General features: G+C 37.1%; 9 protein-coding genes, 1 long non-coding RNA gene and 1 other non-coding gene across 13 annotated transcripts; 9 read left to right on the top strand and 2 right to left on the bottom strand.

Annotated features, from left to right (window-relative positions):
* Positions 1-31,890: 31,890 nt before the first annotated feature.
* On the top strand, positions 31,891-32,619 carry LOC104104353 (dirigent protein-like). The gene has a single exon (XM_009612418.3). It carries the CDS (start codon positions 31,937-31,939, stop codon positions 32,495-32,497), a length of 561 nt encoding a protein of 186 aa, XP_009610713.1. The 5' UTR covers positions 31,891-31,936; the 3' UTR covers positions 32,498-32,619.
* A 34,635-nt stretch (positions 32,620-67,254) lies between these two features.
* On the top strand, positions 67,255-74,867 carry LOC104120256 (protein PAM71, chloroplastic). The gene is made up of 12 exons (XM_009631991.4): positions 67,255-67,466; positions 68,653-68,710; positions 69,090-69,380; positions 70,103-70,156; positions 70,321-70,382; positions 70,944-71,012; positions 71,336-71,387; positions 71,480-71,554; positions 72,143-72,272; positions 72,527-72,597; positions 73,479-73,526; positions 74,614-74,867. The coding sequence occupies exons 1-12, from the start codon at positions 67,360-67,362 to the stop codon at positions 74,683-74,685; spliced, it is 1,089 nt and encodes a 362-aa protein (XP_009630286.1). The 5' UTR covers positions 67,255-67,359; the 3' UTR covers positions 74,686-74,867.
* Positions 74,868-80,190: 5,323 nt separating this feature from the next.
* LOC104120260 (uncharacterized) lies at positions 80,191-80,505 on the top strand. The gene has a single exon (XM_009631996.1). The coding sequence runs from the start codon at positions 80,191-80,193 to the stop codon at positions 80,503-80,505; it is 315 nt and encodes a 104-aa protein (XP_009630291.1).
* A 2,409-nt stretch (positions 80,506-82,914) lies between these two features.
* On the top strand, positions 82,915-83,592 carry LOC138898224 (uncharacterized mitochondrial protein AtMg00810-like). The gene is made up of 2 exons (XM_070184272.1): positions 82,915-83,013; positions 83,335-83,592. The coding sequence occupies exons 1-2, from the start codon at positions 82,915-82,917 to the stop codon at positions 83,590-83,592; spliced, it is 357 nt and encodes a 118-aa protein (XP_070040373.1).
* A 3,920-nt stretch (positions 83,593-87,512) lies between these two features.
* LOC104120257 (uncharacterized) lies at positions 87,513-93,071 on the top strand. 2 transcript variants are annotated; one of them, XM_009631992.4, is made up of 3 exons: positions 87,513-87,664; positions 89,014-89,136; positions 90,381-93,071. In XM_009631992.4, exon 3 carries the CDS (start codon positions 90,651-90,653, stop codon positions 92,688-92,690), a length of 2,040 nt encoding a protein of 679 aa, XP_009630287.1. In that variant the 5' UTR covers positions 87,513-87,664; positions 89,014-89,136; positions 90,381-90,650; the 3' UTR covers positions 92,691-93,071. The 2 variants fall into 2 exon arrangements, with proteins under 2 accessions (XP_009630287.1, XP_018634585.1); XM_018779069.3 differs by lacking the exon at positions 89,014-89,136 and having other exon boundaries at positions 87,522-87,664.
* Positions 93,072-93,401: 330 nt separating this feature from the next.
* On the top strand, positions 93,402-96,002 carry LOC104120258 (protein STRICTOSIDINE SYNTHASE-LIKE 13). Its single transcript, XM_009631993.4, has 4 exons — positions 93,402-94,327; positions 94,398-94,682; positions 94,757-94,924; positions 95,502-96,002. The coding sequence occupies exons 1-4, from the start codon at positions 93,984-93,986 to the stop codon at positions 95,899-95,901; spliced, it is 1,197 nt and encodes a 398-aa protein (XP_009630288.1). The 5' UTR covers positions 93,402-93,983; the 3' UTR covers positions 95,902-96,002.
* A 1,721-nt stretch (positions 96,003-97,723) lies between these two features.
* Positions 97,724-101,976, top strand: LOC104120259 (uncharacterized). The gene is made up of 4 exons (XM_009631995.4): positions 97,724-98,124; positions 99,587-99,739; positions 100,567-100,638; positions 101,291-101,976. Exons 1-4 carry the CDS (start codon positions 97,900-97,902, stop codon positions 101,957-101,959), a joined length of 1,119 nt encoding a protein of 372 aa, XP_009630290.1. The 5' UTR covers positions 97,724-97,899; the 3' UTR covers positions 101,960-101,976.
* Positions 101,977-116,959: 14,983 nt separating this feature from the next.
* Positions 116,960-117,043, bottom strand: TRNAL-CAA (transfer RNA leucine (anticodon CAA)). Its single transcript has one exon. It is a non-coding gene; the product is annotated as a tRNA-Leu (tRNA).
* Positions 117,044-119,665: 2,622 nt separating this feature from the next.
* LOC104093882 (uncharacterized) lies at positions 119,666-134,787 on the top strand. 2 transcript variants are annotated; one of them, XM_070182851.1, is made up of 17 exons: positions 119,671-119,791; positions 120,460-120,665; positions 126,857-126,978; positions 127,074-127,162; positions 127,237-127,272; positions 127,427-127,520; positions 129,938-129,980; positions 130,088-130,182; positions 130,843-130,907; positions 131,051-131,547; positions 131,631-131,718; positions 131,807-131,947; positions 132,164-132,732; positions 133,012-133,150; positions 133,227-133,295; positions 133,402-133,530; positions 134,290-134,787. In XM_070182851.1, exons 2-17 carry the CDS (start codon positions 120,466-120,468, stop codon positions 134,401-134,403), a joined length of 2,490 nt encoding a protein of 829 aa, XP_070038952.1. In that variant the 5' UTR covers positions 119,671-119,791; positions 120,460-120,465; the 3' UTR covers positions 134,404-134,787. The 2 variants fall into 2 exon arrangements, with proteins under 2 accessions (XP_070038951.1, XP_070038952.1); XM_070182850.1 differs by having other exon boundaries at positions 119,666-120,665.
* LOC138896978 (uncharacterized) lies at positions 123,102-126,239 on the top strand. Its single transcript, XR_011410661.1, has 2 exons — positions 123,102-124,885; positions 125,968-126,239. It is a non-coding gene; the product is annotated as an uncharacterized lncRNA (long non-coding RNA).
* A 1,892-nt stretch (positions 134,788-136,679) lies between the features above and the next one.
* On the bottom strand, positions 136,680-140,640 carry LOC104093881 (reticulon-like protein B4). The gene is made up of 5 exons (XM_070182849.1): positions 140,253-140,640; positions 137,712-137,892; positions 137,420-137,561; positions 137,212-137,281; positions 136,680-137,122 (listed from the first exon to the last, which is right to left on the bottom strand). The coding sequence occupies exons 1-5, from the start codon at positions 140,494-140,496 to the stop codon at positions 136,953-136,955; spliced, it is 807 nt and encodes a 268-aa protein (XP_070038950.1). The 5' UTR covers positions 140,497-140,640; the 3' UTR covers positions 136,680-136,952.
* Between the last annotated feature and the right edge of the window lie 3,539 nt (positions 140,641-144,179).

Below are 144,179 nucleotides of genomic sequence, written 5' to 3'. Positions count from 1 at the left end.
ATATACCTATGCATGATGTAACATTTATACACATATGCATGACATTATAAATGTTTCATGATTCACAGAGCTATTCAGACTTACAGGTTAAGTTCTTTACTCCATGTTTCTTTCATGTCTTTTATATACTGCTTTCATGCCTAACATACTCGGTACTTTATTTTTACTGACATCCCTTTTTTTTTTGGGTACGCTGTGTTTCATGCCCGCATGTCCCGATAGACAGATTGAAAGTCCTCCTAGTAGGCTATCAGCTCAGCGGAAGGTGTTGATGCACTCCACTTGCTCCGGAAATGCCTATTTGGTCAGTATGATTTGGACATGTATTAATTGGTATGGCAGGACCCTATCCCAATCTTTATGATGTTTATGTACTCTTAAGGGCTTGTAGACATATGTCATATTTATGGATACTTGTATGGCCTTGTCGGCCTATGTTTTGAGTGTACAAATGATCATGCCGGCCTTATAGGCCTGTATGTCACATGTATAAGTTTCTATGTCATGTTGGGTCGTCCTATGTCTAGTATTCCCTTATGTTTTATTCTGGTTATCTCATGAAGTCACTTCTGGCCTATTTACCCATGATGGTATGATATAAAAATATACGTTACGTTGGTGCTCGGTTAGGTTAGACACCGGCCATCGCGGCCCATCGGTTTGGGTCGTGACAATTATTACTAAACACGAAAAACGGACTCAATACCTTAAGAAGGTTGTCACACCATCCATCATTGGGAAGAGTCACTCGGTTCACACAAAAAATACCTTTGGAAAGAATCGTGCCATTAAGAAAACCAAAGGCTTATTATCAACTAAAACATAAAAAAGCTATTAAATCAAAAAGAAGCTACAAATTCTAAAAGAAGCTACCTAGTTAAACACTAACTAATAAGAAAACAAACATAAAGACACTACAAAGCAAAAACTATTGAAAGGATAACGAATATACATAATGAGAGAGAAGAGAGAATATATACATAATGAGAAAGAAGAAGAAAATAGTATCAAGTTAATTACAAGCCAAATGTTTCAGAATCATCAAAATATATCAAATAAACTCTACCCCCCCCCCCCCCCTCGAATAAGAATAAGCACTGTCCCCAATGCTTAAAAATAAGAGTAAAGGAAGGGTAAGAGTGAAGAAAACCCCATATGGCTCATTGGCCATCCCTGTGTCCACAGCAGTTTCACCGACCTCAGCCTCATCCAACTGGATCTCATCATCCTCAACTCCGGGAGTGGCTGGGTTGGTGAACATCTGACGTACTGCATCGGCAGTGTCAGCAGCAATGTTTGGCTCCTCATACTGGCCAGCTGGTGTTGTATGTGTTGTAGGATCTGGGCCTGGATGGTGTTGGTCAATCAACATGTCAAATGGAATGTCTATGGCTTCTGCAAATAAGGTAACCTATCTCCGGAGCTTGTCCGCTGACTTCTTGGAGGCCTGGGACTTCTGCATCTTCTGCATTTCCTTTCCTATCTCTTCTATCACTCACCCATGTTGCACCAAAGTGGCCATGATTGTGTTCTGATTCTCCAAGAGCTTCTTCAGAGTTTCTTTTACCGCGGGGGGAATCTGGGGTGCCATAATGGATGATTGTACTGCAACATTACTAGATATGTGAGACCGCTTTGCAGTAGTTGTCTGCATCCAGTTGTTGAGGCTCGCCAATAACTGGGAGACTCACAGCGCAGATAGTGGAGTAGTGGGCATCGGCACCGGCTTCAAAGCCGAGGTGGAAGACACTGAGGTTGAAAGTGGGGGCATAGTTGCTGCACTGGCTGAAGGCTCTGCTGAAGTGGATGGCATGTCGGTTGTCTCTGCAGCTACCACCGATGGCTCATCAGACTGGCCTATGGTGGTAGTCGGCTGACCCTTTTCTTAGGGTTGTGTGCATCCATCAGACAATACCATGAGAATGGCTTCTTTTCCTGAACCTTTGTATCAAAATCTCTCGGCTCTACCCGTATATCCATAAGATACTCAGTAATGGTGTTGGGATACGGGTAGGAGGTATCAGCTTGCCTGGCGATCATGGATATGTTGGCCGACATCACGGCACCCACATTGATCGGGTACTCGGCCATGATGGAGGTGACTAGAACTGCCCGCGGGATAGGAAGACTTGTTTTATTCTGGCACGGGTCTAATTTACTGCAGACAAATGTCTGACATTCCTTCACCTCAAAGCTCAGGGTGTTCGTCTGAATAGGAACCCCTGTTGTGATCCATGGTAGTGGTGGCACCAGAGCTGCAAGAATCTCAGCTAGCCATGGGCGAGTTGCATCTACCATTGCCAACTTCTCCAAGAACTGTACAAGCTCAACATCATCAAACCCCAATTAGGTGTTCAATGTGTGCTGGTCAAAACGCACCTTCAGATTCTTCACTTTAGTTACTTTTGTCCTTTTCTTTATGTGTGCCACATTGGCGTAGAACTCCCGGACAAGATATTCTTTTGCATCCAATACGCTCTAGGTGAACCACATCCACCCCTTCCGCTCTTGGAACTACCTCAAGACTGCAGGATTATACTTTTCAAGTTCTTTTAGTTGAAACTGTCGCTCAAGAGTGAACGATCTCACTGGCCACCATCCACAGAAACTTGTGAAGGCAGCCAGACTGACGAACCGGTCCTCCCAGACCTCTTTCTTCTTCGACCGCTCAAGGCCGGCAACTGTAGTATCTCCCCCTCGGCCATCATCTGGAATATCATCAACTGTAGTCGTTGGTGCCTTAGGGACAGGTGTAAAGAAGGGCTTAGAAGACTAACTGGTACTCTCCAAACCCTCGGAGGTACTATGTGATGTAGAAGGCTCGTCCCGGAGTTAATACCTTCCTGGTGGCTTTGATTGGACAACCGGCTACTCTTGAACTAAGTTGCCATCTGATGCTTCCCTAGATGGGGCATAAGAACTGGATTCGGAGGGTTCTGCATTTCTTCCTGGGATGGATGTAGCATTCTTTGTGATTATCTTTTGGAGGGCAAGGGGTAAAGTACTTTTGCCTCAGCCCCTGAAAGTTTTACCCCTTCCCTTTGAAGTATCTCCTCTGCCTCGAGATCTAACCATTTTCTATAACAAGCAACACCATGTGTCAGTTGTAATTCGAGTGTAAATATAGAAGAACACACCAGAGAGACAGTGAATAACACAGTGTAAAACATGCTTGCAAGGTAAGGGAGTGCGGTCCGCAGAATTAGAAGTGCGGCCATAGGCTGGGCATTGCGGATCGCACAATTTAATCTTGCAGCCGCAGAATTAGATTGCGGTCCACACAATTGCCAGTCCGACCGCAGAATTGAATTGCGATCCGCACAATTTCTATTGTGGCCGCACATGAGAGTCATCAAATTAACAACTCTCTGATCACATAGAACTAGTCGTTCTGCGGTCGCGATGGGATTTTTTCGGTCCGCACAATTTTAAGTGCGGCCGCAGAATCATGCTTGACCAAAGTCCCTAATCTCAACTTCTGAGGACAGCACAATTTCTTGTGCGGCCGCAGATTTCAAAACAAATACGATCAGAGATTCTAGGGTTTGCAATTGTTTGCACAAATTTGACATGGTGGCATTGTATAATCATGAAAAATTGTTTACCCCTTCCCCATACAACAAGTACTAGTTGACCCACTACATATTCACCCCAAAAGATTGTTCGAATAGTTTCACTTACAAATGGTTCACAATTTTGCTAAAAATCTAAAAATTAAAAAAATTAATCAAGATGATGATGCATACCAGAGATGAATTTGTGCAAGAGATAAGTGGTCAACAATTGATAGGATTGTGATCAGCTAATTTAACACGAAATTTTGATTTTAACACTTTGTGAGCTCATAGAGGGAAAAAGAGGAATAGTGCCCATCAACCCTTATTTATAGTGAAGGAGTTCTGGAAGGTGAAGGGGAGGCGAGTGTGGCCGCAGAGTTCCTACTACGGTCCGCACTCTGTTTCTTGGGGCTCAGAAGCCCTTGTTGATTTGCGGCCCGCAAAATAAGTTGTGCGACTGCAGATTTATTTGCGGTTCGCAGAATATAAGTTGCGGCTGCCGATTAGCTATTTCTCTGACAAACCAACTTCAGAGAGTTGGCATTTTTCCTTTTCAATTTGTCCGGTCCGCACTGCAATTGTGCGGCCGCAGTTCGCCTATTGCTGTAGCAACCAAAATTGTGCGGTCCGCACAATACACTTACGGTCCGCATTTTGTTCCACACTTAGCCAAATTCTGGGCAGAATTCCTGTAGAGAACACTCATTCCTGCAACACACTTCAAATTCAGTTAGCACAAAAATAACACCTAACTATAAAAGAAGAAAATAAAATAAAAGAAAAATAAACATGGGTTGCCTCCTAAGAAGCGCCCGATTTAACATTGTGGCACGACACAGATTACCATCATTTGAAATGAATAACTACCACCACGTGGCCATCATCAACCTTTCCCAAATAATGCTTCACCTGGTTACCATTGACTCGGAATACCTCATCATTTTTGTTCTTTAAGTCCAATGCACCAAAAGGTGTCACACCCACAATTTCAAAGGGACCACTTCATTTAGATTTTAGCTTTTCGGGAAATATCTTCAATCGTGAGTTGAACAACAAAACAAGATCGCCCACCTTGAACTCCTTGTTCCGAATGTATTTGTCATGAAGGTACTTCATCTTCTCTTTGTACAAGGACGAACTTGCATATGCATGGTACCAGAACTCATCCAATTCATTCAAATGTGAAACCCGCAAGTTAGCGGTTGTATCCCAATCAAGATTCAACTTCTTTAAAGCCCACATAGCTTTATGTTCAAGTTCCACCAGAAGATGACAAGCTTTGCCAAACACCAACCAGTATGGAGACATCCCGATATGAGTTTTGAAAGGAGTCCGATAAGTCCATAGTGCATCATCAACCTTCTTTGACCAATCCGTCCGGTTAGCATTTACTGTTTTGGACAAGATACTCTTTATCTCCCGATTGGAGACTTCCACTTGACCGCTAGCTTGTGGATTATAAGGACTCGTAACTTTATGAGTGACACCATACTTTCTAAGTAAAGTGTCAAAAGCCCTGTTGTAAAAATGTGACCCCCCATCGCTTATGATAGCCCGCGGAGTATCAAATCTTGTGAAAATATTTTTCTTCAAGAATGCCACTACACTTCTCGCTTCATTGTTGGGTAGAGCAGTGATCTCAACCCATTTAGACACATAATCAACTGTGACCAAGATGTAGGTGTTTCCACAAGAACTCACAAAAGGACCCATGAAGTCAATACCCTACACATCAAAGATATCAATCTCCAAAATGGTAGTGAGAGGCAATTCATTCTTCTTCGAGATTCCACCGGCCCATTGGCATTCATCACATCTTTTTACCATATCACTTGCATCTTTGTAAAGAGTGGGCTAATAGAAACCGCAACTTAGAACTTTTGCCGCCGTTCTTGCTCCGTCGTGGTGACCACCATAAGGCGAAGAATGGCAAGCCTCAAGAATAACATTTTTCTCTTCGTCCGGTATACATCTTCTAATTACCCTATCCGTGCAAATCCGGAAAAGGTATGGCTCATCCCAATAATAATCTTGACAATTCCATTTGAACTTCTTCTTTTGATTTGAAGAGAACTCATCCGGGATGATTCCACACATAATGAAGTTTGCTAGATCCGCGAACCATGGCACCTCCTTCATTGAAATAGCCAAGAGTTGCTTACAGGGGAAGGAGTCATTGATTTCAAGGCCATCATGCGGCCTCATCGCCTCCTCCAAATGAGACAAGTGGTCCACCACTTGATTTTTACTCCCTTTTCGATATTGGATGTCAATATCAAACTCTTGAAACAATAGCACCCATCTCATTAACCGAGCTTTTGAATCTTTCTTGCTCATAAGATAACAAAGTGACGCATGATCCGTATGAATAATAACCTTTGCACCCATCAAGTATGGGCAAAACTTCTCAATTGCAAACACAATGGAAAGGAGCTCTTTATCTGTAATGGTGTAATTGACTTGGGCATCATTCATGGTCTTACTAGCATAGTAGACCGGATGAAAAATCTTGTTGATGAGTTGCCCCAAAACTGCTCCAACCTCTACATCACTAGCATCGCACATGAGCTCAAAAGGAATAATCCAATTAGGAGAGGTGATAATGGGAGTGGTTGTCAACTTGAACTTTAGCAATTCAAAGGCTCTCATGCAATCATCATTGAACTGAAACTTGGCATCTTTCTCTACGAGCTTGAAAAATGGGTCCATGAAGAGTTCAAGGTAGTCCTCGACCATATCCGTAAAGTTTGCCATCATACACCTTTGAAAAGTCGTCGGTGCATTACATAAGCCAAATGGCATCAGTTTGAAAGTGAAAGTACCATAGGGACATGTGAAAGTTATTTTCTCTTGATCTTCCGGAGCAATAAGGATTTGGTTGTATCCTGAATATCCATCTAGAAAGCAATAGAAAGCATGGCCGGCCAACGGATCAAGCATTTGGCCAAGGAAGGGAAGTGGAAAATAGTCTTTCCTCGTGACTTTGTTTAGCTTGCGATAGTCCATACACACTCTCCACCTGGTCATCGTTCTTGTGGGAATCAACTCGTTTTTGTCATTGGCGACCACTGTCATGCCCCTTTCTTTGGGACACATTACACCGGAAAAGTCCACAACTATCGGAAATGGGGTAGACAACCCCGGCATCCAACCATTTGATAATCTCCTTTTTTACCATATCTTGCATAGCTTCATTGAGTCTTATTTGATTTTTAATAGATGGTTTGGCATCTTCCTCCAAGTTAATCTTGTGCATGCAAAAGGCGGGGCTTATTCCCCGAATATCCATCAAAGTCCACCCAATAGCCTTCTTCCTCTTGTGGAGCACCGCCAATGTAGAGTCAACCTGCACGATAGTAAAAAAAGAGGAAATAATAATCGGTAATGTAGAACAAGGACCAAGAAATTCATACCAAAGATGTGGAGGAAATGGCTTCAACTCCAAGGTAGGAGGATCTTCAGATTGAAGGCTTTGTAGGAGGGGTTTTCCTATTTTCAAGATCCAAGGAAAGTTTCCGGGGTGCATAGTTGTACGACCCCATTCCTTGCAAAGAATTCACACATTCCATGAAGCCATCCATCTTGTCATCATCAAAGTTGAGCAAGACGACCTCCAATATATCACCCACATTAATCATGGCACTTGTATCATCAATAATCACATCGTTCACCAAGTCCACGAAAGAACATATTTCATTGCTATTTGGTTGCCGCATAGATTTGCACACGTGGAATACCACCTTTTCATCACCCACCCAGAAAGTGAGTTCACCAGCTTCCACATCAACAAGAGCCTTCCCCATAGCAAAGAAAGGTCTTCCAAGAATAATCGGCACCTCATAGTTCACTTCACAATCAAGAATAACAAAATCCACCGGAAGAATGAACTTATCAACACGAACTAATACATCTTCAATCACTCCCAATAGTCTCTTCATTGTACGATCGGCCATTTGTAATCTCATAGATGTGGGTCTTGGTTGCCCAATTCTCAAAGTCTTAAAAACCGAATAGGGCATCAAATTGATACTCGCCCCAAGATCACAAAGAGATTTAGCAAACTCGGCACGTCTAATGGTACAAGGGATTGTGAAAGCACCGGGATCTTCAAATTTAGGAGCCATCGAATGCACAATTGCACTCACTTGATGAGTGACTTTGATAGTTTCAAAATTCATCCACCGCTTCTTTGTCACCAAGTCCTTCATAAACTTTGCATAACCAGGCATTTGCTCCAAGGCTTCAACTAATGGCACACTTATCGAGAGACTCTTCATCATATCAATGAACATTTTGAATTGATTCTCGCCATTTTTCTTGGCGAGACTTTGAGAAGGAGGTAACTTAGGCAGTGATGTCTTAGCCTTTTGCACTACCGGATCTGGTATATCAATAACATGATCCCTAGACGCGTTCATTTCCTCTTGAGTCTCTTCCACAGTGTCATCAATATCAATTCACACTTCCTCATTTGTTTGCACCACATTATTCGGGATCTCTTCTACTGCTTCTACCACTTGCGTATCATCCACAAGTTGCCTTTGACTTGAGGTGGGTGTATTCCCACCTCTTTCACTTCTTGTAGTAACGGCCATGGCATGCCCCATATTATTCCCACCCTTTGAATTCACCACCTTGTCACTTGGTAGTACCCCCTTAGGACAAGAATTTAAAGCTTGAGAGATTTGCCCCATTTGCACTTCTAAGTTGCGGATCGATGTGCTGTGTGAGGAAAGTTGGGCATCGCAATCGGCATTCTTTTCCATCATTTGGTTAAACATATTCTCAATACGACCCATTTCATTGTTGGAAGAACTAGGACCATGGGAAGGATAAGGAGATGGGTAACTCGATTGTTGATTCATCGGGGGCCTTTGAAAACCTGACCCCCGATTTCCTTGATTGTTATTCCACCCGCCTTGATTGTTGCCTCCCCAATTCCCTTGGTTATTGTTGTTATGCCAATTCCCATGATTATTGCCTCCACTCTAATTGCCTTGATTGTTGTTGTTATTCCAATTGCTTTGATTGTTTCCACCACTCCAATTACCTTGATTGTGAGAATTCCAATTTCCTTGATTATTTTGAGGTCTACATTGTTGTTGGCTTGAGAAATGGGAGTTATTTCTTTGCCCTTGAAAGTTGTTCACATATTGGACTCTTCTTCTTGGTCATTATAAGAATCCTCTTGCTCAAATCCACTATCTTCTTGCATAGAATTTTCCACTCATTGTTTCACTTGTGGACTTCTTGTTCTTCGCTTGTTCACCATCATATTTACTCCCTTCATTGCATTGACTTGCCTCGGTTTTTGCACTTATTGAAGTTGAGCCTTTGCCAATTGGTTCATGGTGGTGGTTAACTCGGCTATGGCTTGCCCATGGTCATGAAATTCTTTGTGAAGGTGAATCACATTGGGATCACCTTGTAGAACATTTGCTCGGGATTGGCACGCCGATGAAGTATCTACCATCTCATCCAAAATATTGCACGCCTCCGCATAAGGCATAGTCATGAAGTTCCCACCGGCAATTTGGTTCACTACACAGTGGTTGGTTATATTGATCCCCCGATAGAAAGTTTAATGAATCATGTTCTCTGTCATATTGTTGTTGGGGGCACTCTTTCACCATCGTCCTATACCTTTCCCATATCTCGTGTAGTGGTTCATTGGGCTCTTGCTTGAATTCTAGAATTTCATCTCGAAGAATAGCCATTTGCTCGGGAGAGAAGTACTTAGAAATAAATTTCTCCGCTAATTTATCCCACGTATGGATGGAATGATTTTGCAAATATTCCAACCAATATAAAGCTTTCCCCCGTAGAGAGAAGGGGAAAAGACTTAGCCTCAAAGCATCCTTGGAGACATTTGTTTGTTTACTCCCGCAACACGTATCTACGAACCCCTTCAAGTGTTTGTATGCATTTTGACCCCGGTGCACCAGTGAAGAACCCTTGTTTCTCGAGTAAAATGAGCATCACGTTGGTTATTTGAAAGTTGCCCGCCCTAATACGGGGAGGGACTATTGTACTTGCGTACCCTTCATTCGGCAACACACGGTGTGGAGCCGCTTGTGGTGGAGGTGGGGGTGGAGCGGGCACATTATCATGAGGCACTCGTCCTCGTCTATTGGCTTGAGGTTCAAGAGGTACCTCATCCATTTGATCATCCTCAACATCCACATCCCCCAAAGCTATATTTTCGAGCTCAATATTTGCCATGATTGCACCTACAATAACTCAACACATTAGTAACAAGGAAGGAAAAGAAGATATTCTCAAAAATACACTTAAATATATAGCTAACACAGTTTTTAGCTCCCTAACAACGGCGTCAAAAATTGATCTCGTCTAATTTCACGACTCAAATCAAGGTTATGAAATGGTCGATTGCAATAATAGTACCCAACAAGAGTCGGGATCGATTTCCACAAGGAGCTATATATGGGAGTTAGGAGTATATATAGTAGTATGTGAGTTTGACTATCTCAATTTACACTTCCACAAATTTGGGTTGTTTCTATGTCTAATTAAAACTAAGATTGCAAAGTTAAGAAATAAAACTAAGAGAATTGTTTTTGTTGTTTTTCAAGTTTTATAAAAAGCCTAGGGCTATGACCATCACCTAGGTGTTTGCCTTATGGGATATGGACCTTAATGCTTGTTTTATTGATCGGGGTGTATTATATCTATCAACTCTCAATTACCCACTCAATACCTCACGGTCAAAGAGTGATTTTGCCCAATTTGGCTTTCTCAAGTCCAAATGGGTATTGCACAAAACGGTTGATAAAAACTCAAGTTGGGTTATTACTATCTCTAGGTTGAACCCTTTAATTGGGATTATCAATTTGTCGATTGACCCAATTTCTTGTTAGCCAAGTTGTCCTAGACTAAGTCTCTCTTTCTCAAGTAGAGACTAAGTCAAATATGCATAAACTAATGTTTGCAACCATTAATTCCACAAATTAAAGTATGAACAAGGCAAAATAATAAACACCCAACCATAAACAAGCATCAAATTAAACACCCATAAGGTTTACACACTAGGGTTGGGTCACAACCCTAGTAAATATCTAGCTAGTCATGCTTAAAATTGAAGAAATAGAAGAAGAAGTGATAAATAAACTCATATTGTGAAATCAAAATAATAAAATCTATGTTAAAATATCCCAAAATATGAAAAACTACTAAAAGAAGTAAAAACGAAATGGCTATTGTAGCTGCTGATGTCAAAAGTTCACCTTAAATTGTGAAATTCATCTATTTATACAGGGCTGGAAATTTCGAAAACAATTCCCTTCGAGAAGTTTTGCGGCCGTACAATTACATGTGCGGTCCGCCGATTTCTTCAATTTTGTCAAGAACTGGAGGTCTGCGGCCGCATAATTCTGATCTGTGATCGCAAGGCATCCTTTCTGCAGTCCGCACTTTTATATTTGCGATCGTAACTGGGTCTTCTGCGGTCCGCACTTTTACACCTGCGGCCGCAAGGCGCTTCTTCTGTGGCCGCTCAATTCATGTGCGGTCCGCACTTATGAGGAACTTGAAATGCACATTCTCTTAACTTTATTCCTAGCCATCGTTTGCGGCTGCACAATTCATGTGCGGACCGCACTTTGCACAAAGGTCTCCTGGCCTTTCCTTCATCATCTGTAGTCGCAGATGATATTCTGCGGTCCGCACTTGTGAGCTTCTGTGCCTTTTATGACCTTGAGTTTAGATTACTCCTTTTTGAGTTGGATTTCATCTCGAGAGTCCATCTTCCAATATTCCTGCAATTTAGCACATTTTATCAGTTTTCGGAAATACAATTAAACGCTTTTGGACTAAAACAAAGCTATAAGGTACTAACAAGTAGTCAAAATCCCCACTTATCACGCTTCTTGGCCTGCGGCCCAGGCATAAAGTTGAAAGGAAAGAGTAACTAACAAGGGCTGGGAAGGGTAGTTTCTAGAAGAGGGTAAAATGACCGACTAGCAAAGGAAAAGTAAAAAGGGGGTCAGATGTGAGGGATTTAATGAGTAAAAACAGAAAATTAAAAGGGTTGAAAGGAAAAGAAAATTAATGAAGGAGCCCTAAATCTTTGGTTATAAAAGGACACTCTTCTCACAGAACCACACACATATTTTTTCACACGCCTAAGCCCTATAGTAGTTGGAAATTTGAGAATTCCATATTTGAACTTCAGAGAAGTTTCAAAAACCCAAAGTTGAAAAGGCAAAAAAACAAAAAGAAATCAGAAGCTGATCCAAATCTCAGCTTATTTACTTTATATTCTCTGGGAATTTCAAGATATAAGTGTTGTTGTTTGCTACTGTTTGTTGGATCTGTTATTTGAGCTTGTTCCTCATCATTCTAGACCTTTATTTGGTCTTTGTTTTGTTCTTTTCTACCTTAGGTATGTGTACTTTCATCTATAGCCTTTCGTTTTGAGTTTGAGAATGCAATTTGAGTTGCCTGTGCTCTGTTTGTGTTTATTCTTATAGATCCAAGCATGCTGGCTACAAATCTGTCTGGTTTGCCTTCTTAATTAACCTTTGTATTGTTTGTCTACTGTTGACAATGATTTACACTCTTAAATAATAATTCCTAAGTAATGTGGTGTTAATAGTAATTGATTTGAGCCTAATGTGATGTTTATCTGCTGGATTTTTAAAATAGCCAAACTGATTTACAAGAGTAACCCAAATAGCTGTGTCATTATAAATTTAGAAGTTGTTTGGAGAAAAGAGAACCATACGGGAGGCACACTTTTGTTATGGAAGCTCATAGGGTAGAAGCCTAGATTTAATTTTATATTAATGAGTCTGTAATTCATGCTATGATTTGTAAAATGTGTGATTTAAATTGCCCGCCTCTGTCTTTGCAATTTTATATTAATGAGTCTGTAATTATACATTTCTGAGGCCCATGTCTATTTCTTAGAATTTTGAATTTCTTTGTCCTGGTCCAATAGTTTTTGAGGCCCGCGATAATTTGTGGACTCCTGGAAATATTAATGACATTGAAACATGATGATTTGGGCTTCAAGTTTAGCCCATTTATGACTACAAGACATATTAAAGGTCTGGTGCATTTGTATAGTTCATTTGCATCCATAATGATTTACTTCTTTAAATATGCATGTTCACCAAATAATTCCTTAGGTGTGAGACCTCATTCAATAATCTCAAGTATTTAGAAATTAATTAACCTATGAACACTCGTAGAATGCTTTAGGCGCGCTCTTAATGAACTGTCGTGATTATGTATACGTTTGCGTAACATAATTATGATTCCAAAAATAAATCAAGGTACGCATTAACGCTACTTTGGTTAAACAATCTTATTAATAATAAAGTGTTATTAATTGTGTACACGTATGTGTGACATGATTTTAGCACACCAAATAAAACGGATTCACACACATATGATTCGTTCCAAGATTAATTTCATAGCATCACAATCAAGTAATTAAAAGTGGTAAAAGGTAAAAATGCACATAGGTTCCTAAAATATGTAATTAACAAATAATCAAGCCAAGTTATGATTGTAATGCGACCATGCTAAAACAACGGAATCTGGGAGTAGCTAACACCTTCTCCCGAGTTAACATAATTTCTTACTCGATCTTCCGTGTTTCGCAGACTTAAACAGATTAAAAAAAATCCTTGATTTGGGATTTAAAATAAATGGTGACTTGGGGCACCGTAAATAATTATTCCAAGTGGCGACTCTATTAGATTAAAATAATCCTGTTTCAATATTATCACTTAAATTGAAAAACTATATTTCCCTGTAAAAAGGAGGTGTGACAACGGGAAATTCTCGGTACCCTTCTAAACTATCTCTGATGCTTGATAAGACGCACGTCTCTTCTCATTTAATACCCCGAACACGTGTTACCCCACGATTTAGCACTATCTTTACCGGTTCTTGAGGTAATCATGACTACGATTTTAGTCGTCTATACCTTTACTTATACGCCTCATTTTACCTCTTTTGCTTCTAAAAATCCTCATAAGCTCTTCTATCCTCTTTGACTTTAACTTCCTTCTACTTTACTCTCTCTCTGATCTTCTTCGAAAAACTCTATCACCTTTTTACTATCATGGTTTCTTTGGTTGAATCTTTTAAGAACTATGGTCTTCTCTTTGATGGAAGTTCGAAGATAAGCAAAGATAAAAAAGTTGATGTTGATGTTGATCCCTCTACGATAAGCACCATCATACCCAAGTACTTGAGCATTGTTAACGACTTCCAAGAGAAGTTCTCTTCTGCGAACCCTTGAACTTGGGTTGTCAGCATGTGTCCTTATTCTATTCGTCTTTTTAGTATTCCTACTGTGAAGGAAGATTATAACTGCCATGACCTAAATATCATTGCCCCTGACCCGGTGGAGCGGGTGACCTTCACCAAGAAGTGTTTTACATATGTTTCTATGTACCCCTACACTTTAGGCCCGTTTTCTTTGAGCGGGGGACTTGACCCTGTGATTTTGGAGTTATTCCACCAGTACCAGGTCTGCTTAGCATAAGTTGGCCCTTCTGTGTGGCGAACGGTTGCTTGCATACGCCGGTTGTGCACGAAAATGGGTAAAACCCTAACCCTGGCACATATGATGAACCTCTACTCCCCCAAAATCTTTCGTGGGGGAGTAATAAAGTTTAGAAAATGTGTCCATCACTCTTTGCTTACCAACATGGATGATGACAATGATCGTGTATGGATGGAGTAGTTTATCATCATTGCTACCACGGATATCATCCCGGCCACAACTTCATCTTTTCCGGAATCATGTAGTCATTCACGTAAGTTTATAATCTACCTCTTTCTCCGTAAAAGGTTGTTCCATGTCATTGCTAACCCTTTTTCTTCTGTTATTTCAACTACTCGGTGGACACCACCAAGGGTCGAAGGCCTGGACCAATGGGTTCAGAAGATTCTGGACATTACTATGCCAGATACCCGTCGCTGGAAGGAGTTGGCCCCCAAATACGGGTGGAAGTCCAAGAACCATGGTAAATTGATTCTTTATACTTTTTGCCTTTGCATAAACATAAGTAAACTTGCTAACCATACCTTTTTATTTGATTCAGGACTCCCACAAGGTTCTGTTACCTGCCCTAAAGTAAAAGTATTGACCGATCCTACGGAGGGATCGAGATTGTTACATGAGGCTCTTACTCGGAGCGGTGCCCTCGGATCTGCCTCAGATGTAGGTGCTTCATCCCAGAGTCCCCAGCTAGAGAACAAGTAACCAAAAAGGCAGCATTCTTCCTCGACTGGGAAAAAAATAAGAAAATAAAGAAGGACACGCCCGAGCCAGTCGCAACCACTATGGATATTGATAATGACGGGGAAGCTAATGATGAAGAGTTTCCCCTTCAATGAAAACAACGATCTTGATCAGCTCAACAGAATGCTCATTCTGGAGAGCTTAGAACCCCAACTGAGGGCGAGGTCTGAGCGCTTTGGGGAGAAATGGATTTAGTGGAGAATGCTGATTCTCCTTTTTCGGTCCCAGTTATTTCTTATGGTCCTATGGGGTCGTATACTGGGCCTTTTCTACCTTTGGATGATGAGCAACCAATAATCAGCATTGCATCTGTCGCAGTTGCTTCTCAACCTACAATACCATCAGCTTCATCTCCCTCCACACCAGCTGTACATTTATTACCAGTAACGGTTGCATCTCCTTTACCGGCCGCAGGTGCCCGAGAAGAGGATGCCTCCCCTCCTTAGTCCCATAACCATGGGAATTTGGAGCACAACTACTTACCCACTTCTCCAGATCCCCGAGGGAGGAGGAGCGTCGCTCTCTCTATTTCAAAGGAGTGACATTTGTTGTCCAGGCCAGTGGATCTTGCCAATTATCTGAAGTCGCTGGCTTCAGAAAAGGATAAGAAGAAAATACACTCTCTTCCAGGGGAGTGTATGTTAAATAATGTTATGCACATTGCGGCAAGGGTACCTTACTTGTTCTCTCACTGTTTGTTTTTATTTATCTGTTATAACCGGGTTTCTGACTTTGATACACGTTTTACAGGCCAACTTTCGCGCTTCTGAAAGCCTTTAGAGATTGATCCTTGATAAACAAGGACTCATATCTGAGCCGGATCAGCTGTTGGCCGAGAGAGATTAACTCATTACACGCCTCCCGGTACTACAGGCAAAGGCTGCTGAAGTGGCCGAGCTTGAGGCCCGGTTGTAGCAAAGTGAGCAGGAGTCGATGTCTCATAGTCAAGAAGCCACTCAACTACATGCACAATTTCAAGATGCTAAGGCTAGGTGGGCTGAGTCTCAAGACATTGCTCTTGTTTCTACCGAGCGTGAGTCTGCCTCCATCGAACGAGCAAATAATTTGGAGGCAGCCTTGAACTCCAAAACCGAAAGGCTGCTGGTGCAGAGGAGAAATGTAATGACCCGGTCAGTCTTTTCAAATATTACAATCCCGTCTCCCCATTTACTACTCAAGTTATGATTTTCAGTTGTTTTATGATTTACCGGATTAAGTGGTTTGGGTCCGGTGAGGTTTGGAATGATTTGGAATATTTAGTTCGAAGGTTTAAAACTTAAGTTGAAAAGGTTTTGTGGTGCTGAGGTAGATTAATTAGTACAAAATAATGCACCGATGTGTAAAGGAAAATTTTTGCCGAAAAAGGGTCATTTCTGCGGCCCACTATGCAGTCGCAGAATCACTCTGTGAATCGCATAATGGCCGCAGAGTGAATCAGGAGTGGGGCAAGTGTGGAGGAAAGTTTGCGGCGCATTATGCAACCGCATATCAGTTATGCGGTGCATTATGCGACCACAGAACAGGTCTGCGGATCGCATAACGATCGCATACTGAGGCAGCCTTGCCCAGTTCCGAAGGCCACATTTCATGGCCATTTCGCGAGCCGCAGAAGCATTATGCGGTCTCATATGCGACTGCAGAGTGTGTTTCGGGGCTTAATTTTTCTGGTTATATAAACCCGACCCCATTCTTATAAAATACTATTGGGAGTCATTTTGAAGGGTTTCATCTGATATTTTAGAGAGAGGTGAGAGAATTTTAGAGAGAGAAAGTGAAGACTTAGTCATTTATCCATAAATTCTTGTTCAAGGTTTGAAGATTTCACAAGGATCTTGCTAGGGCATCAAAGAGGTAAGAATTGTTTTCCCCAATTCTTCAATTTTGGGTTTGGAGTAAAAGATGGGAGATTAAGAGTATGATTCTTGGGTGTAAGAGTATCATGTATACATACACATACCAATAAGGTTGTGGAAAGATTGTTGAGTTCAAATGGGTAAAGATTGGGTTGAAAATGGTAGAAATTTTCATAAATTTTAATTGAAGATTTGAGGGTCGAGTTGATGTCGGAATTTGGTGAAATTTATATGGTTGGACTCGTGGTTGGATGGGCATTCATATTTTGTAACTTTTGTCAAGTTCCGAGACGTGGGCCCCATGGGCGATTTTTGAGTGCAAATTTCGGATTTTGTTAGAAAATTTATATTTTCATATGGAATTAATTTCCTATAATTTGTATTGACTGAATCAAATTAATTATGGCTAGATACGAGGCTTTCGGAGACCAATTAATGAGGCAAGGGCATAGAGGAGTAAGGAATTATATGGTTTGAGGTAAGTAACACTTCTAAACTTGGTTTTGAGGGTATGAATCCCTAAATTACGTGTTGCATGATTTGTTTGGAGATGGCGCACATGCTGGGTGACGGGCGTGTGGGCGTGCATCATAGGAATCGTTATTTAAGTGATTCCATGGAGTTGTATAATTAAATAATATCATTATCCACATATCCTCCACATGTTATAGAAATTGAGCTGAGACTCATATTAAAAATCATGTTTAGGATATACACTGATATATTTTGGGACCCACATGGGTCGTGCTGTTGTTGAATTAAACTGTTTAAAATATAATTTTGTACTCAGTCACATCTATCACTTGTATATCATATCTCAGTCTCTGTTATTATTCATTGATACACCATATCATCATTTTGGACTAGTTTCATGACATTGTGAGCCCGAGAGACTGGAGAGAGTGATGACTGAGTAAGGCCGAGGGCCTGATTGTGAGTTTATTACTATGGGATCGGGTTGTACGCCGCAGCAGGTTTTATTTACTTATGCTTGGATATGGCTTATTATAGTGCTTGGGCTGAAGGAGCCCCTCCGGAGTCTGCACCCCCACAATGAGCGTAGTTGATATAAATATATATATATATATATATATATATATCCGGTACGGATCTTCCCTGGGCATGGATCTTGCCATATATATATATATATATATATATATATATATATATATATATATATATATATATATATATGGGATGGATCTTCCCTGGGCATGGATATTGCCCGAAGCATTTATATTGAGGGATGGATCTTCCCTGGGCATGGATCTTTCCCGAAGCATTTTTATTGAGGGGTGGATTTTTCCTGGACATGGTTCTTGTCTGAATCATTAATGATTGGGAATAGATATTCCCCTGGGCTGGATTGGCCTTATACAGTACTGGGTGACTGACTGTCAGTTGATGGATATACATATATATTTGGGATGAATCTTTCCTGGGCTGGATTGGCCATATACAGTACTGAGTGATTGAGTATTTTAGATCGTGAGTACACGGAGTTTTCACTAAGGTGCATCACATACAGTATGTAGATTGGCATGTAGATACAGAGATGTCATATTCCTCACATTGTTCAGAATTGATCTATTTTATTTGTACTGAGAGTAACTGCTGAACTTGAAAGCATGCCTACATTTCTGTATTATTATTTCTATATTAGACTGTACCTACTGAGCTCGTCACTACTTTCAGTCCATAGGTTAGTCCTGTTACTTATTGAGTTGGGTGTACTCATACTACACTCTGCACCTCGTGTGCAGATCCAGGTGCTCCCGGATACGACGGTTGCTAGATTTCGGAATTCATTTTGTGGAGATTATCAAGGTAGCTGTTTGGCGTACGCAGACTTTGACTCCCTTTCTTTTTAGTTATTGTACTGTTCTATATTTTCAGACAGTGATTTTATCAGTCAGACCTTGTATTCATTTAGATGCTCATGTACTCAGTGACATCGAATTTTGGGAGTATTTATATATGTATTTGTGAGTTTTCTTCCGCTAAATTTACATTTTATGTTTTCAAACTTAAAAGATATGGTGGTTTATTGAGATTGTCCGATTGCCTAGTATTGAGATAGGCGCCATCACGACGGGTGAGATTTTGGGTCCTGACAAGAAATGGGCTCCGATGGAAGATAGGTATAAAAAGATCATAGATCAAAACTAGTTTAAAATATATACAATCCGTGATCTCGATCTTAGCCTTAGTGTCATGAGATCCAAGGGGGATGGCATTTGGCCAAGGTTAACAGGTTTAAGGCAAAGCTCCAGTACCAAGGGGATTCCCTAATCTTTAAAAAGACATATTTTATGTACCATATAAGGAGGAAAACCTTGGAAGAGGACAAAATAGGCGTTATTGATATTGACGATAAGATTGCCAAGGCCCGAGCGCTGGAGTTAACTGCTCGAGAACGTCTCCCGGCTCAGCCTGCTGAAACTAACTCTTCTAGTGTTGTTTTAATTATTCGGGAACCGAGGAGGAACTTGAAAAGAATGATGATAAAGGCCAAGGTCCTGCACCGATGGCAGATCCGCCTACTTCTCCCGGGGGCGTAGATGCCTCTCTTCCCCGAGTTTCGGTGGCGATGAAGTTTAGATTTTTCCTTTTTATTTTGTTGTTTTCTCTTTGTATTTTTGCACTTATGCCATTTGGCATGTTTGATAAATAAAAAGGACATTTTGTTTAAGCATTCCGCAAAGTTCATTCTTTTTGCGACGAATTAGGTGAGGCTTCGGGTGTGTTTTATTTCAGATATCTTTTAGGTTTCGGGCATAAACTATTATGGAACCAACCCTTTACAATGAGGGTTTCATAAGAAAGAGCCCTCTTATGTTTATGAAAGAAGTCGTCCATGCGTCTCCCCAAACACAAGAACTCTAGGTCATGTACACTGACGGCGCGTCCAACGCATCAGGGTCTGGACTAGGACTCGTACTCGAAGTCCCAACCAGCGAAGTGATTCGCCATTCCATAAAGTGCCCCGACATGACTAACAATGAGACCGAGTATGAGGTCGTGATTGCAGGGCTAAGACTAACACTCAAATACGGGGTAAAACGTCTAAGACTACGCTGTGATTCTCAACTCGTTATCAACCAAGTCACAGGAACTTTCTAAATCAAGGAACAAAGGTTTCAAAAGTACTAGACCGAAATCTGCAAGCTGCTTCCCGAGTTTGACGAATGCCAACTCGGCCAAATCCCCTGAACCTGACTTGGGACAGGCGCAACCGTATTGTCACATATTTGTAGGACGACGTACTCCCAATTGATAAACAAGAAGCCAAGAAACTGAGAATGCAAATAGCCAGGTATAGCATCATCCACAATGACCTGTATAAGAGAATGTACGGCGGCCCTCTGGCAAAATACTTGAGCCCAAATCAGATGTGGCGCATTCTTGAAGAGGTCCACGAAGGTCATTGTGGAGCTCATTCCGGCAATCGGGCTTTGATCAGATGCCTCATACGGGCAGGGTATTACTGGCCCACAATGAAAAAAAGGTCGCGGACTTCGTGAAAAAATGCGAGCAATGCCAAAAGTATGCCCCAATGATTCACCAAGCAGGCGAACACCTCCACTCAGTCACTTCCCATTGGTCATTCATCAAATGGGGAATGGACATCGTAGGTCCCCTCCCGGCAGGACAAGGTAACGTACGATTCCTTTTGGTTTTGACTGAGTATTTATCTAAATGGGTAGAAGCAGGAACATTCGCCCAAATACATGAATAGAAAGTAATCGCCTTCATATGGAAAAACATCGTATGCCGATTCGGCCTCCTTAAAGAGATCAGTTGTGACAACGGACCCCAATTTATAGGAAAGAAGATCGCTGAAGTTTTTGAAAAATGGCATATCAAAAGAATACTCTCAACGCCATATCATCCCGCGGGCAACGGATAAGCAGAGTCCTCCAACAAGTCGATACTTAACATCATGAAGAAAAACCTTGAAGAAGCTAAAGGGTTGTGGCCGAAAATATTACCAGAAGTACTCTGGGCCTACCGAACAATGTCGAAGACAAGCACAGGAGAGATACCTTACTCATTAGTTTATGGGACTGATGAAGTAATACCGGTCGAAGTCGGGGAGCCCATCCTAAGATACTCCCACGATAGCGGACCAAAGAACGATGAAAGCAGAAGGCTGGAGCTCGACGAAGGAACAAAGGGCCAATCCAACTAGAAACAATGGAAGGAAAGCTACTACCAAACAACTGGAATATTACCCACCTCAAGTACTTCAACTTTTAAGGAATAAAGCGTCCCCCAAGTCGTACTCTTTTTCCCCTCACTTGAGTTTTGTCCCAATTGGGTTTTCTCAAGGAGGTTTTTAACGAAGCGACGAAAGGGACACTTCAGCTTGAAGTGCACACAAACGGAGGCACAGGATGGCTAAATCATTACTCGACCTCTCAAGACTTCTCCAAGTCGACCAATGAAGGGACTAGATAAACTGGGACTGGGACTGGAACGCCAGCCAACGCCCGAAAAAAAGATGTAAATTTCTCCAAATGTATGAACAAAGCACAAATGCATGAAGTTTATTTCTATTTCTCCGGATATACAACCAAGGCAACGTTGCCTTAAAGTTCACAACGTCGACAAATGTTGCACCTAGAGGAATATCTTTCTAAACATAGGTTATGTTCGACCTCGCTCAAATTAACACCTAACTAGCCCTCGGCCATAACTCAACATAGGTTATATTAGACCTCGCTCGAATTAACACCTAACTGTCCCTCGGCCATAATTCAACATAGGTTACATTCGACCTGGCTTGAATTAACACCTAACTGGCCCTCGGCCATAACTAAACATAGGTTATATTCGACCTCGCTAGAATTAAGACCTAACTGGCCCTCGGCCATAACTAAATATAGGTTATATTCGACCTCGTTTAAATTAACACCTAACTAGCCCTCGGCCATTACTAAACATAGGTTATATTCGACCTAGTTCTAATTAACACCTAACTCGCTCTTGGCCATAATTAAATATAGGACATGTTCGACCTCGTACTGGCCCTTGGCCATAATCAAACTTAGGTTTTGGTTCGACCTCGTTCGAACTAACACCTGTTGATCCTCGGTCGTAATTAAACTTAGGATGTGTTCAACCTTATTCAATCTAAATGATTACGGCTAAGAAAATCAAAAAGCATACAAGCACGAACCAAAGAAAAAGAGTCAGGTACGAGTAACAAAGGTTGCATTTCATACTTAAAATATTTTTACAAAGGCTTGTAAAGACGCCTACAAAAAACACACAAGTTTGCAGCAAAATAAATGAAGGAAAAAGAAAAGCTATTGGTCGCCACCAGGACCATCAGTGCCATCGGCTTGACCAGCTGCCCCTTCACCATCACAACCGCTCTCAGGGTACGCGTCCTCGTACCAGACATCCTCTTCAATCTGATCCGCATCTCACTCATCGTCACCGGTCTCCGGCATAATAGGATCATATCCATAAGCAATTCGAGCTTCACGAGCCTTAACACGAGCATCTTCAAGGGCGTCCCCAGGAATAGACCCCGTCGCATGCAAATCTTGGAACACGTCCAACTGGGCCTCAGCGTGAATTCATTCCTCGTACAGGCCCCCGGGAACATTTGGAAAATCTGAAGTGTGAGAAAATGATGGCCGCTCAAGAATTTGATCCTTCTCGGCCTTTAAGGCGGCCACCTAGTCCTGAATGAGGGAGTTGTGTTTCTCCAACTCCCCAATCCTCTCATCAAGCCACTCTTCTTTAAGCCTTGCCGTCTCCAAGTCATTTTATCGCTCAGAGCAAAGAATACGGATCACTACCCCCAAAGTTTCCACCTTCCTCAAAGCCCCCGACCGAGCAAACTCAGCTTTCTCAAGGTTCTCTGCCTTCTCGGTGACCTCGCTGCTTAGAGCATCCGCTCTGAATTGCCATTCCTCAAGTTGGGCGCGCAGATAAATCACTTGGTCTTGGAGGTCGCCGTACTAGGCTTTGACCTCCCTTCTAACCTCAAGCTCTTCCTATTTATTTCTCAGCGTCCCCTCGAGGACGCTGAACTTTTCGATGACCCTCATCAGCTCATCACCCTTCTCCTTTAGTTCATCTCGAAGAGCCTGGAAATTACCGCTCTCACCAAACCGCCTATAAATTTCCCGGTGCTTGCCACGGTACTCGTAGTATTTTCCCTGCAACTTCATAAAAATAGCCTTACGCCGCTCCTCTCCTCGGGCACTTTTAATTTCCAAGATCACGGTCTGAAAAGGAAAGAAAAAGAAAATAGACATAGTAAGAACAAATCCTAAACGTTGAGCATAACGAACAGAAGTGTCAAAAAACTTACCCTGAGAGTGAGGCCGGCTATGCTACTTTATAAGATAGCATCTTTCAGCTCTTGGAGAGTTCGACTCTCCATGTCGGATCAAAGGGGATCGAGGGCACGAACCACGTTCTCAGTATCTTTTAATAAATCCCGACCAATGGGGATCGCAATAGTCCGCATGGACCCCTCCAGTCTTACCTCCAGCTGGGTAAATCCCTCCTCCATCATCCTCATCTCGTCAACATCGAGATCAGAAGTCATAGCAGCCAGCCCTTCGGCTCCTACCACCTCAAAAGGAAGAGGTATGTCCCCAACGGCCTCCACCGATATCGGAACATTTGATGCCAGTTCAACATCGTCCTCAAGTATTATGGTTGTTGTCTCACGCATGACAAAATCATCCTTTGCTGAATCCGTAGCCCGAGCGACCCCATCACAACGTCCATCGATCTTCTCTTACGTGGGACCAAATTCCCACCGCTCGGCATCGACTCCTCCTCCTCTTCCACTAGACGGTGCAAAGGGAAAGCCGGAAGTTCCGCAGTCAAAATATCCGTAGGTGGAAAAGAAACCGATACTGAGGCAGAATTAGATGGGGCCGAAAACCGAGAAGACCTGGCCGCGGTTGAGGAAGGAATAGAAGCTCTTAAAGAGGACGTCTTATATTCATTCCGGCACTAGCATTTGAAGTTTTTAGTTAACTTTCAAATGATAAAATCAATTCATCGTTTGGACAAGAAACAAGATAAAACTAAAAGGACTTCATTTTATTACTTCTATCTTCAAAGTACATAAGTATTTGTTTGCTGGAAAAAATAAATTGCCAATATATGTGGCTAACTTGTACAACATGTTTCTACGGGGCAAGTTGTATAGTCATCGGTACCGATGAGACATTATTGTTCCCGGGTCTCGTAGTCCCATTTTTCGTGACAATCATGTTGTCGTATTCACATACTATCCCCCACCCAGTGTTTGAATGTGAAGTATGCGAATTGGAACACTGGAAGTCTTCCTCCTTTGAGGAAAAACACTTGTGAATGGTTGAATAATATTTGGTTCGATGGCAAGCTTCGTTTCCCGTTAGGAACTTTGCCATCGAGCCAAAGATCATCTAAACATCCCATAGTGGCTTGTTGTTTCAGTGCTTTGTCATTTAAAGGTCTTAACTTTGCTGGTGATGATCCTTTCGTAGTATGATTTCCGTTGCTGCCTCATTAAAAACCTTGCCAGAAAAAATCGACTGGGACAAAAGTTGGTCGAAGAAAAAGAGTGCAATACATACTTTTAGTATATGGAGGATCCATCAGCAGTAATACCTTTTGAGGTGAGTCATGTTCCAATTGCTTGGCAATTTGACTCCATCTTGATTCTCCAGTTCATATGATCCTTCTCAATGACAGCTGAAACCCGGTAAGGACCTTCCCACATCGGACCCAGCTCTCCAGTGTTGATCTCCCGAGTGTTCTGAGTCACTTTCCTCAAAACCATGTCTCCTACTTTAAAGTAGCGGAAATTGGCCCTCCAGTTATAGTATCTTTCCATCCTTTGTTTTTGAACCACCATTCTTATGTGTGCCAAGTCCCTGCGTTCATCAAGCAATTCCAGTTTGACCAGCAATGCCTCATTATTTGTTTCTTCGCCCGTTCGGGAGTATCATAAGATCAGTTCTCCTACTTCCACCGGGATCAGATCTTCTACACCGTATACAAGAGAGAAAGGTGTCTCTCCCATCCTTGATTTTGCCATCGTCCGGTACGCCTATAGCACACCGGTAATTCTTCAAGAAATTTTGTGACTTTAGAGACTATGAACTGTGGAGCATTATCATAAGAAATCTCCTTCGGTATTCCGAACCGACAAATTATGTTTTTCCACAGGAAGTCGACCACTTCGCGCTCACTGATCTTTGATAAGGACTTGCGTCAAAGCATTTAGTGAAGTAATCAGTTAAGATTAAAAAAACATCTTACCTTTCTGGGACTCGATGGCAACGACCCAACTATATCCATCCCCCATTTCATTAACAACCATAGGGATAGCACTGAATGCAAGAATTATGTCGGTTGATGCACCAACTGTGCATGGCGCTGACACTTGTCACATTTCTGAACGAAGTGCCTTTGCGTTTTGCTCCATCCGGGGCCAGTAGTATCCTGCCCTAACTAGTTTTAATACCAACAAGTTTGCGCCTGAGTGTTTCCCACAAATTCCTTCATGGACCTCTCTCATTACGTAGTCCGCCTCTAAGGCTCCTAAACATCGGGCCAATGAGCCTTGAAATGATCTTCTATTTAATTGGCCACCCAAAAGGCTGTAGCGAGCTGCTTTGGTACGTAGTGCCCGGGACGCCTTCGGGTCTTAGGCCAACTTCCCATTCTGAAGATAATCTATGAACTCATTCCTCCAGTCCTAGACTAGATTGGTTGTATTTACTTCACAATAGTCGTCCACATCCACACCGAATGCATAAGTTGAAAGACAGTAGCAGAGTCGGATCCTTTCACTCTGTGGATGACCCCAAATTGGACAATGCATTTGCTTCTAAGTTTTCTTATCTGAGGATGTGGGTGATTGACCACTCCTTGAACCATGTGAGAAAAGTTTGAACTTTAATCATATACGGTTGCATGTGTTTCTCCTTTGTGTCAAAGATCCCATATACTTGGTTTAATAATAGCTATGAATCACATTTGATCTCTATGACCTCGGAGACAAGTCCCCGGGCCAGTTTGAGTCCTACAATCAATGCCTCATACTCGACTTCATTGTTAGTTAAATGAACAGCTTTTATAGCTTGCCTCAGGGTTTTCCCCGAAAGCGTGATAAGGACTACCCCGAACCCAGACCCTTTCACCTTGGAAAATCCGTCAGTGAACAAGTTCCAAACTCCTAACGTTGTTTTCGACACCATCACCGCTTTTTTAGCAGCCATAGGTAATAGACCAGGATTGAAATTGGCCACAAGTCGGCAAAAACTTGCGATTTGATCGCAATCCTGGGTTTATATTCAATATCAAACTCAATGATTTTGACAGCCCTTTTAGCCAACCGGCCTAACAATTCAGGCTTGTGAAGAACATTTCGCAAAGGGAAGGTCATCACAACGGCTACCGGGTGGCATTGAAAATAAGGAATAAGCTTTCGAGAGGCGACTATGAGAGCTAGGGCCAATTTTTTAAGGTGCGGGTAATAAGTTTCCGCTCCTGACATAATAGATAGTAAATTGCGTACATTCGTCCTCCCGGACTAGCACGACACTTACCGCTACCTCTAAAACGGCTAAGTAAACTAATAGTTTGACAGTAGCAGGGGCTTGAGAGATAACGTTTCAGGTCCTTTAAGGCTTGTTGACATTCCGGAGTCTATTCAAAATTGTTCTTCTTCAGAAGAGAGAAGAAGTAATGACATTTTTCCGAGGATTGAGAGATGAACCTGCTCAGAGCGGCCAATCTTCCGGTTAGCCTTTGGACTTCTTTTACGCTTGTCAACTGGTACTTGATCCACTTGTCGTGGATTTGGTTGCGACTGTCTCTTCCGGTACCTTAAAGCATCTCGGTACTTGGTGGGATTTTGACGGCCCCCAGTCTTTATCATCTTCGCTAGGCTTGGAGTAGGCGTCGGTTCCTGTAATTGCTATTTGTTAGGTTCCTTCCCCTTACTACTAGATACTGACACTGCGTTCATTTCTCTTGTTGCTGATTGATCTCCTCTTATCTGCTTGATTCCCTCTAGGGTCGGGATTTTTAGCAGTTGGTGATAAGTTGATGGTACAACCTTCATCTCATGCAACCATGGTATACCGAGGATTATGTTATAGCTCATGTCACCGTCTATCACTTCAAATAAGGTAATCTTCGTTACCCCATCGGGTTATCACACTTGCCAGATTGAACCCGGCGAGAAGCTTTGTTGCCGGAACGGTGCTTCTAGTTAATTTAGCTTGTTCCAACACTCTTCATTGAATGATGTTGGTTGTGCTTCCTTGGTCAACTAAAATACGTTTAATCTTAAAATCTAGAACATTAATAGAAATTACCCGGGTGTCGTTATACGGAAGAAGAAGTTTGTCGGCGTCCTCTTCCGTGAAGGTGATGTTATCTTCAGTGACGTCTCAGAGTCTCTTGTTATGGGTTACCGATAGTTTTGTCTTTTTGGCCGCCGAGAATGTTACACCATTGATTTCATTCCCTTCAAAAATCATGTTGATAGTTAGTTGAGGAAGGTCTTCCGCTATCTTTGAGGGTTCTACGTTGTCACGGCTGCGACCGTAATTGTTCTCGGCTCGGTCGCTCAAGAACTCCCTGATATGGCCATTCTTCACTAGCGTTGGCACCTCCTCGTGCTGATAACGGTAGTCCCTAGTTCAACAGCCATGAGTCCCATGATATTCACACTATAAGTTGAGATCCCTCTGGCCGGGATCCGATCTGATCGGCTTCGAGAATCGCACTTCCTTAATATTTCTCATTGTTGATACCACCTCCACTACACTGATGTTGAAATTATAATCTGACAGCCTGGTACATGAGGAACCCCGGGTTCCCGGTACCTCCTTTTCTTATAGCGACATGTTGTTCTGACCGCGGTTAGTTCTTCTATCAGGAGAGAACCTATCTGCGGACCGGAACCCTTTGCTGCCACGTCCTTCGGCTCTCTCGTAAGGCAAGAATTGGCCCTAGAAGATCGTCGGTCTGTATCAAACTCATCCTTGAATTTATCCCGATTCTTGTCTCATTCCCATCTCTTAGTTGATCTCGGGAACCCGAGCTGATCATCTTCTATCCTTATATTTGATTCATAGTGGTTATGGACATCCGCCCATATAGTCGCTTAGAACTTGAGCAGGCTTTCCTTCAACTTTCGGGAGGCGTCGAAGCTCCTCGGGTTCTAACCCTTAGTGAATGCCTCAGCTGCCCGTTCGTCTGGTATGGCCAGTAGCAGCATCATTTCTTTCTGGAATCTAATGACGAATTCCCGCAACAATTCGGACTCACCCTGTGCAATCCTCAATATGTCCGCCTTCTGGGCTTGGACCTTTCTGACCCCGGCATGGTCCTTTATGAACGAATCTGCGAGCATTTTAAAAGAATCAAATAAATGTTCGGGTAAAAGCAAATACTATGTCAAGTCCCCTTTCATGAGGGTTTCCCCGAATCTTTTCAGCAGAACTGACTCAATATCGTGCTGAGCCAAGTCGTTCCCTTATATCGTCGTTGTATAAGTTGTGATGTGCTCCTGAGGATCTGAAGTCCCATCATACTTTGGTATGTCTGTCATCTTGAACCGCTTCAGAATCAATTCCAGTGTCGCGCTCGGCTTAAATGGTAACTTGGTGTACTTCTTCGAATCTGGACTCTTCAAAACTAGTGGTGCGCCCGTAATTTATTCCATTTGAGCGTGGAACTCCTTCGCATTCTGATCCATCCGCTCGCTCATTTCCCTCGTGAATCTTATGAGTTCGGTTTTTAAGGGATCATTACTGTTGTCATTACCGGATCCATCACCGTTCCCCCTCCCCCCCCCCCAGGCTCCGTCGAAACCAACCTCACCCTTCAGGGTGTTATTATCAACTCTTTGAGCCGTTTAATTTGCAGGAGTGCCGGGAGGAGCTGGGCCTCTTCCGTTTGCATTGTTGGAAGCGCCTGATAACGCCTATTTTAGTTCCGTCATGACCTAGTCCTACCTTGAGAGATGGACCATGATGGCTTTTTGGTGCTCTCTCAAGATCCTTACCGTTTCCGCAGCATGCTCGTCCTCAGTATCGTCAGGAGTCGTTTCCCGCACATGTCGAGGATATTATCCGCCATGGACCAGAGTTTCTACGTCCCCCTCGTTGTGGGTGTCACTGATTGAATCCGCATGTTAAGCCAGATTTTCGTACGCCTCAACTTTGTGTGCGAGGACATAAGTAAGAGCAATATCAGACAGAAAGTAAAGTTGTATTATTTAGCTTGAGAATAAAGTATAGCATAAGTTTTTGCCAGAGATTTCGTGTCCTTACAATGGTTGTTGAAGCTACTATATATAGTTATACCTAGGAAACAAGATCTTACGATCAAGCCGCTCTTAAATGAAAATAAAGGTAGCCATTGATGAAGGTGTAACGGCAGGCCATGAATACCAAAATTCTCTGCAACGACTGCCTATTTAACATTGGGGAATATTCTTCATTAAATGTTATCCAGTAATAAACATTTGTTTTGCTTCCGTTGATTATGTTCTCTTCGGGATCTATCTTATACCAACTGCAATTGTTGTCCTCGGTTCTCGGTTCTTATTCGATTCATCTTTCGTCTGCCTCCGATTTCACGTGTCACGCAATCATTCGATCATTTAATATAAACTAATTTTACCCTATACACATTCTACTTGTTATATTCAATTGATGAATTTGCATGACTTGATACTATTAAAATGTACTAATAAACAAAAATTGACATCAATTAAGGAAATATATCCAATATTAAGCCTGACACTCTTAGAAGAACTTAAGATAATTAGATGTGCAGATTTAGGTAAAGCACATCAACTTCCTCAAAGTAATAAATCTTAATATCAGCAAAAAGAAAACAAAATGAGACATGGTTTATAGAATAGCAAATTTATATAAACAGTTTACTTCCTTTTCTGCTTGAAAAGCCAACTATATATTAAAAGAAGATCATTCGCGAAAAAATAACAGCAAATTTTGCAAATAATTTGCGCTTACCACTCAATAATTGGGTAAAGCTGATGAAGCAAATAAGGAAAAAGAAGGGCTCTTAAGGAAAAACATGGAGATTAAGTACGAGATAGTAAATATTAACAAAAAGAGAAGAAGAAGAGTTGGAGAAGAAGTAGAAGAATATAAAGGGTAAAATTATTAAGCTTTACTCACTATAGCATTAAAATCGATCAAAATTATTTTTATTATATTATAGTATCTAAATTTTTGACTTACTATATATAACCTCAAAGTACACCATATTTTACATATTATAAAAACCAAACCTACCCGTCAAGCTGTCAGGGTGATTAATTTAGTGTTATAGTGGATAAAATTTACGATTTTACTGTTATAATTGTCAAAGACATTTACTTAAACTTGACAAAATTAGTTATATGACTTTACTGTAATCCCACCTCAGAATATCAAGAACTGGAATTTTCAATTTTTCCTCTGGTGATAAAAACGAAATTTTCTGGTTTTTTCAATGATGTTTGATATTTTCTTTTTAATATTTGAATTAATCAATCAGTACGTAGTTTTATGACCTTAATTAGCAAAGTTGCTAATGCTTAATCGATAACGTGACTTGCATCAGCAAAAGCATGACAAGTACATTTGGAGAAAGCTCCATATTCCTAACCCAATATTCTACTGTAAGGCTTTAGCATATTGTTTTGTCATCAGAATTTAGTGAAATGTGAGAATAACATTTTGGTCCCAAAAGAGTTTAACTTTTGGAAGTACAAAAGTATTTTTATTCTATCACATCATTTTAAAAAAAAAATAACTACACATAATTATCTAAAATAAGTAGAGCTAGTCACCTGAAAATAAAAGCATATATCATTATTATAACAAGTTAAATTATAATGATTGTTAGTATATGTAAATTAAATTTTTCTTAACATATGTAAAAATAAATTAAATTAAATTAAATTTAAAAAATGTACCACTTGTTTTCCTGCATGAAATTGTACGTTTAGAAAGAGGCGAAGCTAACTTTTATGTTACGGGTTTGACGAAACCCAATTATTTTAATTTATACCCTATATTTATCTTAAGAAATCCATTAAATATATATAAATTAATAATTTAAAATTCAGTAACTTAAAATTACAAAAATCCCGAATCCGTAAGAGTCAAATTCTAGCTCTGCTCCTGTGTTTAGACACTACTATATTATACGTTTTCCATGGTGTAACGAATAAGCCAATCTACTTACTTGTTGGAGTACTAATTTATTTTGTTTTTTCAGTTCAACCTTGTTTGGTATTTAAAAGAAAAAAAAACTTGTGAACGCAGGTCGAATATTCAGAAAATGCTGCGTATTTTATGTATTAGATTTTACGTTTTTGTTACCCTCTCAGGTCTGATCAACTTTCTTTTTCTTTTTCTTTGTCTGGAAATTATAAGCGAAAGCAAACCTAACCTTCTGTACAGTAGTTCACAATTTCACATCTTAGCAGCTTAAATTTAAACATTTATTGGTAGTGATTAGTTGTACTAATACTTTTCACTTTCCTTAACTGAAAAATCTTTTTTAAAGAATTTGTTTAGACTTTGAAGTCTTGTACTAGCAATTATCCCAATTCAAAAAACAGATCAAGTAAAACAAAAAGAAATTAATGAGCGGCAACATTATGTCTATGTAAATCTTCAATTATAGTTTTCATACCCATTTATTAGCTAATCATCTTCCTATGTAAACGAGAAAAAGGTTAAAACACGATTATTTGATAATACGTACTCTACATATTATCAAATTTTCCTCTCCTAACCCGAGATTTTGTGACAAATAATTACTTATAATGAGTTGTGACCAAAGAATCTTGACTTTATTTTATCCTTATTCTTGCATCACCCTATAATATGAATGATTAAAGCCTATTGTTTTGATCCACTAGTAATTATAATATTTTACCTATGCGTTAGCTTAAGGCAGATTCAACAAATAGAAACAAGTCTTAAATGTAAAAAAATTGATCAATATACTCGGCTAATTATATTAAACCAAGAAATATCACGTTGAAACATCACTATCCTTATTCCAAATGCATGGTACTTTAACTTTAATTCAGTGAAGAAAACAAAAACTTAAAGTTTTATTTTATCAAAGCACACATGCTTAGAACTCTATATAAAGAGACTAAGGGTAACCAGTCCTTCCCACTACTCACAAAGCAAAGAGCTATTTTAATTTTCTCTCTGAAAGTTTGTCTACCAATGGACTCTAAATCATTATTTGCAACTCTATGCATTCTTCTTCTCTCCATTTCTGCACAGAGCTACACTCGTCGTGCTCACACTCCTTGTAAAGAAATGGTATTTTATTTTCACGACATTGTTTACAATGGTGAAAATTATAAGAACGCAACTTCAGCCATAATTGGCGCGCCAGAATGGGGCAATAGGACCATAATGGCAAGTCCTAACAATTTTGGGGACTTAATTGTGTTTGATGATCCAATTACACTTGACAACAATTTACACTCAACCCCAGTTGGAAGGGCACAAGGCATGTATTTTTACGATCAAATGGACACTTTTAGTTCTTGGCTTGGTTTCTCTTTTGTGTTCAATAATACAGATTATAAAGGAAGCTTGAATTTTGCTGGTCATGACCCTTTAATGAACAAAACTAGGGACATTTCAGTAATTGGTGGAACTGGTGATTTTTTCATGGCTAGAGGAATAGCCACTTTGAGTACTGATGCATTTGAAGGAAGTGTTTATTTTCGACTTCACGTCCATATTAAGTTGTACGAGTGTTGGAAATTACTCTAGTTTCCCATTTAGTTTTCTTGATCATATGCACTTATGTCCTTGTTGAAAGATGTATAACCTCAATTTGAGAGTCAATAAGCTTTCAGACTTCATAATATAAGTCACGTACGGTAACAAACTAATCTGTCTTTATTATATTTTTCTTTGTTTTGTTTCATACGAAAAATTGTTTTAAACTAATAATGCCCTGCTTTCTTTCTTTTCTTCTTTTATAATTTTTTTCCCTTTTCAACGCTTTCCTGCGTACATAGTATAATAAATGGTTGACGAGCAACTCTAGATACAATTGTTTCACCAAACATATTTGCTTCAGTTGCAATTTAAATTAATACCCTGGCCACCTTTGTTGTTTGAATTTTAGGGGCATCTAACCACAGGCCATATCAGAAAAAGAAGGGGGGGGGGGGGCAGAAACTAACTAATAAGTAATATCATACAACTGATAAAATTAGTTAACTGGTAGTACTTAATAAGTTTATTCTGCGAATGAATCTAGTTACTATTTTTTGTGCGAGAAAGAAAATATAAATTCATCTGGACATCACAAGTTTAGCCGATTTCGAAATTAAGAGGAATTTAAATTAGAGGGAAAAAAAATCAGAAATAGCTATATTTGTAATTGGTAATTGAAAAATAGTCACAATTTCAAAAGTAATCGAAATTTAGCCACTTTTCGTGTAAATATAAGATTTGAACAAAAACACTCTTAAAAATTCGGAAATATTCCAGGCTGGATTTCGAATTTTTTTACATATGAGCTTCCAACATAATATGTTGGAGTTCCATCATAATATACTGGACGTTTATATATACTAAAACTTTCCGTGTGCTGAAGTTCCAACATAATGTGCTGGAAGTTTAAACGCATGAGCTCCATAATTCAGTATATTATGCTGGAATTTTTCGTGTTTCAGCAAAATGCTAGCTATTTTTCAATGACTCCGCATACGCTGGCTATTTTTCAATTGCCATTCCGAAAAATAACTAGCTCATGCTATTTTTGCTAAATTAGATCCATTAACAAAAGATTGAAATGGATGACTAAATCGAAACTGAAACTAAATTATTTGATGAGAGAATTCCATTACATGGTACAACCGGAGACAATTTTGCATTCAAGACTTAATAGATAAAAATAAAATAAAAAGGATTTTTACCTTCCTATATACTATTTGAAATCTTATTAACCTCCCTACTCAAGTTTCAATTTAATTACATGGTCATATACAATTTACCAATTATATATAAATAAGTTTTAAATGAGTATCCCTTTATATTAGGAATTGAATAAGAAATATCAGTTATTTCCCTATCCATTTATACTTGCTCTCTCTCTCTCTCTCTCTCTCGCAAAGCCTGAAGACACTACTAGAAATTCGCTAAAAACCGACCAAAAAAACCAACCAAAGTTGGTCGGTTATGGCCAATTACCGACCAAAACGCGACCATTACGGTGTGGACGGTGTTTTGATGGTCAGTAGCTTAAAACGACCATCTGACAAGTTTAATTACTTACCGACCAACTTTGATCGAAAACATATTTTATTAATTTAATTTTACCGACCAAAGTTGGTCGGTTTAACTAAATTATATTTTTTTTATTAATTATTAAAATTAAAAAAAAACGACCAACCTTGGTCGGTAATTGAAAATATATATTTTTTTAAAATAATTAAAATTAAACATTACCGACTAACTATGGTCGGTAATCTCAACAGTGCAGGCAAAATACCGACCAAAGTTGGTCGGTAATGTTGAATTCTGAGAATTTAATGTTCATTAACCAAACAACTTTAGTCGGTATTTTGGAATAATTTATTTTTTTTATTAAAAACCGACCAACTTTGGTCGGTTTTTCTGGGTTTAATTTTGACATAAAATGCATGTTTTGGCAGCTACACCACCTGCCAGCATACAAATACACCTAATAACAACAACAACAACAACAACCACAACAACAACACAACAACAACATCATCATCAACAACAACAACAACAATAACAACAACAACAACAACAACAACAACAACCAAAACATTCAATAAATACTTTAAAACTAACAAATTAAAGTTCAATTGAACATAAAAATCCAAAACCAAGTTAAAACTAATTACAACTAGTTCAAAACTGGTTCTATTTGTCTAGTTCAAAGTATATAAAAGTCAAGGGGTATTTTCTACAACAACATCATCACCGTCTGATGAACTTTCATTTACAAGACGATATAGAGAACGGTCTTGTGGAGGACGGGAAGCACGATCACGGGGAGGACGGGAGGAACGATCACGAGCAGGACGGGAGGAACGATCACGTGGAGGTCGACCCTCTGGAGATGACTCACGAGATCGGGGCAATGGAAAAGCTCCACTAGATAGGAGAGTTCTGATCTGAGCTTGCATGCCAAGGAATTGAGCATCTCTAAGAATTTATCTTTCCTTGGTCGCTTCTAGCTCTGATGTGAGCTTTGTCACTGTCTCCCGCATAACGGAGAGGCTCTCCCTATTAAGTTGCTCGCCTTGCGAGGAAGTCCCTATTCCCCGCATTACACACTTATAGCGATGGAAGTTTTTAGTAGGAAGCCCGTATACCTTCCCCCATTTTGGACCGCCAACAGACTCCAACCATATTCTTTCAGCATCCTCGTCTGAAGGTTGGGTTGGCTCACCCGATTCACCAACTGGATGACTACAGATGAATTCCTCCACGTTACTTTGGTAGCGACCCTATATTATTTTAAATTAAATCAGTATTTCAAAATTTTTATAAACGTAAATTATAATACTTAAAGAAAATTGAAAGCTTACATATGCAGTCGAGGCCGGGTCCTCGACCCACCTATCTTGATCCCCCTCTTTCTTCTTCTTCACAATATGTGTCTCCTTGAATAGCTCATCATGACTCATTGGACACTCATACTTCTTTTCCTGAAAATAAATTAATTAAGTTAATAAACAGAATAGATATACTTAGAAAAGTAAAATAATTTAAGCAATTACGTACCAATCTTCTTTTTATTGTCCCTAGGCTGATCGCACCTCCAGTGTGCAAGGAGCCTCCCTTCTCGGATGCGCGAGCTTTTTTTTCTTTTTCGCTCCTCTCTAAGAATTCTGCGGTAAGCCATTGCTTTTGAAAATCATTCCACAAATTCTCAAGTAACCAGCCAGGCCTCTTGTTCTTCTTTCTAGCATCCGAGAAAGCATCTGCCAATCTCTTGCGAGCTTTATGATGAAAATTTGTAGCCACTTTCGTGCTATAGCGGTCTTCCCATACACACTTGCTTTGTATTTCAAAAGTTAAATATTAGATGGAAACATCATAAATATAAATTATTAAACTGTTTAAAAGAATATTTATACCTTAAATTGATTGAAAATTTGCTCCTACAGTGAGAATGGGCAATCAGTCCAAGTCGCATAAGGGCCATCATAAAGCTTTCTGATGGCATTGGTGATTATCCTCGTAGTCTTATTACCCGGCCTGAACCTGTAATTTAACAGTAAAAACACATTAATATCTTAGTAAAAATGTTACAAATCAATAGACGCAAAAATAATGAATAACACTTACCCATCACCCTCACGGACTATGATGATCCTGCCATATCGATCATAATTCACTACCTCGTCATCACCATCCGAAGCATGTGTATCAGAGGCATGTGAAGACGGTGTAGGCGGGTCAGAGCTACTGTCTCACAGGCGAAGGCCTGCAATAGATGGAGTCGATGATGAAAATGGTTGCGATCCCTGTGACTGCGACATAGCTGGATGCGACCCAAGCGGATGTGATACCGATGGATGTGACCCAAATGGCTGTGACATGGATGGATGCGATCCATGTGGCTGTGATATGTAGGGATGTGATCCATGTGGATGTGATGCAGATGGCTGTGAGGCAGCTGGACTGTATGTCGGACGTATAGTCCTATGGCCCTGTGATGGAAGACTTGGTGTCTGAATGAAGGTGTACGGCTCGTGATGTTGTGGCAGCTCAGTATAGCCGTGTGGTGGAGGATAAGACATAGGCATCTATGAAAAGGGTGGACAAGAAGGAGTATGGAGTATTATTTTCTACCCTCCTCTTTCCCTTCCTACCCTTTTCTCGACCCCGAGAACTAGTAGGGTCATTGTTACCTTGACCCTTGCCTGCCATCTGCATAATATAATACACATTTAGATTGAAACATATAAGAAACTAGCTATAAAATGAGAGTGCTTTAAAAACCCAACTTTTTAATCCTCATCGACGTATTGTTCCTCGTCCGAGAATTCTTCGTCCTCAGTTGTTTGAGCTTCATCAGTTGATTCTTCATCCTCATTTTCTATAATTGTTACTTCATTTATATCAATTTCTTCCAATATGCATTCAGGATGTTCCAAATCATTTTCTAACTGATCGTCCACTATTTGGTGAACATTGGAGATATCGTTTTGATATGCAACATCTAACACATTCTCGACTTCCACCCTACCTACAGGCTTAGTTTTTATTACAACCCACCAATCGGACTTATTCCGCCGCAATGGATAAGGAGAATAATACACTTGTCTAACGTTATGTGCAATTATGAAAGGATCATAGCGATCATACTCCCTCGTATGATTAACCTCAATTATGTTGTATTGGTTGTGTACTCTTGTACCTCTTGTTGGATTTGGGTCAAACCACTTGCATCTAAAGAGTATCAATTTCTTATATGGCCAACCTGTATATTCTAGTTGTAATATTTCTTTGACCATACCATAATAATCAATATCTCCAACTTGGTTGTCATCACCACCTTGAACCCACACCCCGCTGTTGTTGCTATTTTTATTTTTAGAGAAATCCTATGTATGAAACTTATAACCATTCACTACGTACTTAGACATTGTTGTGACCTGAAGCCCAGGTCCCCAAGATATATCTTTCAAAAAGTGATTTACACCATTATTTGGATTATTTACCTACATAGAGTTAAAAAAATTCATAAGTTAGCACAACTTATGAATCAATTTTTATACATTCACTATATATATATATACACTTACAAACTGTTTGAACCACGTATCAAATCTCGTATATACAGCATCATGGCCAAATTGACCCATGAAGTGACTATGACATATCAAATATTTTTAGTAGTTGCATCAATATGTAGTCACAGTAAATTTTTTATTTTGATAACTAGTAAATCAATACTTACTTGAGAAATGGTACAACTTCGGGACAATTTAGCAGCACATGAAGTGGAGCTGACTTGTACTCCATATCACTCAAACTTCTCTTTCTAACATCCTTAGAACATCGGCCTGGTTGATTGAATATGGACATTGGTGGATATAATGGATCATTCACACATTCGACCGTGTGCCTATTGGGCCTATTCCTAGAACATGGCACGTTACTCTCAAAATAATAAGAACAAAAATATGCAGTTTCCTTTGCAAGATAGGCTTCGCATATAGATCCTTCAATCTTATTCCTCTACTTAACAAATTGTTTGCATTTGCCAATTGTCCTACATAATCTCATGTTAGCCAAGAACATTCAAATAAAATAGAATATTACATCAAACTTATAATATTACCTCTCAAAGGGATACATCCATCTGCATTGAACAGGCCCTCCAAGTCGTGCCTCGTGTACAAGGTGTATTGGAAGGTGTTCCATCACATCAAAGAAACCACATGGGAATATTTTTTCCATCTTACTAGAAATTACACGAATGTTCTGGTCCATCCGAAATAGGCTTTCTTCCTTTAATGTGGTAGAACACAAGTCTTTGAAAAACAAACTAATCTCTGTGATGGGTTTCCAGATTCTTTCAAGCAAACCATAAAATGCAATAGGCACTAAGGTCTCCATGAAAACATGGCAGTCATGACTTTTCAAATGGCTCAACTTTCCTACCTCCATATCTACTTTTTTTTCAAGATTTGACGCATAACCCTCAGGCATCTTCAATTTCGTAACCTAATCACAAATTTGTCGTATTTCCTCCAAAGTGAATGTGTAACTTGCTTTGGGCTTGAACACCTTACCATTGTTTGCTGTCTGAAAGTATAATTCAGGTCGCCTGCAATGTTCTTGTAAGTCCATTCTAGCCTTCGGGTTATCTTTTGTCTTACCTTTAACATCCATCACTGTGTTGAACAAATTATCAAAATAAATCTTCTCAATATGCATGACATCAAGGTTGTGTCGGAGAAGATTAGCCTTCCAATAAGGCAACTCCCAAAATATACTTTGTTTCGTCCAATTATGATTAACACCATATCCGGGGAATCTATAAGGTGGAGCCTCAGTAACTTTACTAAAGTTCTGGACCCTCTCCCAAATTTCCTCACCTGAAAGTATCGGAGGTGGAGAATCATATTCCACTTTATTCTTTTTGAATGCATTTTTCATCCTTCTAAACTCATGATCATCAGGCAAGAATTGACAGTGACAATCAAACCATTATTGCTTTCGGCCATGTTTCAAAGTGAACGCTTTACTATTTTCCATGCAGTAAGGACAAGCTAGCTTCCCAGCAGTCATCCACCCAGACAACATTCCATACGCAGGAAAATCATTAATAGTCCACATTAAATTAGCACGCAAATTAAAATTCTGCTTGGTTGATATGTCATATATTTCAACACCATCATACCACAATTGTTTTATCTTATCAATCAAAGGTTGCAAATATACATCAATCAAACTTTTCGGATTACGTGGACCGGGGATAATACAATTTAAGAATATATATGGACTAGTCATACACAACTCAGGTGGTAGATTATAAGGTATAAGAAAGATAGGCCAACATGAATATGGTGTCGCAGATATAGAAAAAGGTGTGAAGCCATCCGCACACAGACCTAACCGAATGTTCCTTGGTTCACTAGCAAAATCTGGATATGTCCTATCAAAGTGCTTCCAAGCTTCTCCATCTGAAGGATGACACATAACACTAGGTGGTCTTCTATTTTCAAAGTGCCATCTCATATGAGGATCAGAACTCATCGACGCATATAACCTCTTTAACCTAGGTATAAGAGGTAAATAATGCATCGCCTTGACAGCGACCATATTCCCGCTGGAAAGCCTCTTGAAACGAGGGTTTTCGCAAAATTTACAACTGTCTAAAGTTGCATCATCTTTATAATATAACATGCAACCAACTTCACAACAATCAATTCTCATTGACGAAAGTCCTAACTTAGAAACCAATCTCTTTGCCTTATAGAAATCACCAGGTAAGTTGATATTAGGGTCAACTAGTTCACTCATAAGGTCAATGAAAGAGTCTATGGCTGCTTGAGAAATATTCCAATTAGATTTGATACTTAGTAACCTAACTGCAACAGACAGCTCAGAGTGCAGACTTCCTTCACGTAGTGGACGACTAGCTTCCTCTAACTGTTCATAAAAACGTTTTGCGTCATCATTAGGAGTTTGTTCAACATTTTCATTGGGCTCACCCCCGAAGTGCATCCCAAAAGCATTCGCAATCATATCCTGAATTCTAGAATCAAGATTTGTATTCTCCACCGACCTACTACTTTCATCAACAACCATGTTATGAAATATCCCACGGCTACCATCGATCTCTCCATGATTAGTCCACACAAAGTAATTCTCTATAAACCCCTTCCTATAAAGATGAAGCTTAACTTCCTCCGATTTTTTAAACTTCATACAATCACACCGGACACAAGGGCACCTAATTACTCCTTCACTTTGGTATGGTGGAAGTGACATTGCATGTCTAATAAAGTCATCAATCCCTTCTACAAAATCCTCCCGCAATCCCCGCCGATTAGGATAATTCCTATTGTACATCCAAGTACGATGTTCCATCTATACAAATAAAACAAGAACAAATTAATTTATTCTACAATTATAAATTAATTATATCTTTTTAGTTAATTCAAGATAATAAATGGCTCCTAATTACACCAATTTATATCCTAAAAGTTCAATTCATATCCAAAAGGTCCAATTCATATCTTAAAAGTTCAATTCATATCCAAAAGGTCCAATTCATATCTTAAAAGTTCAATTCATATCCTAACAGTTCAATTCACAAGAACAAATCCTAAAAACTAAAATTTCAATTCATATCCTACGAGTTTAAACATAAACTAACTAAACTAAAGAAATTCAACCCATACCCTAAAAGTTTGATTCACAAGAACAAATTAATTTATTCTATAATTATAAATTAATTATATATTTTTTAGTTAATTCAAGATAATAATTGGCTCCTAATTACACCAATTTATATCCTAAAAGTTCAATTCATATCCAAAAGGTCCAATTCATATCTTAAAAGTTCAATTCATATCCTAAAAGTTCAATTCACAAGAACAAATCCTAAAAACTAAAATTTCAATTCATATCCTACGAGTTTAAACATAAACTAACTAAACTAAAAAAATTCAATCCATACCCTAAAAGTTCGATTCACAAGAACAAATCGTAAACCCTAGATTCTAACTAAACTATTCATGACAACACAAAGTTAATAATTCAATTCTAACTAAACTATTCAAGACAATACAAACTCAAAATTGAAACACTCATCAATTAAAACTAATTCATAACTAATTGACTAATTAACAAAACTAATTAGCTAATAAAACTAATTAAAACAAGACCTAAACCCTAATCCTCAATAAAATGCAATGTTCATATAATTGAAACACTAATCAATTGAAACTAATTCATAACTAATTAACAAAACCTAGAAATAATAAATAAATGGATTGTAATTCAAACCTAGAATTTTTAGGAGATGGAGAAGGAGAGGGGCGGCAGTGGCAGTGGCAACGGCGACGGCGACGGTGCAGCGAAGGCGAGGGTTGGGCGGTGGCGACGCGGGGTGGGGATTGGGATTTATGTGAGGGATATAGAGAAGAGAAGGGAAAATAAGAGAGAAATGGGGGGTTCCCCCGTTTTTCAATTCTCTGATTTCAGAATTACCGACCAAAGTTGGTCGGTAATTTTTGTCGGTACATTAAGTGTTGACCGTTTCACCAAAAACCGACCAACTTAGGTCGGTTTTTTTATTAAAAAAAAAATTTAAATTCTTTTTTTTGTGTGTTTTTTTTCTTAAAATGTTATAAACTATTAAAAAAATATTATAAACTACAAGCATTTATTTTATTTAACTATACAATTATTATAAATAATTATAAACTATAAGCATAATCTTTATAAATAATTATATTAACTATTTAATTTTAATAAATTATAATAGCATCTATCTAAGTAAATTTTCTAAGTTATAATTAAGTATGTGAGTAATTTCTCTCACACACACATACACTATATTGTAGTTGATGCTAATAACTTCTTTTTTCATTCATTCATCACTAATAATGCATGACATAGATTAATCGATATATATAGGTCGAGACGTTTTGATGAATCATCGATTAATATTCATCGATACATCTAAGTAAGTTATAAGTCGATGAATCAATTTACAAATAGATATATTTGATGCTAAAGTATATACACTAATTAGTATCTTCCCAAGTCTATCCCTAAAAGAACCCGACCCTGTGGTCCTAGCGCTTCGTATTCTTATATATATATATATATGTCAAAGATGTTTAGTATTAATTCTTTTATTTTTCATTCATTCATCACTAATAATGCATGGCATAGCTAGATTAATCGATATAGGTCGAGACGTTTTGTTTTTACTATTAGTCGATATAGGTTAAACGTTTTGTTTTTAATATTCATCGATACATCTAAGTAAGTTATAAGTCGATGAATCAATTTACAAATAGCATATTATATATAGTATATGTTAGTGTATTCATTATTTGTATTACAAAAGTGTTAACGAATTACATTTATATTATTTAGATAGTAAATATAAAAGTAATTCGAAAGTTTGACCAATGTTGACGTAATAACCGACCAACTTTGGTCGGTTATTTTGCAGAAAATAACAATTACCGACCAAAGTTGGTCGGTAAATGCTTCCCCTACATTAACCGACCAACGTTGGTCGGTAATTTTAAATATAAATTCTTAAATATTATAAAACATTTTAAATAATAAAATAATTATTAAAATTTAAAAAATTGGATCCAGATTACCAACCAACGTTGGTCGGTAATCCAAAATTTTCTTGTCTGACCAGCTGGGTCAATTCGTTGACCAATTTACTGACCAACGTTGGTCGGTATTTAGTTTTTAAAAAATGTATAAAAACAATCCCAGTTTCCGTCCAACCTGGACGGTTTTTGGTCGCTTTTTTTGACCGACCAACGTTGGTCGGAAATATTTGATCAATTTTTAGCAGATTTTTAGTAGTGAGACTCATAAGGAATATCAGTTTATGATTTGAAAAGACGAATGCTCAAGGAAGTTAAAAGTGAAAAGCCTAAAGATTCATTTCGCTTTAGTTGGGCTATAACATATGCAGAGACTTTAATCTCTCCTAATTCTCTGTAGGATTATAAATTTTGAAGGTGTTTGACTCTCCACCATTGACAGCCATTAAAAAGCTTTGAAGCTTTGAAATCGAATTTGGGTTTTCAAAAACCATTATTTGTTTGGATTTGGTGTTGTTGCAAACAAATAGGATTATTGTTTGGAGTTTTCTCAATTTTGAGGGTGTTTTGGTGAAGATTAGACATGATTTTGGCTGAATTTCAGATTGAAACTCGAAGAAGAAGAACACATGACATACAATATACTTACGAAATTGTAGTAAAGTTGTATTATAATTGTATGTAAATTATATTCTGTTGTATATATATATATATATATATATATATATTTGAATATTGTATGAAAGTTGAGAAATAATTGTATAATGTATGAATCGTTGTATAAAATTTGTATTTAAGTTATCAATACTATCTTTTTACATAAAATTGTTGATATGTATCAAAATTGTATTAGAAAGTAAGTTTTTATTGGAATTTTAGAGAGGAAGAAGCACACGCTACAAGCAAAATATATACAAATCAGATACAAAATATATACAAAAGACATATTGTATAAAATTTATATAAAAATTGTATTTAAGTTGTATGATATTATAGTTGTACTTAACTAGGTAGAAATACTGTATAAAAATTGTAGATAAGTTGTAAATAAGTTGTACAATATATAATTAGTTGTATGAAATTTATTTTTACTATGTATAAATCAGATACAAAATATACAAAAGACATATTGTATAAAATTTGTATTTAAGTTGTATGATATTGTAGTTGTATTTAACTATGTAGAAATAATGTATGAAAATTGTAGATAAGTTATAAATAAGTTGTATATTATATAATTAGTTGTATAAAATTTATTTTTACTATGTATGTTGTTGTAGATATTCAAATTTGCATTAAATTTGTACGAAATTTATTTTTAATTTGTATGTTGATGTACCATACATTGTTCTTTTTCTCAGTTGATTTATTAAGAAAAGAATAGTAGAGAATGAATTCCAAATTGACTCATGTGCACTGATTCATATTTGTTTGAATGGAAAAACTTGAATATTGATGGGAACTGAATGATTTGGGTGGAGAAATTTCGAGTTTCATAGTAAAAGCGCCATTGTTGCACTTCGGAGAAATTGAGTTTTATGTGAGATTTGAATTTTGTGTGAGAAATTAACTGGGTAGCATAGATTCTTGTTGGAAATACTAATGCAAAGTTGAATCCGAAGTTTGGAGGCGATTGAATTTAATATTTTCCCACTCGAAAGGTCTTGTTATAAGTGAGTTCCAAACGACCCAATCTTTTGGGTTCACATAGTTTAATTTTTATCACGCCCCGAACCTGGGTCTGGACGTAACACGGCACCCGGTGCCTGACTACATACGTGATGCGACCGAGCGAACCAACTGGTTGGTTGAATCAACATGTGATATTATAACATATTGAATGCGAAAGATAAACTAACACATGTTGATATACTGAAAGTCTGGATTATATAAATCAAAGTGCAAAAATACTAATACAATTCTGAAACATATTTGTAGCCAACATAGCTTAACATAAAAAGCCTGTGACTCTGTCTAACTGTTACTCTAGTCTATGAAGCCTCTAATAAAGTACTGAAAACACTGACTGTCTGAAAATACTGAAGACTGTAAGGTAATGATAATGCCCCGAAAGAACTGGGGATCACCAAATAGCTGGTACGAGAATCCTAGCGCTCTGAATTGTCAACCTGTAAATTAGTACATGCATCGTGAGATGCAGGCCCCGGGCAAAAAGGGACTTCAGTACATTTGAATTGCACTGGTATGTAAAGCAACTGAAAGAAAGAACTGTAAATGTTGAAATTGAAGTTGAGCTGATAATAGAGAACTGATAACTGAAATGATAATTGATAATTGATTACTGAACAAAGAAAGTAAGGATATGAATACTCCCTCTTCTGAATGATGAACAATCTGTTTATCTGAATAAACTACGGCCTCGGGCCCAATATATATGTGCACAAGCTACGGCCTCATGCCCAAGTATACGTATACATAACTACGGCCTCAGGCCCAAACATGCATAAAGCATAAACTACAGCCTCAGGCCCAAGTATGCATAAAGCATATAAACTACGGCCTCAGGACCAATACATGTGTTCAATATTCATGGATTTAAATTCAGGAACTGAGAATCATACTGCAATATGTGATGTTGAAATACTGAATCATATTAAGTTACATGATACTGGAATACTGAATAGGACTAGACTGAGACATGTATTCTAGAATTGATTATGAAAACTGAAACTTCAATTGTTTATGACATGCTGAGTAATCTGGACTGAGACTCATGGGCATCAAACCCAAGTCTATAATGATTGCGCACTGAACTTACAACGTTCAGAATAAAGGTCATGAACGAGTTACGAAGCTAGAGAATAGAAGTTCTGCAATTATTTAGGGAACTAGGCTTAACTATATTTCTGAGGCAATTAGTAAAGTCGTAAAAGAAACGTAGTGTAGGGAGAATTATTAACATTCCCAAACATAGAGAGTTAGCCTCACATACCTTAACTTCCTGCTCTTGAGCGTAATACAACATTCGCCACCCCTTTCAACTTTAATCTATATACAAGTCAAAGGGATTCCATATTAGTAATAATACTCATGTTTTGGTAACTTAGGCATTTTATCAAACACTTGGTGGGTATAAAGCTTCATAGCCCTCATTAATGGTGTTTCTACCCCCCCCCCCTATATCTCATTCTCTTACTCCTAGAAAATTCTAAAATCTCAACTTTCTATAATCAATACCATTCTTCATCATCCATAAGATAAACAACTTCCTTAATCAATAATCAACAATCAACAACCCAAACCTATAATCATTCATGATTTTCAATCAAACCCATCAAATCATATCCCATGAACTAGAGTATATAATCATTAATCCAATGCTATAATCAATTCAAGGGTGAATATATTACCTTTTTAATGTTCAATCCTCTTGAATTCGAGTTCTAGGGTTTCTTTTCTCAATAATGATGTCCTAATCGAATATCTAATGATTTAGAGGGTTTACTGTAACGACACGACCAGTCGTTTTGAGAATATTAGCCCTGAATCCCTAATTATTTCTCCCTCTATTTCATTTTTGGGTTTTATGATTTGCCGGGAGGATTTATTTTTGGTTTCGGAGTGTAATGGAACACATAGTGCCTAAATGGAAGTTTAAGTCGTAGGAATCGACCGTAGTTGGAATTGTGTGAAGACGACTCCGGAATGGAGTTTTGACGGTTCTTATAGCTCGGTAGGATAATTTTGGTCGTAGGAGCGTATTCGAATGTTAAATTGGAGGTCTGTAGGTCATTTTAGCATCAATTGGCGAAAGTTGGAAAATAGGATGATATTTGGAATGTTTGACCGAGAGTGAACTTTTTTATATCGGGGTCGGATTCTGATTCTGGAAGTTGGAGTAGGTCTGTAATGTCAATTATGACTTGTGTGCAAAATTTGAGGTCAATCGGACTTCATTTGATATATTTCGACGTTGGATATAGAAGTTTGAAGTTCTAAAGTCCATTAGGCTTGAATCGATGCACAATTCATGTTTTTAGCGTTGTTTGATGTGATTTAAGGGTTCGACTAAGTCCGTATGATATTTTAGACATGTTTGTATGTTTGGTTGAGGTCTCGCGGGCCTCGGGTGAGTTTCGAATGGTTAACGGATCATTTTTGGACTTAGAGGAATAGCTGATGTTGGGCTGGTTCTGGTATCATCGCATTTGCTGAAGGGTTGGATGTAGGTACGGTATCGTATAAGCGATCTTTGAGTCGCATATGCGAGGGCGAGGAGGATGGCCAGTGGTCGTAGATGCGATAGGAAGATCGCATATGCACGGAAGAGTGATCGCAGAAGCGGAGTGAGTGAGGGTGCTGGGGAGGCCAAGGCTTCCGTAGAAGCGGACGAGGGACCGCATAAGCGCATCCGCAGATGCGGAGATTTGCGCGCAGGTGCAGAACCTGGGGGTTTATGTGAACTCCGCACATGCGGAGACTTCACTGCAGAAGCGAATTTTGGACCGCAAAAGTGGAAATGCTGGACAGAACACTTAAAAGCAAGGGTTCGTGATTTTTATCATTATTGGACATTTTAAGCTCGAGTTTGGCTATTTTTTAGAGCATTTTTGAGGGATTTTTTTAGGTATGTTTCCCCATTGATTTTCCCACCTAGTTAGAGTGTATTTAAGGTGGAATTTGGGAGTTTGAGGCTAGAGGTTTGAAGAGTTTGATTTGAGGATTTGGGTGGCGACTTGATGTCGGATTTTAGTAATTTTAGTATCGGTGAACTCGCTATCGAATGGGTGCTCGTATTTTGCGACTTTACCCGATTCCGAGACGTGGGCTCGGGTCGACCTTTTGGGGCGATTTTTTGATTCATTGCTAAAGTCGTAGATTTATGATTTAAATTAGTTTCTTGTAGCTTTATTCATGATATGTAATTGCTTTTGGATAGATTTGGGCCATTCAGAGTCAGAAAATCGAGGGAAAGGCATTCCTACCGATTGATTGAGTGAGATTTGAGGTAAGTGACTTGTCTAACTGTCACGACCCAAAAATTCCACCACAGGCATCGTGATGGCACCTAGTCTCTAAGACTAGGTAAGTTAATTTCAATTACATTTTTGGAGCCATTTTTTTTAATTAAATAAGTAACCAAAACTAACAGCGGAACAAATATGAATGTACAACCTCCCAAGACTGGTAGTACTGAGTCACGAACTCTAACTGAATACATGGAATGATCACGAGGACCGAATATATAATATTGTTTGATTAAAATTAACAGTACAATAAAATAAAAAGACTCCAAGGGACTGCGACGACCAAGCAGCTCTACCTTGAATCCTCACGATCCCGCTTTAACTCTTCTCAAGTCCGATGTCTCCAATACCTGGCTCTGCACAAAAAATGTGCAAAAGTGTAGTATGAGTACACCACGGTGGGTACCCAGTAAGTATCAAGACTAACTTCAATGGAGTAGAGACGAGGGACAGTCAAGACACTCACTAGTCTAATAACCTTTGTAATACAATATACAAAATAATATGAGACAAATAATAATAAGGGCAGGATAAAACAACCAGTGATATGCACAATAGACAACAAGAATACCATTAATATTACTCAACAATTAATAAACACAATTACACCCAATTAAATCAAGTCCTTCAAATAAATGTCTTTCACATATAATTCTTCCAGATAACTCTCTTTCAAATATAATTTTCTCAAATAATTATTTTTTAAATATAATTCTTTCAATAAATCTTTTCAAATATAATTTCCTCAAATTAATATCTTTCAAATACAATTCTTTCATATAATACTTTCTAAGTAAAAATCCTTCCAAATAAATATTTTGAATATAATTCTTTCAATTAAAAAGTCACCATATGACACCTCATTTCATAATCATAAAAATACGGGTCTCGCCCCTTTTTCATATTTCCCCGACACCTAGTGCCCTCATTTCATATCTCAACTGCACGGACAATTCACATGCCAATTATCATTATCATTTCATCACAGCACCTCGTACCCACATTTTATATCACAACTGCCCGGACAATTCATGTGCCAAATATCCTCATTATTTACTCACGGCACCTCGTGCCCACATTTTCTTTTATAAATCGCCTGGCAATAGCCACAGGCTCTCAATTTCAACATAAATCAAATTGTTATCAATTTACCAACAACAAGAAAAATTGCACAAGGTATAAAACTAAACACAAGAAAATCACAACATCACATGAAAATTATCAACACCACAACCTTACATCATCACATATCGTCCCTGACAATAGTCACCCTTATCGCTCCTATTGCCACCCTTATCACTCCTATAGCTTATCGTTCCGCCCAGACAATACCAATAGCCACCATTATCGCTCTTATTGCCACCCTTATCGCTCCTATAACCACCATTTATCGCTCAGTCCAAATAATATTCAGACAAACACAACAGTGAAATGCCACCCTTATAACTACATAATAACAACGGTGAAACGCCACCCTTATCTTCCCAAAATAACAACACACACAACACAAAAATTTACAAAGGAAATTATCATAGCAACATAACAAAATCAATTCATATCACAATTTGCCCAATGGCCACAACCAAATTCCAAAGCTACAACCAAGTCAATTAATTTCACAACAAATAGCCAAAAGCTCCACACAATGTGTACAACAACCAAAAATAATTAATAGAGATAGAAATTACTCAACATAAAGCAAAGTCTTCATTAAATTCAGATTTTTAATAATTATATAAACACCTCTTCTTAAGCTCATTTAATTAATTATTTGCAGAGGGAAAATTCATAATGAAATTAAATTTCAATAATTATCAAACCAACAAATTCACAGAATTACATAAATAATCAAGTAACAATCACATCAAATTGTCATTTAACAACATATTCAACAACAACAAGGATTTAGGCACGACAATTAGATGATTAAATATATACCAACAATTACCCAATTTATCATACAACATACTCAGAACTTTAACTCAATAAAATTTACACATATAAGCTGAGTACGTACTCGCCACCTCGCGTACACGGCTTTAAGCAAGATACTTACCTTTTTGAAGTTAGGTTGATATTCCAAAATAGCCTTCTTGCTTGAATTGACTTCCGGACAGCTCAAATCTATCCAAATTAATTATATATATTCATTAAAATTCATCGAAAATAATTCTGGATAATAATACGTTGACTTAAAAATTTATTCCAAAAAGTTAATAAAAGTCAACGCGGGGGCTCGCCCCTCGGAACCCGACATAATTTTTATGAAATCCGAACACCCATTCCGATACGAGTTCAACCATACCAATTTTATAGAATTCCAATAACAAATCGACCTCCAAATCTTAAATTTAAACCAAGAGAATTTTCTAAATTTTTCAACTCAATTCACTAATTTAGTGATAAAAACAACAATAGATTCATGTAATTTAACCAAAATCAAGTTAGGAATTCTTACCCCCAATGTTTTCCTTGAAAAACTCTCGAAAAATCGCCTCACCTGAGCTTCCTTGGTCCAAAAATGGAAGAATGACACGAATTTGGACTTTATTCTACTGCCCAGGGGTTTGTTCTTCGCGTTCGCGATGAACAAGTTCTTCAAAATTCATTTTCAAACTCTTCTCAGACAGCCTCTAGTATAATGGTTATATCTTTTTGTACAAACCTCCAAATGATGAATGGTTTGACTTTCTCAAAACTACACTCCAAGGGCTATAAATTTTATTTGTTGTTCATCTCCCATTTCCTTATATATTACGAGATATAAGCTTCCAAAGTCAACCTTGTGCAACAGAGATTTCCAAACTCTTTCCGGACAGCCTATAGTGTATCCACCATAACATTTTTTACACAACTACAAATGACAAATGGTTTACATTTCTCAAAACTAGACACAAAGAGATACAACTTTTATTTTTGGATCATCTCCAAATTCCTTATAGATTGCGAGATATGAGCCTCTAAAGTTAGACGACGAATATCAATATTTCCTTCTTCGCGAAAGCAAGAACCTCTTCGCGAACGCGAAGAACAAAGTCCTAACATGAAAATCCTTCTTCGCGAATGCAAGAGGATCCTCGCGAACGTGAAGAACAACATCAGAACCAGCAACCAGCAGCATCAAAACACCCAAACTTGGTCCGGAACCACCCCGAATTAAACCCGAGGCCTCCGGGACCCCATCCAATCGTACCAACCATGCATAATTTAATATCATATTCGAGCTCATCAATGAATCTGCGGACCTGTTCTCTGATTGTAGGAACTAGGATAGGTGCATGGCGGGCTAACTCACTGAACCTGATAGCATATTCTGACACTGTCATAGTGCCCTGACGCAACCGTTCAAATTCTGTGCGCCACACATCTCTGAGAGTCTGGGGAACAAACAATTTCAAGAACATTTCCGAAAATTGAGTCCAAGTTGGTGGTGTGGCATCGGTTAGTCTACCTTCTTTATAGATTTGCGACCACCGATACGATGCACCTGACAGTTGAAATGTAGTAAAGGCAACTCTGCTCACTTCCACAATACCCATGGTACGGAGAATACTGTGACAATTTTCTAGAAATCCTTGGGCATCCTCTATAGATGTACCACTGAAAGTAGGTGAACTATACCTCTTAAACCTTTCAAGTCTCTTTTGTTCTTCTTCTGATGCCTCGGGCGTGACCTCAGGTCGAACCGGAATAACAGGTTGTATCGGTACTACACTCGGAACTTGACCAACGTGAACCTGCTGCTCTGAAGTTGTGATAGGAGTCTGAGCTACTCCCCCAATATGCGGAATGTTTGGTGTAACAGAGATCAATCCCGCCTGAGTTAATGTACCGAACATACTCAGGAACTATGCTAAAGTCTCCTGAAGTCCGGGGGTAACAACATGTGCTTCTGGTACCTGTCCCCCAACTGGAGCTACTGGTGGCTCCTCAACTGTTGTTCTGACATGTGCTCTAGTCGTAGCACGTGCCCTTCATCGGCCTCTACCTCGCCCCCGGCATCTTGCAGCCCTAACAGTATATGCGGATTCCTGCTCAGCTAACCCGGTAGCACGTGTCCTCACTATCTGTGAGACAATAGAGATTACAAAGGATCAAATTTCACATTCAACAAATTCCACCCAATAGGAATGAAAGAAATGGAAATTTCCTAACAGTTTTGTAGCCTCACGAAGTTAAGTACAGACATCTCCGTACCGATCCGCAAAACTCTACTAGACTCATTCGTGACTCGTAGAACCTATGAACCTAGAGCTCTGATACCAACTTGTCACGATCCAAAAATCCCACCACAAGCAACGTGATGGCACCTAGTCTCTAAGACTAGGTAAGCCGATTTCAATTATATTTTTGGAGCCATTTTTTTTAATTAAATAAGTAACCAAAACTAACAGTGGAACAAATATAAATGTACAACCTCCCAAGACTGGTAATACTGAGTCACGAACTCTAACTGAATACATGGAATGATCACGAGGACCGAATATACAATACTATTTGATTAAAATTAACAATACAATGAAATAAAAGACTCCAAGGGGCTGCGACGACCAAGCAGCTCTACCTTGAATCCTTACGATCCAGCTTTAACTCTTCTCAAGTCCGATGTTTCCAATACCTGGCTCTGCACAAAAATATGCAGAAGTGTAGTATGAGTACACCACAGTGGGTACCCAGTAAGTATCAAGACTAACCTCAATGGAGTAGAGACGAGGGACAGTCAAGACACTCACTAGTCTAATAACCTGTGTAATATAATATACAAAATAATATGATACAAATAATAATAAGGGCAAGATAAAACAACCAGTGATATGCACAACAAACAACAAGAATACCATTAATATTACTCAACAATTAATAAACACAATTACACCCAATTAAATCAAGTCCTTCAAATAAATGTCTTTCACATATAATTCTTCCAGATAACTCTCTTTCAAATATAATTTTCTCAAATAATTATTTTTCAAATATAATTCTTTCAATAAATCTTTTCAAATATAATTTCCTCAAATAAATATCTTTCAAATACAATTCTTTCATATAATACTTTCTAAGTAAAAATCCTTCCAAATAAATATTTTGAATATAATTCTTTCAATTAAAAAGTCACCATGTGACACCTCATTTCATAATCATAAAAATATGGGTCTCGCCCTTTTTACATATTTCCATGGCACCTCGTGCCCATAATTAAATCATCATATTTTCCCGGCACCTCGTGCCCTCATTTCATATCTCAACTGCACGGACAATTCACATGCCAATTATCATTATCATTTCATCACAGCACCTCGTGCCCACATTTCATATCACAACTTCACGGACAATCCACGTGTCAAATATTCTCATTATTTACCCACGGCACCTTGTGCCCACATTTTCTTTTATAAACCGCTTGGAAATAGCCACAGGCTCTCAATTTCAACATAAATCATATTGTTATCAATTTACCAACAACAAGACAAATTGCATAAGGTATAAAACTAAACACAAGAAAATCACAACATCACATGAAAATTATCAACACCACAACCCCACATCATCGCATATCATCCCTGATAATAGCCACCCGTATCGCTCCTATAGCCACCCTTATCGCTCCGCCCAGACAATACCAATAGTCACCCCTTATCGCTCTTATTGTCACCCTTATCGCTCCTATAACCACCATTTATCGTTCCGCCCAAATAATATTCAGACAAACACAACAGTGAAACGCCACCCTTATAACCACATAATAACAACGGTGAAATGCCACCCTTATCTCCCCAAAATAACAACTCACACAACACAACAATTTACACGGTAAATTATCACAGCAACATAACAAAATCAATTCATATCACAATTTGCTCAATGGCCACAACCAAATTCCAAAGCTACAACCAAGTCAATTAATTTCACAACAAATAGCCAAAAGCTCCACACAATGTGTTCAACACCCAAAAATAATCAATAGAGATAGAAATTATTCAACATAAAGCAAATTCTTCATTAAATTCAAATTTTTAATAATTATATAAGAAACCTCTTCTTAAGCTCATTTAATTAATTATTTGCAGAGGGAAAATTCATAATGAAATTAAATTTCAATAATTATCAAACCAACAAATTCACAAAATTACATAAATAATCAAGTAACAATCACATCAAATTGTCATATAACAACATATTCAACAACAACAAGGTTTTAGGCACGATAATTAGATGATTAAATATATACCAACAATTACCCAATTTACCATACAATATGCTGAGGACTTCAACTCAATAAAATTTACACATATAAGCCGAGTACGTACTCGTCACCTCGCGTACACGACTTTAAAAATTTATTCCAAAAAGTCAACAAAAGTCAATGCGGGGCCCGCCCCTCGGAACCCGACATAATTTTCATGAAATTCAAACACTCATTCCGATACGAGTTCAACCATACCAATTTTATCGAATTCCAATAACAAATCGACCTCCAAATCTTAAATTTAAACCAAGAGGGTTTTCTAAATTTTTCAACCCAATTCACTAATTTAGTGATAAAAACAATAATAGATTCATGTAATTTAGCCAAAATCAAGTTAGAAATTCTTACCCCAATATTTTTCTTGAAAAACTTTCGAACAATCGCCTCACCCGAGCTTCCTTGGTCCAAAAATGGAAGAATGACACGAATTTGGACTTTATTCTACTGTCCAGGGGTTTGTTCTTCGCGTTCGCGAGACTCCCCTCGCGTTCGCGATGAACAAATTCTTCAAAAGTCATTTTCAAACTCTTCTCAGATAGCCTCTAGTATAATGGTCATAACTCTTTGTACAAAACTCCAAATGATGAATGGTTTGACTTTATGAAAACTAGACTCTAAGGACTATAACTTGTATTTGTTGCTCATCTCCCAATTCTTTATATATTACGAGATATAAGCTTCCAAAGTCAGCCCTGTGCAACAGAGATTTCCAAACTCTTCCCGGACAGCTTCTAGTGTATCCACCATAACGTTTTGTACACAACTCCAAATGACAAATGGTTTACATTTCTCAAAACTAGACACAAAGGGCTACAACTTTCATTTTGAATCATCTCCAAATTACTTATAGATTGCGAGATATGAGCCTCTAAATTCAGACGACGAACAACAAAATTTCCTTCTTCGCGAACGCAAAGAACAAAGTCCTAACAGCAAAATCCTTCTTCGCGAACGTGAGAGGCTCCTCGCGAACGCGAAGAACAACAACAGAACCAGCAACTAGCAGCATCAAAACACCCAAACTTGGTCCGGAACCACCCCGAATCAAACCCGAGGCCCCGGGACCCCATCTAATCATACCAACCAGTCCCAATACATAACACGAACCTGCTCGAAGCCTCAAATCACATCAAACAACATCAAAGCCATGAATCATACCCCAATTCAAGCCTAATGAACTTTGAAATTTCAAATTCTATATCTTGTGTCAAAACACATCAAACTAATCTGGAATGACTTCAAATTTTACACACAAGTCAAAATTGACATAACGAAGCTATTCCAATTTCCAGAATTGGATTCCGGACCCGATATTAAAAGTTAACCCCCCGGTCAAACTTCCCAAAAATTCATCTTTCGCCATTTCAAGCCAAATTCCTCTACGGACCTCCAAATAATTTTTCGGACATGCTCCTAAGTCCATAATCACCATACGGAGCTATTGACATCATCAAAATTCCATTCTGAAGTCGTCTTCACATAGTTCCGACTACGGTAAAAATCCTAAGACTTAGCTTCTGTTTTGGGGACCAAGTGTCCCAAATCATCCAGTAACCTAATTCAACCAAACACACAAGTCAATACACATAATAAGAAGCTTCTCAGGGCCTTATGCCGCCAGGCGGGGCTTAAATTCTTAAAATGACAAGTCGGGTCGTTACACTAACTTTGTGTGGGGGAAATCCCCTTAGGATTTGGTACTGTTATAACCATATGTGATACGTAAGCGTCGTGTACGCGAGGCGACGAGTGCGTACACAGGCTAATTATGGGAATTTTTTATTCTTGCTGAGTTGTCTTCTTTTAAATTCCTTAACGAAGTAGTACCTCGGAAGATCCTCATGTACTGCATATTTACTTTGGGACTATGAGGCGGTATCTCGGGAGATCCTCCCTATGGTGCATATTTACATTTGGGACTACGAGGTGGTACCTCGGGAGTACCCTTGTTGTTTACCTCTAGTTGTTGTGCTGTTAGTTTCTAAAATTTCTCGTTGTTTTAAATTCGCAGTCATTTCAAAATATTATTATATCTTCTGCCTTATTTTTCTTTTAAACCAGTAGGGCCCTGACCTGACCTCATCACTACTCTACCGAGGTTAGGCTTGGCACTTACTTGGTACCGTTGTGGCATACTCATACTACACTCTGCACATCGTTTTGTGCATATCCAGGTTCTTCCTACTAGACCAGATACTAGTGAGCTGGACTGTACGTGGAGACTTCAAGGTATATTTGCCAGCGTCCGCAGACCTCGGAGTCCCCCTCTATCTTTACTATATTATTTTTCCTTATTCTCCTTATACGCTAATGTATAGAAACACTTAGTATTTTCTCTTAGTAGCTTGTGACTTATTTCCACCGAGTTTTGGGAGTTGTAATTACTGATTTGCAGTTTTATATTTATTTCGTGTGTTGAGAATTTGACTTCAGCTTTATATTATGATATTCTGCAAATTGTTAGGCTTACCTAGTCTTAGAGACTAGGTACCATCACAACATCCTACGGAGTGTGAATTGGGGTCGTGACAACCTGGTATTAGAGCTCTAGGTTCATAGGTGTTATGAGTCACAAGTAGGTTTAGTATAGTCTCGCAAATCGGTACGGAGACGACTGTACTTATCTTCGGGAGGCTATGGAACTGTTAGAAAAAGCTTCATTTCTTTGATTCTTTATAGTGCGAGATTTTAACTTCGGATTAGGAACTTTTGTCTTTCTATTCTCTCACAGATGGTGAGAACACGTACAACTAGATTAGATGACCAGACACCTGCGCCCCCTGCTAGAGCCGTGAGAGGCCGGGGCCGGGGTAGAGGCCGAGGACGTCCACATGGTGCAGCCAGAGCACCCACACGAGCTACTACAGAGGAGCCACCTGTAGATCCAGTTGGAGGACAGGCACTTGAGACGCCTGTCACTATACCAGCCTTCAGGAGACTCTAGCCCAGTTCCTGAGCATGTTCAGTACCTTAGCTCAGGCAGGATTGATACCACTTGCTCCTGCTACATCTCAGGCCAGGGGAGGAGCATAGACTCCCATCACCGGTACCCCGAGCAGCGGGTTCAGGTAGACCAGGATCTAGAGATCATACCGATACAGCCGGTATCTCTAGTTCAGCCTGAGGTTAGGGCAGCAGCTTCTGAGGCAGAGCAGCTCAGGCTCGAGAGGTACAAGAAGTACCACCCTCCTACTTTTAGTTGCTTGGAGTCAGAGGATGCCCAGGGTTTTCTTGAGGAGTGCCAATGTATCCTCCGTACTATGGGTGTTGCAGAGACTAGTGAGGTTTCTTTCATTGCGTTACATCTTAGATGAGTGGCCTATCAGTGCTAGCGCACATACGAGTTGGATAGTCCGACTGAGGTAGCCTCACTCACTTGGACTCAGTTCTCAGATATGTTCTTGAGGGAGTATGTTCCCAGAGTCTTAGAGATGCTTGGCAAGCAGCATTTGAGCAGTTGCACCAGGGTTCTATGATTATATCAGAGTATGCGGTCCGATGTAGTGATTTGGCTAGGCATGCACCAGCCTTGGTTGCTACCGTTCAAGAATGGGTTTGTCGGTTTATTGAGGGGCTCAACCCCAGCATCAGATTGAGCATGGACCGAGAGTTAGAGATGGATATTACGTATCAACAGGTAGTGGGGATTTCTAGGAGGTTAGAGGGCATACTGAATCGGGATAGAGAGAAGAGAGGGGCCAAGAGGTCTCGAGAATCGGACACTTACAGCGGTACTCGTGCCCCAACTACAGCTCATCAGGGTAGAGGTTATATGGGTCTCCCTATTCATTCAGCACTTCCAGTCGTCAGCGGTGCTCCGGTCACTCCTAGGCCCCAGGATCCTTATTATGCACTGCCAGTGTCTAGTGTGCCTCATGTACGGGGTGCTTCCAGTAGGTAGTCCAGTCGATCAGGCCCGAACCAGTTGCAGTAGCCACGTCCTCCGAGAGCTTGTTTTGAGTGTGGCAACACCCATCATTTTCGTGAGGGATTTCCCCAAATTTAGGAGGGGTGCACCCCCACAGATTTCTCAGGCACCGCGTGCTCTACCGGATCCTCAGGCTATGATTACAGCACCAGCTACCACCCCACCTGCACAACTAACTAAAGGTGGAGGTCAGACAGGTAGAGGTCACCCTAGAGAGGGAGGTCGGGCCAGATATTATGCCATTCCTGCTAGGATAGAGGCAGTTGCATCACAGTCTGTTATCACAGGTATTGTTCTGGTCTGTCATAGAGATGCATCAGTCTTATTTGATCTAGGCTCCACTTATTCCTATGTGTCATCTTATTTTGCCCTGTATTTGGGTGTATCCCGCGATTCTCTGAGTTCACATGTTTATGTATCTACACCCGTGGGTGATTCTTTCATTATTGACCGTGTGTATCGGTCGTGTTTGATTGTTATTGGTGGTTTTGAGACCAGAGCTAATATATTATTGCTCAGTATGGTGGATTTCTATGTTATTTTGGGCATGGACTGGTTGTCACCCTATCATGCTATCCTTGATTGTCATTCCAAGACGGTGACGTTGGCTATGCCAGGTCTACTGCAGCTAGAGTGGAGAGGTACCTTAGATCGTGTTCCTAGCAGGGTTGTATCATTTCTTAAAGCTCAGTGAATGGTTGAGAAGGGGTGTGATGTGCATCTGGCCTATGTGAGAGATGTTAGTGTTGATACTCCTACTGTTGAGTTCGTTCCGGTAGTGAGGGATTTTGCAGACATATTTCCAGCAGATCTTCCGTGCATGACGCCCGACAGCGATATTGACTATGGCATTGATTTGTTACCGGAAACTCAGCCCATTTCTATTCCACCTTATCGGATGGCCCCAACAGAGTTGAAAGAGTTAAAGAAATAATTGCAAGAGTTGCTCGATAAGGGCTTCATTCGGCCCAGTGTATCGCCTTGGGGTGCTCTTGTTTTGTTTGTGAAGAAAATGATGGTTCTATGCGAATGTGTATTGATTATCGCCAGTTGAACAAGGTTACAGTGAAGAACAGGTATCCATTACTATGGATTGATGACCTATTTGATCAGCTTCAGGGAGCAAGAGTGTTCTCTAAGATTGACTTGCGTTCAGTTTATCATCAGTTGAAGATTCGGAAGCCAGATATCCCAAAGACTACTTTCAGGACTCGGTATGGTCATTACGAGTTCCTTGTGATGTCTTTTAGGCTAACCAATGCCCCAGCAACATTCATGCACTTGATGAACAATGTATTTCAGCCCTATCTTGACTCTTTCATCATTGTGTTTATTGACGACATTCTGGTGTACTCCCAGAGTCGAGAGGATCATGAGCAGCACCTGAGAACTGTGCTTCAGACCTTGAGAGAGAAGAAGTTATATGCAAAATTTTCGAAATGTGAGTTCTGGCTAGACTCAGTGGCATTTTTGGATCATGTAGTATCGAGTGAGGGGATCAAGGTAGACCCGAAGAAGATTGAAGCAGTGTAGAGTTAGACCAGACCATCCTCAGCTATGTAGATCTAGAGTTTTCTTGGCTTGGCGGGGTATTACCGTCGATTTGTAGAGGGTTTCTCGTCTATTGCGTCACTTATGACCAGATTGACCCAGAAGGGTGCTCCGTTCAAATGGACCAAGGACTGTGAGGAGAGATTTTAAAAGATCATGATTGTTTTGACTACAGCCCTAGTGTTAGTATTGCATATTGGTTCGGGGTCTTATACGGTGTATTGTGATGCTTCATGTATTGGTCTCAGCACGGTGTTGATGCAGGACGGTAGAGTGATTGCCTACGCATCTAGACAGCTGAAGGTACATGAGAAGAACTATCCTGTCCACGACCTCGAGTTAGCAGCTATTGTTCATGCCTTGAAGATCTGGTGGCATTATTTGTATGGTGTTCCTTGTGAGGTGTTCACTGACCATCGGAGTCTACAACATCTGTTTAAACAGAAGGATCTTAACTTGCGGTAGCGAAGATGGTTGGAGTTGCTTAAGGATTATAACATCACCACTCTCTATCATCTCGGAAACGCCAATGTGGTGGCCGATGCCTTGAGTCGCAAGACGGAGAGTTTGGGCAGTTTAGCATATCTACCAATAGCAGAGAGGCCTTTAGCCTTGGATGTTCAGGCCTTGGCCAACCAGTTTCTTAGATTGGATGTTTCCGAGTTGAGCCGAGTTTTGGCTTGTGTCGTTTCTCGGTATTCTCTTTATGATCGTATTAGTGAGTATCAGTATGATGACCCCCATCTGTTTGTCCTTAAGGACACGGTTCAGCACGGTGATGCCAAGAAGGTCACTATTGGAGATGATGGAGTATTACGGATGCAGGGCAAGCAATGTGTGCCTAATGTAGATGTGGGGGATGAAGTGTATTACGGATGCAGGGCAGGCTACGTCCAACCCTTTTTGTGTTTTGGGGTCTGGGGGACGAAGTAGGGATTTAAAAATGACTCCCTCGGGTGCGCTCCCGCGCACCTGGACACACAGCAGGGCAGTAGCACTGCCACAAGTACGCGGCCGTGCACGGGACCATCTGGGCACGCATACTACGCATTGTCCAGTAAAATGCACATAACATTTTATTCAAAAATCCGTTCGGGATCCACAATATATCTTTGGAAATATATTTCAAAGGGCTACAACTTTTATGTTTTGCGTTTTCTCCAGTTCCTAATATAATTCCATGAAATCAGGCTAAAAGACAAATCTTCCATAAACTTAGTCGATTTTATCGAATCTTATGCACCACACTCTCTGCCTTGATTCCAAAATAATTATTTCCACCCATACTCATCCTTATGGGACTTCACATGTCTAAAATATCACATTAATACTCATTTAACATGTTCACACCTAGTCCAAATTTTTGGAGTGTTACAATTTTTACCTCCTAACTAAGCCAGATATGAAAAAGTGTTTGTTCATATGGCTACTCAAAGAGGCATTGCTATTTCAATATTGAGTTCATAAAATAAACTGCAAATTATGTATTCGATAACAGAGACATACACCAGAAGAACGAGGAGAACCAGAAAAAAGAAGGGGGTTCGTTAGGGTCCGAGCAGAATTGGTGAGATTGAATTTAATTTGAAATCTGCTAAAACTTTGAATCTACTCAATTATGCCTTTTCCTTTTTTGTAACTGAAATTCCGTTTGTTATGGCTTAAAATAAGTAATACACAACTAGAAGGAGTCTTATTAAAAGAGGAATGGAGAGAAAATAGAAAAAGATATAACTAAATCCCCTAATTTAAGTCACTAATAATAGATTGTATATAATTTGAAGTAATCCTTGTTTAGGACGGATAGTTAACAGTATACAAAATTAGGACAATTTTGGTAAATAAGTTTCAAATATTGTATTGGAAGAAAAAAATCTCAAAAAACATTTGGACTGCTTTAAATGGCCTAACGGGCCTAAGAACAAAAAGAAATGCAAAAATATGACACTTTTTAAGGAAGTATTTAACTTTTGACCCTCTTTTATTCCATGGGCTTAATTTCAAGGTCAAAAGTTAAAAATATTACACATGGGACAAGCAAGGGACACCACTTGTTAAACTTGAAGTTCTACCCATAAAGCAAGCAGGGTAAAAAAAAATTCAATATCATCCACTTTTAGGGTTATTTGTGTACCTGTCTTCACCCCAATTACATCAGGATCACTTAAGCTCAAATAAAAGTACATCTTTTATACCCATAGAAATGACACCATGTAGCCATTTTAAAGGGCTGCTATTTAGAAATTAGCCGGTGGGTCGTTAATTTCAATTTTTTAGGACAAAAATATCTTGAATTGCCCTTAAGGTGAGATTTTTAGTTTAAATTTTCAGGAAAAAAAAAAATTAATAGTGGCTAATCTCTAAATAGCATCCCTAAAAATGACTATTTGTGCACTTGCGTACCCTTCCAACTAACGGTGGGTACGAATTGTTAATAAGTGTAATTGGATCATCAAACACAACCAAGTCCCAAAATTGTTAGGACTAACAATGGTCACCTTGTTATAATTTTCACCATTGTATATAAATAATGTCAAGAAAACAAAACTTCATTTGTTTACCGTAAGCGCAAGTGTTAGGATCGGGTTACCGGGTAGTGTAAAATTTAGTCAAACAACGTTATAATGATAATAACAAAGACAATGTAAGTTGATAATAATGCCAATTAAAGAAGATAAAGAAGATACAAATTTAACGTAGTTCGGTCAAGGTGACCTACGTCCACAAGCGGAGAGGAGCAATTTCACTATACCAACAAGAGTACAAAAAAGAGTATAAAATTAGAGTAAATACTCTAATTAGTCCCAAATACCCCAAGAGAATAATCTCATAATATCACTCCAAAGAAAGGGTTCACACAAGTGTTTCCCAACACTCACTCTCTTACAAAATACTCTATAATGAAATAAAGGAGGAGAAAGAAAGACAAGAGTGAAAAGCTCTTGAATTGGTGTGTTTGCAAATGAGGAGAGGCTCCTCTATTTTTAGCAAAAAGTCCTTGGCCTAATAGTGGATATTATGTCATGGCAAATGTCATGATCCACAAATTTTGTTATAATGGATATTATGTCATGGCAAATGTCATAAAATTTTGGCCATATTACAAATCTCCACCTTGGCCTAATTTCGGCTTATATTTAGTAAATTTTCTCCACCTTCTTCGCTAAAACCCCAATGGGCAAAATCATTCTTCATAAATGCCAATCAAGTTCAGGCAAAGCTTGAACTTGGACACTGGAAGAGGTTTTGTGAACATGTCAGCAGGATTGTCTCTAGTGTTGATCTTCTGAACAGAGAGTTTTCCTTCAGCAATGGTTTCTCGGATGAAATGATATTCTATATCAATGTGTTTCGTCCTCTCATGATACATTTGATCTTTAGTCAAGTGAATGGCGCTTTGACTATCACAGAAAATGGTAATACTGCCTTGGTGTAAGCTGAGTTCCGCAAATAGACCATTCAACCATAAAGCTTCTTTGATCGCCTCGGTCACTGCCATATATTCTGCTTCGGTAGTAGATAAAGCTACTACATGTTGTAATGTAGCTTTCCAACTAATAGCGCAACCACCGATGCAAAATACATAGTCTGTCAGTGATCTTCTATTGTCAAGATCACCTACATAATCCGAGTCTACAAAACCAACCAAAGTGTTAGTATTTCTCCCAAACTGCAAACATGTGTTTGAAGTACCTCGCAAGTATCTGAGAATCCATTTCACAGCATGCCAATGTGCTTTACCAGGGCAAGCCATATACCGGCTTACCATGCTCACTACTTGTGAAATGTCTAGACGTGTACAAACCATTGCATACATAATATTGCCGACTGCACTGGAATAAGGAACATGTTCCATGTACCTCTCTTCTTCCTCTGACTGCAAGGATTGAGCAGCTAATAACTTAAAATGAGCAGCAAGAGAGGTACTAACTAGTTTAGCATCTTTCATGCCAAACCTCTCCAAGACTTTCTCCAAGTACTTCTTCTGGGTCAGAAATAGCCTGTTGGCTTTTCGATCTCTTTTGATCTCCATGCCAATGATTTTCTTAGCTGCTCCTAAATATTTCATCTCAAATTCACTTTTCAGTTGACTTTTCAAATTGTGAATTTATGTTAAATCATTAGCAGCAATGAGCATGTCATCAACATATAATAATAGGTACACAAATGAACCATCATTTAACTTCCGGAAGTAAACACAACTATCATATATGCTCCTCGAATAACGATGGCCCAACATAAATGAATCAAACCTTTTATACTATTTGTCTTGGAGACTGCTTTAATCCGTACAAGGATTTCTTCAACAAGCAAACATGATCTTTTTTTCCTTCAATTTTAAATCCTTCGGGTTGATGCATGTATATTTGTTCCTCAAGTTCGCCATGTAAGAAAGTTGTCTTAACATCAAGTTATTTAATTCCAAATCATATACGGCAATGAAGGCAAGTAAGACACGAATAGAGCTATGTTTAACAACAGGTGAGAAAATATCATTAAAATCAACTCCTTGTACCTGACTATAGCCCTTTGCAACTAATCGTGCCTTATACCTCGCATCTTCAACCCCTGGAATGCCATCCTTTTTCTTGAAGACCCATTTGCAACCAACAATTCTTTTTCCTGATGGCGGCTTCACAAGAGACCAAGTACCATTCTTGTGGAGAGACTCAATTTCTTCATTCATTGCAATCAGCCACTTGGCTGAGTCAACACTAGAAACTGATTCTGAATATTTTGATAGTTCTCCAATTTCTTTAGTTTCCTATGCAACTGAAAAGACAAATGCAACATAATCTCCAAACCTTAATGGTTGTTTACCTTCTCTTCTTGGTCTATGTTTGGCTATAGAATACTCCTCTTCTTTTGGTTCAACTTCAGGAGTCTCAACTTCAAGAATTTTAGCTTCTGTCTCAACTTCAGGAGTTTCAACTGTATTTTGCTCCAAAGTTGATGAGCTTGGCTCAGAAGGAATGCCAATCTCAATCTCCACCTGGTTTTGTGTACTCTTTCCTTTATCTGTATTACAAGAACTAGAAGACTCTTTTCTAGAATGTAACATAGAGGATTCATCAAAGATTACATATCTGCTAATTATAAATTTTGGTGTCGTGGGATCAGGATACCATAGTCGGTATCCTTTCACCCCAGATGCATACCCAAGGAAAATGCACTTTTTAGCCTGTAGCTCTAATTTTCCATCATTTACATGCATATATGCAGGGCAATCAAATATCTTTATATCAGAATAATTAGCAGGAGTACCTAACCACATTTCCTCTGAAGTCTTAAAGTTCAAAGGTGCAGAAGGAGCTCAGTTGACAATATAACAAGTTGTAGAGATAGCTTTTGCCCAAAAGGCGTTTGTCAACCCATCATTTGAAATCATGAAACGAGCCATTTCCAAAAGAGTTCTATTCATCCTTTCTGCCACACCATTTTGCTGAGGTGTCATTCTCACAGTACGATGTCGAGCAATTCCTTCATTCTTACAAAATTCGTTGAATTCATCATTACAAAATTCCAAGCCATTATTTGTTCTAAGCCGCTTAACCTGTTTTCCTGTTTGCTTCTCAATCAAAACTTTCCATTATTTGAAATTTAAGAAAAGAATCACTTTTATTTTTCAGGAAATAAACCCAAACTTTCCTTGAATAATCATCAATGAAAGTTAACATATACCTGGCACCACCTTTTGATGGGGTACATGAAGGACCCCAAAGATCTGAATGAATGTAATCCAAAGTGTCTTTTGTTCTATGAATCGCTGGAGATTTGAAGCTGACTTTTTTCTGCTTTCCGAACACACAATGTTCATAAAACTCCATATTTCCGGTACTTTGGACACATAAGAGACCTCTTTTGCTGAGGATGGAAAGACCTTTTTCACTCATATGACCCAATCGCATATGCCACAATTTGATGATGTCAGAATCTGATTTATTTGATATTGAAACTACAGCAGCACTTGTAACAGTAGATCGCAAAAGAGTATACAACGTACTAGATCTGCGTGCTTTCATGATCACAAGAGCACCATGAGAAATTTTCAGAACTCCACCTCCACCTGTGTACTTACACCCAAGAGATTATAGAGTGCCCAAAGAGATGAGATTTTTATTCAAGTCAGGAACATGTCTAACATCGGTGAGAGTTCTCACCACACCATCGTGCATTTTGATTCGGACTGTACCTTTTCCAATAATTTTGCAGGCAGCATTGTTGCCCATCAAGACAACTCCACCTCCAATAGATTCATATGTGGTAAATAAATCTCGACTGGGACACATATGATAAGAACATCCCGAATCTAAAATTCACTCATTGTTAGATTTGAAACTATTATTAGTTGCTAAAAAAATAGTTCCCTCAGTCTCATCAGTAGCTACACTTGCTTCGGCAGTGTCGGTATTTTTGTGCTCATTTTTCTTTTCTGTATGCTTTTCTTTATTTTTCAATTTAAAGCATTCAGAAATAATGTGACCTTTCTTATGACAATATTTGCACTTGACATTTCTGTATCTGAATTTTGACCTTGATTTAGGTTTCTCACTACTTGAATCTTTCTTATTGGATCTATCACTTATGAATAAGCCTTCCCCTTGGTTCCCACTAGTTTCCACAGTAATATCTCTATCTATTTGTTCTTTTGATTTCAAAATAGATTTGATATCTTTATAAGAGATATTATCCTTTCCATAAAGCATAGTATCTCTTATATGTTTAAACGACTGGGGTAAGGAAACAAGAAATAACACAGCCTGATCCTCATATTTGATTTCAGCATCTATGTTACTTAAATCCATAAGAAGAGAATCAAAAGTATCAAGATACGTAAGTATAGAGGTACCTTCAGCCATACGAAAAGTGTAGAGTTTTTGCTTTAGGTAAAGACTGTTTTCTATTGTTCTTTTCATATATAGGGTTTTAAACTTTTCCCATATGCCTTTGGACGAGCTTTATGCTGCAACTTCACGCAAAACCTCATTTGAAAAATTTAAAATAATACATGTTTTTGCCTTTTTGTCTATGACGGCAAACTCCTTGTTTGTCATTTTATCCGGCATCTTCTCATTTCCTTGCAGTGCCAAATCTAAGCCATCCTGAATTAGGATAGCTTCCATCTTTAATTGCCACATTCTGAAGTTTGCACTTCGGTCAAATTTCTCAACATAAGACTTTGTTAGAGTCATTTTGGCTATTTAAACTAACCCGGTTAGATCTGGCTCTCATACCAATTTGTTAGGATCGGGTTATCGGGTAGTGCGTAATTTAGCCAAACAACGTTATAATGATAATAACAAAGACAATGCAAGTTGATAATAATGCCAATTAAAGAAGATAAAGAAGACACAAATTTAACGTGGTTCAGTCAAGGTAACCTACGTCCACAAGCGGAGAGGAGCAATTTCACTATACCAACAAGAGTACAAAAGAGAGTACAAAATTAGAGTAAATACTCTAATTAGTCCTAAATACCCCAAGAGAATAACCTCACAAGATCACTCCAAAGAAAGAGTTCACGCAAGGGTTTCCCAACACTCACTCTCTTACAAAATACTCTATAATGAAATAAAGGAGGAGAAAGAAAGACAAGAGTGAAAAGCTCTTGAATTGGTGTGTTTGCAAACGAGGAGAAGTTCCTCTATTTATAGCAAGAAACTCTTGGCCTAATAGTTGATATTATGTCATGGCAAATATCATAATCCACAAATTTTATTATATTGGATATTATGTCATGACAAATATCATAAAAATTTAGTCATATTACAGCAAGTATTACCTGAAGTTAAAAGTTAAAATAACGTTTGCTCAAATTATTTTCGATAAAAAGTTAACTTCCATCATTATCAACCAGTAAAAAAATAACTTTTTCGGGAAAAAATTTTTTTTTTTTAATGAGAAGCTAACCACAGTAGAGTAAATCTACGTGGATAATAGTAGATAAGAGTGAGAAAGGAAAATGTAAACTGGCGCGCCTTTTTGATAACTTATTATCTTGAAGTGTCTTTGTTCTGTCCACTCCCATTTCTGCTCTCTTGAGTCTTATCTTTCTCAACGCCTCAAAAATCACTGTTTTTCTCTTTTGCTCTAATTTTCAAAGAATGCAAAGCCTAGCGCTCTCTTCTGAGAGCAGCTCTTTGTTTAGGTCCTCTGCTACTTCTCCACCTTCTTTTGCTTTCCCTAATATTTCCCCTTTTGCATTCTCCACGTAAGTTCGGTTTCTTTACCCGCCCTTTTACTTTTTTGTTGAAATTTGCGCATGAATTCTTACAACCTCAGCTTAACTACATTTTATTTTCTTGATTATCTGGGCTTGTTTTGCTCTTGTTTGTGCTCATCAGTAGGGGTATCAAACGGGCGGGTAGGGTCGGTTATGGGTGGGTCGACACGGGTAATGCTAAAACGGATAAATTATCCGACCCGACTCATATTTAATACGGATAGAAAATGGGTTAACCGACGTATAATATGGATATTCATATTATCCATTACTTTATATGATCACTTTTGAGAAAATTACTAGTCTCCCAAACTTGAGTAACCCGGTTTGAGTTTTTACAAATGTAAAAGTTAAACTCATTAGTTATCCGTTTGTTATCTATTTTCTAAGTGGATAATATGGTTCTTATCTATATTTGACCCGTTTTTAAAAAGTCCAATATTCAACCCATTTTTTTTAGTAGATTAGATAATATGGATGTATAATTGTTTTGTTTATCCATTTTGCCACCACTAGTGGTCAGCATTTAGAAGGTTGTCCGCAAAATTCAATTATGAAAACAATATTAGCCATTTTTGTTTGGTTGTTCTATCTCATCTAAAAATTTAAGCATTAAGACATGAAAATATCACTTTTAATGGGTAGCAGTAAGACTTGAACTTAGAATATATGCATACATGATATGTGAATCCAAGATTTAAACTTAATTAGTTCAACATTAGAGTTCTTAAAAATGATTGGTTGGGTGGGACTTGGGAGTTTAATATTTGTTGAAATTTTGGTGAATTTTCACGCTTATATTTATGGATTGGGTTCATTTGAACTTAGTAAATGTAAGCTACATCCACCCATAGGTGAATTTAGGGTTTAAGTTCTATGGGTTCAACCTTAAAATTATGGGTCCAGACCTAGTACTTGTTACGATTTTAGTGGATTTTTATATATAAATTTATGTCCTGCGTCGAAAGTACTGGGTTCAGATGAACCCGGTGTCCGAGTGCTACATCTGCCACTGCATCCACCCCCTGATACCATGTAGAATTGTGCAAACCACCTCTTCTGAAGCGTTTTTATTTATTTATTTTAGGTAAATCTGTTTTGTGGAATTGCGAAATATACAATTGTGCTTTGTTTAGCTATCTCTTTTTGTTTTTCCTGATTGTGTTGTTTGCAGGTTTTCTAGGCGGCATTCCCTTTGCATGCACCACAGATGGTTTGGGGACTTGTCAAAGGTTTTTTGCTTTATCTACATTTTGAGTTGTTCATACTTCCTTCTGTAAGAACCAACATGGTTGTAAATTCTTTTGACCTAATTAATTTATCTGCTACAATAAGAGGTGAAAAAGAATGTAACTTGCTGTGAGGATTGGTTGCACTTGTATATCCGGGATATTGTTATGTGTGAGAGAACGCTTAGAAGAACTAAACTTGGGAGGTGGTGCAAAACAATAAGTGGTATATTCGGATCATTTGCACTAGTTCGTTGTGATAACTCAGTTTATTGTTGTTGTATAAGAACTTATGTATGTATTGACCATTTCATTATCTCATAGTTAAAGTTTTAAGTCTCACTTTGAAGATATATGACCCGATATTGTGGATACTTCTCAGGTGGTCAGGACTAGGAATTACAAAAGCTGCTACATTGCAAGGTCGGCTTGTCGTTCCAAAGAATGCAGTTGTTCAAACAGATCAGCATTGTCGAAGAGGAAAAACGAAAACATTGCTGTTCTTCAAGTTTTAGACATGCCACAGATCAATTATCTGAAATCTGTTGTCATTTCTGGCCTTTTCACTCTTCTGTTCACACAACAAGCAAGTGCTGTTTCAGAGGTTGCGACTAGCTTGCAGTCGTTTCCTTTCTTCGGGGATCTCGGAGATTTAAGCACAGGTTTTGCTTCAGTTAGGAAAATCTCCCAGCAACTTCCATTTTTGAAATCTTGCTGCTGTTTTACCTTATCCTGAGAAAGGAAATAAGAGACGAAAAGAAATAACAATGAAATCATTTCATGCATCATCTGTTGATTTTTGTATCTTGCCAACTATTCTATTCTCATTCATGGAACACATAGCAAAAATGTACATCACGTTCCAACAAATAGAGACTTATTTCTTCTTTTGCTCCTATGAATCAAAAATGACTGGCGTAACTGCGTCATATGTGAACTGTAGAACTGCTTTCAGAGTTATTCAGATACTTGATTCTTTGCCAGCGGAAAGAAGGAACAGAATCTTGTTGCTAGAATATCTGGCCTTATATTGAAAAATATGCATTTGGTGTATTCTGATATAGTGAGGTGTAACTGTGGTTGAAAATATCATGTTTAATGCGTTCCTGATTGCAAAGGTGTTCTCCAGAATATTATTTCCCTTTCACCTTCTTTGGTTTTATACATTCGGACAAGTATTACATCAGTTGTTTTCGGCACCTAGCACGTGAAAGTGATTAGGAAGAGCCTTACCTTTAATTCTCTCAAATTTTGCTTGCTTTTTCTCGCTGCATCACCAATCATCTGTTTTGCACTTTTTCTCCTCCCCTCGCATATTATACTCTATTTGAGATTGTGAAGGAAAAGTGTTCCACCAGAAAACTAAACCTACTTTTCTTTTTTCCAATTTTGCAGGCATTCTTGTTGATATTTTTTTCAGAGCTTGGAGACAAAACCTTCTTTATTGCTGTAAGGGGATTTTATCATTCAAAAACTATATGTAGATGAGACATTACTGGCTGAATGAAATGATGATATAAATGCTTTTACATGTGCTTCATCAAAGAGAGTCTCCTTCTGATTTGTTATGTTATACTCTCACAATTAATGCGAGTATTCATTGATATGAGCAGGCTCTTTTAGCAGCTAGGAACTCTGCTGCTGTCACTTTCTTAGGGACTTTTGGCGCACTTGGGTACGTTATCTTTCTGCACCATGTATAGATGGTTTTTATCATTTGTTCTCAATTCTTTAAGTTTAACACAGTAGTTTGCTTATTCTCACTAAAGAGAATTATGTAATAGACAAGTGTTTTAATGTTGGTCTAGCTATGAAATCTTGCATCTACATATTCAACTATAGTTGTCAGAGAGAATCTGGAGAATATAAATCACCACCCTTCATAAGCATTTATTGGTAAGCCATGTAGCCTATCTCAGTTTGAAATTAAAAAGTTAAATAATTGAATTTCATCATTCAACATTCACTATGTCCTCTTAACTTCTGTATCTGACAAATGTGAATACATCGTTTTCTTTTCAAGAGTTAATATATATTCCTGACTAGTTCTTCTTATAACGTTTGACTCGTGTTAAAATTAAGATCTTAAAGAGCTCAAATACGGTCAATGTAACATATCCATCACATCTTTGTTAATATCCTGGAAGATGCTCTATTCAGAAACCCATTCTATCACCTAACCAAACAAAAGAGGAATATGTTTTCTTTATATTAACAGTGTCTGTGTCATTTGCAGGGTAATGACAATCATATCTGTTGTTCTTGGAAGAACTTTCCACTATGTCGATGACATTCTTCCTTTCAGGTTTAACAACCTCTCTTTGTATAATTATACATTTTGATTATGACAGAGAATCAACCTACTAAAAATGCAGATTATGAGAAATAGTTTCAGACAATTCATAGCAGGAGGATTGTAACTAACCTTCCTGCATTAGGTCCATTTTATTGCATAAGCATGTTACTTTTCAAAAATTTAAAGTCTTAACATCCTCCAATTTTTTACTACATCATTTTGCGGTGTCCTTTGGATCATTTAACTGATTAATGTTCCAAATCTTTAAATAAAGGAAATATCATGGGTGGTTCATCTCTTATACCCTAATGCATTCAGTTGCTTAAATGCAGGTTCGGTGAAAATGATTTGCCAGTGGATGATATTGCTGCAGTTTGCCTTCTGGTAACACATGATCTAATATTTAAGCCACGTTATAACTTGCACGCTAAGCCATGTGAAATTGACGTGTCTGTTGAAATTCAATTTTGATACAGGTGTATTTTGGAGTGTCAACCTTACTTGATGCCTCCTCCAGCGATGGCATGAAAGCCGAAGAGGAACAGAAAGAGGTAATCCAATCAGCATCCCTTCTTCTATTAAGTACTGTTCTAATTTTAAGATGTCAAGTAGAATTAGTGCACATGTATGATAATCTTTTGACTTAGCATCTTATATCTTATAGGCTACAATCAGCACTATGAGCACTTATAATAACTTCTTTTGTTTCTCGTGCTTTTTCTCTCCGCTAGAAAGCTTTAAAAACTTGAACTTTTGGTTCATGGTCAAGCTGAGATGAAATAGGAACTATTTCTTCGTATTTTTGGAACTTCCTATCTATTACAAGATAACAGTTTGTTTATGGTTTTCTTCCGTCTAATAGAATGTTTTTATTCATGGAACAACATATTTGCTGAAAAAATGGAACCTTCGTTTTTTATTTTCGATTTCACTTTCTTGGACTCAAAACAAGTCAATTTCTGAAGCACTTACCTACTGCATAAAACAGTTACCGAGAATCTATAAGGTTAAAATTTACATAAAATTATGAGGATCAAGAGATCGACGCTTTATTATAAGATGTTTATTGGTAGTTAAACCGTTCCTGTCATCAGCAATGAGCTTATTCTAATTGTGGGCCTCTTTGCTTTTGAGACCAGGCGGAGCTGGCAGTTTCAGAATTTTCAGGAAATGGTGCTGGAATATTGGCTGCTGCAAACACTATTGTTAGCACATTTGCATTGGTCTTTGTTGCTGAATGGGGAGACAAATCATTTTTTTCTACAATAGGTTAGTCATACTCAGGTCGATGCAGAAACTATTGTTTTTACCATTTGTTCGTATTATGAATCAACTCGTACATGAGTCTATTCTTTTACAAACATCCAGATGTTTTACAATCTGAAAACATTCACAGAAAGCTAAATCAGCAAACACCCTTTTATGGGACTCCAATCTCTGTTAAATTAATTGATAATTATCTCCTAGTTTTGGTAAGCGACATCAAGTATGGTCTAAGTACTAACACAATAATCTGGTTTCAGCTCTTGCTGCTGCATCTTCACCTCTTGGAGTCATTGGTGGCGCATTAGCCGGTCATGGAGTTGCAACTTTGGTAAATACAAACCTTTAATGTAAACATTATTGCTGCTTGCAGCCATCACGTACAAGCTACAATGCGATTTCTTTTGCAAATAATAGCAACCTGAAAATCATTTATGTATAACATTTCAAGGGAAATGTCATCATGATATGCTAAATATTTATTATTATTAAAAAGCCGTTGATGTTTGCATCAGGGTAGCATGCTTACATCACACCCCATTAGGGTGCGGCCCTTCCCCGGATCGTGCGTGAACGGGAGATGCTTTGTGCACCGGGCGTCACTTTTTTAAAAAAAAAAAAGAAAGGCCTTTAACTTGATACCTTCAGCATATTACTTTGCGCGACCTTTTCTGGAAATAAGAGTCAGTGTTATCAAAGGCGAAAAACGCAATAAAGTTCTAAGGTCCGTTGGGGCTTTAAGTGCAAAGCGCAAATAAAGCGTGAGCTTTTATGAAAAAAGGCACAACGGGAGAAAAAAGTAAAAATATGCATTTAGTCCAAGACTAATCATTATAAGCATGAATAACAAATATATGGAAAAAGAAATTGGAAAAAAATTCACGATAAAGTGAAATATCAATTGTTTAAGGTCGCCTTTTCAGGATTACACTCATTGGCAAGGAAAATTATGCCTTAGATATTTGATGTGACACTAAAGCGCCCACAAAGCGAGGCGAAGCGCTCAACGTGTTTTGAGCCTCGCTTCAGGGCTTAAGCGCGTTTTAAGCGCGCCTTTGACAACACTGATAAGAGTACCATGGGCTGATTCCTAATGAAATGTAACCATATCGATATTTGGTGCATTAGTTCTTTTTCTTACTTTTGGTATTGGTCTGTAATGCATTTTTGTACGCATCGGAAATTGATTGGTGGTAAAAAATTTCTCTGCAGTTGGCTGTTCTAGGAGGTTCATTACTGGGGTCATTCTTGTCTGAGAAGGTCAGATTACTCTATCTGAATAGTTAAATACAAGGCACATTTATTTGATCCTCTGAATCTTCTGCTCGAAACGAATTCACCCTATAGATTTCTCCTCTGGAATCCACTATAACAAGAATATGTTTCTTCTCATATTGCTGACTTAGAAAAAGTACACAATAATACTATACTATCAAATGATTCAATTCCAGTGTTGTTATTGTACTTATATTGCCTAAAAACCTCTGCCACTTGCTCAACCTCTGTTAAAACCCAAAAGAGTTCATATACTAATATTTTATAATGAGTTGCTTTTGGAATAATTAACTACATAATTAGTAAAATAGAAGCTGTATTTTATGTCAAATTTGCCAACCAGATCTTTCCAGTTTTAAATAATCTCCTGCTTACGCGACAAACAGTGCTTAACCAACTTCTTGTCTTGGTCATCCTATTACCAACCTGCATTAGTTATTTTCTTCCATTTGACTGCAGAAGTCCTACTTCATGGTCCGACATGAAAAATGCTTTCCTTAGCAAGTCGTGTCCCGTTTATAATGTTATTACTCTGAAAAGGAGGGGAAAATGAAACTTTGACTTTCTATTCTCTAGTGTTTTTGGCAGCCAGCCTCTTGTAGAAATGCAGGGTAATACTGTGTACGATAGACCTTTGTGGTCCGGCCTCCACGAAACCCGTGCATAGCGGTAGCTTAGTGCATCGGGCTATCATTTTTTAGTGCGTTTGGCATGACAAAAGCCACTTTCTATGGAAAATGCTTTCTACATATTGGTTGGTGGAAAGAAAACATATGCTAAAGATTAATAATATCATTAGCAAATTCGAGAGTGCTTCAATGAATGTTTTGTGTATGAAAGATTCATAATAATGTCTAACTGCTAACTAGAGCAAGTAATACGAAGTTAAAAGTTAAGTTGATCTAAGGAAAATAACTTTCGCCTATAACCCCCTTTTGATAGAAAACTTGCAAAATATTTTCTGGTAATTAAATTCGAGAAATTATGACTTTGTCTAAAGATTCTCAGTTTCAGTTTTGATATGTTTGATGTTTTTTGCACATGTTAATGATGAACAAATCTCTTCTTTCAGGCCATTGCCTACATAGGTGGTACTCTCTTCTTAGTATTTGCAGCAGTGACAGTAATTGAGATTGTGAGTTGAAACAACAATTATTTCGTACTATATTTTTTTCTACCAAAATTGTACTTGTTATTTAGACCTGATTTTATTTCCATAGCTACAACCAGGTGAAGAAATCGTGAAAATCAGAGCATTCTAGCTAGGATAATTGTTTGATCACTTGTGTTTCTTTGTCCAAAAAAAGAAACTAAGTTGCTTGCTAACATTTCTTTATTACTCTTTCTATTAGTCAACTTACTCCCCCCCCCCCCAAACACACCCAGCAGAACAAAATGAAAAACTTAAGAAGAATATTTCTTTACCAACTCTGGACTAAACACTAACTACCAATAAGATGAGTTTAAGTTCTATACACGGATAGTTTAGATTTTTAATACCATCAAATTACGTCGACCTATAACCTATGGTGCTCAGACTCCTCAAAAATAATGACGGGTACATGTCGGATTTTCCAAAAGTAGTGCAGTTTTGGAGGATCCGATACGGGTGCGACAACATATTTGGAGAATCGGCTCAACATTGCCTATAACAACAGAAAAATAAAGTAAATGCTACTATAGTCGGTTATAAATTGAACTTAAGAAATTAAAAAAAATTATGTGCAACTTGCAATTATCTTATTTCATTACCAGGAAGCTTTACAACCTTTGAATGTGTAGTACAAGTGTCAAAGATGGAAATCATGGTTTAGAGTTAAAAGAGGATTTCAAAAACCAATAGTTTTTCAGCCTTTAACATCCATTAATAAACCACCATGTTTTTTCATGTCTGAAATATAATATATGCCTTTACACACAACTCAAAAGTCGAATCTAAATATAGAGACAAGACGTACCATTATCAGTTCCTACAATGTTGTACTAATATCTTTAACTTTTCCATTGAAATAACTTTCTTTTAATCCCCATTAGCATAATGTACAGCTACCCCCACCATTGGTGGACGTAGCTTTACTTTACTTCAATAGGTCCAGAATACACTTGCACTCACTATGACAACAGTTTTTTTGCTTTCGGTATGATGTTTTGTATTCACTTTGGAGCCTAGACTAATTCGAATTCGCGATGTATAAAGTTATTCAATAGTGAAGCGCTTTCTGCCAGAATTTTTTTACTCTCACTGGTCGAACTCGAACCGCTGATTAAAGGTAAACATATCCTATCCATCTGACCTTACCATGACAATAGTTGTCACAGCAATCGTTTGATGTTAGATCATCATAGTAAAGATAATTTTATATAAACGATGCAAATCTAACTTTTTGTCTACAGTATATTTAATTCGCCAAGAAGGTCCGAAACCTTTTTGTCCCAATTCGAAATTTTAGAAAATGATGAGCTTGCCCATTTCCACTGAGGCAAAACTTTAAATATTACTACCTTTTATACCATATGTTCATCCGAAAAGTGCCAAAACTGTCCTAATACTATTCGATTTGGTACAAATATGACTTATGTTCACCTATTGAGCCAAGAAAATATCCATACCATTATCTTTCTGGCTCACTTATACCCCTACGATTAATGGTCAATGTCAAATTAAAAATAAATAAATAAATTACACGTAGCAACTTTTTATTGGTCTAATTTTAAACCATGACCCTAATTAAATAAACTCACCCTTAATTCATTTTTACCCAACCCAAAAATTTGACCCACCTTAAAAAATGGCCAAACTTTTGATTGTCAAAAAATTTAACTTCTCCATCTCAATTTTACCACCATCATAGTTGTCACCATCTCCTTCCTCCGTAAAAAATACGTTGTCACCACATTTTTTAGTCTAGGGGCAGTTTTAGGTCCTTTTTCATATATTATCATCCTCTTTTTTTTACATTTACCACTTGAGCTGTTATTTTTCGAAAATATTTGTCAAAAGATCTTAATTTCACATTCAAATGTCACTTACAATGGTAAATATATATTTTTTCTTTTCACATAAGATAATTAAGGAACCCATTATGAATTTATGGGTTTTAAATTCCGGAATAGTCAAGCTTTTTCTTCACAATTTTGTAAAATTTGCAAACTCTTAATAAGTTGTTAGACCCAAATGGTAATTTATTGTAAAAAATAAAAAAATTATGGCCTAGGTACTCCTCCTCGAACAAAATCCTAATTTTACAACCAAAAAAGGACATCAAATCGGAAAAAAAATTAAAGATTTTCTATTCAGACCCTTTAGATTAGCATAATATTCTTGATGTTATTGTTTGCAAATTGAGGAATACAGCAAACATGAGAATCATGATTTTGGTGGCAGTGTGGTTGTTATGAAGGAAATGGGAATTTGTGTGTGTGTGTGGGGGGGGGGGGGGGGAGAAGTTAATTTTTTTAACAATCAAAAGTTTGGTCATTTTTTTAGATGGGTCGAATTTTGGGGTTGGGTTAAAAAAAGAGTTAAGTGTGAGTTTATTTAATTGGGGTCATGGTTTAAAATTGGACAAATAAAAATTTGCCACGTGTAACTTAAATAAACTTTTTTGTATTTGGTATTGACCGTTAGTCGTAGGGCATAAGTGAGCCAGAAAGATAACGGTAGAGGTATTTTTGGCTCAATAGATGGACGGAAGGTATATTTGTATCAAATCGAATAGTCTGAGGGTAGTTTTGACACTTTTTCGTACGTTCATAAGTGGATTCAGACAATGTAAATTTGATAGATTCGATCTTTAGATTCTTAAATTTAAACTCATTAAACTATAAATATTATGGGTTCAAAAATATATATTGTTTTGGTAATTGTAGTGTTATTTCACACACACATACTAGTAATATAACTTCGGTTTGAACTATTAGTAATTAATGTAACGATTAGGAACCAGTATGCCGCATAAGCTCATATTATATTGTTTTCTTCTAATCAACACAATGTAAAGTCACATTTTTTTCTCTTAGCCGTCACATTAATCAAAGGGAAATTTCATTTCATTGTACAGTGTACACTATGAACAATAAACAAATACTTTGGTACATAATAATGGAGTGTGGCAAATCAGTGTAGCTCAGAGTTCAAAACAGCATTAAAATAAAAATAATAAAAAAAGGTTAAGCCATTTTTTCTTATTTGTCCAAAATTGTTGAGCAAAGTTATTCAAAGAGATACTCCCTCCGTTTACTTTTACTTTTACTTGACACGTTTTGATTTTTCACGCCCCTTAAGAAAATAACGATACCGATAATTAAAAAAAAGGATAAGGTTAGACTCCGAGTCTTTAAGAATTAATTTGAAACGAAACACTTTGTCTAGCCCTAATCGTCTTCTCGAACCACTCTAGTACGATGAATTAGAGATTCTGCCAGGAAAATTCAACACAATAGAAAAATTCATTCCGCCACGTTCATATGCCACTATTGTAAAAAAAAATTAAAAATGGTCAAATATATTCTTGTACAAGGTTTAAATATACTTATCGTTATATTTTAAGTCTAAATATATTTTTGCCGTAATATTATTAGTTCAAATATGCTCCGTTAAATTTGTCCAAAATGGACATCCAATCATACGTGGCACTGACATTTGATGAGGTGGATGACACATGTTTTGTCACCTCGGAGCTAACACATTTTACCCCTCTCTTCTAATTTTTTTTTTCCATCACTAAAATTTTATTCCACTACACCATTATTGACACCATTACTGCTACCATGATATAATATTATATTTCAAAATTATAGTCTTTTATATATAGATTAGGGGTGCTAATGTAACATTTACCTTATCAAATATAAGTGCTATGTAGGATTGGATATTCACCTTGTACAAACTTAACAAAAGAGTAGTATATTTGACCCAATAATATTATCGTAAAAATATATTTGGACCTAAAATATAATAAATATATATATTTAAATATTTTCTTACAGTATGGTATATTTGGCAATTTGAATGGAGTGCAGAAAGTTTGAAGAAAATGGGCTCATGCACCGATAGAAAAGCACGTGGATTCTATAGCATAGAATCTTAATGGCATATTCTTGTTTGAAACCCAAAGAAAAAATATATTAAAAGAGCAAAAAAGGAACCTGTCCAATTCTCATCCTAGATTTGGAAAAAGCAAATCAAAGGTTGCAAAAGAAGGATTAGACAAAATTAAAAGATCAAAGAAAAAGCTTTCATGCCCCCAAATATTTTAAACATACAAACACGGAATATATGCTTAGCTGTTTCCCACCACTTTCATGACCCTTAATAAAATGATATTTTTAATCAAAATAATAAAATAAAAGTTGAAACTACAAGCAATTTTTATAGATACGGTCGACTTAGAATGAGTTTTGCTTGTTCAACTGAATTCTCGAGTCGAGGAGATGCAAGCGAGCAAAGAAACACTTCTTGTAACCAAAATAAAAATTTCATGATTTCTTTCGATTAGAAATATGTATATATACAAAATTATTTAATTATATATATAGATAATAAGATCATATTTATTATGAAACCATTTTAGTCTCAAATTGTAGGATTGGAACGACTATTGGCACAATCAAACATCTCTATAATGGAATCTCTATATAACAGTTATTCACTATAAATCTAAAAAAAATTCAGAACTGATTTTTATGTTATATATATATATATATATATATATATATATATATGCCCTCTATAACAACACTTCAGTATAACACCCAAAGAATATTGAAATAAATTATTGAGAAAGGAATTACTTGAGAATTAGTTAGTTAAGCATAATTAGTGAAAGGATTATTTATGTAAGACAAGTTTAGTTGGTTTGTAATGTTAGATGGTAGTTATAGGTGTGGACAACTGTCAAAGTAGAAATACATATATACATGTACAGTGTAACAAAAAGGCTTAAGTCAATTCATTTTTAAAAAATACACTTTGCTTAATATTTCTCTCTCTAGAAAGTTCTCTCGTTCTCTCGTTCTCTCGTTCTTCTCCTCTGCCCAGATTAGGGCTCAGATCAGTTGAGCTTCAAGCTCACATTTTGACATGGTATCAGAACCACACGACCATTAGTGTGGTCTCACTCGTCTTCATTTTAATCTTCTCAAGGTTTGGTGGTGAAGGTCAGCAATGGCGGTTGATGATACAGAGACGGAAAAGCTGAGTCACAATCATCCACTGTTCCTGAACTGAAATGATCATTCTGGAGCGATGTTGATTTCTCTACAGTTGTGAGGGCCAGAAAATTACTCTGTGTGGAGCCGAGCGATGAGAATCGCTATCCTAGGACGAAACAAGCTAGGGTTTATTGAAGGCACATGCAAAAGGGAGAATTATGGTCCAAATCTTATAGATTTGTGGGAACGCTGCAATGTTATCGTCTTATCGTGGATCATGAACTATGTTTCACCAGAATTGCTTAGTGGAATCGTCTACTCCTCAAAAGTTAGTGAGGTCTGGAGCGACTTGAAGGAAAATTTGATAAAGTTGATTGTTCCATAATTTATCAAATCCATAAAAAAAATTGCCATAATCAGTCAAGGCACTAGCTCAATTTCAACCTATTTCTCGAGGCTTAGGGTTCTTGGGGCAGAATTTGAAAGTCTAGCCCCAATGGGATGTAATTGTGCAAGATCGAGTGAATCTGTCATATTCATGGAGAGACTGAGACTCCTGCAGTTTCTCATGGGACTAAATGAATCATATGAGCAGGCTCGTAGTCAAATTTTGATGATGACACCAGCTCCACCAGTTAATAAGGCATATTCTATGTTGATGGAAGCGGAAAATCAGCGAAGTGTGACCAACACTTTTGTTTCTGCAGAAGGAACAGAAGCAACTGCCTTAATGACCACAAAAACTGGATATCAAGCAGGGAATCAACAACCTACGTATCAGGCAGGGTACCAACAAACTGGATATCAATAGAGAGGCAAGAAAAACTACAATCTCGTGTCTGATTTGAGCAAGTTAAGAGGACACACTAGGGATGGATGTTATAAAATAATAAGATATCCCTCTGAATTCAAGTTTAAGAAGAAAATTGGCAACAATATGGCACACAATGCAACCTTGGAGTACAGGAAATCTAAAGAGTGTGGAGAAGCAAGCCTTCAGGCAGGAACAGACAAAAACAACATAGCAGGAGGAATAGCAGGAGCTTTTTTTACTGTGGAACAATACAACCAAATCTTAAAGCTGCTGAGTAAGGAAAACAATGTAGACAGCTCTGCAAATATGTCAGGTATTATTAGAGCTTTTCTTGTAGAATGCAACAGAGAATGGATTGTAGACACTGGAGCAACGAACCATATGGTTTCTGATCTAGGGCTAATGAGTGATTATACAGAAGTTAGTAATGCTGACACAAAGCAGGTGCACCTGCCCAATGGAGGGGTAACACATGTGTCACACATTGGTTCTTGTAAGATTACAGGAGATGAGTTAGTCGATAATGTGCTTTACATACCTGATCTCAAGTACAACTTACTGTCTGTAGCAAAAATCACCAAAGAATTGAAATATGTTGCTAGGTTTTTTCCTGAATTATGTGTCTTCCAGGACCTTTACAATGGAAAGGTGATGGGGATTAGTAGAGAGAGATATGGCCTCTACTTACTCACTCAATCCCTCAATAAAAATAATAAGGCTACAAAAACAAGTTTGATAGCAACAATAAAGGAGCAGAATATTGAACTGTGGCACATGAGGCTTGGACATGCACCAGTTGGACCATTACAACATGTTCTAAATTTGGGACAAAATGACTGTAAAGCAGCATTAGAAAACTGTGTTGTATGTCCCTTAGCTAGACATACTAGGTTGCCTTTCAATAATAACACAAGTAGAGTTGTAGGGATTTTTGACTTGTTGCACATTGATGTATGAGGGCCCTATAGTGTGCAAACATTTGATGGAAATAAGATGTTCTTGACTGTAGTTGATGACCATTCTAGAATGACATGGTTATTTTTGTTAAAGTTGAAGAGTGATGTAATAATAATGCTAAGGAACTTTCTGAAATTGGTGCAGAATCAGTTTAATAAAATAGTCAAAATCATTAGATCAGATAATGGAGGTGAATTCCTAAATTCTGAATGCAAGAAAATATTTGAAAGTTTTGGAATAATTCATCAGAGAACTTGTGTGTATGTACCCCAACAGAATGAGGTTGCAGAAAGAAAGCACAAACATATATTGGAGACAACTAGAGCTATTAGATTTCAAGGGGGAATTCCTTTAAGATTTTGGGGACATTGTGTATTGACAACACTATACTTGATCAATAGAATTTCCTCTCAAGTGCTGGGTAAGAAGAGTCCCTATGAAGTGTTTCATCTCCAGAAGCCAAAGTTAGATCTTCTGAGAACAATGTGTTGTTTATACTATGCAAAGAAGATGAATTCCCAGGATAAATTTGAGCCACGAGCAATAGTTGTTGTGATGATGGGATACTCAAAATGCAGCAAAGGCTACATATTATATGATATAACTTATCACTCTTTCTTTGTTAACACGGATGTATTGTTTAAGGAAACTATTTTTCATTTTAAACACAAAAGCTCAAAGCAGTTACACCTTTTTGCAGCAGAAAAGAATCTTGTTTTCCCCTTAACCACACCTGCAACTGTACACCTGGAAGATGATTCTCCAGCCACTCTATATCAAGCTACTGAGACTGCAGGGTTGCTTACAACAGAAGATAACTTTGATGAGCATGAGGCAGCAGTTGAAATTCCAGTGTTTCATGACACTCTTTCCACTGATAACAACTCCTCAGTTGATCCAGATTTACCACAAGAAGAGCATGTACCAGTTGAAGTTCAACCATCTCATGATGAACAATTGAGGAGGTCAAATAGACCCAAAAGAAATCATGCTTGGATGACAGATTATATTGTTAATCCTATGAAGCCTAAGTTAGAGATTCCACATGCCATGAGTAGCTATATTGATTATAGTACTCTGAAACCCCAATATCGCCAATCTTTGGCACTCTTTACATCTGATCATGAACCAAGTTCTTTTAAAGAGGCAGTTGATGACCCAAAATGGGTGGAATCAATGAGAGCAGAAATACAAGCAATTGAAGACAACAAAACCTGGGAGCTGGTACCACTTCCAACAGGCAAGGTCCCTATTAGTTGCAAATGGGTATTCAAAATCAAGTACAAGGCTAATGGAGATGTGGAAAGATATAAGGCAAGGTTGGTAGCTAAAGGTTACAACCAACAATAGGGTTTAGACTACCATGAGACCTTTTCACACGTGGTAAAAATTATCACTGTCAGGACATTTATCTCAATAGCAGCTTCTGAGGGTTGACACATTCATCAAATGGATGTGTTCAATGCCTTCTTGCAAGGAGATTTGCATGATGAAGTGTACATGTCACTACCTGAAGGTTTTGCAAGCCATGGGGAGTCTAGAGGCATGGTATGCAGGCTTGCAAAATCCCTATATGGACTAAAACAAGCGAGCAGACAATAGAATATCAAACTCACAGATGCCTTGATCACACAGTGTTTTACTTAGAGCAGTTTGGATCATTCATTATTCACAAAGAGGCAAGATTTTAACATAGTTGTGATTGTAGTGTATGTGGATGACATGCTGGTGACATGCAACAGTTTGGAGTTGATTGAATCCACTAAAAGGGGGATGTAACATGCCTTCAAAATGAAGGACCTAGGTGAATTAAAATATTTTCTGGGTATAGAATTTGCTAGATCTCAAAGAGGGATTGTTATGAACCAGAGGAAATATGCACTTGAGATCATTACAGAACTGGGACTAAGTGCATCTAAACCTGCTTGGACACCACTTGAATTCAATCAGAAGGTGACAAATAAAGAGTTAGGAGACTTGCAGGGAGAGGTAAATGATGAATTGATGGAAAATAAGGGAAAGTACCAAAAGCTGATAGGGAAACTTCTGTATTTGACCCTCACTAGGCTGGATATTGCCTTTGCAGTGCATACACTTAGTCAATTTATGCAAAATCCCAAGAGATAACACTGGGAAGCAACCCTAAGGATTGTCAGGTATATCAAAAGAGAATCTGGATTGGGAATACTCATGAGTAGCAAGAAGGAAAATAGCCTGATAGCATACTATGATGCTGATTGGGCATCATGTCCAAACACTAGGAAGTCAGTAACAGGATTCATCATCAAGCATGGAGATTCACTTTATTTCTTGGAAATCAAAGAAACATAACACAATTTCCAGAAGTTCTGCAGAAGAAGAGTATAGAAGTATGGCTTCAACAGTCGCAAAACTTGTTTGGGTGATAGGGTTGTTCAAAGAACTGGGAATAGAGATAAAAAGGCCAGTAAGTCTGTACTGTGACAACAAAGCAGCCTTACACATAGCAACAAATCCAGTGTACCATGAGAGGAAAAAGCACATCGAAATCGACTGTCACTTCATAAGGGAAAAGATTCAACAAGGACTGGTGGAGACACAACACATTTGTTCTCAGGAGCAGCATGCTGACATTAACGAAATCTCTGTTAAGACATCAAGCTGGGAGTGCTACATGTTTTTGCACCTACCAGCTTAAGGGGGAGTGTTGAGAAAGGAGTTACTTGAGAATTAGTTAGTTAAGCATAATTAGTAAAAGGATTATTTATGTAAGAAGATTTTAGTTGGTTTGTAATGTTAGATGGTAGTTATAAGTGTGGACGTCAAAGTAGAAATACATATATACATGTACAATGTAACAAAAAGGCTTAAGTCAATTCATTTTCAAAAAATACACTTTGCTCAATATTTCTCTCTAGAAAGTTCTCTCGTTCTTCTCCTCTGCCCAGATTAGGGCTCAGATCAGTTGAGCTTCAAGCTCACATTTCGACATAAACGAGGTTGTTATAGAGAAATTTGACTATACATGAACATACTTCAGGAACTTTCTTCTTATTTTCTAGAATTAAGTGGTAATATAGAATGATTTAAAGAGAAGACCGACATTTATGTCTGTTTCAAAATTAAGAGCTAGATAATTGTTTGTTTGCCTAAATCTTGATAATTAAGTTTCATGTGCTAAAGTATGGGTATGGCCATTGAAGGAAACGAATACTGAAAATGTGCCAACATTGGGTGGTTCATACGTGAAGGGCATAAAAGAATAAAATGGAAGGGGTTGGTCTTCTTTCTGAATTTATGATTATATACACCATAGTATAAAAGAAATTCAATTTTCGAATAATTCAACTGTTATATAGCATAAGATTTGTTCTCTTTTTCCACGTTCTCCTCCCTTTTGTTTAGAAAAAAAGTGGGCAAATATCACTTTTAGTCCGAGCCAGATATTATTTATATTCGATAACCAAAAATTATATAAAATTTATATATTTTTTGTACATAACATTCAGAAATGTACATATATACAAAAATTATATATTTTTCGGCTATTATTTTTAGAGTGGCTATACAGTGTCATGTTCACAAAAGAGTTTAAGTATAGTATATTTGTAAATATGCATTGATATGTAAAAATATTTAAACAATCAAGTCATTTATTAGATTATTATAGGTAAATACTTTGATAAGCATTAATTGGTAACTAACCCACTATTGTATTTAAAATTTACCGACAACGTAAAAAAAAATTATACGGTATACTGCCAAACCTCTCTATAACAACATCATTTGTTCCAAATATTTTTGGATGTTATAGCGAAGTGTTGTTATAGAGAACATATATTATAACATAACATAAAAATTAGTTTCGGAAAAGCTTAGCTTTTATAGTGAAGTGTTGTTATATAAGAATGTTGTTATAGAGAGATCTGACCGTATATAACTTAAATCTTAAAAGTAGCTCAGTTTTTTTCCATTTTCAATTTCCTAAAATGATTTCAAAAAGAATATCCGAAAAGGATTTAGGAAAAGGATGTCTCCTTGGATATTTTCTTGGTATCGATCTCTTTATTTTCTTTTTAAAGATAGATTTGGTGTTTATATGTCCTCCATATGTTTTGATACTATAGAGAAAAGTCAATATTTATTGTGATAAAAATTAAAGGAATCAGACCCCACTTCACTTTCACTAGTCACAAGCTTTCATCAGTGTTTAGCTCACCCAACAAATTTAGAACATTTTAAAAATTAAATTTGTTTAATCATATCCCTCTTTCTTTTTAATCCGTCGTGAAATAAAGACGAAGGTGAAACTGCGAGCAATTTTATCGGACAATATTGCATCTAGATTTTATTCGGATTTTAATTACAAATTTCTTCGAAATTGTCAGTAGTTAGTACTTATATTATTATATCAGCATGGGGATTGAATAATTTTAAGTGATAGTGCTTTAATAATTTTAGGTTCGTACAAATTGAATTACTGCATGTCCTGCAAAATAAGTAGATATAGAAAAATATTAAGGTGATATAAGAAGAATCAAACTCAATCGAAGCATATTAATGAGCCTTAAACGAGTATGTTGAAGTCAAAAAGCATAATAATAAGAGCTGATAAAACAGAAATTATTTTAGAAATCCAAGTGCATGTACATCTATAACATAAAATTTTCATAATCAATGACTTAAAATTTCTACTAGTATATTATAGTACGGGTAACTGAAGTTGTATTCGTGTGACTTATAGGTCAAAAGTTCGAGACGTTGAAATAATTATTAATATTTGTGTTAGGATAAGTTGTTTATCACATCCTATAAACTGCGACCCTTTTCCGGAACGGAACCCTACGTGAATGCGAAATGCTTTATGCATCGGGCGGCTTTATCGTGGGGTGGGACCAGAGAGTGTCATAATTGGAAGCTGTGGGGTCCATGGAAGGGAAAAAAGAAGAGAAAAAAAGGGAAGGCAAGGCACTATGAACGGTGTCGAGATGCTGCCGACTAATGAATGAATGAAAAAGAAGAAGAAAGAAACAAGAAAATATCATACGTAGAATTTAATAAAGTAATGACACCTTAACATTTTATTGTTGTAAGTTACGTTGTAACATTTGTACGTCTGCGTCAGTCCACCTGCCCTTTCCCTTCACGGAAGGTAACAGCTAACAGCTATGACCCAACCGCTACTGTTTCAGCCCGCCTTTTTTTCTTCATTTTTATTTCTTTATTTAAAACAAAATATTTGGTTGGACTTTTTATTACATGGACCCCTTATTTTGCCACGATAAAAGTTGTCAAGCTATCCTATTTTTCATTTTTATCGCTACAGCTTTTGCTTCAGTTATATTTTCTTGGGCTGTTTTACAATTTGTTTTTCCGTAGTTCTTCATCGTAGTTGTTGTATTTATGGTTTGAACTAAATTTATCGGAATAATCTTTCCACATTCACAAAGTAAAAGTAAGATCAATGTACATACTACCCTTTTAATATTTTATTTGTGAGAATATAATTATAAAGTTATGCTTGTCATTTAATTATTTAACTTTTACTTAATAGTATCGTTCATTAGAAGTTGTAGGAATACACCAAATGGCTTATAAGTAGAGCTAATGGTTTCTTCCCAATCTCAAGAGGAATGAAATCCTTTAAGTGAAATCGACTCATGAATAATAATCGATAAAATAATTTTTTAAGTGAAATCGACTCGTGAATAATATATATATTTTTTAAAAAGTGGAATCGACTCATAAATAACAGTAATCTTTTTTGAATAGTATGCTATTTTCTACTCAATTTCAATCACTTCTTTTTTCCAATTTCAATTAAGTATATTTTCTAAATGCTTACTCACTAGTATTTACCAATTGAAAGTATTTATGGTTATAAACAAAACAACCTAAACCATCAATGGCTGTCTTAATTTCCATTTCCCACACGCAGTTTCCTTTCCCCGCAAAAACACACACACACACACACTGACTAATACACGTACCTGTACACACATAGCAGCCACATACACAATCACTATATGTCCCTACACATACAGTATATATTACACACACGTGCCCTTTTCTCTCTCTTCTCCTCATCATTTTCCTCATTTTCATTGCCGGCGCACACAATCAGAAAAAAAAGCCCTAGCTCTAATCTCCCCCTTTTCTCTCTGTTAAAAAAAAAAAAAAAAATCCCATCTGGGTTTTGCTCAAAATCCAATCTTTTAAGGTATTTTCTTGGATCTATTGTCTTTTTTTTTTCTCCTCAAGCTGAGTTCTATCTGATTTTAAGGTTTTTGCAGCTTTGAGTGCAAGATTTAGTTTTTATTGTATGTTCATGATTGCTTTTTTTTCTTCTTCTTAATTAAGCCCTGTAATCAACAGTTTTTTTTTTTTTTTGTAAAAGAAAAGGGTGTGAATTATAGTAAATTCAATCCTGAAAGGTATTTTCTTTGATATGTTGCATCTCTTTCAGCTGTTTTTTTTTAATTAAGAGTTTGCAATTTGATGTTTCTTGTATGCTTATGATTGTTTTACTTAATACAATGCTTTGTTAATTGAGCACTCTAATCACCACTCTTTGTAAAAAAAAAAAGGGGAATTGTGGCCCTAAATTCCGTTCTTTTTTTACTGTCTCTATTAAAATCTGTTGTGGCTTTTGCACAAAATAATATCTTGTAAGGTATTTTGGTGGATCTATCATTTCTGTTTCTAGATGGGCTCTGTGTCTGGTTTTAAGGTTTTGCAAAAAAAATTATACAAGTTTTGATTTTTATTGTATATTCATGACTGCTTTACTTAATAGTAAAATGTTTTGTTAGTTGAGCCATGTATTCGCGATCTTTTGTGAAAGAAAAAGATGGGAATTAGCCTTAGGTCTCCTTCTCCGTCTATCTCTCTAAAAATCCAATCTTGGAATATTTTTTTTGGATATTTTAAGGTGGGTTCTTTCTGGTGTTTAAGGTTTTTTTTTTTATTTCTGTATGTTCATTGATTGCTTGACTTAGTACTATGCTTTGTTAATTGAGCCCTGCAATCACCTCTTTATGTAAAAAGAAAAAAGGCTGAAATTGTAGCTGAATCTGTAATAATTGAATTGAATTCTTGATGATGCAGTTTAAAGCTAGTTTCTATTCTTTTAGTTGGATGTAGAATTTCACAAGTTGGGCCTTGGAAAGTGTAACTGACTATGTTGCAAATCAATAAAATGATTTCTTGGTAACGCCCTGTAATCACCAGGTTTTTTGAAATAAGGAGGTGGTAGTTGTGGTTTAATCTGTAATTATCGAATTAAGTTCATGATGTATAGTTAAAAGCTAGTATCTTTGTTATTACTAGATTTGTTATTTTTAGCTGGATTAGACATCCTTTTATAGTTGGGTGTTGCAAAATTGATGTTTATGTTGCAAATATTTCCTTCTGATATTTGTTATATAGTTGTATTGGACATCCTTTAGATCTTGTTTGGTTGATATCTAATCTGTATGTGAGTTGAGTCGTCTGATTCATTTGCTCCTTTTTTTGGCTTCTCGTAAGCTCTTATCAACTCTCTTTCTGTTGTCTTGTTTGATCACTTAGGAAGGGAGCACAGAAGGGAATGGAACGTCAAGTATTCTGGATGTAGGGAATTGAACGTCAAGTATTCTGGTCAGGTCTATGATCTCGAAGAAAATTGGATTCACATAATGGATTAACTGAAAGGTACATTTAGCTACATCTCATTTTAGCTGTATTTTCGAAGAAGATTGACCTTCTTTGAGATTCTGCCTGCGGATGTAGATGTTTCACGCTTATCTTCACTTGTTAGTAAATATCCTTGTACTTCTGTTATCTCTGACAAAAAAGTATCAATCTTTATATGCGAGTCTTAAACCTATGTATACTTGGTCCTTGATTTCCGTGTTGACTAGCTGTAGATGGGTAAGGTCTATTTCTAGTTTCCGCCAGCTGCAGACCTTCTTGCCCACTGAAAACTGAAAAGAAAGGCTTGCAAGTAACCTGGTACCCTTACAAACAAAAAAATTATAGTATTTGGAAAGGAATTAAAGGGAACATTTGTAGGTTCTAGCTTTAATTATGACAAGGATATAAGTGGTTTTGATGAAAATTATTGAATGGTTAAGAAAAACTAACAAAAAATATCTGCAGCACCTCCAAGAATGAAAATGAACTACAGTACATTTTATGACAAAGCTAAAAAGAAAAGTGAGACAATTTCTAGGACAAATCAGCTTATAGAAATTCATTAATTTTTTTAACTAAAAAACAAAAATGAATTCAGTTAGAACTAAAGAAATTATTCAACCATAATATAAGAGTCGCCTTCTAGTGAAAGGAATCTTTGATGATTAAAGCTACCCTTCTCTCTCTCTGAGTTGGTATGTGTACTTTTTTTCCTTTGACATCTGATGTTGAACTAAATTGTTGGACATATAGGTTTAGTGCGGTGGAAAACAAAATATAGGTTGGTGAAAGAAAAACTTTTTCAGTCTTTTGTAAAGTTCAGCTGCTTATTCGCAAAGAAGAAAAAGGTTTAGCTTCTACTGTGTAGCTAAAATAAGCATTCCTTTGGAACTGTTCAGAGCTTTCTGCTAAATATATTAGGACAATATAGACCACTTTATAGAAGTTTTAGCTACAAAAATAGAAAGAGGGGAAATTTTAAAATTATGAAAATTAGAGAACAGTATCCTGCAAGCTTATAGAGGAAAAAGTTACCTAAGTGTGGTTAATATTGTGTACTATTCGAACTGTGCCCCATTGAATCTCGTGGATTTCTCGGTTGTAAGAAAAATATCGTGTACTATTTCCAAATAGCTTATTCTTCTGCCCAATAAATTATTTTGATTTTTTTGGGTCTGTTCTACTCTTGACGTGATCATCTCTTCTGTTTGGAAGGAGAGAGACGCAATGTTTGCTTATTATTGTGACTCGATCTGGTGCAGGATGTTGGTCTGTCATGATTTTGCAGTGGTGATTTTGATGCTGCACAAAGTTTTACTTCCTTGCTGCTGATTACAAGAACTTGGGGTAAAATTTGATTGCTAATGGATCGAAAGGATACTTCAGGATTCGTAAGCGGGGGTGCGATGTGTTCTTGTAGACACATCTAACCGTAGTTAAGACTAACTTTTCTTAAGCCCGGAAGTCAGGCGACTGTTCTTTTTCAATTGAGATTTTGTTCAAATAGGAGTTTTTGTACCAGCTATTAGCTTATGGATCCCAGATTCCGCTATGTGGGGTTTACTGTGAAACCTCAGTTAAATGCATTCAAGAATCTGGGCAAATCCGTCACACTTGGTGGAGCTGGAGTTGGAGGTGGTCATTGTGCTGATACCACCTTACGGCTTGATTCCATTGGCTCTTCAATTCCTTCTATCCCTTCCGCAAAAGGAATCAAGCGGAAATGGAGCTCAATTGGTGGATCTGCTGATCAGCAAATTGGTTCATCTTTGTGCCTAGGCTTAGGCAACTCGTCAAGTTCCTCTGATAGTAAGGGGAGCTCAGGCGCTGCGTGCACTTCAATGTCTTCAGCAAGAGAAAATGATGAAGGGTCTTCGATGGACCTGGACTTGGACTTCAGTCTCCATCTTGGTAATGAGAAGATCCCGAGCTCAAAAAAGTCTGCTCACCCCAGTTCAAGTAAACTTGACAAAGGGCTTGCAGTTGATCTGGAACTAAGTCTTTCTAGTGGTGCTGCTGAATCTGATGTTACTACTGTTCATTTGCTCTCCACCTCACCACAAAGTATCATGAAGGCGCCACAGGCTATAGCTGGAGCTTTTCACACTGATGAAGTATCAACAGCTACACATTGGAAGACCAGCAACATTTTCCCTCCATTACAAACTCCAAAGGAAGCTGGTTCTAGTTACTTCTTGAACCAGGCTGCAACACAAATCAAGCAAGCTCCAGTCTCTCCTGATCTCTCGTCAAGTTTAATCACAAATTCAAAAAGCTCAGTCACCTGTACTTCCGGGTTAACACAACAGCAGCAGCAGCAACAACGTAACAGTAGTACCAAACAGTGTCAGTTCGAGGGATGCGTAAAAGGAGCAAGAGGTGCTTCTGGCCTTTGCATTGCTCATGGTGGGGGCCGTAGGTGTCAGAAACTTGGCTGCCACAAGGGAGCTGAGGGCCGGACTGCATTTTGCAAAGCCCACGGGGGTGGTCGTCGGTGTGAGTTCCTAGGTTGCACCAAGAGTGCGGAAGGACGCACTGACTTTTGCATTGCTCATGGGGGTGGACGCCGTTGCAGTCAAGATGGGTGCACTCGTGCTGCCAGAGGGAAGTCTGGATTATGCATTCGACATGGCGGTGGCAAGAGATGCCAGAACGAGGGCTGCACCAAAAGCGCAGAAGGTCTCTCTGGCCTCTGCATTTCACATGGAGGTGGCCGGCGCTGTCAGTACCCCCAGTGCACTAAAGGAGCGCAAGGAAGCACCATGTTCTGCAAGGCACATGGTGGTGGTAAACGTTGCACCTTTGAAGGGTGCAACAAGGGCGCAGAGGGGAGCACGCCTTTTTGTAAGGGTCATGGTGGTGGGAAAAGATGTTCATTCCAAGGAGGTGGGGTCTGCCCGAAGAGTGTTCATGGGGGGACACTCTTCTGCGTGGCGCATGGTGGTGGCAAGAGATGTGCCGTGTCAGAGTGTACCAAGAGTGCAAGGGGAAGAACTGATTTTTGTGTACGCCATGGTGGTGGAAGAAGATGCAAAGTTGAAGACTGTGGAAAAAGTGCTCAGGGAAGCACTGATTTCTGCAAGGCCCACGGCGGAGGGAAGAGATGCTCTTGGGGTCAGCCCGATTCTGAATTTGGCCAAGGTGACGGTCCTTGCAACTCATTTGCTAGAGGGAAGACTGGACTTTGTGCATCTCATGGTGCTCTCGTGCAAGACAAACGTGTTCATGGTGGTGCCACTTTAGGGGCTATGGTCCTGGATTCAGCGCCAAACCAGTCCGAGAAGATGAAGGGTATTGTCAACCTAGAAGACATCTGTTTTGATGTCATGAAAATGCAGAGTGGTGCTATGACGTCTGCCTATGGTTCTGATATGGAACATTTTGGATTAAAGCAAAAAACTAGTATGCAAGTTGGAGGTAGCTCATCGTCAGTTTCTGAAGGAAGGGTGCATGGAGGAAGTTTGATGGCATTGCTGGCAAGTGGTTCTGGCCGTACCTCAAACAGCAGCAAGGGAGCAGTTACTGCATCTGAGCCCGGGAATTCTTTCCTAGTTTCCAAGAACTGGATGTAAGATGTATAGCCACTCTGTATTCTCAAGTTGATTGTAAGACTACAGCGTTTCCACCTCTATGTTATGTCATTTTCGTTTTAGCTTCTTCACTGATACAGTGACTGAAGCTTCTCTTTCTTGTGTTTAAGTGGGTTTGAACTAGTACTTTTTACTGTTAAAAGTATGTGTGTCAATAAGGGGAACCCACTAGGGTCAAAATTAGCCTTGTGAGGTTGGTCATTGGTATTTGTTCTATGTACATAGCTTTTTTCATGTAACATTTGGTCTTTGTGAATATTCAGTGGAGTATGAGAACTTGTAATAGTAAACCTTCTAGCAGCTTTTCATCCTGAGGTTCTATATTTTCCATTTGATTATTTGAATATTATGAAGGTTCCAATAGCTAACATCGCGTTATAGTAATTCATACAGTTGAATGCAAGTTTTCATTTCATTTCATAATTTGGTGTGAGGAGATATGAATGCATGTCTGTAGCTCTTTGTAATCGTTCCACTGAGCAGTGAACTTCAGTCAGAAGAGATGTTTTGGGGCATTGTTGCATGCTGCATACATCTTTGCTCAAAGATCTTAGTAGCTCTGCAGCTTGACTTGCTTCTTCCTCAATCTCTCTGAAATGTTATCCTCAGATTATATGGTGCCTAAAAAGAAATCAAGGCGATGAGATGAATTTGTCAGTCATATATTTCAAGAGTTTAACTTATGTGCACTGACATTGTACAACTCTTTTATACCATCAAGCTAAGATTACCTAATATGCAGCAGGTGACTAAAATAGTAATTTTGATTTTGTGACAAATTAGTGAGGCATCCTAAGAAGGGGAGCCTTGGCATAACCGGTAAAGTTGATGCTATGTGACCAGGAGGTCACGGGTTTGAGCCGTGGAAATAGCCTCTTGCAGAAATGCAGGGTAAGGCTGCGTATGATGGACTCTTATGGTCCGGCCCTCCCCCGAATCCCGCGCATAGCGGGAGTTTAGTACATCGGGCTAACCTTTTTAGTGAGACACCCTCACAGGTGAAAGTCCACCAAATGTTACAGTGTGAATCTATGATGAAACAATATAGTTTTGTTTACAACTTTTAAGAAAATCTGAGTACTCTTAATATTCCAGATGCTTCTGTTTTTCATTATAAACAAGAAGTAACAATGCAGAAAACATGACTAACAAATGGACCAACTTACTTCCAAACAACAACTGAATCACAAATATTGTGTGTCACTTCCTCCTATAACTCTGTGAAATCATACAATTCCAGTTTGATTAATAGCTTAAACTTCACCATCCTATCACATGGAGAAGAAGATCCAACGTCCTTACTTGTTTCTTTTTTCAGTAGCCTTTGCTTTCCTTGTTACAGATCCATTCGGTTTAAGTCCAGTCGGGGAAAATGACTTTAGGCCAGTGAAGAATGATATTGCACCATATGAACAAGTCATAGAAAGTTGGCATGGAGACAAAAAGAGCCGGTTAAGCCTCGGGAATTTGGAGTTTGTTAATGAAATCTATGGTCCTGAATCACTAGAATTTGATATTTCAGGCCGTGGTCCATATGCCGGACTAGCTGATGGACGCATTGTAAGGTGGCTCGGAGAAGATATTGGCTGGGAAACATTTGCACTTGTCACTCATAACTGGTAAGCATATATACTGTAATTTCAGTAACTATAATTTTGTTTTTCCATTGATGTATGTGTACTTTATAAGGTCGGAGAAGCTGTGTGCAAAAGGGAAAGATTCAACGACGTCTAAACAATGGAAAGTCGAGCCAAAATGTGGGAGGCCGCTTGGCCTAAGGTTTAACAAACAGAGCGGCGATTTGTACATAGCAGATGCTTACTATGGACTCCTGGTTGTTGGTCCAGAAGGAGGCGTGGCGACGTCTTTGGCTACACATGTCGAAGGGAAGCCCATACTCTTTGCCAATGACCTTGATATCCATACAAATGGCTCCATCTTCTTCACTGACACTAGCAAGAAATACAACAGAGTGTAAGTTAGTTAAAAAAATTAATCTTTCTGACTTTGCCAAATAGTAGTACTAATTCTTTAGTATGTGTATGTAGGAACCATTTTCTTATAATGTTAGAAGGAGAAGACACTGGTAGGATTCTTAGGTATGATATTGCTACAAGAAGTACTCATGTTGTTTTGGATGGATTGGCTTTTCCTAATGGGGTACAATTATCAAAGGATCAATCTTTTCTTCTCTTCACTGAAACAACCAATTGCCGGTATGTATCCATCTTCTCTACCCCACCCCCCTCCTTCCCCCCTAAAAAGGGAAAATAAAAAGGGTCGCACCTCAAGGGGTGTGACGTAGACAACTTACTGTAACAGTCCAGCCCACAAGTGATAGTGTCAGTTTTGGGCCTAGGGCCGCATGACTTTTAAAACGAGTCATTAGAGTCTAAGGTCTGTTTACGTATATACCCAGCATTTCTCCTGCATTTTGTCGATGTAGAATTCGCCTGGGGTGTCACATAGTAGCTCTGATATCATATGTAACAACTCAACCCACTAGTGAAATTGTCCGCTTTGGGCCTAGAACGACACAACTTTTAAAACGCGTCACTGGAGACTAAGGTCTGTTTACTTATATACCTGACATCTCTCTTGTGTTTTGTCGATGTGGGATTCGCCTAGGGTGTCACACCTACCCTAATACAAGCATTAGTGGCTGCTTCCACAGCTCGAACTTGTGACCTATAGGTCACACGGAGGCAACTTTATCGTTGCTCCAAAGCTCCCCTTATTTAATTCAGACTAGATCGCCTAAATTTTATCTGTTGTTGTTGTTATTGTCGTCAGGCTAATGAAATTGTGGCTAGAGGGTGGAAAAGCAGGCAGTGTTGAGGTTATCGCGAATTTGCCAGGATTTCCAGACAATGTAAGGGCGAACGACAAAGGTGAGTTTTGGGTGGCAATTGATTGTTGTCGAACAAGATCACAAGAAATTCTCATTCATAATCCATGGATGAGAAGCATATATTTTCGATTGCCAGTTCAAATGCGTTACTTAGCAAGATTGATGGGAATGAGAATGTACACTGTTATCTCACTCTTCAATGAAAATGGAGAAATTATTGATGTTCTTGAAGATAAGAAAGGTGTAGTTATGAAGTTGGTAAGTGAAGTTAGAGAAAACAATGGCAAGCTATGGATTGGAACTGTTGCTCATAACCATATTGCTACACTTCCTTACCCCTAATTATGGATTATAATCGTTTTTTTTTTTAATAATTAGCAAATTCACTTGTTCTTTACTTTATTCAATATAAATTCCCTTTACCTACTTTGAGTTATTTTTGTGGAAATAAATGAGACATGCATGTTGCTATTTTATTGTTTAAACAATCCGTTCCTCTTAACTAGAGGCGGACCTATGTATAATAATGGAGGGTCATAGGACCCTATAAACTTCGGCAGAAAATGATTATATAAATAATTTGTCACTCTTAACACTACAAGCATTTAGGGGTACTTGTTCAACAGAATAGTGGTGCCCCTGTCGCGTAATAAAATCTTGATTTCACCTCTAGTCTTAACAAAATACCAAAGAATATGTGGCATCCAAAGATCCTCATCCAACAAGCCGTTGAAGTGTTACGCTTTGCCTTAACTTGCCTTATACAAGTCTATAATGTGCATAACTATTGGTATTGATCTCACTCAAGACATAGTATAATTGATCATATTTATAAATGGGGTTGAAGAATTTCATGTTTACAAAAAGTAACTATGGTATCAAACTTTGTAGCTACATAAAGGAAAAGACTTCATTATCATAATTTTTTGCGCTTTCATGGTTGCAGAGTATTATTCCGCAACCATACATTCTAATTGCATTGAAGCAATAAACTTGACCACAATGTTTTCACCTTTTAGCCCGATCTTTACGTATCTGGTTTAATCGACTTTATATTAGCCATATATTAATTGAGTTATTAACTATAATCTTTACGTATTTAGTAATGATACCAAAAATGGTACAAAATGTACAAACAATTTTTTCAACTGCTCAGCTTCAATAATCTGGTCTAGGATCATTTTCTTGACTTTTGGCTTGTAAAAAAGCCAAACAATTACGACAAAATGGAGTACGTTTCTTTTTATTCAATATTGTAACACTGACCTACCCAAAAAAAAAAACCTTCAACAACACTTTGTTAAAGTTACAAAATCAATTGGTGAAAAAAATATGAAAACCCCGAAGTGTGAAGATTCTTGGATTTTGGACTACTCTTTTTTTCTTTCCTTTTTTTTTTTTACTTTTGGTACAAAGATTTGGGACTACTCACCCTTAAAGCAAGACAACTCTATATTTGTGTACTTTTTCGTACGTAGGTAACTTGTCATTGTTTTTAGTAATGTTTGATGTAAAACTATACCATTTAAATATGCATCTCATTAATAATAGTAATTTATTTGTATGTGTATCACTCCACCAATAGATCCACGTGAATAATACTTCCTCTTGTCTCAAATATTAGTCATGTACTTTTTTCACAATGTTCGACGTTTTAAAGAAAATTAAAATATGGTTATTACTTTTAAACAAATACCTTTATGATTATAATTATTAAAATATTTTCTTAAGCAAGTTAGAATTTTTAAAAGACAAATAATGTCAATAACATGCCGTATCAACAATTACATAAATAGAAATAAGGAAAAGAAGCGCTATAAGCAAACAACAAGTCAACAACTATGCATTAATTGTTATTTGCAAACAAATTGAGGTCGATTGTAGATTAAATAATGGGCAAAAATTATTTTTAACTTGCGATCGAAACTATTCACGTACAATAGCTAAAAACACATATAAAATTTGTATATTTTTTATATATAATATACAAAAATATATATATAAATTGTATAAAAATATAAATTTTTAGCTATTATTTTGAGAGCATTATTTTTTCTTTAAATAACAGAAAAAACTATTTTTAAAAAAAGAAGGAAATCTGGAAAGGAACAATATTCCCTACTGTACCAAGCGATAATAGAATCCAATAGATTCTCTTCCTCACGTCAACCGTCAAAAACGTCAACTTGCATAGCAGACATAACATTAAAATAAAATAAAAATAAAAAATAAAAAAGAAGAAAAAATTGCAATCTCAAAATTAAATGAAAACCATCCACTAGGGTTTTTTTTTTTGTGCTTCGAGGAAGAAGCAATGTAGATGAAAAATGCACAAATCCAATGTATTCAATTCCTCCATTTGCTCACAAAATTAGAGCTTCTTATCTTTACCATAATCAAATTGGTCTCATGCTGAGCTCCAATTATACTCACTCTTTTCCCCAACGCCCTCTCCTTTCAACTTCAGCTCCTAAATTTAGGGTTTCCACATTTTCCCCCAAATCTCTACCCACACTTCCACATAGAGTCAAAATCTCTGAACCCCATCACCGGATTTCTACCAAGGTAACATTTTTTCTAGCAATTCAATCTTTTTTTGCCATAAAGTTCTAATCTTTATTATTATTTTGTATCATTGGAGCTCAATTTATTGGATCTTTGTGTTTTTGGTTGTGGGCTTTGGTAATATAGGTAGTGGGCTTATGTTTTTTTCTGTAAATTTCATATTTACTAGCTATAAAGTTCCAATCTTTATGATTATTATGTACCTTTAGAGCTTAGTTTACTGTTTTTGTTTTAGTTGTGGGCTTTAGTAGTATAGGTAGTTTATGGTTATTATGTATCTTTAGAGTTTAATTTGTTGAATCTTTGTGTTTATAGTTGTGGGCGTTGGTAGTAATGTACTGGGTTTGTGTTTTCTGAATCTTTTTTGTACAATTCAATCTTTGCTGGGCATAAGTTTGATTCTTTGCTCATTGTTCTGTATTTCTGGAGTTCAGTTTGTCGATTCTTTGTGTTTATAGTTGTGGGTGTAGGTAATATAGGTAGTAGGTAGTGTTTTTTTGTTTGGTAAATCTGGTTTTGTGACATTTGATCTTTACTCGTCATAAATTTCCGATCTTTACTCGTTTTTTGGGTATTTCTAGAGTTTAGTTATTGATTCTTAGTGTTTATAGTTGTGGCATTAGGTAATATAAGTAGCGGATTTATGTTTGCTAGGTCATCCAAGGTAACCTATTACACAGTTTCTACCTGTACCAATTAATTCTGCGTATGAACTCAAATAGTTATCTTTTTGTAACATTTCAGTCTATACGCTTCATAACGTTTCAATCTGTACTCATTTGTAGAGTTTATTTTGTTAATGCTTTGTTTTTATAGTTTTGGGGTAAGATGATATAGGTAGTGCGTTTGTTTTCTTCTAGGATATCCAAGGTTACCTACCTCAAAGTTTCAACCTTTACTAGTGATTCTATATCTGAACCCAGATAATGATCTTCTTGAACATTCTTTATTCCCCGTAAAGCTCCAACTTTTGTTCATTTTTCTGTATTTCTGATGTGTATTTTGTTAATTCTTTGTGCTTTTAGTTGTGGGGAGGGTTTGTGTTTACTGGGATGCCCAAGGTTGCCTACCACAAAGTTTCAACCTTTACTAGCGATTCTGTTCTGTGCGCATTTGGGTGTTTCATAGATAGAGAGTTCATTTCCATTGGACAGATCAGCTACCACAATTGTTTTTGGATGTTAATAGAGTTGTGCTTTGGTTTCTTGTTCTTATACGGTGATGGTACTACAATTTAAGCGAGTTAGGTTGTTGTTTTTTGGTTTGTGATGTGGTGTACATGTTCAGCTGTTAAATTACTGCAATTAACTGTAGTAATTTTTTTGAAGTAATGTGGTACTATGAGTAAATTGAATGTAACTTATTTTAAGTATTTATCCAGTACATTCAATGTCTTCTAATGATTTCTTATGCTACTTGGTTATGTACATTTCTAGACTTTAGATACTTAACAATTTTGCAGAGGTGGAAAATTTCATGCTTTAGGAATGAAGAACCGTCTCCAGGTGCCTCCAACCCTGAGTTTATTGATGAAGTTTTACATGAGGAATTGAAGAAGCCAGAAATTGATAAACCAAGCGTTGAGAAAAGAAACTGGATTTCGCGACTTAGAGAGGTAATATGCTTTCATTTATAGAGATGGTGTTTCTTACATGCCGTGCAGCAATGGAGCTATGAGTCCCTTATTTGCCATGATATTTTTTTGTTTGGATTTTTTTTTTTATTTTTTGGTGGGGGGGGGGGGCGGGGTGGATGGAGGGTGTGTTGTATAATTTTTCTGTTGCTTCATTTTTCATGACAACCTTCTGTCTTGACTAGTATTACCTCTATCAAATTGTATTTCTTAAGGAGAACCCACCATCATTTCCGCTGAACAGGAGTTAGCTTTCCCAAGGATACATTTGAATCTAGAAGGCAATTATTACATGAGAGTTTGAAATTAGTTCCTTCTATGAACCATTTAAACGTTGTTTATAATGACATTCTTCCACAATTAGAAACCACTTTCTAAGTCCCTTGAACTTTTGTATTAGTAACAAAAGCTTCATCTTAGATTTGCTAGTTTTAATCTTTTTCTTTGTCCTTGTAGTCTGCTGAAAAAGGAAAGAGAAAAAACATATTTTCTACAATCCCATCTTTTGCCAAGCATGCTATCCAAATCCCTTCTTTCCAATGGATAACTGTATGCCAAAAGGGCACAGCCCTATGTGTCTCAAACATGTTCACCAGAGTGTTGAGTCCATGTGCTGTGCATTAGTTAATTCGGACATTAGGGCCACCAAGAAGACAAGAACTATTCTTTATAGATATGCTTTAGGCTCATTGCTCCACATCCTTGCAGGAAGACTTTTCTTTGATGAGTATTTGTTAATTATTGACACATATGATCAATTACTAAAAACAATCTTTTCTCATGTTTAATAAGAGCTTCATGCTTTTCAGGCTGCAGATGTAGTATTTAAAGTGATCGGAAAACCATGGACTGTTCCATGGACAGCTGAGACCATCCTGCAGGTAAAGTGTCTTCCTTCTTAATGATGAGGCCTAACCAAGACTCAGTGTACAATTTTTTTTCTCATCGTGCCGAAGTTATCGTGCCTAAGTTACTGGTGGTGAAGGCATGGCTGTAGTTTGTTCGTTTGTCAAGTTACTTTGTACCAACGTATCCCACCAAAAAAAGGGAAAAGAAAAGAAAGAGGTTGCCTTATTCAATTATGTGTCAGGAGATTACCTCAGTGGAGGTCATACTCATGATAGTTGCACTTATTTACAAGGAAAGGAAAAAACGGAAATCAGAATTATCTATAATTAAAAAAATAGTTTCGAGTAGTTGTCCAATTTCTGCACAGGCTCCGATTGTAGGTCTTAAGTAGTCTATCTAGCAATGAAACTGGTACATAAAATGCTTATTTCCCTCTTTAAGTTACCTAGTTCTACTACCTAACCATCCTCAATTTTTTGTTTTCCAACCTTGTTGTCCCTGACTTTGTAAAGCTCGGCATAGTTTTTACACCTCCAGTGATTGCTAATCATGACTTGAATGTTATACGAGAGACATTGTGCTTCCTTATACATGTTGTTATAACACATACTTGTTGTTTTCAACTTATCTATGTTATGCGTGTCACGTGGTAACCTCTTATCGACCAGAGCTGTGGTTGTGCAGGTTATGCTTCTTTGGATAGTCTCATTTTGGTTTATAGGTTCTTGGATGATTCCTTTTGGAGCCTATATGGTAGGTATTAGCAAAGAATCGCTCACATTCAGAGGGCAGGCTTTGTTCAGCCTTTTGACCGATGTAACTGAGGGTCTTGCTGGAATCCTAATTCTTAAACGCTGTCTATCTCGTTTTCGTCCCCTTCCATCAGATTGGTTCAAGTTTAGTCTGAAAGGGAACTGGCTCTTCGACGTTCTTCTCGGATGTCTCATGTTTCCATTGGTGAACCGTCTCTCACAGTTCAACCTGGACCTATTGCCCGTTCTCCCTTCAACTCCCGTAACTCTCTCTAGTGTGGAGCAGTCTATATTGGCACGGGATCCAGTGGCGATGGCGCTGTACGCGTTGGTACTTGTTGTGTGTGCCCCTCTTTGGGAGGAGATTGTATTTAGGGGATTCCTCCTTCCTTCACTGACAAAATATATGCCTGTATGGTGTTCAATTCTTATGAGTTCGGTTGCATTTGCTTTAGCACATTTTAATGTACAAAGGATGTTACCACTAATTTTTCTAGGGGTTGTAATGGGTGTAATATATGGACGTTCAAGGAATTTATTGCCATCCATCCTCTTACATAGTCTGTGGAATGGCTTTGTATTCTTAGATTTAATGAAATGAAATAAAACTTATTTCAATTCATGTGATTTAATAAATTATCTTCATAATATTGTGCTTTGTTGGAATCTTTATGTCGTTGTCAGCGTGCTGGTTATTGTACTGAAAATTTTCATTACTTTGTGCATGCAAGTGTTTCTGATTTTACTACAATACAGGAAAATTAGTGGAATTTCACAAGTGGGTCTGGTGAGTGTTGTGTGTTCGCAGACCTTACCCCTACATTATGAAGGTATAGAGGTTGTTTCCGGTAGACCCTCTGCTCAAGAAAAGAAAAGGGAGCGAAAAATAATCAATGGTATCAACAAAGTAATATGACAATGAAAGCAAGTGACACAATATGTAACATCAAAGATTAGGAATATGGAAATACAAGAATAATGCCCGACTATGGGTAAGAATGACACTGTGTAATAACAAGGAACTGTGAATAGTAAAATATAAGACTAGTTCTAACACTGTTGGTTAGACTAAGAGTAATTCTCGACTACTTATTAACCCACAACCCTAATACTCGACCTTCGGGCCTTCCTAGAGTGAGTTGAAAATGCTTATCATTTATTTAAATTTTGGTGTGCCGAGTTTCTCGATTTATGCTGATGAAAGATAACTACTACATAATGAAATAATTGAGATGAAAGCAAGCTAGTCCGAGATGCATATGTGTTTGGTTGCAGATGACAAGTTAACTGATGCTTTTACTAAAAACAAGAAATGGTGCAATCATTGAGATATCAATGGTATTAGTAATGATAAGGATAGCAAATGTTACACGTAGAACTTATGTGCAAATTATTAAAAGAACATAGGACTATGAGGAGCCACTTGGTCACAGCTAAATTTGGTGACTGTCAATGGCTTACTGTCAAGTGGCAAATGGCAGCAATAGAAAGGAAAAGTGATTTAAAAGAAGAAAAATCTATGGGTGGAAATGAAGTGGTATTTGAGCTTAGCCCTCCAGTTGTTAACACATCGTGATTTGGGAATTCAATTTTAAATGATAATACTACGATTATATCTATACTGTATTAAAAGCACAAAAATATTTAATAAAATATTATTCGCCTTTTTTATTCTTTTAAAATAGAGTTCGTATTAGACAAAATAGTCATTCAATTAATTTTTCTAATATTTAGAAATAACATTTAAATAATTTCCTACTAATTAGGAATAATCATTTAATTATTTTTCTTGTAACTATTTTTTTAAAGCATTCCTTATTTGAACTAAGTAAAAAGTTTTAATATTTAAAATTATAAGGACTTTAAAGTTCGTTACAAAGAGAAGAAAAAATAAAATAGTCCCATCTCATCAACTAATATACTAACTATTAAAAGTATAAGGAAAGATTTGTTTTCCTACGAGGAAACTCCACAACAATTTCCGTATTCTTAAGTCCTTTGCATTTTAATCAAATTTCAAACAGTATATATTTATTTAAAAGCTTGATTATTAAATTATATATTTTTTCTATTTTTAAAATTTAGTGTCTATCATTAATTTTTGGAATAGTAATCATTGCTGAAAAAAAATAGTAATCATCTGTTTGTATCAGGAAATTGATAGTCTGTCACGATTCGAAATTTTCACCTCCGGGATCATGATGACGCCTAACACTTGACTTATTAGGCAAGCCAATGTTAGAATAATTTAAATTATTTTTAACAATTCATTTTAATTAATTAGTAAAGAAAACAAACAACTGGAGAAAATTGTCTGAATTAAAGTGAACAAACCAAAATAAATACGATGTAATGAACCAACCGTTTATTTTAACTTAGAACCACGTTCCCTAAAATAAAACTCCCCAAATGTGCTTTTATTGATTTATGACTTGCGAGGATGGTTGGTTCGAAATTTGGAAGTGTTCGGGTTGAAATCGGAACACTTGATTTCTTAAGTTAGCCTTAAAAGGCCAAGTTTGACTTCGGACAATATTATGTGCAAACGACCCCCAGAATAGAATTTTGATGATTCCAACAGCTCCGTATGGTGATTTTGGATTTAGGAGCGTGATCGGAATTTTATTTGGAAGTCTGTAGTGAAATTAGGCTTGAAATGGCTAAAATAGGAATTTAAAGTTTGGAAGTTTGCCCGGGAGTTGACTTTTTGATACCGGAGTCGGAATCCCGTTCCGAAAATTTTCATAGCTCCGTTATGTCATTTATGGCTTGTGTGCAAAATTTGAGGTCAATCGGAGTTGATTTGATAAGTTTCGACATCGAATGTAGAAGTTGGAAATTTTAAGTTTCATTTAGCTTGAATTGGAGCATAATTTGTGGTTTTAGCGTCGTTTCATGTGATTTGAGGTTTCAAATAAGTTCGTATGATATTTTAGGACTTGTTGGTATATTACTTTGAGGTCCTGAGGGTCTCGGATGAGTTTCGGATGGTTAACGGATTAAAAGTTGGAGTTAAAACAACTCATGCAATTTTTCCTTTATGCTAGAAATTCTAGCCCAAGATCGAATCCACGATCGAGGCCGAGGATCAAGGCCACGATCGAAGCCACGATCGAAGCCACGATCGAAGCCACGATTGAAGCCACGATCGAAGCCGTGATCGAGGCCAGGATCGAGGCCGAGGATCGAGGCCATGATTGACAAAATTATAAAAGACGGCATTCGTCTCATTCGCCATTTTTAATAAATTGGAGCTGGAGCAGAGGCGATCTTTGATAGATTTTCAAGGAAAAGACATTGGGGTAAGTGATTCTAACTTGGATTTGGTCTACAAACACAAATATATCATTATTTTCACCATTTAATTAGTGTTTTAAGATTGAAATTTGAGAATTGTTTTAGAAATTTTCTAGAAATAAATTTTTGAGATTTAGGTATCGATTCGGAGTCGGATTTGAGTGAAACTGGTATGGTTGGACTCGTAATTGAATGGGTTATCGGATTTCATAATTTTCGCCGAATTTCAAAATGTGGTCCCCACATGTGAATTTTTAATTAATTTCGGAATTTTAAATGAAAATGTAGTATTTTCTTATAGAAGTGATTCCTATAAATTTTAGTGATTGTATCAAATTATTGTTGATTAGATTCGAGCTAATTGAAGTTGGATAATCGAGGAAAAGGCCTACTCGTGGATTAAATTGGAGCAAGTCGAGGTAAGTCTCTTGTCTAATCTTGTGAGGGGGAAATTTACCCCATAGGTGATTAAATTAAATAGTTGTTGCTAATTGCGGGGGCTACGTACGAACGAGGTGACGAGAGTCCGTGCGTAGCTACTATTAATGCTAAAGTCCGGGTAGTTAAGGACTCAAAACATGAGTTACTTGTGTAGATTGTATTCTTTATTAATTAAATTATTTGATGTATATAAATTGTGAATTGTTATGAAAGGTAGTAAAAGATCAAATTTTCATATGCTTAATTTTTGTTTAGATTAATTAATTGTTGAAATAAATTGTTATCCTCTCGAATAAATTTTACAATAAATATTCTTATTCCGGAGGTACATAAGAAAATATCCTCATTTACTGGTGGTGAAGGCATGGCTGTATATACAATATTCTGGATCGTGCCGCTCGTCCCTCGGCAGTATATACAATATTCTGGATCAGGTCGTACGACCTCGGCAGAAATCGTGCTTAATAATAATAATTACACGATACTTTGATAGTTTATTGCAGCTTGCGAAGCTAATTGATAAATTGGAAATCTTTGGAATTTAAAGAATTATTATTCCTGCTTGTTAAGGAATTATTGTTATTCTCGTAAATGAGACTAACTGATAAATTGAAAATTTATTGGAATTGAAGGAATTTAATTAATATATTGAGAATTGTTGCATTTGAAGGAATTTAATTATTTCTGATGGTTAAATAAATTATTGTAAATTCTGTGAATCATGCTTATTTAGATATTCTAGTTTTATTTCAATTTTTATTATTGACCCATAGTGAGTGTCAAAGTCGTCCATCTCGTCTCTACCACTTCGAGATTAGGCTTCATACTTACTAGGTACACGTTGTTTACGTAGTCATACTACACTTGCTGAATATTTTATTGTGCAAGCACATATATGTCTAGCAGCCTTGTGGGCGCAGGAGTGTGATTAAAATGCGGGGACTTAGGTGAGCTGCATTTTATATTACGATCTGCAGCCAACAGAGTCTCCTTCAGAGTTATTTATATTTTCATGTCTAATTTGTATTCTGGACAGATGTTGTATTTTATTTTTAATTTCTTACTAAATGCTCATGCACTTGTGACACCGAATTTTGTGAACGGTTACGAATTGTTTAGAAATTTAGTTGCTAAAAAATATTTATCATTTACTCTATGAGTTATATCCTTGCTGTTTCATTAAAGAAATTTTTGATTTCAAAAATACTAATTGTGTAATTAAGTGAAGTGTGCATTCTTGGCTTGCCTAACAGTGGTGTCCGGCGCCATCACGACTTTTAGGTGAGATTGAGTCGTGACGACATGGTATCAGAGCACTAGGTTCACTTAGGCCTCACGAGTCATGAGCAAGTCTAGTAGAGTCTTGCAGATCAATATGGAGACATATGTGCTTATATTTGAGAGGCTACAGGGCTGTTAGGAATACTTCTCTTTTTGATTCCTCATCGTGCGATTCGATTCCTTTGAGGCTTATGCCTTCATTTCCTTCCTATTCAATCTTATGCGACGAGAAGCGCTTGTTATAAATTGGGAATCGAGAAAAATTTAATGGTACTACAGATGTAGTGCAAGATGCTTCTCCCTGCGTAATTAATTGGGCTATTGTTGTCGCCTTGCGGAAGGCCACTCTGTCGTTTCAGTTCAATATCAATACTACCTAAGGTTTTGAGATTTGACATTGATTGTTATGACGATTCGTGCGTTGTTATCGCACAATGTTTATGTAATGGTAGAATGCCTGTCTAGGTATCACGGCAATAAACGAAAAAAGTTTTTCTCAGTACATGATTAAGAGGTTCCAGGTTTTATTTCTAGCGGAAAAAAGGCAGTCGTACTATGAATGTTCAGGTTTGGGGTTGATGGAGTAACGAATATTGATATTTTCGAGCGTGGTAGAGTTCTCAATTGTTTTCAACTCGCTTCACGGCGGGGTGTTAGGAATTGGTTTCGGGGAAGCAGTTGTCAGCAATCGCGATGTGCAGTAATTCAAGATCGAATCGGTGCTCCTAGTGTTGATGGCTCTAGAAGGATGATCTTCGGAGAGGTTTAAAGCTGGTAATGCCTTATTGGTTCAAGTGCTACAGAGACAGATTTTGAGTTAAGGCAACAACTGGGCAACAAAGGATGAGGAAGGACATGTGGGAGGTGTCTTGTGGTGGTTAAGTTCCTAGAAGGACAAGTGTGAGAAACATAAGTCAAGTAGTTTCTTAAAGGACAGGGTTTGACCAAAGTGGGAGAGTGGCAAGGTAGCATATGGGATTACGGGGTAGGATAGCGACACGTCTTGAGAAAAGTTTAGAGTGATTTGGGATTCATGGTAGACAATGATTAGGTCTACGGGCTTAATTTGGAATATTGGCTGCTATATTGAGGAAGATTGGGTGTGACAAGAGGGAGTTGCTTGATATGAAGAAGGATACAACATGACTTTGGATTGGAATGTATTGTCGCACCTTTAGTTGACATCCGTGAGGAGTGAACAAACTGGTGCAGCTGGTGATTGAGCTCGGACTCAGGATGATATACCGATTTCATAGTAATTGCACCCAGTGCAGTGACGTTGGAGTATGTCGGCATGTGATTTCCACATGCGGGTTATCTCCTGTGAGCAGGTTAGCGGTCGCGTGGTGTTGACGAAGCTTCTGCGAATGATTCTACTGGCCACCCGGTAAGAGATTTAATATGTAAATGTGGCTAGTGGTTCAGAGCGGTTATTAAAGGTTAATAGAAGGATTTCAAAAAAAGGCGAGTTGCGTGTGCAGAATCATGTCAACGATGAAGAACGAATCTCGGTGGGTTCCAGAATTTATGTAATTGTAGCTTCAAGCTAAGTGGGAGAGCCCCACCGTCTATAATTGGATTGCATGGTTGTCTATTTGTGAGGTTTCTGGTTATCAGTGTATTGGTGGGTCATTTCAACTAAGGAAAGAAAACATCAATGGTAATTTGAGCAAAGGATTTGGGGGAAAGTGTGCCATATTTGACCTTATCGATTCATGTTCATGCTTTGGGAATACTTAGAGTTTATGCTTCGTGTAGATGTAATACATAGGGGAAGTGAGACAGTCGGGTGTGTCCTTGATAAAGTGCCCATGTGTTAACAAGGACTTGGAGTTGATCATGTTTGGGAACAAGTCAGAGCAAGTGACTCTTAACAACGGTTGTAGTGGGTTCAAAAATTTAAAGTACGGTGTCTAAGGATCTCGAGTCCGTAGTATGGTTGAGTATCGAGCTTTTGCAGCAGATTATAAAATGTGTCTTGGAGTACTCTGCGTTATCTTAAGGTTATGGTGTAACAGTAGAAAAACGAAAGAAAATAACTTCGGATTCATAAAAGAAGTATCAGAAGGGGTGTACCAGTTGAAGATGTAAAAGTGTGCACAAGGAAGAGTATGAGATGATTCATGGGTTTTGAAACAACGTGGTCTCGTGAAATAAGGTCACTCGGGATGAGTGCGGATTTGAATTCATGATGTAATAAATGGGACTATTATAATTTCTAAGAAAAGTTGAAAACAAATTGAGAAAAAGACGGGTCAGCTAACAAAGGTTGAATTGGCATGATGGTGGCAATGATCAGTTCTTTCAGTTCATTGAGTTATACATGTGATTTGTGGCGGTACGTGCGAGGCTTGACGGCCGCCGTAATTGATTGTATTTGGAGGAATTCAAGTATTATGGCATGTTATGTGTAGATGGATCCCGGGAGAGTTATGGTGGTTTAGACCACTACTTGAGGAGTTTATTTCCTGCGAATATGGGAATTCAGTCGCGTGTTGCAATGGTTCTCCTGAGTTGAGTTAAGAAAAAGGTTGTTATATGATGAAGTGTTGGGTCTGTTAGTAGTTCAGGAGTTATGATGGAATTCTTGTACTCTCGAGTATTGGCATGCTAGGTACAATGAACGGCATGGGAATATGGAAGTTGAGGATTGAGGTTGCAGTTCGGTTTTGACAAGAGTGTCTCAAGCTCGGACGAGCAGAAAATGATTTAGAGGTTTAAAGCAAGCTGGTATTATCTTCAGTGTCACATGAGATCGGTGTTATGTGTAAGAGGCTTTGTGTATTGATTTGCGGATCATTGATTCTCCTTACAGTATTAGTATGGCCGGTGGTATGGATGTGTAGACTTTTTATCTATTGCGAAAGGTCGTGGGAGCGTATTCCACGGAAAGATTGTATAAGTGTGACAAGTAGTCACCTGATTGATTAAATATTTAACAACCAAGTATGAAGATTGTGTAGGTATCACTAATTCGTGAATTTATGCCTAGAGGGCGCTCGATTCATTTGGTTGTGGACTGTGGAAGTTTGTTCCGATTATGATAGTTGCTCTTGTGTGTTATGGGAAAAGAGGATATTATGGATCCTTGAAAGGTTATTAGCCTATTACGGTGCAATCAGAATCGGCTTGAGGTCTGTGGATGGATTTAAATATGAATACGGGCCTTATATCAGGCCGGACGTGTTCATTTCAGCATAAGTGCTCCCTATGGAGGAGTATTCAGACGTTGGATGTCTATCCCATATATTCTATTTGGTGTGTTTTGTGTCCCATTTTCTTAGGAAGGTTCATGACACATTTTCGGTTGTCTAATTAGTTACGCGGGTTGAGTAGTTCTTTCCAGAGTTCATTTTTCCTTATGTATCACATTCTAGTTTGTAGCATGTTGGCGTCATACGAGACCTTGGTCAGGGTTTGAGGCGGCTTATTTCCTGCGTAGTTTATACTGGGTGAAACGAGACTATTGGACCTTAAATCAGTGCAATCGGAATTATATAAGGTATATTAAAGAATAAACATCGCTATTCAGCTCAGAATAAGATAATGGACCTTGTCAGAAAGAGAAACTCAGTAAATTATCAACTTGGCAGTTCGTTATGAATTTATACAACAATTTTTCCATCATGGAAGCATTGCGAGAGTTGGAACATGACTTATATGTATCATGAGACGTGTTGTGGAATCTCGACTATTGTTATCGAGTATGTTATTATGGGCATGTGAATGGTGCGGTACATGGTTTAAATTCAACCAAGGTATGCAATCATGTATTGGTGCATCGTGTAGTGATTGATACGGTGTTCATAAGTTTGAAACGAGCATGGTGGAAAATTCTGGATGTTAGAATTTGGATCTAAGGCTTATTTGCCAAAATTAAAGGGGAGAATCTTCATATTGGCTCGAGCTAATGTGATTAACTGGGTGTGGTAGCACAAGTAGGTGCACGAGGTGTTAAACCATGATTTTGTACAACTCAGGAACAATCCTTAGCACGTTCGAGGACGAACGTATATTTAAGTGGGAGAGAATGTAATGAACCAGTCGTTTATTTTAACTTTTAGAACCACGTTCCCTAAAATAAAACTCCCCAAATGTGCTTTTATTGATTTATGACTTGCGAGGATGGTTGGTTCGAAATTTGGAAGTGTTCGGGTTGAAATCAGAACACTTGATTTCTTAAGTTAGCCTTAAAAGGCCAAGTTTGACTTCGGTCAATATTATGTGCAAACGACCCCATAATAGAATTTTGATGATTCCAACAACTCCGTATGGTGATTTTGGATTTAGGAGCGTGATCAGAATTTTATTTGGAAGTCTGTAGTGAAATTAGGCTTGAAATGGCTAAAATAGGAATTTAAAGTTTGGAAGTTTGACCGGGAGTTGACTTTTTGATACCGGAGTCGGAATCCCGTTTCGAAAATTTTCATAGCTCCGTTATGTCATTTATGACTTGTGTACAAAATTTGAGGTCAATCGGAGTTGATTTGATAGGTTTCGACATCGAATGTAGAAGTTGGAAATTTTATGTTTCATTAAGCTTGAATTGGAGCATAATTTGTGGTTTTAGCGTCGTTTCATATGATTTGAGGTTTCAAATAAGTTCGTATGATGTTTTAGGACTTGTTGGTATATTATTTTGAGGTCCCGAGGGCCTCGGATGAGTTTCAGATGGTTAACGGATCAAAAGTTGGAGTTAAAACAACTAATGCAATTTTTCCTTTATGCTAGAAATTCTGGCCCAAGATTGAGACCCAAGATCGAATCCACGATCGAGGCCGAGGATCAAGGCCATGATCGAAGCCACGATCGTAGCCACGATCGAAGCCGTGATCGAGGCCAGGATCGAGGCCGAGGATCAAGGCCGAGGATCGAGGCCATGATCGAGGCGATGATCGACAAAATTATAAAAGAGGGCATTCGTCTCATTCGCCATTTTTAATAAATTGGAGCTGGAGCAGAGGTGATCTTTGATAGATTTTCAAGGAAAAGACATTGGGGTAAGTGATTCTAACTTGGATTTGGTTTACAAACACAAATATATCATTATTTTCACCATTTAATTAGTGTTTTGAGATTGAAATTTGAGAATTTTTTTAGAAATCTCCTAGAAATGAATTTTTGAGATTTAAGTATCGATTTGGAGTCGGATTTGAGTGAAACTGGTATGGTTGGACTCGTAATTGAATGGGTTATCGGATTTCATAACTTTCGCCGAATTCCAAGACGTGGTCTCCACATGTGAATTTTTAATTAATTTCGGGATTTTAAATGAAAATATAGTATTTTCTTATAGAAGTGATTCCTATAAATTTTAGTGATTGTATCAAATTATTGTTGATTAGATTCGAGCTAATTGAAGTTGGATAATCGAGGAAAAGGCCTACTCGTGGATTAAATTGGAGCAAGTCGAGGTAAGTCTCTTGTCTAATCTTGTGAGGGGGAAATTTACCCCATAGGTGATTAAATTAAATAGTTGTTGCTAATTGCGGGGGCTACGTACGAACGAGGTGACGAGAGTCCGTGCGTAGCTACTATTAATGCTAAAGTCCGGGTAGTTAAGGACTCAAAACATGAGTTACTTGTGTAGATTGTATTCTTTATTAATTAAATTATTTGATGTATATATATTGTGAATTGTTATGAAAGGTAGTAAAAGATCAAATTTTCATATGCTTAATTTTTGTTTAGATTAATTAATTGTTGAAATAAATTATTATCCTCTCGAATAAATTTTACAATAAATATTCTTATTCTGGAGGTACATAAGAAAATGTCCTCATTTCTTGTGCATCGGGCCGAACACCTCGGCAGGATAGATGCATCTATGGATCGTGCCGCTCGTCCCTCGGCAGTATATATAATATTCTGGATCGGGTCGTACGACCTCGGCAGAAATCGTGCTTAATAATAATAATTACACGATACTTTGATAGTTTATTGCAGCTTGCGAAGCTAATTGATAAATTGGAAATCTTTGGAATTTAAAGAATTATTATTCCTGCTTGTTAAGGAATTATTGTTATTCCCGTAAATGAGACTAACTGATAAATTAAAAATTTATTGGAATTGAAGGAATTTAATTAATATATTGAGAATTGTTGCATTTGAAGGAATTTAATTATTTCTGCTGGTTAAATAAATTATTGTAAATTCTTTGAATCATGCTTATTTAGATATTCTAGTTTTATTTTAATTTTTATTATTGACTCGTAGTGAGTGTCAAAGTCGTCCATCTCGTCTCTACCACTTCGAGATTAGGCTTCATACTTACTGGGTGCACGTTGTTTACGTACTCATACTACACTTGCTGAACATTTTATAGTGCAAGAACATATATGTCTAGCAGCCTTGTGGGCGCAGAAGTGTGATTAAAATGCGGGGACTTAGGTGAGCTGTATTTTATATTACGATCTGCAGCCAACAGAGTCTCCTTCAGAGTTATTTATATTTTCATGTCTAATTTGTATTCTGGACAGATGTTATATTTTATTTTTAATTTCTTATTAAATGCTCATGCACTTGTGACATCGGGTTTTGGGAACGGTTACAAATTGTTTAGAAATTTAGTTGCTAAAAAATATTTATTATTTACTCTATGAGTTATATCCTTGTTGTTTCATTAAAGAAAATACTAATTGTGTAATTAAGTGAAGTGTGTATTCTTGGCTTGCCTGACAGCGGTGTCCGGCGCCATCACGACCTTTAGGTGAGATTGAGTCGTGACATACGATGTCCAAATCCATCCGAGAATTGGAGTCACAAGTGCACGAGCTTCTAGAATAATACAAACAAGGGTCTGAATAAAAATAAAGATGTCTGAAAGAAAACACACAACTAAAATAAAATAGAAGGGGACCTTAGAGTTGCGAACGTCGTGCAGTTATACCTCAAGTCACCACTGATAGCTGAATCCGAGAAAATCTACGGTACGCCGCTGGGACCAACCCCGAAATCTGCACAAGAAGTGCATAGTGTAGTATGAGTACAACCAACCTAATGTACTCTATAAGTGCAGAGTCTAACCTCGACGAAGTAGTGACGAGGCTATGGAGGTCGCTTACATTAACATATACGTAATAATAATAATAATTATAATAATAATAATAGGAATAGAGGTAAGACAGGTAAATCATTTCAATAATCGAAATCATTTCAGCAGTCACAATCAATTATTTCTTTTCTCATTATTCCAACAATATAATTCTTCAATAAATTTTCATTGCGGCGTGCAACCCGCTCCAACAATATAAACTTAAAATATAATCCGTTGCGGCGTGCAACCCGATCCCCCAATATATTCAGTTTCATTTTCGTTGCGGGCGTGCAACCTGCTCCAACAATATAATTTAACAACTCTTAAATGTAATAAAATTACTCCAATAAATACCACATTCAGTAAGAAATTATTAGGCAACAAAGCACACAATTTTTATAAATTATTTAGGAAATAAGTAATGACAAGTAGCAATTAATTATGAAAATTAGGGAGAAAATAGGCGATTTAATTTCTAATATACTAAATGTCAAGTAGCAATTAGGTCACATAAGTCAAATAAGCATGTAGCAATTATAGCATAAATTCAAGACATAATACTGGACAAAGAATATGAGAGAAATAATTTATATAATAATTAACTCATGATTTAAAATAATTTATCAACTTCAGATAAATATGTAAATAATCAATTTGACGACGTATAGACACTCGTCACCTTGCCTATACATCGTTACACATGAAATTCACGCGAATTAGTGTCTGAAAGCTTCAAATCTAGTCACAAACAATTCAATATACTTAACATGAATCGTAAAAATTAATTCCATATGAAATTGCTAATTTTTGGAATTAAAAATCTAAAATTCATCTAAAAGTCCACAGTGGGGCCCACGTCTCGAATCTCGAAAAAACTTAAGAAATCCGAACACTCGTTCCGAGACGAGTCCAACCATACAAAAATTATCAAACTCCGATGTCAAATGGACCTTCACATCCTTAATTTCGTTTTTGAAAAGTTTTATAAAAATTTCAATTTTCTTCCATCTAAATCCGAAATAAATGATGAATATAGACATGGATTTATGAAATATAATGGATATATGATAAAGAATACTTACCCAGTTCGAAATCGTGAAATCCCCCTTTGAAATCGCCCAAATCCGAGACTTAAAACTCAAAACAATGAGTAAAAATGGCTAACTCGCGATTTTTATGTACTCTTTCCAGCACTTTCGCATATGCGGACTTAAATTTCGCACTTGCGAGCTCGTATTTGTGAAGCCAAGCGACCATCCCAGTGACCGCACCTGCGCAAGAAATGTCGCACCTGCGACTTCACAGATGCGTCCCAGTGACCGCAGAAGTGGCTGGCCCATCGCTGAAGCGATTGCGCATCTGCGCAAAAGATCTCTGCAGAAGCGAAGCAACATGCCAATACCCGGGTCGCAGAAGTGACACATTTCACGCAGAAGCAGAGCCGAACCTATGCTCCAAGCTTCGCAGGTGCGAAGCACGAGAACCATAACTGCTAATGTTTACAAAAATGATCTGAAACACGTCTGAAACTCACCCGACCCACTCGGGACCTCGTCCAATTATATCAACCAGTACCGTAACATAACGTGGACTTACTCGGGGTCTCAAATCACATCAAACAACGTCGAAATTATAATTCACACCGCGATTTGAACTTTTGAGTTTCAAACATTTTAATTTACACAACTCGTGTCGAAACATATTAAACGAATCCAGAATGACTTCAAATTTGGCGCACAAGTGATAAATGACATAACAGAGCTATTCAAATTTCTAGAATTGGGTTCTGACCCCGATATCAATAAAGTCAAATCCACGGTCAAACTTTGGAATCTATAAGTTCTTAAACTTCCAATTTTCAACAAAATGGCGATAACTCAAGTTAAGGACCTCCAAATTAAATTTCGGGCATACGCCTAAATCTCAAATTACGACACTGACCTACCAGAACTGTTAGAATACTTATTCGGGTCCGTTTGCTCAAAGGTTGACCGAAATCAACTCAAATGAGTTTTGAAGCACTATTTCACATTTTTATCAATTTTTCACATAAAACTTCTCAAAATATTACAAGGACTACACACGCAAGTCGAGTAATGTTGAATGGTGATATTTAAGGTTTAAGAACATAAAAATGAATATTAAATTTAAAGATGATATTTTGGGTCATCACATAATCATTTATTGGAAAGCAAACAGAGAAAACCTAGAAATATCAATAAAAAAAATAAACATAATTTTTAATTGACTTGGTTTCAAGAGTTGTCAAATAGGACATAAATAAAAACTAAGAAACGAAAAATAGATATGGCATTTATTTATATTGCCACACTAGATTATGAGTAAGTTGAAGGCAACGAAAGCTTTTCTGAGGTAAGTCACCAACACTGATAATAATAAATATGAATATATTTAGACAAAAAAAACTAATATATTAATCATGACCACAAAGAAGAAAAAATAAAGAATTTATTACATAAAAATATTATTTATAAAAAAAAATGGTTATGGTAGAATCAAATAGTTTGTTATATACATAACGATTTTGAAGAAAAACACACAATCATATTATTAGAGAAATTTTGTACTTTATGCTTATTTCTCAATGCATTTACCCCCAAACAAAAAAGAGGGATGAACCAAAGTAAAAAAAATTAATAGCTCAAAATGTCAATTTAAAGTCACACGGCCCTTTTACTCTTCAATCATATAATATTATGTGTGAAAAATATAAACTCATTCTAATAGATATTATTAGGTATAATTTCTCCAAATTTTCAGCATAGCCATACTCGTTAATTAAACATCGTGTTTTAAAAATTCTTATGATAAGACACTTAACGTAATACATCAAGTTCGAGTACCTAATTTTAGAGTAGATGAAGAGATTATTGTTATAATTTTCTATAAATTAATTTCTTTACCACAAGTATATTCTACTAAATAATCTAAGAAAATAGATAATCGCACAACTGCGGTAAGTTGGAGGCAAATCCAAAATCACAAGAAATTGAATTCTCTAGGTCTCGACTTTCTGCCACTATTCTCCATCTTCATGCTAAAGTAAAACCTTACAAGAAGAAAAATGAATATTAATCAAGCTTTTAATCGAACCCTACTTCACTTAGGACTCTTTCATAACCATCAGATTGATAAGCTTGAATTGTCCTCAACCTCAATAATTTCTCTCATTGGCTTGCAATATTTGAGCTTGCCTTTTTAAATTATTTTCTTAGAGAAGCGTAAAGCTTATATAAGAGTTGAAATATTATTGTGAATAACATAGAATATACATCAATACCTTGTGCTTCTCTCTAGCGGTTTATTTAGCACATATGGAAAAGTTATAAATATGGAATTTGGTCAATTAAATATGGCGTAATTTCTTCTTTTATCGAGTTAACTAAATAGAATTAGCATACATTATTTCAGGAACTTATACGATATTATAATCTATATTTAGTAGCTAAAATATATTATTGTGTAATTTTTAAAATTTTGTAGAGTGAAAAATAAAATGAGCATCAGAAAATTGTTAAAAAAGGTTGTCAGAAGTGGGATTTGAACCCACGCCCTCTCTCGAAGACCAGAACTTGAGTCTGGCGCCTTAGACCACTCGGCCATCCTGACTTGTTGTTAAGGTATGCACATACAGTTATTATACCTTTGCATATTCATGTTTTATAAATTCACAAAAAAATCTATTGCATGGAATTTTTGAGTTGAAATAAAATTTATAAAACGCAAGTTTCCCTATTGCCCCAAACCTCACTTCTGAAAAATTACTGGCTTCTTCTTGTTGTAAGTTTCCCTATTGTGCTAAGAGTGGTATATATGATACTAGTATTTTTGCTCCCATTAACTTAAAATTTCAGAATTCGATCCGAGGTTCCTTCTTATTATTCATTTTATATTTAACTCTGATAAGGTGTACGTACACACTATCATCCTAAGACCCTACTTGTAGAATTGTACTGAATTTATTGTTGTTATTACGGTTGTATTTAACTTTGATGCAAACAACTAGGCAATGGACGATTTACATTTATAAAATATTTGAACTTATTAAAAAATGGTCTTCTTTAATTTTGTGGATTAATATCTAGACTCATTACAATAAATTTGTAAAAGAACCCAAAGAAAGTGAAAACTTTATAACTTATTATATTCTATTCAGCTAATATATGTCGTTTGCTTTGTGGTTTGAACTTTGAACAAGTTTGTTGTCAGCAACTTACAATATTTCGCTTGATATACTCATGCTTTGTTACATGTATGCAAGTAGCTTGAATTCTACCTTCTAAATTAAGTACTTCGATCCCTTCGTTCACTTTTACTTATCCACTATATTAAAAATATATTTTTATTTTTACTTGTCCATTTTAGTAAATAAAGAGAAAGACGATCTTTTTTTTATTTTATGTTTTACTCTTATCATTAACTACTAACTTCACAAATAATTTTTTAAGATTTTTTGAGATATTATTATTATGGATAAAATTATAATTTTTTTTTTTCGAGAGAAAAATTAATAGTGAACAATTAAAAGTGAACGGAGGAAATACTTACTAATTGATGGCTTATTATCAGCCAAAATATATTAATTTATTTCTTCTGTTTCTTTTCCTTTAAATTTATTTCTCCATGTTTTGCATGTAAGTTTATCCAATTCTCATCAGAGAATCAATCTTTCTCGAAAGATGAAAGATCCTTTTCTTATAATTAAAAAAAAACCATCCCACCCTCCTTTCTCATTCGGAAAATTAAAATGACACGTCGTTTCAAGTCACATGACATATTTTTTTTTAAAAGAATATATTATTTATTATTTAGAAATAATTAGACAAGAGTGAGTTGCTCTAGTGGTGAGCATCTTCCACTTCCAATCAAGAGATTGTGACTCTTCGAGTCACCCAAGAGCAAGGTGAGGAGTTATTGGTGGGAGGGAGCCGAGAGTCTATCGGAAACAGTCTCTATAACTCAGAGTATGGGTAAAGTCTGCGTACACACTATCCTCTCCAGACCCTACTAGTGAGATTATAGTAGGTTGTCATTGTTGTTGTTTGTATTTAAAAATAATTAAATTGATTTTTTTAATATTATTTTTAATTAGAAAATTTATAGGTACATAAATATATATAATTTGCTTTATATCATAAGTTTAAATTCTTTATTTTTATTTTTTAATTTTATGCCTAAACAAATAGTGTCGTATAAATTGAGATGGAGTAGTATCAACATATAGACAAAGTAAAACCACCTGATTCCACAAAGTTGTCCCAAATTCAACGTATACTTGCCAAAAATAAAGATGTGTCTTATCTTCTTTTTTTCCGGTAAGATATTTGTCAATCCACTTGCTACGATATATACAAAAGATAAGGGGCAATCACGCCATTTCGTACAAATCCAAGGCTCTTTTTGTAAAATTACACCTGCTAATCTTGTCCTAACTGAAATTTGATTGGCTAACCATTTCGGCAACATCAGGCACAGCCACGGTTGAATTTAATTTTGTTGCATAGTACCAAGTACAGCGTTCTGACCATTTTATCACAAAGTCCAGAATAATAATACTACTAGAAGATTTTCTGTTTCGCATCCCTACCATAATCACCTGCGACCCAATGCACCCATCGAGTCACACAAGGTCAAACTTTTATTAAGATAGAGTTATTCAGTACTTGGTATAAACATATGTAGCAAAAAAATAATTTCCTAAAAATATGTTGAGCCTTAAGACAATTTTAAGGTCTGTTTATTTGTTGATGCAGGGCTACATGTTGACATGTAGAAGGCAATTATTAGTTTATAACCGTTATTTTCTCTATGCTTTCGGATCCTTGATTCAATTCTCAGGGAAGAGTATAATTGCTTAAGCGTTTGTAATAAAAAAAAACTATAAAAAATACAATTTACAGTGTTTGGAAAGAAAATACATATTTTCTCTTATGTGAAAGATGGACAAGTTAACAAAAACCTAAAAATCACTTAAGAGGTAGATGTAAAATACGAAGTTAATTAGCACATGTCGTTTGATTTAGATCAAATTATTTTTGTAAATTTGATTATAAATAATGTAGTACATTCTTTTGGTCATATTATATTATATCCTTAATCCTTAATGAATTAATAGAAATGTTTTAAGAGAATATAAAAACAGTAGCAAATTGCGCTGTTTGGCTTTGTGTTACAACGGTCTCAATCGTAGATAATTCCTGCCTTATATTTATCTACAAATACTCACACGTCAGGACCCGAAGCCTGAAAAAGCGGGAACTGAAAATACAGACTTCAGTCTCTCTAACCACCTTTATCTCCTTTCTCATTTCTTTCCCCGTTTATTCTCCGCCGTGAACCACCGCTACTCCGCCACCGGTAATCTACAAATCTTCACTGTTTCGATATCCATCCGTATTGTTCACCATATTATATAGTAGTTAATACGTTATACGCAGTGTATAGGAGAAATACAGCAGTTTTTCGTTTATCAGCGCAAACACGTTATATTCAGTGTGAGGAATCTGCACGCACGTAGCAAAAAACGGAGTGCGAGAAAAGTTGATCGTACCGCGTTCTGTTACGAGTAATCTTTGAGAAGAAAACTGATCTATATTCATACTGAGAAAAGTGTTGGAATATTCCAACTTTTGTTAAAAAATATTTGAATTTCTGTTTGTTTTACCAAACCTTACGGTAAAGGTTGTGTCGATTTCCACGATTTTAAGCACTCTCGGCTCCAAATCTGAGTTTAATCCATTGAAAAGTCGTGATTTGCTCTTCATTTTGAGAAACGAGTTGTTTTGTAAATTTACCAAGGCTTACGGTAAAGTTTGTGTCGATTTCAGCGATTTTAAGCACTTACGGGTCCAAATCTGAGTATAATAAATATCCTCTTTTCATCCAATATAGAAAACTCGTGATTTTTTCTTCATTTCGAGAGGGAAAAAAGCTACTCATTGCTTTGTTGGCGGTGCTGACGTGTACTCTGTTTTGCACTTTCTGGAGAAAAAATTTATTTTGAGTATATATAAGCGATGGAACAGAAGAATATGTTGTTGTCAGCTTTGGGAGTGGGGATAGGAGTTGGAGTGGGGATTGGATTGGCTTCAGGGCAGACGGTTAGCAGATGGACTGGTGGATCCGCCTCCAATGTTATTACACCTCTGATAATGGAGCAAGAGATGCTCAACCTCATTGCTAATGGCAAAGATAGTAAAGTCACCTTCGATGAGTTTCCATACTACCTAAGGTAATCACAACAAGGAAAAACAAACACTGCGTGAAACCTTTTCTTTCTTTACCTTCTTTGCTTCATTTATATCTGTTAAACTCTTTAATGTTATATCTGAAAAACAGTAAGTAGGAATTTCTTTCGAGTTTAACTAACCTGTTTAAAATTCATTGATAGTGTAAAAAAATCTTTACATTGTCACCGTATATATAAATTTTTTAATTAACATTAATTGGTAATTTGGTAAACTTGATAAGTATTAATTGGTAATCCGTTAAAATTGTAACTAACTTGATATCACAGATTAAAACTCACTGATAGTGTAAAAATTTTACACGATTAGTTTATATAACATTAATCTTTTTTCTTCTGGAAATGTATTGTTGAAGACATTGTTCGTGTGTTTTGAGTGAGTGCAAAGTGCGGATTTGTTGGAAGGTTTAGCAAAAATAGTATATGTGGCACTTTTAGTGGCCTTTGAGACTAACACAGTTCTTGGATTCGGAAGTAGTAGCCCTACTTGTTAGTACCTTCAGGCTATCAGAATTCATAATGAATGTTCACCTTGGAATTTTACACTGCATGCTGGCTTTCTTTTCAGTATGTTACCGTCATGATTGTTAGTTTACAGCATGTATATAGTGTAGTATTGTCCCACATTGGTAGAATAGTAGTATGTCCTTGTATAGTATAGCTATAAATAAGGACATCTTGTATTGTATTGTTCATACAATATCAATAATATATTTTCTCTCGTGCTTTCTCACATGGTATCAAAGCAATTGTGAGAGACTTATCGCTGTGCATAAATTTCAGCGATTCCGGGAAAGAGAAATCAGTACTTTTTTAAGTCTGTTTTCTATCTGCTTCATTTTTGTCAGTGTTGTGCAAAATCTAACACTACCACAAGAGTCGTCACTGTCCGGCGACCAAACCCCAGTGAAAAACTCCGGCAGCAACCTCCTCACGCGCCACCAGAAGCTTACGCGCGTGAGCTCACGCGCCGGCGCGTACAACCACTTCCGGCCATTTTTTGAAAATCTTCCTTCAGAATAGTTGGGTCGCCTAGTAATTCCGATCCTACCCCTACTGTTTTCATTTCATTCCGACAACTTTGAGTTTTTTCCGGCAGCTACAGTACTATTCCGACAGCTACAGTACTATTCCGACAGCTACAGTAGTATTCCGACAGCTACAGTTCAGTATTCTGCTTCTGTGTTTCCGTACATTGTTTCAGTGGATTACAGTTGATTCTTTTTCCTATTTGGTAATAATTTGCAACAATGTCTTTGGGATTTGATGCTTTTGGGTCTAGAAACATGAGTTCTGGAAGCTCTAATGCTATTATTACCTCGGAACCTTTAATGGGAGGTTCAAACTACTTAGCTTGGGCTTCATCTGTCGAATTATGGTGTAGAGGTCAAGGTGTTCAAGATCATCTAAACAAACAGTCTAGCGATGGAGATGAAAAGACAATAGCACTTTGGGCAAAAATCAATGCTCAGTTATGTAGCATCTTGTGGCGATCTATTGATTCCAAGTTGATGCCCTTGTTTCGTCCATTCCAGACATGTTATTTGGTTTGGGCAAAGGCACGCACCTTATACACTAATGACATATCTCGCTTCTATGATGTGATATCACAAATGACAAACTTAAAGAAGCAGGAATTGAATATGTCTACTTACTTGGGTCAAGTACAGGCAGTCATGGAGGAATTTGAGAAGTTGATGACAGTTTCTGCTAGTGTGGAAAAACAACAAGAGCAGCGACAAAAGATGTTTCTCGTTCTTACCCTCGTTGGACTTCCTAATGATCTTGATTCAGTACGCGACCAGATTTTGGCTAGTCCGTCTGTCCCGACAGTTGATGAATTATTCTCTCGATTACTCCGCCTTGCTGCAGCACCAAGTCCACCAGTGATCTCATCACAGATACTTGATTCCTCTGTTCTTGCATCCCAGACAATGGATGTTCGGGCATCTCAAACTATGGAGCATAGACGTGGAGGAGGTCGTTTTGGAAGATCTAGACCCAAGTGTTCTTATTGTCACAAACTTGGACACACTCGTGAAATGTGCTATTCCTTACATGGTCGACCACCCAAAAATGCTTACATTGCTCAGACCGAGACTCTAGGTAACCAAGGATTTTCTTTATCTAAAGAAGAATATAATGAGCTCCTTCAGTATCGAGCAAGTAAGCAGACATCTCCATAAGTAGCCTCAGTTGCTTAGACTGATACTTCTGTTACTGGTAATTCTTTTGCTTGTGTTTCCCAGTCTAGCACTCTTGGCCCATGGGTCATGGACTCCGGCGCTTCTGATCACATCTCTGGTAATATATCACTTTTGTCAAATATTGTATATTCACAGTCTCTTCCCACTGTTACTTTAGCCAATGGATGTCAAACTAAGGCAAAAGGAGTTGGACAAGCTAATCCCTTGTCTTCTATCACCCTAGATTCCGTTCTTTATGTCCCTAGCTGTCCTTTTACTCTTGCATCTGTTAGTCGTTTGACTCGTGCCTTCCATTGTGGTATATATTTTATTGACGATTTTTTTATTATGCAGGACCGCAGTACGGGACAAACAATTGGTACAGGACGTGAATCAGAAGGCCTTTACTACCTTAACTCACTTAGTCCTTCCACAACATGTCTAGTTACAGATCCTCCAGATCTAATCCACAGACGTTTAGGACATCCGAGTTTATCCAAACTTCAGAAGATGGTGCCCAGTTTATCTAGTTTGTCTACATTAGATTGTGAGTCGTGTCAACTTGGTAAACATACCCGAGCCTCCTTTTCGCGTAGTGTTGAGAGTCATGCAGAGTCTATCTTCTCCTTAGTTCATTCTGATATATGGGGTCCTAGTAGAGTCAGTTCATCCTTGGGATTTCGTTATTTTGTCAGTTTCATTGATGATTATTCAAGATGTACTTGGCTTTTCTTAATGAAAGATCGTTCTGAGTTATTTTCTATATTCCAGAGTTTCTGTGCTGAAATCAAAAACCAATTTGGTGTTTCTATTCGCATTTTTCGCAGTGATAATGCCTTAGAATATTTATCTTCTCAATTTCAGCAGTTTATGACTTCTCAGGGAATTATTCATCAGACATCTTGTCCTTATACCCCTCAACAAAATGGGATTGCTGAGAGAAAGAATAGGCACCTTATTGAGACTGCTCGCACACTTCTAATTGAATCTCGTGTTCCGTTGCGTTTTTGGGGCGATGCAGTTCTCACAGCTTGTTATTTGATTAATCGGATGCCTTCATCTCCCATCAAGAATTAGATTCCGCATTCAGTATTGTTTCCCCAGTCACCCTTGGGAGCACGTGTTTTGTTCATAACTTAGCCCCTGGGAAAGATAAGTTAGCTCCCCGTGCTTTCAAGTGTGTCTTCCTTGGTTATTCTCGTGTTCAGAAGGGATATCGTTGTTATTCTCCAGATCTTCGTAGGTACCTTATGTCAGCTGAAGTCACATTTTTTTAGTCTAAACCTTTCTTTACCTCTGCTGACCACCATGATATATCTGAGGACTTACCTATACCGACCTTTGAGGAGCTTACTATAGCTCCTCCTCCACCTTCGACCACAGAGGTTTCATCCATATCAACCGTTGAGGAGTCTAGTGTTGTTCTCCCTAGTTCCCCAGCCACATGAACACCACTCTTGACTTATCATCGTCGTTTGCGTCTTCCATCAGGCCCAACTGGTTCTCGTCCTGACCCTGCTCCTGTTGCGGACCCTGCTCCTAGTACACCGATTGCACTTCGGAAAGGTATACGGACCACACTTAACCCTAATCCTCATTATGTCGGTTTGAGCTATCATCGTCTGTCATCTCCCCTTTATGCTTTTATATCTTCTTTGTCCTCGGTTTTCATCCCTAAGTCTACAGGTGAAGCGTTGTCTCATCCAGGATGGCGACAAGCTATGAGTGACGAAATGTCTGCTTTACATACAAGTGGTACTTGGGAGCTTGTTCCTCTTTCCTCAGGTAAATCTACTGTTGGTTGTCGTTGGGTTTATGCAGTCAAAGTTGGTCCCGATTGACAGATTGATCGACTTAAGGCCCGTCTTGTTGCCAAAGGATATACTCAGATATTTGGGCTCGATTACAGTGATACCTTCTCTCCCGTGGCTAAATTGGCTTCAGTCCGCCTTTTTCTATCCATGGTTGCGGTTCGTCATTGGCCCCTCTATCAGCTGGACATTAAAAATGCCTTTCTCCGTGGTGATCTTGAGGATGAGGTTTATATGGAGCAACCACCTGGTTTTGTTGCTCAGGGGGAGTCTCGTGGCCTTGTATGTCGCTTGCGTCGGTCACTTTATGGTCTAAAGCAGTCTCCTCGAGCCTGGTTTGGTAAGTTCAACACGGTTATCCAGGAGTTTGGCATGATTCGTAGTGAAGCTGATCACTCTGTGTTTTATCGGCACTCTGCTTCAAGTCTCTGTATTTATCTTGTAGTATATATTGATGATATTGTTATTACTGACAATGATCAGGATGGTATTACCAATCTTAAGCAGCATCTCTTCCAGCACTTCCAAACTAAGGATCTAGGCAGATTGAAGTACTTTCTAGGTATTGAGGTTGCCCAGTCTAGCTCAGGTATTGTTATTTCTCAAAGAAAATATGTTTTAGACATTCTTGAGGAGACAAGGATGATAGGTTGCATACCTGTTGACACTCCGATGGATCCGAATTCTAAACTTATGCCAGGACAGGGGGAGCCGCTTAGCGATCCTGCAAGCTATAGGCGGCTGGTTGGAAAATTAAATTATCTCACAGTGACTAGACCCGACATTTCTTATCCTGTGAGTGTTGTAAGTCAGTTTATGAATTCTCCCTGTGATAGTCATTGGGATGCAGTTGTCCGCATTATTCGATATATAAAATCGGCTCCAGGCAAAGGGTTACTCTTTGAGGATCGAGGTCATGAGCAGATCATTGGATACTCAGATGCTGATTGGGCAGGATCACCTTCTGATAGACGTTCTACGTCTGGATATTGTGTTTTAGTAGGAGGAAATTTGGTGTCCTGGAAGAGCAAGAAACAGAATGTAGTTGCTCGGTCTAGTGCAGAAGCAGAATATCGAGCAATGGCTATGGCAACATGTGAGCTAGTCTGGACCAAACAATAGCTCAAGGAGTTGAAATTTGGTGAAATCAGTCGGATGAAACTTGTGTGTGATAATCAAGCTACCCTTCATATTGCATCAAATCCGGTGTTCCATGAGAGAACTAAACATATTGAGATTGATTGTCACTTCGTCAGAGAAAAGATACTTTCAGGAGAGATTGCTACAAAGTTTGTGAGATCGAATGATCAACTTGCAGATATTTTCACCAAGTCTCTCACTGGTCCTCGTATTGGTTATATATGTAACAAGCTCGGTACATATGATTTGTATGCACCTGCTTGAGGGGGAGTGTTAGTTTACAGCATGTATATAGTGTAGTATTGTCCCACATTGGTAGAAGAGTAGTATGTCCTTGTATAGTATAGCTATAAATAAGGACCTCTTGTATTGTATTGTTCATCCAATATCAATAATATATTTTCTCCCGTGCTTTCTCACAATGATCAAAGAAAGGAAATTTGAAGATTGTTTCTTGGTATTGCACTCTTAATGATTTGAATGTTGGACCTGGATTTGTTTGTGAAAGAGGTCCATTGTTTAGTTAGATTAATGACCTGTGTTTTAGACATTGAGAAATAAGCTGAACTGTATAGTGTCTCATATGTCATGCATCCTTTTCATGTACAATAGCTGCTTGTTGCAGGAAGATGTGAACTCCCACCCACCCCACCCCACCCCCACCCCAAATGAAAATTTGTGCTAATTTTAAATTGGGAAATAGAAGTGTTTCTACTTGCTGCTTAATAGAATGAAAAGCATTTGTACTTGCAATCAAGACCTTGTTTGTTGTGGACGAGTTAAGTGCTTTTTACAATCAGCTGTGTGGTTAAGGCTCTTTTTTCCTTTTTTGAGTGGTTTCCATTTGCACTCAGAGGGTGGACTTTATGCTTCATTGTCGAACTTTGGCATTGCAAAGAACTCTTTTCTTTCATCCCCCTAACTGGAGACGCTTTGCTTGGTTCGACCAACAATATCTGCCACTTTGGCATTTTCTGAGTGACTTGACTTAGTAAGAGCGCTGCAACGTACTGATTTTTAAAAATCTATCATATGGCAGCGAGCAAACAAGGGTGTTGCTGACAAGTGCATCTTTTGTTCATTTGACAAATGCTGACTTTGCTAAGCATACTCGCAACCTCTCCCCTGCTAGTCGAACAATTTTGCTGTCAGGGCCTGCTGGTTAGTTTTTGCATACCAAATGCTGGATCTGGCTTGAGTTTTACGTTTGTTACCCATTCATTTTCTATTTAGTCATGATGCTTCACATTTTCCAGAACTTTATCAACAAATGCTTGCCAAGGCATTGGCTCATTACTTTAATGCCAAGTTATTGCTGCTGGATGTAACTGATTTTTCACTGAAGGTATGTGAATAAAGAGCTTGGATTCACCTTTTTTTCTCCATCTGCTAAGTATTCTGATGACGAGTCTTCTACAGATGCAAAGCAAATATGGAGGAGCATGCAAAGAATATGTAAGTCAAAACTCTACATCTTCTCACTTCTCCTATGGCTAACTTTCCTCTAGAACATGTCCATCTGTCTGCAGAAATTGATTTTTTCTTATACTAAGATGTTGATGCATAAAATAAAATCTGTATTGAATGTTGATAACTTTGATTATTGCAGTCTTTTAAAAGGTCTATATCGGAGACAACATTGGGGAGAATGTCTGGAATGTTTGGATCCTTTTCCATGCTTCAGCCTAAGGAGGAAAACAAAGGTATGAACTAGATCACCCCTGCAGGGAAAGATACCAAGTTCCTAGGAAGCTGGGAGTTCTGTGCAAATGAAGAAACAAAATAAACTAGATTATAAGTTCTCGTTTTTTTTCCACAAAACAACTACGTCTCCTAAGAAGCTGAGTCTGTGCAATGTTGATACAAAATAAAGTAGATTATAAGTTTTGATAACGAATTTTGAGCACTTTTTAGCTTCACCCAGTAAAGCTTCTTCTTATTTTAAACACGTGTAAGTAAATTTATGCAAATTGTAGAACAGCATAGAGTATTTGAAGCAAAATATGAAGCATTGAATGATTCTTTGTACTGCATAGGGGTGGGTCGGGCCCGGTCCTAAGTGGGCTTTACGGGCCCGGTCCTAAATGGTCTTGGGCTTCGCGGGCTTATTGCTGGAACCGGCTCGGGACCGGGACCACGAACTAACGGGCCCGGTTTTAGTGGGCCGGTCCCGGGCCCAAAAGGGCCTAAATGGGCCCAACAGAAACTTTCTCTTTTTAATTTTTTTTTATAGAAGTTAGAGAAAAAAATAGTAATAAAGATATATAAGCTATATTCGATTTATATACTATATATACATCTTAAAATATATATATACTATATTATATATACATAGTATACATCTTAAAATATACATCTTAAGATATACTATATATATATATATATATATATATATATATATATATAGTAAGATGTATATATAGTATATCTTAAGATGTATACTATCGAATATGACTTATAAACTATGTATATATATTATAGTATATATAGTATATTATAGTGTATATATACATTTTAAGATATATATATATATAGTTATATATATATAGACACACACACTAAACTATATATACATAGTATATTCGATATACTATACTATATATACATCTTAAGATATATAAGCTATATTCGATTTATATACTATATATACATCTTAAGATATATATATATATATACACACAGTATACTATATATACATAGTATATAAGTTATATTCTATAGTATACATCTTAAGATATATATATATATATACACACACACTGTACTATATATACATCTTATATACTATATATACAGCTTAAGATATATAAGTTATATTCGATATATTCGATATACATATATATATATATATAAGCTTATATGTATACTAAACTATACTATAATATATATACATCTTACTATATATAAGCTATATTCGATTTATATACTATATATACATGTATATCTACTATATATATCTAGTATATCTAGTATACTATGTATATATAGTATATCTTAAGATGTATATATAGTATAGTATATATAGTATATCTTAAGATATATATATAGTATATCGAATATAGTTTATATATCTTATGAGATGTATATATAGTATAGACTATAGTATAGTATAAATATAAGCTTATATGTATACTATACTATACTATACTATAATATATACATCTTACGATATATAAGCTATATTCGATTTATATACTATATATACATCTTACGATATACTATATATACATGTATATCTACTATATATATCTAGTATACTATGTATATATAGTATATCTTAAGATGTATATATAGTATAGTATATATAGTATATCTTAAGATGTATATATAGTATATCGAATATAGCTTATATATAGTAAGATGTATATATATTATAGTATAGTATAAATATAAGCTTATATATCTAGTATACTATGTATATATAGTATATCTTAAGATGTATATGTAATATAGTATATATAGTATATCTTAAGATGTATATATAGTATATCGAATATAGTTTATATATCTTATGAGATGTATATATAGTATAGTATAAATATAAGCTTTATGTATACTATAATATATATACATCTTACTATATATAAGCTATATTCGATTTATATACTATATATACATCTTAAGATATACTATATATGATGGGGTACTTATAGTTGAAAATAGGGAAAAAGTGTAATTATAAAAAGTTTGGGATTAAAACAAAGTTGAGGGGTTAAATGGCTATTTCATAAATAGCCAACGGCTATTTTTCACAGTCCAACGTTTTTTTTTTAAAAAAAATAAAATAAAATAGCTGTTGGGCCCGCTAAGGGGACATGTCCGGTCCCGGGCCCTGGTGGGCCAAACGGTCCCGGGCCTGACGGGCCCAATCATAGGACTGGACCAGGCCCGCTAAAATCGGATCAAACGGTTCTGGCCCGCGGTCCCGGGCCTGGACCGGCCCACTTGTCAGGCCTAGTACTGCATGTGCAAGTGGGTTGAGATTTTGCAACTTGATGCTTTTAGTATGTTGGTGTGGATTGTTTTGGTTTACCTGCTTAGATTTTGCAATTTGATGCTACATACTTTATTCTTCATTTTCTTGTTTTTGTTACAAATGCATGCAAATCCATTGCTGCAGGCACATTGCGTAGACAAAGCAGTGGAGTAGATATTGGATCAAAGTATAACATCTCTTTTATCCTTTGAATATATTAGTCTCACTTATATTTTCTTCCCTTTTTTTTTTTCTCGATCATGTTCTGATTGTTCTTTCCTGATATGTTTGCAGAGATGGGTTGTTAAAAGCTACAAATTTGCGTAGGAATGCATCTGCCTCGGCCAATTTGGATAATTTAACTTCATATGGCACATCAGGAAACCCAGGTTTTGACTTGCATCAGTCATGAGATTGCTCTTCTTGAAGCTTACTGAACTAGTTTAATTGCCTTGATCCTTTGAATTGTGGCCTAAGCATTATGTTATAGTGTTATACATAGCTAATGTTTCATCATATGTCTACTAGGGTGTCCTTTTTGCTTCTCTTTTTCCCTTTTTCTGGGGTGAGGAGGTGTACTTTGCTTAAAAAGCAGTTTGACTGTAATTGATTCCCCAACTATCTCTTCTCCAAGCTGGCTTAAATTCTTCTACTTTTTTGTTTAAATGGCGAGATCTCAGGGGTAGAGTTTTGTTAGGTGCTGAGACCTTGTGTGTGGCTAATTATAGTTCTTAAAGGCAAGTATAAGCCAATGAAACAATTCTGTATTTTTCTCTTAATTTACACATGAAATTCTTTAGAGAACTATGAAGTGCTTATTCTTACCTTGAAGTAGGCAGAGATGCTAGCCGGCTTGTTAGCTGGGACTTGACTTGCCGATTAGTGATTGAATGTGATTCATTATTTTCCTTTGAGGGTCTGCCTAGACTGGATTTATGCTCCTCCTGAATGGACAAAAATGTGGTCTTTCATGGAAGAGTTTGTAGGATTCTTTTTTGAGATAGAATTTATAGATCCACTTAAGCTTCAACTACTTTATTCTTTCACAGCTCCACTTGCGCGCAACAGTATCTGGTCTTTTGATGAGAAGCTTCTTATACAGACCTTATACAAGGTATTCATTTAAGTTCTATACGTCCCACAATTTTTGTTTATAGTCGTTTTTGAATAATCAAGTATAGATGGTCCTTTATAGCCATTGCCTGATTTTTCCCTATTATATGTATCGGACTATAAGATTGCTGACTCCACTTACAGGTTCTTGTCAAAGTATCAAAAAGCAGTCCCATAGTTCTGTATCTAAGGGATGTCGAGAAGGTCCTTTGTAGATCAGAAAAGATATATGTGTTGTTCCAGAAAATGCTGAAGAAATTGTCTGGAGCTATTCTACTCCTTGGTTCAAGAATTGTGGACCCTGGAAATGATTATAGGGAAATAGATGAAAGGCTTTCCTCAATATTTCCCTATAACCTTGAAATTAAACCCCCAGAAGATGAAACTCATCTTGTTAGTTGGAAGTCTCAGCTAGAAGAGGATATGAAGATGATCCAGTTTCAGGACAACAGAAATCACATAATGGAAGTACTTTCTGCTAATGATATTGAATGTGAAGATCTAGGTTCAATTTGTATGTCAGACACAATAGTCCTAAGTAACTATATAGAAGAAATTGTGGTATCAGCAATCTCGTACCATCTGATGAACACAAAGGACCCTGAATACAGAAATGGGAAGCTTGTTATTTCATCTTCAAGGTCCTTCTTACGCTCCTGTTTTCTCCCTTTTTATAATGATAAGTGTAAAATCTTGCTGAATTCCTGACTTTGAAAAACAACAGCTTGTCCCATGGATTGGGCATATTTCAGGAAGGAAAATCTTCTGGGAAGGATACCTTAAAGCTCGAAGCACAAGCTGAAACGTCGAAGGTAGGATAAATTTGGTTTCTGTTTCAAAAGTTTGACGGAATTTTGAAATAGTAGGTTTAAGAGTTTGAGTTATTTTCACTCGTTGTAGGATGCTCAGGGCCGAGAAACCAGTATTACAAAACCAGAAGCCAAAGCTGCAGGTATCCTACCAGAAAGCAAAGGTGAAGCAGAAGCTCCTGCTCCACCGGTGAAGGATGGCAACATTTCAACCTCAACGCCTAAACCTCCTGTGAGTTGGCATTCTGATTATTCCACTCTGCCAGAAAATAAGAGAAGCAATACATTTTAATAACTAATGATTTGATGAATACAAGGTATACCTATTTATAGGTGTTAATCACAAGAAGCATCTGATATTTGTTAATGTGGGAGAAAATGTTGCGTACTTTCCTACTTTTTTAACTTACTGTAATATGGGAGCCTGAAGATTTTTTGATTATACCAGGAAGTTCCTCCAGACAATGAATTCGAGAAACGCATAAGGCCTGAAGTCATACCAGCAAGTGAAATTGGTGTGACATTTGCTGATATTGGTGCCTTGGATGAACTCAAAGAATCTCTTCAGGAATTGGTGATGTTGCCACTGAGGAGGCCGGACCTATTCAAAGGTGGACTTTTGAAGCCATGCAGAGGAATACTTCTATTTGGGCCCCCCGGCACAGGGAAGACTATGTTGGCTAAGGCCATTGCCAGTGAAGCTGGAGCAAGTTTCATCAATGTCTCTATGTCTACAATTACTTCAAAATGGTTTGGAGAAGATGAGAAAAATGTCCGTGCCTTATTCACTCTTGCAGCTAAGGTCTCTCCCACTATTATATTTGTGGATGAGGTTGACAGCATGCTTGGACAGAGATCTCGTGCTGGGGAGCATGAAGCTATGCGGAAAATAAAGAATGAGTTCATGACCCATTGGGATGGGTTACTGACAAAAGCAGGTGAAAGAATTCTTGTTCTTGCTGCTACCAATAGGCCATTTGACCTTGATGAAGCAATTATTCGGCGTTTTGAGAGAAGGTAACATCTGATCTGCCACTGATGTACTTTTTCTTCTAAACTTGAAGTATGATGAATATCAGTCTGGCAAATCCAGCTTCCAGGAGCTTATATAAAAAGTTGAGCTTTGTTAAGAACCGAAATCATATTTTGGTAATATATTTTAGGAGTATATGAATTGGATATCTCCTATATTGTTATTGACATTGGGAGAGTTTTTAGTGTTTAAGTACTTAACACTACATTCTTTTTCTGTTTTAGATGTCGAATTGTGTAATGATTCCTCCCTATTAAATACAGGATTATGGTTGGTTTACCATCAGTAGAGAACAGGGAAATGATCTTGAAGACTCTATTGGCCAAAGAGAAAGTTGATGATGGATTGGACTTCAAGGAGCTGGCAACAATGACTGAAGGCTACTCTGGAAGTGATCTCAAGGTTGTATATCTTGTTTCTGATTTTCATATTCCTTAAACCTCACCAACTAAGAAATATGTGGCAATGCTTGGGACAGAATCTGTGCACTACTGCTGCATACCGGCCAGTGAGAGAGTTGATACAGCAAGAAAGACTCAAAGACCTAGTACGTGCCTTGTCTTCCTTGACCAGTTTATATTTCTAACTGCTTCTTGCTTTTTCCTGCATTTACTGTTCTAATCTCTCCTATTAATGAACTTCAACTTCTGCAGGAGAAGAAGCGGAGAGCTGAGGAAGCTAAGAGTGCTGGAGTTGCTCCACCTGCAGGTGAAGATACGGAGGATAAGGTGATCACTATCCGGCCTTTGAATATGGAAGACTTCAAAGAAGCCAAAAATCAGGTAAAAGGAAAATTCTCAAAATTCAGCTTAAGCTTATGAATAGATGAATGACAGAGCAAGAAGGATACAACTCTGACTACATAAAGATTGGAGAACTTGAAGTACGTAACCTGAGAAACCAAATCGGTGAAACTATAGCACCAACTTGCCAATGACGAGTAATTATCAATTAAGATACTTATTGAACTCCAGGTGTTATAAAGTGAAAAATTGCCAATTTCTAAACCACAAACGACTACAATGGAGAGCTCGTGGGGAGGGAGAGTTAAAATTGGATCTTGAGTTCAAGGATCTGATTTTTGAGCCAAACGGATTGTTAGGATAAGGTCAATTTCAGCAGGTGTAGAAGCTTTTTCTGAAGTATACATTTATTAGATTAGTTACAAATGGTTCTCAATAGGCATCTGCAAAAATGAATTCCTATTGATGGTTATTACGTCAAAGATGAGTATATTAGTAAGCAGTTCCACCAATGATAACCTAAAGAAACACAGTTTTTAAAAAAGAAGGAAATATGCATGAGAGACTAGTCACTACAGTAAAAGCTTCCAGATTTCCATGTGAGAATGGAAATTGTATAATAGTTCAAACAAGATTTCAAGGAGTGCTCTTCTTAATAAGGTCCGACTTTGCCCTTTAACCTTGTGTGTCCGTTTACTCAATCAGTTTCATACCATATTTATGACTGCAGCTTCCGGGGACAACTTATTATTAGCACAACTTGATTTCATTGCGTCTTTTTTTGTTTCTGTGTAACAGGTTGCAGCTAGCTTTGCGGCTGGAGGGTCTATAATGAGTGAGCTAAAGCAATGGAATGAGTTATATGGGGAAGGAGGATCAAGGAAAAAGGAGCAGTTATCTTACTTCCTGTAGGATAGATATAATTTCCTCTTCCTGCACCCTTCTCGACCTGCCAAGCAGTTCGGTTTCTTCAGAACTCGAAATGCTAACACAAGAAAGTTGATGTTAAGAGGTGATGATAGCAACTTAATTAGTCTAGCTGACCCTGCTTGCTTTAGATTTAATTGTTGTTGTAGGTTTGAAATTGTTGTTTTGTTGCTTCTGTATGTAATATTAACCTGTACACGTCAAAAGGTACTGTATTGGTTGTTTCCTTTTTAACTCCAAAGGAAAAGTAGGAGGAAGAGACTTGAGTAGTCTTTTTCTTTCCCTTATTTGTAAGGAAGCCAACCGCTCGTACCTTTTATTTACAATGTAATGATACCAGTAATGGATTTGATGTGTGGATTGAAGGAATAGATAGCTTCCTTTATGTGCCATGTATTTTCTGCAATTATTTGCTGATAGAAGACGTAAAATCCACATTGCCACATTCATCAGTTGTAAACTGAGTAATCTCTAAAAGCTCATGACATTTTTTTCCGCTTTATGTTTTCTCCAATACAAGAATCAGATCAAGCCTTCTATATACCACATTAACTACCTTGTCAAAGTAAAATTCGCAGACGGCGACTATATCCGTTTTTCACTTAATTACTGAAACATTTCCGGCGCTGACAAACGACCAGGTCGAGGCATCAATTTGAATGTGCGGAAAAGGTCTAAATATGTCATTGTACTATACTAAATTGAGCACATTTGTCCTTCTTTAATACTTTAGCTCAAGAATGCCCTTAGCGTCACATAGTTGATCCATATATGCCCTTAGAGTTACACAGTTGGCTCATATATGCCCTTTTTAAAACGGAATCCACCCAAATTAATTAGTTCTTACGTTAATTGTATTAAAGTGTATTACAAACACTATTTTCTTTTTTTTAGTACTTTTTTTTTCTTTACCTTTCTCTTTTCTTTCTTCTTTTTTTTTTTCCTTTTTCTTTCTCCCTTGCTGATATCTTTTCCATTTTCGTCACCAATTTCTCTTGACAAAACTTATGAATTCCTACTAATTTTACTATCACAACCCCCACCAGATTCTTTCCCTATTTTCATATTTTCCATCACATTCAGCAAGACCAGAATCTCCATTTCCGTCACCAATTTCACGTGATTTTATTCCTAAAAATCAAACCTACACCGCCAAAAGCTTCCCAACAAGAAGGCTCTGGTTCTTCTGAAAAGGAGATGAAAATTGTCAGAGAATTTTTTTCGGTGGTGCTAATTGGGTGAAGGCAGGAATTAATGAGTTTTGTCAAGTAAAATTGGTAACGAAAATGGAGAAGAAGAAAAAATAAGAAAGAAAAGAGAAAGGTAAAAAAAAATAAAGTACTAATAAAAAGTAAACAATATTTGTAATATACTTTAATACAATTAACGAGAACTAATTAGTTTGAGTGAATTCCGTTTCGAAAATGGTATATATGACCAACCGTGTGACTCTAATGATATATATGGACCAACTATGTGACGGTAAAAGCATTCTTGAGCTAAAGTATTAACGAATAACAAATATGCTCAATTTCGTATAGTATAAGAGCATATTTGGACATTTTCTGTTGAATCTGTTTAAACTCATCCAAAAACCTTAAGAGCTTTTCAACACTAGGAGGAATAGATGTATTACGTAATTGTGCCCCCGATGACAAATGCAAACAAAACACCCAATCTCAATATAGCCAAGTTAAGTATTAACACAAACAGTCTGAAACGGAACGTTACCTTCGAAATACGACGGAGTTTAGACATCAAAACTAATAAATTCTTGCGGTAAACCAAAATAGAGCTCTGGACTTAAAACCACCCGCTTTTAGAAGTCTGGATTTAAAACCACCCGCTTTTAGAAGTATGGAAGAAGCGTAAAACTAGTCGGACTTGCTTGACTCGATAGGCTTACCGGACTTCTCTGTCTATTCGATTGATTTTCAAGAGAAACAGAACAAATATTGTCGGCAAAAGCCCAAACAGGGAGTCCTTATCAGCTCAAGATATCCAGTCCCTCATAATACTGCCATATGGATTTAGCTCAGTTAAGCCACCCCATCATTTCCGTCTGTCGACCCAAGTGGCCAACTTCCGACCACCTAAAGAACATCCCACAAACATATCCTCACGTTAACGGAATTCTGGTGTATAACTTTCAGAAATCGTTTTCAATTTATTTGTCCCAGCCTCAATGGATTTTACCGACTACAAAAGAAGGAAGATAACTAAAACGAATAATTAACAAAATAAAAATAGAAACAGCCAAATAAACAACATTTAACGAGCATTCCCATGACATATTATACATCAACATCAATTCCATGGTCTTAAACACAAATCCGTGCAAACATAATCCATGATCAGACGATATAGCTGTAAAAAGCTCAATTCAACCACCTCCTCTTCAAACCTAAAAGACACTTGGGATCATTTAACAGGGTTTCCACCATCTTGTATCAAAATTCACGAGGACAATCACAAGATACATCTACTACTGTTAACACAACACGCCCCCTTCTCTTCCTCCTAACATAGTGAGCCTAAGCTTTCTTCTTATCTCTCAATGGCCCTCGAGGAATTTTACTCAATACCTTTGCATCAAAGACAGCGTACTGTTTCTTAAGCTCATGGAAGGCCTTCTCAGCAAAAGAGTCGATCTGGTCCTCGTATTTCTCATATAGAACAGGCACCGTGTGGAGCACCACAACAACTGTTTCAAGAAGTTGCACAAATCAATATCGAATAACCAAAACTTGCATCTAAAAGTTAAGGTCAACTAATCAAGGGTGAAGAATTTACTTATGTAGAATAGGCTCAAGAAATCACAGCAACTGCCCAAGACTGACAAGATCCACAAGCCACCAATGACCTGGTAAGTTTACAAGATTAACATTGGATATCACACCCAAAAATCCTAAATGTAATGACTATAAATGAGGTTTTGTAACCAAACAAGTCATTCAGATGAAAGTATCTTAGAACTTAGCATATAAAATAAGACACGCACCATAAGGAACATCTTTAGATCTCTTCCAGCTGCAATTTCCCTCAGAACTGCAAAGGCACGATTGATCTCATTCCTAAGACCAGTGGCAAACTCCAATACAGGTTTCTCAGGGATGTGAACTTCCGGAATGTGTGGTGCAGATCTAAGTAGGACAAAGAAACCATCAATCGATCAAAAAATCAACCAACTAAGCCTCAATCCCAAACTTGTAAGAGTCTGCTATACCAATCCTCTAATATACATTCCTCTTAAAAATTGTATATCATTTAAGTATAACAGCAAGATAACTTACTTGTGAATGAAGGCGCTAGCGTTGCTCCACAAAAACAATCCAGCCAGAGCAACTATCAAACAATGACAGAGCAGGGTAAGGAAATGGTATTCTACTACCTCAAAGAGAACCCAGATAGCTGTGGCTCCACCAAGAAATCCTGCAGATATCTTCTTGTTTCTCCACAAGAACACATCAGCAGCTGCACCACCGAACAATACATCGTGTGAATTATGAATTTCAACACATCAATCAGCTATGCCTCAAAAATACTAATCGGATCAGCTATACAATTATAGAAGTGGATTCAAGATTTGAACTTTATGGTTCAGAGTTCGAAATTCTTTTCTTTCTTTTTTTGGTTTTGTTTTGAGAAAGGTTCGAGTTTGGAATTCTACCACAACCAATGTGATTTACTAGGTTCAGAGTCCATTATTTGTACTTAGTTTGTGAAATTTTTAACATATATATATATATAGGTTTTACGCCAAAGCTACTGGTTCCAATGAACCTTTAACTTCTAAGCTAGGTCCGCTCAATATATGACTTCTCTATATCCAATCCGCTCCATTTGGACTAGATTCATAAATGCTATCTGAATGCAATAATAATAACAACTACTTATGCAACAACAACAACTAAGTCTCAGTCCCAAAAAAGTTGGGGTCTCACCAACAATGTTATAAACTCATTTCAGGCTAATATTATACAAAATAAACATAATAATAATAATATTAAAAATATTTCCTCCCCCAAAATGTTGATCTGAATACCTCAAAATTTTGCTTGCCCTTAGACTGAAATATCGCAAGGCTTTCTCAACACTTGCACAATCCCTACCCCCTACCCCTACCCCCACCACACACACACACACAAAAAAAAAGATAAATTATGCTAATAGTTCGAAACTGTAATCAAAGCAAAAGGGCAAACACTATAATCATCTCAAAGGTAAAAAGGCAACACTCATGCCTAATCTTTTGAGCAAAGTCATCAATCAATAGCCACAAGCTATCTGAACCCATTAAACTAAACAAAAAGCCAAAAACTTTTACAATCTAGTTAAAGTTATAATCACACTAATATATATATATATAGGTTTTGCGCCAAAGCTACTGGTTCTAATGAACCTTTAACTTCTAAGCTAGGTCCGCTCAATATATGACTTCTCTATATCCAATCCGCTCCATTTGGACTAGATTCATAAATGCTATCTGAATGCAATAATAATAACAACTACTTATGCAACAACAACAACTAAGTCTCAGTCCCAAAAAAGTTGGGGTCTCACCAACAATGTTATAAACTCATTTCCGGCTAATATTATACAAAATAAACATAATAATAATAATATTAAAAATATTTCCTCCCCCAAAATGTTGATCTGAATACCTCAAAATTTTTCTTGCCCTTAGACTGAAATATCGCAAGGCTTTCTCAACACTTGCACAATCCCTACCCCCTACCCCTACCCCCACCACACACACACACACAAAAAAAAAGATAAATTATGCTAATAGTTCGAAACTGTAATCAAAGCAAAAGGGCAAACACTATAATCATCTCAAAGGTAAAAAGGCAACACTCATGCCTAATCTTTTGAGCAAAGTCATCAATCAATAGCCACAAGCTATCTGAACCCATTAAACTAAACAAAAAGCCAAAAACTTTTACAATCTAGTTAAAGTTATAATCACACTAATATATATATATATATAGGTTTTGCGCCAAAGCTACTGGTTCCAATGAACCTTTAACTTCTAAGCTAGGTCCGCTCAATATATGACTTCTCTATATCCAATCCGCTCCATTTGGACTAGATTCATAAATGCTATCTGAATGCAATAATAATAACAACTACTTATGCAACAACAACAACTAAGTCTCAGTCCCAAAAAAGTTGGGGTCTCACCAACAATGTTATAAACTCATTTCAGGCTAATATTATACAAAATAAACATAATAATAATAATATTAAAAATATTTCCTCCCCCAAAATGTTGATCTGAATACCTCAAAATTTTTCTTGCCCTTAGACTGAAATATCGCAAGGCTTTCTCAACACTTGCACAATCCCTACCCCCTACCCCTACCCCCACCACACACACACACACACACACACACACACACACACAAAGATAAATTATGCTAATAGTTCGAAACTGTAATCCAAGCAAAAGGGCAAACACTATAATCATCTCAAAGGTAAAAAGGCAACACTCATGCCTAATCTTTTGAGCAAAGTCATCAATCAATAGCCACAAGCTATCTGAACCCATTAAACTAAACAAAAAGCCAAAAACTTTTACAATCTCGTTAAAGTTATAATCACACTAATATACAGATCCAGATCTAAAAGCAGCGAACAAGTAGATACAATAAAAACCCACAAAAAAAGAATATCTAAAGCGCAAATAGAGTAGCAATCCAATTATGAAGCCTTAATCGAATAAAAGTTCCACTCAGTTATTAGTCAACAAAAGTAGATTTTTTTCCTTCTTTTTTTTTCAACAAAGAGCTGAAAAAAATTATAGTAACTGAAAAAAACAAAAACAGACTCACGTTTACCCCCGCCGAAGACTTTGTGAACAGGACGTTCCCTACCAAAAAGCCGACGAACCTTAGACTTAAACGACGACGTTACGGGAGGAGATGACGCCGTTTTCTTATCGTCATCAGAATCAGAAGAAGACGAAGAAGAGTGATGGTTATTATTACTGAGATGAAGTGTTTCAGCAATTTTTTCTATTACAGACTCCTCATGCTCCTCCGATTTCTCCACTTTACGCTCCTCGTGTTCCGCCATTATCAGAAAAGTAAAACCCTAATCCTTGAAATTCGGTGAATTTATGTGTTTACTGTATATGAGAGATAATATTGCAGAGATTCTGAGAGAGAAGTTGAATCTGTAGCTGGCTTTATACTGCTGTGATTTTGCTTTTAGTCCTTCAATTGTTAGTCAGTTTAATGTTTGATCCTATATACTCTTTGCTTTTCCACTTTGAACCACCTTCCTTCATTTTTTTAATAACATCGCACTTCAATTAATTGATTACATGCTATTTTTTATTAACATAAGCACCAAATAAATTTATCAACAAATGCTTAGAAATAAATGTTGACATCACATGCTTTTTACTTTTACATAAATTTATATCTTATTTGGCATGATACATTCTTACTCCATTAACACTCTCTTTTAGTTATGAATATGCAAATATTTAGCATTTAATTGATAAATTTATCACTTTTAATCCATCACAAAACTTCAACAAACTCAATATAGTGCTAATATAAAATAAGAAGTTATGATTATTTACCTTTTAACTGACTCTTTCTATTTTATAATCTCACATTAAGACTAATTTAACAATAATATTTATCATTTTATAGAGTACAATTCTAAACTAATATTTTATTTTAACTATACAATTGAATTTTCAAGTATTACTTTAACTCATTTCAAGTACAAATATTATATGTTAATTGAGTAGTACTATCTTTCTCTCCGTGCTAAGTCAAGTATCATTACATAAAGGGAAAGATGGAGTACTAATCATACCTTTTCTAAAACCTAAAAAAATGAGAAATCACATGTAAGTTAATTAAACATTAGTTAAATTTATGAAAATTTTCTTCTCAAATGATAGGAATGAAACAATTTTACGAATTAAAAATCCAGTATTTAGTCAGAAACAATAGGGATCAACATTGTTATTTTTGCAATAATTGAGGGACTAAAGAAAATTTCCCTTTTTAATTTGTGGAGAATAGAGTGGTGGAGAGATTCTGGTATTATGTGAAAGCGAGAATCAGAGCCGTTAATTTAATCGTCGTGGCAGCTAATGTATTTAGTTAATGGAAGGTACTAGAAGATGGAAAATGTGAAGACAAACGGGAGTGTGATCGTACTGTACCAGGGTTGATTTTTCGAGGTAAATATCTAGCTTCTAGGTGATGTCTTTTACCATTCAATTTACTCTAATTACTTCCACTGTAATTAGTGATTTTACTGTTCAAATACGAAGAACAATAAAAACAAATTAATTGTTTGGTATTAGTCTACCTCTTTTTCCCCCTAAATAAACACAAATCTTAGCTCCAAAAAAAACACCAATATTCAAATTTGAAATAGTTTATAGTCTTGAATTGACACAACGATTTACTATATTATTTCAAATATAAAGTTTAAAATTTTTTAAAATTCCTGATCAGCAAAGTGGTCTAGCAGTCTAGCTAATATATGTTGAAAAACTAACTCAAATAATCGTTCATTCAATCAATTAAATTAAAAATAATCGATGATGGCATAATTTTTGTTGTATATTAAGAAAGATGTTGAATCGAAAACATGTACTATAATCTTTCGTATATTAAGAAAGATATTGAACCGAACTGATTTGATTGCTTACTTGCTAAGGTTTAAAAGAGGAAATTCTTCAAGAACTCTAAAATTCAGACGTAAAGCTCTACATTTAAGTATAACCACGTAACACTTTTGTCCAAGAAAAAATACTTTTATTTTGTATGTAAATTACTTCGAATTTTATCAAATATACCAACAAAAGAGAGACATACGTAGAAAGGAGTTAACTTCAAAACTTTTTCACTCTAGTTGACTATAAGAAACTACATCTATCGATTTTCAACAGTTTAATTATAACAAAAATAAGATAAATTTAAATCTCAACTGTATTTTGTGGATACCGAATAGCTTGACATGTAAGTAAGAAGAAATTGAACTTTATCGAGAATTAAATATAGTGGATTCTAGAACTAATTTGTTTTCTTAATGGAGAAGGTCAAGCTATTAGCCATGCCACTTGTAGACATCTAATTCGTGTTTATATTAGGAGCTATTTACGTGCAGAATCAGAAGATCAGCCAACTTGTTGGTTCTAATTAACTAATCAGGTGTATAAAATAATTAATAATTTGGAATTCCATTAGAACATGACATTTGGATTTAGAGAAGACTTCTAATTTATATATCTCAAAAGGTGTCAGAGTTTTGTGAAAATAAAATACGTTAAACATGTATTTTAACCAAGAGTTCTTTAATAATTTTTTCTTCATCATCAATCAAATCACTATTGGGCGATCTAAAATTCTATTTTATTATTAATCCTATTCTTGTTAGAGAGAAAAATTTACCAAAACTTCATTTTCCTTGTTTGGTCTGTGGGAGGAAACTAGAAAGAGACTCATTATGTGTCACAAAAGAAAATAGCACAACTCAGAGTTCGGGGTAAAAATATTTACAATAAATATTATGCATCAATTTTTTTAATTTGACTCAATAATAGAAATTACATAAAAGATAATAGGCGAAATACCACTATTAAAAAAGTAGGAATTAGCGGCGGATAAATTCTATAGCTAAACAGAAATATTCGTTATTAATCCTACTTAGCGACGGATTAATAATAAATTATCATAAAATTCTATTAGCTACGAGCGATTTAACGACAGATTAGCGATGAACTTCGTAACTATTTTCAATTTTTTTATAGTGTACATACGTAGCCCTTTTAATTTGACCGTAATTGTAAAATAGATATCTTAATTGATACTTGTGCCTATTGGCCCTCTAAACTCAATGCATAATGTTAAGGTGTTGATATGTTTGTAAGGGAAAATGGTCAAATATATCTCTCTACTTTAGTATATTGTTCATATCTACTCTTTGTTATATCATGAGGCCATATTTACCCTTATTGTTAGTCAAACTTTTTAAAAATACCATTCACTTAACGGAAAGCCACCAGATTAATAAAATAATTATTTTAAAAAAATTCATTAACCCAAACCCGTTAAACCATCATTCAAAAATACAGAACCTAGATTTCTGAGACGTCTTAACACATTTTATTCATTTAGAGAAAGATCGGGAATGATGGTAGAAGTAGGATTAGTAAGAACTTATATTTTTTGGTTCGTGGTGACATTAGGATGTTATGTTATCACTTTCGATTGTTTTTTTGTGTGGTTATAATATGACACCCATTTGTCTAATGTAATCCACACACTTGACAGTTGGTTTGTATGTTAGTAACAATTGACATGTACTTTAATAATACTTGTATTTGGTTACTACAATAATTTAGTGTACTTTGGTTGTTAATTGCTTTCCAACTTGTTGGTGTACTTTCTTTCATTCTTGAAGAGTTCATCGGGCTATAGCTTGATATTAAATTGAATCTCCTCTAATTATTTTCTAATTTTTATTCATTATAAGTTTAATTGTTACTAAGAATTATGAGTATCACATCCTACATCTTGGAATCTAACTTTGGTTCTTAAGGGGTGATTTGAAAATAATTACTTGTTGTCCAAATGTTTAAAGCAAAATAAGAAAATCGTGGTGCGTGAATACTCATCAACAAAGGCTCACTGTTGGAGGAAGAAATACTTCGGTAGCTGCCTTAAGATTTCAGAATTGTCAACTTAATAAGATGCTATAAATATTCAAGTCATGGTGGAAAGAAA

This window comes from Nicotiana tomentosiformis, chromosome 8, assembly GCF_000390325.3.
Source record: "Nicotiana tomentosiformis chromosome 8, ASM39032v3, whole genome shotgun sequence".
In the NCBI taxonomy this organism is placed as follows: domain Eukaryota; kingdom Viridiplantae; phylum Streptophyta; class Magnoliopsida; order Solanales; family Solanaceae; genus Nicotiana; species Nicotiana tomentosiformis.
This window is presented reverse-complemented; position numbering and strand designations above follow the sequence as displayed.

What these genes read in the sequence shown, in the direction of transcription:
- LOC104104353 (XM_009612418.3), top strand. Translation starts at nt 31,937, where the DNA reads ATGGACTCTAAATCATTATTTGCAACTCTATGCATTCTTCTTCTCTCC.
- LOC104120256 (XM_009631991.4), top strand. Translation starts at nt 67,360, where the DNA reads ATGCAAAGCCTAGCGCTCTCTTCTGAGAGCAGCTCTTTGTTTAGGTCC. An exon ending in TCCCCTTTTGCATTCTCCAC is followed by an intron (nt 67,467 to 68,652) that starts GTAAGTTCGGTT and finishes TGTTGTTTGCAG; the next exon opens with GTTTTCTAGGCGGCATTCCC. An exon ending in ATCATTTTTTTCTACAATAG is followed by an intron (nt 72,273 to 72,526) that starts GTTAGTCATACT and finishes ATCTGGTTTCAG; the next exon opens with CTCTTGCTGCTGCATCTTCA.
- LOC104120260 (XM_009631996.1), top strand. Translation starts at nt 80,191, where the DNA reads ATGGGATGTAATTGTGCAAGATCGAGTGAATCTGTCATATTCATGGAG.
- LOC138898224 (XM_070184272.1), top strand. Translation starts at nt 82,915, where the DNA reads ATGGATGTGTTCAATGCCTTCTTGCAAGGAGATTTGCATGATGAAGTG. An exon ending in ATGGGGAGTCTAGAGGCATG is followed by an intron (nt 83,014 to 83,334) that starts GTATGCAGGCTT and finishes GTTATGAACCAG; the next exon opens with AGGAAATATGCACTTGAGAT.
- LOC104120257 (XM_009631992.4), top strand. Translation starts at nt 90,651, where the DNA reads ATGGATCCCAGATTCCGCTATGTGGGGTTTACTGTGAAACCTCAGTTA.
- LOC104120258 (XM_009631993.4), top strand. Translation starts at nt 93,984, where the DNA reads ATGGAGAAGAAGATCCAACGTCCTTACTTGTTTCTTTTTTCAGTAGCC. An exon ending in AGCAAGAAATACAACAGAGT is followed by an intron (nt 94,683 to 94,756) that starts GTAAGTTAGTTA and finishes ATGTGTATGTAG; the next exon opens with GAACCATTTTCTTATAATGT. An exon ending in ACTGAAACAACCAATTGCCG is followed by an intron (nt 94,925 to 95,501) that starts GTATGTATCCAT and finishes TATTGTCGTCAG; the next exon opens with GCTAATGAAATTGTGGCTAG.
- LOC104120259 (XM_009631995.4), top strand. Translation starts at nt 97,900, where the DNA reads ATGTATTCAATTCCTCCATTTGCTCACAAAATTAGAGCTTCTTATCTT. An exon ending in ATCACCGGATTTCTACCAAG is followed by an intron (nt 98,125 to 99,586) that starts GTAACATTTTTT and finishes ACAATTTTGCAG; the next exon opens with AGGTGGAAAATTTCATGCTT. An exon ending in GGATTTCGCGACTTAGAGAG is followed by an intron (nt 99,740 to 100,566) that starts GTAATATGCTTT and finishes CATGCTTTTCAG; the next exon opens with GCTGCAGATGTAGTATTTAA.
- LOC104093882 (XM_070182850.1), top strand. Translation starts at nt 120,451, where the DNA reads ATGGAACAGAAGAATATGTTGTTGTCAGCTTTGGGAGTGGGGATAGGA. An exon ending in GCCTAAGGAGGAAAACAAAG is followed by an intron (nt 127,521 to 129,937) that starts GTATGAACTAGA and finishes CCATTGCTGCAG; the next exon opens with GCACATTGCGTAGACAAAGC. An exon ending in TCAAAGAAGCCAAAAATCAG is followed by an intron (nt 133,531 to 134,289) that starts GTAAAAGGAAAA and finishes TCTGTGTAACAG; the next exon opens with GTTGCAGCTAGCTTTGCGGC.
- LOC104093881 (XM_070182849.1), bottom strand. Translation starts at nt 140,496, where the DNA reads ATGGCGGAACACGAGGAGCGTAAAGTGGAGAAATCGGAGGAGCATGAG. An exon ending in GCTAGCGCCTTCATTCACAA is followed by an intron (nt 137,562 to 137,711) that starts GTAAGTTATCTT and finishes TGTCCTACTTAG; the next exon opens with ATCTGCACCACACATTCCGG. An exon ending in ATCTAAAGATGTTCCTTATG is followed by an intron (nt 137,282 to 137,419) that starts GTGCGTGTCTTA and finishes TAAACTTACCAG; the next exon opens with GTCATTGGTGGCTTGTGGAT.